Below are 115,641 nucleotides of genomic sequence, written 5' to 3' on the forward strand. Positions count from 1 at the left end.
TTCCGGATTTCCCACATTAAGCCCCTGTATCGCTCAGCGGCTTTTTTCTGCCAGGCAATTTTTACCAAGCTCTCAATTGCTTGGTCCCATAGAAAGTATTTCTGCAAAAAGATTACATTTTATGATTAGATAGTAATTAAACAGTTCAAAAATAGATGATAAACTTTTTGGGATAAATTAAATATGCTTCACCTTGAATTCCTGCCAATAAAACTCCTTGGTTTCATTGGGCACAGTCTTCCAACAGTGGCCTTCCTCTACCAATCTTTCTTTCACTATCAGAGTTATCCTGCGGCTGCACATCTCCGACGGATGCAAACTACATGAACAAGATAATTTTAGAGTAAGTAAATGGTAACATTTAAAATATTGTAAATTAATAAACAATTAATTATTACTTGTTGTTAATGAGTGAAATAGTCTGTCTGAATGACTGTGTTCCGCCTACAGCAGTGGTCGATGCAGCTGATGCTGGAGCTGATGCAGGAGCAGATGATGGAGTAGATGCTGATGCAGATCCTGTCCCTCTAGCGGATGCAGTACCAGAAGGGGATGCAGAATGAGGTGAATGTGTATGTGATACCGGTGGTCGTGGAGCTGCAGGAGGGTGGTGAGGATGTAAACTGTGACGGTGAGGTGGTGGAAGGGGACGGGGAAGTTGTGCATCGGCAGATGGTGCAACTGGTGTATATGATCGATCTATATGAGATGGCTGTACACTGGATGCAAGTGGAACCCATATCTGAAGTTCCGTATCCCCAAGTTCCGTCGGTGCCCGTGGTATATGAGCCTCATGCTCATGTCCGTCATCTCTATTCGCGTCCTCTTGACTTGCACTTGCAGGAAGTTGAACCCGTCCTCTGGCCTTGCTAACCCTTCCACGTCCCCTCATCTGTGAATAAACCAAAAATGTCATAGTCAAAAATAATATAAAGTTCATAAACATTATATTAAATATATACAAATGTATTAAGGTACTCACTGAGTAATAAAAGAAATTTACAACTCCAAACTTCTTTAGTATATAGATGAATTTAGTCTGATTCATATGAATTGTACTCATTATCACCGTCTGCATCTGCATCAGAGTCAGGGTCACTAAGGAATTCGTCTTCATCTGTCGAAACGTCATCATGAATCTCAGTCATTCCTTCGCTAGGATCATTGAGGCAGTGTTGTTGATTAATATCATCGATATTTACTTCAGCATATTCTATGTCATCTTCTTGAAAAGGTTCATATGTCTTTGGAGACGTTTGAGATAGTTCAACAACGGGTCTACCTTTAACTTTCATCACAGCCCACCAATCATTTTTGTCACGACGCTTGCTCGGGTATGAAGCATAAACGACTTGTGTTGCCTGAGAGGCCAATACAAATGGCTCGTACTTACTGTATCTACGCTTATTGTTAATATCAACAATTCTATACTGTCGGTGCACCTTGGTGCCCGTATTTGGTGTTGGATCAAACCAGTCACATTTGAAAAGTACAGTCCGCTTAATTGGTAGCCCTGGATACTCCAATCGCAACACCTCGACCAACTGTCCATAGTAGTCACTTTCTTCAGAACTGTAATTACTCCCTTTTATACATACACCAAAATTCATTGAATTACTACTTGAATTTCCATTGATTGTGTTGAATTTACATCCATTAACACAATACCCATTAAAAGTGGTGACACTTCTGAGTGGTCCCTTCGCCACATCTTGCATAAGCTGATTTTGTACATTGTTTGGCGATTCATGGGCATACTTGTAAAACCATTTGACAAAGTCCCTCTCTAGTTTTTCATCAACAGCTGCATCTGTGATATTTGGTTGTGCACCTGCTGGTGCACTTGTGCACCTGCTGGTGCACCAGCAGGTGCACAAGGCAAGTGCACCAGCAGGTGCACAAGTGCACCAGCAGGTGCACAAGTGCACCAGCATGTGCACTTGTCCAAGTGCACCTGCTGGTGCACTTGAAACCAGCAGGTGCACACATTAAAGTGCACCAGCAGGTGCACACATTGGCAGTGCACCAGCATGTGCACTTTAAATGTGCACCTGCTGGTGCTCCTGGTACTGATAAATCTTTAATTTCATCCTTCTTCTGCTAGCACAAATAAAAAATGGCAATTTGACTCAAATCATATATCAATTAGGAAAAAATTGTATCACTCTGTAAGGAAGACTAATATACATACTTCAGGCTCTCCTTGATTAGCTGCAAGCTTTTTTTCGTACTTTTTTCGAATATCTGATACAGTTTGACTATTACTGTCCCTGCCAATTTCTTCTATCTCATTCCCAATCTCTCTACTAGTAGAGCGGCCTCCAAATTTTTCTGCTAATTCATCCTCAAATTCTAAAGTTCGTTGTAGTGCCTGGACACAAATTTTGAAACAAAAGTAGCATTAGCACTTAGCAGATGCAAAACTGGCATCCTGAAATCAAAGAATTCTTGAGACAGGAATATTGATCATACTGTGCATTAACATCTCATTAACATCACCAAAGAAAGGTAGAGGATAGGTACTCCAATTTTAATTGCTTGAAGCTAAGTCAGACAAGTAATAGCTAGCAAATACTCAGAAAAAAAATTTTCCAGAACCCCAAGACAAGTGCTGGGAAAACTCCTTCAAGGGAATCCCCTAATAGTAATTTGCACTAAGCAGAACAGAATCCAATTTATTTAGGATGCAAGAAAAACAAATTATCAGACAGACAAGACGACAAAGGTTAAAGTGGTGCAAAGATTTTATTTTAATGTTATTTAATCTAATTCAAAGATCAGTACAATGGTCAAACAGATGAAGTTTCAACACATTAGACAGTAGATGTGCCAATATGTTCAAAATAGTTTAAGATATACAACTTATTGCAAGTTTCACTGCTAAAGTAGAAAGGAAAGAATAGAATGGTTAAAAATATTAAATAATAGAACTCATAATATAGGTTTTCCAGAGTCTTTACCAGCAACAAAGTTCCAACATCTGGCTTCTCTTTGAGATTTTCGAGTATTCCCTCTAGTTGTTTCCTGAAAAGACAGACCATGTGAAACCTTTTACAGCAGGTACCACAACCACTTATAGAAATAATGCTATTCATGGTCCTTCCAAAATTAATTTCTCAGATTCTAACATGGTGGTGTAAGCCTTTTTAGCCTTATTTTTCCTTTTAATATCTCAACCAGAGAATGGATATAGTATTTTTAGTTTAATATTACAGTAATATGTACAAGTCTAGTGGATGTGTTTAATTGGTCAACGACCTGGATATGACAAGCCTAATATTACAAGTCTATTAGATGTGTTTAAGTTGGTACGCAACCTGGATTTAATGAACCTAAGGAGTAAAATCCAACATTATTCCAAACTATTATAAGCATGCTGCATTAAATAAAGTCTGAACAGATTTATATTTAACTTCCCTATGCAAGTTTAGATATGTCATCCAACTCCAAATTATCTTATTTCCATCTGGTCAAAACTAAAACACAGGAAGGGCTCACTAATCAAATGAATAGCATGGCACAGAACAAGTACCCACTTTAACTTCAGTAACTTGTCATAACCCAGTCTACAGGCATTTAACATGGTTCATATGTTCTGTTGCTTTTCATTTCTCTAGTTTTCTAAAATAAAATGTATAACCTGAGTCACACTGTTCAAGTTATTCAAGCATGCAAGTAGTTCCTAGATTTCAAAAGAAATATGCAACCTACCAGTGGAGTGGGAAATTTGAAATAGATGGCGGCGAACCTTTGATGGCGGCGGACGTTGGATGCCTGCGGCAGTGAACGAGCGTTCCGTTGGACGCAAGTTCAGATTTCAGTGAGCACGTGGACAGTGATGCCGAGAAGAAGTTGATGGCGCAGGACGATGGATGCCGGCGACAGTGGATGGCGGCGAACCGTTGATAGCGCAGGACGATGGATGCCGGCGACAGTGAACGACCGAGAAGAAGTTGGAGGGAAGTTCAGATTTCAGAGTGCTTTTGATTTTGATTTTACAAGCAAAGGATTTAGGGATTTCATTTAGGTTTTGTATTTGGCTCCAAAAATTCACTTACGGATTTCTAACGGGAAAAGGTTCCGTTAATATTTCACTAACGGATTTCTAACGGATGGTTCCATCCGTTGATAGAAAATACGATTAAAATTATCCGTTAGAGTAAACTGTCAGTATCACTAACGGACTTCAATCCGTTGGTGAATCCGTCAGTATCACTAACGGACTTCAATCCGTTGGTGAAGTCCGTTAGTGTTCCGTTGGATTCTTGTAGTGAGTGGTCCACTTGAAAACAACAAGTTGTATGTTAGTTCAAAAGTCTTAATAACTCTAACCTTTAGGATTGACAAATCGTACTTTATACGAGCTAGAATATAAAAATTCTTACTCATATAAAAAATCATAATTTCTCGTTTTTAAATTTTAATTATAAAAAAAAATCAAATTATATAATTTCACTTTAGAAAAACATAATATGTATTTATTTTTTTTAAAATGTGAATTAGAGATTGGGTGAGTAGAACACGAAATCTCTCAGATTTATTGAGATGAACTTACTATCTTATGTTTGTAAGTGCACAATATGTATCCATATATATGTGATAATAAAATATTAAAAAATTGTAACCCAATACAATAATATAGCATTTTGTAGTGTTCTACTTTAGAGCTTTTTTCAATTCATGCATTATAATAAAAATAATTATCAAATCACACAGAATTCAAAAATATTTTCGGATTCTACGTATCAAAAGGATGTGTTCGACAGTATGACTATCGAACACACTTGTTCGACACTATGGGTATCGAACTGCCACGTGGTATCGAACAACGACGCCCCTTGCTACGGGAGCAGTTGGCTGATGTGGCGTGTTCGGCACTTTGGATGCCAAACACGCCTAGGGGTGCAGACAATCTCTGCATCGTTAAACCACCCAGACGACTTTAGTCATCTAGGTAAAGAAAAGTGTTAAGCACTTTAGTGCCAGACACTTTTCTTAAGCACTTATAGTGCCAGACACTTTTCTTAAGCACTTATAGTGCCAGACACTTTTCTTACATACAGGCTCACGTGGCACTGTGCATGCACAGCTCTGCGAACCTGCATGCTCAGAGGGAGGGAGAGGGAGGGAGAGGGAGATTCCTTCCCTCTCTCTCAAATTTTCTCTCCTCATCGTTTTCTCTCCAATCTCCTCAACATTTTCTTCTCCAATCTCCTCAGCAGTTTCTTCTCCCTCTTCACCTTCCTCTTCAGCAGATCTCCTTCATCTCCTTTCAACATCTCCACCATCAGGTTCTTTTTTACTCAAATTTATTTTTGAATATGAATATATATATTTTTTTTACATGTAAAAATAAAATTATAAATTATAATTTTATATATAATCATAATTTTAATTATGATATGTATTGAAAATTTAAGTGTAATAATTCTTATTCTAAAATTTAATTTTGTGAATACTAAATATTAATAAATAAAAATTTAAAATATTTCAGATTAAAAAATTTTTTAAAATAATTTTGTAGGTAATTTTTATAATTTTAAAAAATTAATTAATTAATTTTTAAATTTGTAAAAAATTAATAAATTAATATTTGTATATAAGATATTAAAAATTAAAGTTTTTTAAAAATTAAAAAGGCCCATCAATTATACAATTAAATAAAAAAAATTTAAATTTATTTTTTTATATAAACTTATCTCTAAAAAATAATTAAAATTTTATTTTTTAAAAAATATAATAATTTTAATTCTTGAAATATTTCAACCACCTTATAATTTTTTTAATTATTTTATTTTTATATTATAATAATATATAAAACGATGAGTATTAATATTATTTTATGTTTAAGTTTTTTAAAATTTTTGTTAATATTTAATAAAATTTAATATTTTTATAATAAATATAATTAAAAAGTTAATAAAATTTAATATTTTTTAAAAAATATAATAATTTAAAATCTTAAAATATTTCATCCATTTTATTAATTTTTTAAAATATTTTAAAATTATTATCTATTTTATTTGTTATATTATAATAATATATAAAACGATGAGTATTAATATTATTTTATATTTAATTTTTTTAATTTTTTTTAATATTTAATAAAATTTAATATTTTTATAATAAATATAATTAAAAATTTAATAAAATTTAATATTTTTTAAAAAATATAATAAATTAAATTCTTAAAATATTTCATCCATCTTATAAATTGTTTTAATTATTTTAAAATTAATATTTATTTTATATTTTATATTATAATAATATATAAATTGATTAGTATTAATTTTATTTTATGTTTAATTCTTAATAAAAATTTTATAATATTTAATAAAATTTAATAGTTTTAAAATAAATATTTATTGTGAGCAGTGTTAATTTTGTTTGTGATTTTTGGATTGAATATTTATTGTGATAGAATAAATTAGTAGTATTTATTGTGATTTTTGGATATAATATTTATTGTGATAAAATGAATTAGTAGCATTTATTGTGAGTAGTGTTAAATTTGCCGTGATTTTTGGATAGAATATTTGTTGTGATAGAATGAATTAATAGTATTTTTCGATCAATAAACTTATTCGTTTACTTATTTGAATAATTTTTAAAAAATATCTATCATAATCGTAACTATGAGAACTATTTATAATATTTTCATCCCAATGAATATTAGCATCTGCAGAATTGTCATTTTTCTAATAAAAAATAAAAATAAAAATAAAATTTAATATTTCTATAATTGATAATTAAAGTTTTAATTTCTTAAATATTACAATAAATTAAAATTAAACACAATAAATATAAAATATTAATTTTAAAAAAATTATAATTTTTATATACATACATTTTAAGAATAAATTAGTGTATCATGTTTTCACCAAATCAATCACTGAAATCAATTTATTCAATTCCTGCAAATAGAAAATAATGTCTTGAGAATTTATTTTCTTTTATTTAATTTATTATATAAATAAAAAAATTTAAAATTTATCGGCCTTTTTTTTTTATAGTCGAATCAAAATAAATAGATATAATAATTTTGATAGTTTATAGAATGTAATTTATTAAAATAAAATGTAGATTTTGAATAATTTATAAAATTCACTAATATCGGGAGCAGTTTAAACTGTTTCGTGGCCAAAAAGATCAACCAAAATAAAAAAATTATAGATGTAAGATATAGAAGGTGAATAGTATCAAACTCTCTATTATTCGATATTATGGATATCAAATTGATGTGTTTGGAAATATGACTTTTGATATATAAAATTTAAAAGTATTTTTAAATTATACGTAAATTAATTTTTTTTTATTATACATGAATTAAAAAAATGCTCATCTACTTTATGGATAAAATCCATCCATCTATCGTATGGCGGAGAAGCATAGTTGTACAAACAAGCTGCCGTATGCAATGACCTAATAAACATTCGTTTGATTGAAGATTAGTATTTTGCATTTCCCAATTGCGGACCAACCGATTAGAACCATCCTTAGCCGGTTAGCCCCACTTAGATTTCTGTGCTTGGTAATGCTAGCTGGGCAAGGGTTGGCTACGTTTGGCTCCGCATAAATGCTCGGACTGACATACGTAGAGTCTGTTTAACACTGAATTTAGAAATCAGAAAAATAATTTGTAAAAAAATATATTGTTGTCCACAGTAATACCAATCAGGCCCACAGTCGTAAGGAGACGTGACTAACTTCTTAACTAAATCGGTCAATCTCGTACATAACACTTTACAGCTCCTTTATCTCTTTCCCTCTGGCTGCCTTCTTGGCTCTTGCTGAATCCCACAAAGCAGAAGAGACATGCCGGGTGAAGGTGCAGTAGAGGAATCAAAGGTTCTTCTACTAGGAGATCATTTTGGTCCCAGACTTGAAGAAGATGATCAAGATCAGAGTCTTACGAAGAGAGTTTGGATTGAATCAAAGAAGCTGTGGCAGATAGTGGGTCCAGCAATATTTAGCCGCCTTACCTCTTATTCAATGCTTGTTATCACCCAAGCTTTTGCTGGTCACTTGGGTGACCTCGAGCTTGCTGCCATCTCCATTGCCAATAATGTCATCGTCGGCTTCGACTTCGGTCTCTTGGTACCCTCCCTCGCTCCCTCTCTCTCTCTCTCTCTTTAATTCTTTCAATCTTAATTATATTCTCTGTGTTCTTTGCTATCAGCTGGGGATGGCTAGTGCACTGGAAACGTTATGTGGGCAAGCTTTTGGGGCCAAAAAATACTACATGTTGGGCGTATACATGCAGCGTTCGTGGATCGTGTTGTTCGTGTGCTGCATCCTGCTTTTGCCTCTATATCTCTTCGCCTCTCCAGCGTTGAAGCTTTTGGGGCAGCCAAAAGATGTAGCAGAGCTTTCTGGGATTGTTTCAGTGTGGATGATACCACTTCACTTCAGCTTTGCGTTTCAATTTCCATTACAAAGATTCTTGCAGAGTCAGCTTAAGAATACAATAATTGCATGGATCTCTTTAGTGGCTCTGTTGGTGCATGTGATGGTTAGTTGGCTGCTTGTGTCCAAACTTCAGCTTGGAGTAATTGGCACAGCCATGACGCTAAACTTTTCTTGGTGGGTTCTAGTTTTTGGACATCTGGGTTACACCGTCTGCGGTGGCTGTCCGCTCACATGGAATGGATTCTCAATTGAAGCCTTCTCTGGTCTCTGGGAATTCACAAAACTCTCCGCCGCTTCCGGCGTCATGCTCTGGTATACATACCCCACCAAATCTATTAATTTTCTTTTTCTTTTTCTTCCAAAATCTAAATTTCTTCTCTATTTTTTCTGGGAAATTAAGCTTGGAGAATTGGTATTATAGAATACTCATCTTGATGACTGGGAATCTGAAGAATGCAGAGATTGCAGTAGATGCCTTATCCATATGGTATGCATTTCAGACCATATGATTAATTTTATATTCTAGGAAACCCAGTTTCCTGCATGGACATTAGATTCCATTTACGTATAGATTCAATGCTTAAAATTACAGTAGAGTCCACGTAAAAATGATTAAATTCATGATAGATTTTGACTGGCGTCATTTATTTTCTGGGTTTGGCAGCATGACCATTAATGGCTGGGAGATGATGATTCCTCTTGCATTCTTTGCAGCCACCGGGTACCTCTCCTTTTTCCTTTTTGGCTTTTTCTAATTTTTCTAAATTTATTGAATTATTATTTATTTCATATTAAACTCAATTTATTTAAAAAATATTTTTGACAATATATAGCATTTATAATATTCAAAGAAAAAAATTATATCGCTTTAAATGACAATATATTTTAAAAATCTGATTAACGTTACCATATATAAGTTTCTTTTTATTTTTTAAAATGAAATAAAAAAATATAAAATTAATTATTTTATTAAAACATATTTTTCATAAAAAATAATTTTTTGTGAAAATATTTTTACTTAATAAAATATTATTATAATTTATTGGATGTGATGATAAGCATAGCCTTTTGGCACTATCCTAATTTTTCTGGTGTAGGCTACGGTTGTCAGTCCCATCAATACAATATGAAATATACGACACTCAATCTTAGACTTATTTGTGGAGAATTTTTTTTTAGAAAAATTGTTTTGCTATTATTTAATAATAAATTTATAAAATAAGAAATTTATTGTTATTAATAAAGTTATTAAAAATTATAAAAATGAATTTATTTTTTTAAAATAAACATTAATTTTCTTTAAAAATGATTAATATATTTTAATTAATAACTTTATTAATTTTTTCCACGGCGACAAATAAAAAAAAAATTAGTTTTCCCTCTGAAAAAGCCTTGAACATTGATTGACGTGGACAAGTGAATTTCCGCCACATAATTGGTCGACGTTCCACCCGAACCACTTTAATTTTGCCCGATAATTAGACTCCAATAAATTATTTACAGACAATCAGATATCTCCAAGAAAACAATTTCAGCAAACCGACGTCGTTTAGCGTAATTATTCGACTTATAATTTGAATTTTATTTTTAAATTTTAGTCAAAATCAATCATATAAAAAAATAAAAAAGAATTACTTCTTTGACAAGAATACCATAATGTCCCAATATCTATTTTCATCAACAAAATTATGATAATCAAATTCTATATAAATCCTCATACAAATAATTAATTTATTAAAAAAAAACACAATGTTGAGTTCAATAAATTTATTTATATATATATTTTTTTATAAAATCATTGGTTTCAAATGAAAAATATTTAATCTGAAATGTAGAGTGAGGGTGGCAAATGAGCTAGGAGCAGGAAATGGGAAGGGAGCAAAATTTGCAACAGTGGTTTCAGTGACAACATCAGTGATAATTGGGATATTCTTCTGGGTATTGATCATGATTTTTCATAATCAGCTTGCCTTGATATTCACTTCCAGTGCTTCTGTTCTCAAAGCAGTCAGCCATCTCTCTATTCTCCTAGCTTTCACTGTTTTGCTCAACAGCGTTCAGCCTGTTCTCTCTGGTACTCTTCTTCTTCTTCTTCTTTACTGCATCATGCCACAGTTTATTTATGGGATAATTACTGTTTAATCCTTATTTTATATAATTAAAATGATCCTTAATCCTTTGTTTGTTTATATTTTGTAGGGGTTGCAGTGGGATCTGGATGGCAAAAGTATGTGGCATATATAAACTTGGGTTGCTATTATCTGATTGGTGTTCCATTGGGATTCTTGATGGGTTGGCTCTTTCACTTTGGAGTTCTGGTACATGCTCTTACTAAATATTATTTAAAAAATTATTGCCGAATTGAATATTATCTAACATGTAAGCGAACAATATCAGGGAATTTGGGCTGGAATGATATTTGGTGGGACAGCAATTCAAACGTTGATACTGGCCATAATTACCATTAGGTGTGACTGGGAGAAGGAGGTAACTTTATATTTGAATTTTCAAATATTTTGGCATTATTTGATTAGGGTAATTCAGTTAGCAAATTTAAAGTTTGAAATCAAATAAGACCTTTATTTCTGTTTCTGTAAAAGCTAAATTTATAAGAACTAATTTGAGAAATTTTATGTGGGATTTGCATTTTGCAGGCAGAGAAAGCAGCCTTGCATTTAAAGAAATGGTCCGAAGTAAAGTGAAAAAGAAAAAAAAAAATTGAAGACGGGCTTCTATGATGTGAAATGAGGGATTGTTATTAATACTAGTGATCTGATCTCTCACTTGTAGTGGTTCTTTGATTTTGATTTTGGAATCAAAATCCACTTCTGTAACCATTGCTGCCTATATAATAGTTAATCAATTGAAATGTATTTTGTTTTCCTTTATTGCATTGGGTTGAAATAATTGCTATATGAATATTGGGGCAGCTTTAGGCCTTTATGAATATGGTAAAAATCGTGAAATATGTAATCTAACTCAAAATCAATTTCGAATCCAACGAACTCATCAATGTGATTCAATCTAATTTTTATAATTAAAGAATTTAGTTATTTTAATTTTATGTTGATTAGTTTGATAGTGATTTGAACCAACAAACACTCCGGCCTATCTATATCATATAAAGTATGTAACATTTCATTTAAACTATGTTTGCTTCCCATTCTATGGGTATGAGCTGATCTCAGTTCTCAAACTATAAAGCCTTTTCCCCCTTATAAAGACCGAAGCAAAAGCATCAAAAGATTAACCGAGACTATTCAAACATATACATGTCAATTAACATCATTTTCATGGTAATTGAGGGTATTGATTTTCAGTTTAGGAGATAATGAAGTGAGATTTGGCGGGGCACCAAATGGAAACACCTAGGCAGAGGCCAGATTCGATGGGTCAATCATTGATCTATGATTGGACTGATGAGAGGTAGATACCATTGAGATTTCATATGGGTCCCTCCATGACTGATCTTGCGGAGAGGACCTACAAGACATGGAGAAAGGGGTCAAAGATCAACCGGAGGTGCATCAGTGAAGACCCTCTGACGCTCAAGTTAGATTTGGGACATTTTAGTGAAATCAAGGGGAATAAAATAGTGAGGAGAAGGGAGGAGGAGAAGAGAAGAGAGAGAGAGCTCCCGAGAGAGGGAGGATAGCAGTTTTAGGGTTTCTCCCTGTGTGTGTCGATGAGAGAAAGAGTGTTCTCTCCCTATAGAAGAAGAACCTCCTCTTTAGGGCTAGTTCAGTGATATATATACCTCTGATCGCTCTATAACTCAGTGATATATATACCTTTGATCTCTTTGATGCCCTTGGTGTCGTGTCCTTATCAGATTGGGCAGGGATGCTTTATGGCAGGTTTGTCAGGCGATATATTAATGATGCGCTACAGGATAATAAATATGGAGCTGGTCGAGTTGTACCTTCTGCACACACATTTATGATCCCTATGCCATACCAAGGGGATGACCAGCTCATAGGAGGTCGGTCATCCTTACCGTGGCTTCATCAGGTCATGCTTGGTTTATTCGACTGATATAGAGGTGAGTTCCTTCCGGTCACTGAGGTTGGCCACTTTTGAATTCAAAGTCTCGTCGTAGTACGAGCTTTAAAGGAGGTTTGCCCATTCTTTCCGGGTTTTGAAGAGGTCGGTCTATCTACTTTGGGCTTTGGTAAACATAGGGGTGTTGCTAGTCTGATTCTTTTTACTTAATAGGTCGGACTTCTTACTGCCCAGTCTAACTAGATGGAAATGCTTTTGAATTACGTGTACACGTGTCATGGTCTTAACGGGTTCTATTTTTTATATGTTCTCAATTTCTCTTTCGCTTTGTCGATGGTTATTTATGACCATCAAAGTAGGGAATCCATCCTGCTAATTCGGCGCCGCCTGTTCATTTGGCAAACGCTTATGAAGTTTGAAGGGGAGTGCAATCAATTGAATTGATTGACTTGACATAGATCGAACTAAGAGAGCAAATTTCGTATCTTGATAATGTTTCCTTTGGGAGATCTAATCTTGGTAGTTTTTCTTTTGGAAGGCCCAACCTAGGTGCTCTGCCGTTCTAGCCTTACTTTTTTTACTTGACCTTAATGGTCTGCCTTTTTGGGTCTTCTTTATGGAGGGTCTGACCTTGACGGTGGTTCCTTCTAGCCTTTCGACCTTAATGGTCCGCCCTTTTGGGTCTTCTTCTGAGCATTTTATTTTGAGGCGTCTTCCGGACTTTAAGCCCTAGGTCTTTTAATAAGCGTTTCAGTTGATTGGTTTTACGAGTGGTTTAGCTCTTTACTAGGCTATTTACCTCTGAATGTTCATCCGAACTCTTTAGCTCTTTAGTGGGCTCTTTAGCTCTTAACCGTCCATCCAGTTGTTTAGCTCTTTATTGGGCTCTTTAGCTCTTGATTGTTCATCCGACCTCTTTGGTTTTCTATATCCTTCTGAGTTCTTTAGTCCTAAATATTTTTTGTAAGTATTTTAGCTCTTTTCAGACTCTTTAGCTTTGGTTCTTTGTCCAAACTCTTAGCGTCCTTGTGATCTTCCTCTAGGCTCTTAGTGTTGATTTTTAGTCTCTGTGCTTTTAGCTTTCCATATTCTATCGAGTCCTTTTTAGCCCTGGGTTTCCATCTAGGTACTTTGGCTCTTAGGCATCATCCAAGCTCTTAGTTTCCTTGTATTATTCCGACTCTTTAGCCTTGGTCCTTTATCCGAGCGCTGTGGCTCTTAGGCGCTTCTTCTGAACTCTTTGACTGTTTAGTGCTTCTTCTAAACTTTTTGACTCTTTAGTGCTTCTTCCAAGCTCTTTAGCTCTTAAGCGCTTCTTCTGAGCTCTTGCTTTTGAATGTCTTTTGGGCTTTTTGCCCTTCAGCGTCTTTTAGGCTTTTAGCCCTTATTCTTCTTCCATGCCCTTACCATTCTCCTGAGGGTTATTTATGAGCTGTTAGGGAAGGAAATCTGCTTTTAAGCATTTTCACTCTTCCAGGCTATCTTTCTGTAACGACCCGAAAATTGGACCGCTACCGGCGCTAGGATCCAGATCGGCTTAAGGCCGCCAGGACCCGTAGCAAGCCTGACATATAACCTGTAAACCTGTTTAATCCCATACATGATCAACAACATACATAAAAATTTAAAACTTTTCTTTCATACATTCTATCATACACCAAACTCAACCTGTGCATGCACTGAACATATACATAATCATAAACTTGACCCCTCAGTGGGATCTCATCAATGCCCCCAATGGGTGGCATAACATGTGTTGAGTTGGCTAAACATAGTCATCAATAAACATTAAGATCATGTATCAAAAAGGGATTTCAATATACTATGGTCAAGCACACTTCTAACCTCAATATCGTTACATTACATATCTATACATCATTATACAATTTGTCATGTCCACATTCTAACTATTACATACATAAGACTTCATTACTCTTCTTGACTTCTCTGTCTAGCCCGTACCTGCAATCCTAGGGGGGTTAGGGAAAAGGGGTGAGCTACTAGAGCCCAGTGAGCAGAATAATAGAAAACAACATTTAAAATCTCATGCCATCATGTAATGCAACACATCACAACAAATCACATCTCGGATGGTATTGTCACCAATAGTCATCTACATTCCAAAGTGCCGGGACATAGAATGGGTACAACCGGTCTTTCTCTTAACATAACATATCATAACATACCAATGTGCCAGGGACGTAGAATGGGTACAACCTGGACTTCCATACCATATCATGCCGTAACATCATCATACCATATGAGGACTAAAGGATCATCTAATAACCAATCCACATCCACATCATAAATGCAATGCAACATATTCGTGAATTCTAATGCAAGCAACCTAATTCATCACATGGCATTCATGATGCATGAACATGCTAAAAACTTCATAATTTATTTGCTTTAAATCGTAAAGGTTTATTCTACTCACCTCTTGGCTAGCTCTGACAAAGACTGATGCAGCTAACTCACTGCTGGGACCCTCGGTTCCTCGGGTCCGAACCTACACAGGTGGACTCAAATGAGGGACCAAACAACTAGAACATAACTCTAAAAACATCCCCCAAAAACCCCCTAAAACACCTTAAAACAATCATGCAAAAACATGCAAAGGAAGGCTGGACAGGGCACTTTCGGCGGTAGGTTCGGCGGCCGAAAGTCCCTCCAGAGCCGAAACCCAGGCAGGTTCGGCGGCACCTTCGGCGGTCGAAAGTCCCAGACAGCGATGAAAGTCTCTTTTCGGGGGCAACTTCGGTAGCCGAAAGGCCTGCCTCCCCAGCCATGTTCGGCGGCCGAAAGTCCTTCGGCTGCCAAACCTGGTTTCTGCCAAAGGGCAGAAACTTGGCTCCTCTTGCCTCCAATGCCTCCCAAACCTTATAATCATGCATAATCCTATTCTACAACACACATACGCAAGCATACAAGCTCCTAGGGGCTTCAAACTACCTTAAACCCCAACTACAACTCATCAAACAACACAAACCCAACATACATTGTCCATAAACCAACATAAACCCATAAACTCATAAAACCCTACACATGCATTCTACCCCATAGATCTTACATAAAACTTACTTAAAACATGAAATGAGCTTAAGATCGGCTCTTACCTCTTGAAGATCGAGAGAGAGACGACCTAAAACTCGGAGGTGGGAGAGATTGGGTTCTTGAACCTCCAAGCTCCAAAACTTTGCTCAAAAGCTCAAATCTTCAAAATAAAGTTAAAATAAATGAAAATCTTGAAAGATCTAGAGGAAAAACATCAAATATCGGTGAGGGACGGCGGAGAGCTCACCTTGGCCGAAAATGGGAAAAAAGCTCGCCCGTTTTCGGCTAAGGGACCCTTTTATAGTGGCTGGCCAGGCCACGTTCGGGGGCCGAACGTGCCTCCGCATGCATGCCAAGTTCGGCGGCCGAACCTGGGCTTCCCTCACTTATGCCTTCGGGGGCCTAAGGCTCACCCGAAATGCATGCATGTTCGGCGGCCGAACTTTGAGTTTCGGCGGCCGAACCTGAGTTTCCTCCAAGGGTGTTTTTATTCAAAAACTCATTTCCATCTTGCTTAAAATCATCAAAACATTAAAACATTTCATGAAAACATGGTTTTACCCTTCTAGAGGTCTCTGACATCCGAGATTCCACCGGACGGTAGGAATTCCGATACCGGAGTCTAGCCGGGTATTACATTCTCCCCCCCTTAAGAACATTCGTCCCCGAATGTTCCTCAACTAGCACATGCAAGGTACATAACATAACATACACATAAAACACATGAAACATATAAGAAACTAACCTTAGAAAAGATAAGGGTAATGCTGGAGCATGGACTCCCGTGTCTCTCAAGTGCACTCTTCCATATTGTGGTGGTTCCACAGGACTTTCACCATCGGGATTTCCTTGTTCCTTAGCTTTCTGATCTGGGTGTCTATGATCCGTACTGGCTGCTCAACATAGGTGAGATCCTCTAGGATCTCCACATCAGGCTCACTAAGAACCTTGCCCGGATCTGACACGAACTTCCTCAACATTGAAACATGGAAAACCGGATGGATTCTTTCCATTGAAGCAGGCAAATCTAGCTTGTACGACACATTCCCAATCTTCTGCAAGATTTCAAAGGGTCCGATGTATCGTGGAGCTAGTTTACCTTTCTTCCCAAAGCGAACCACTCCTTTCATTGGAGACACCTTGAGCAATACCAGATCCCCCTCATGAAACTCTACTTGCCGTCTGCGGATGTCTGCATAACTCTTCTGTCTGCTTGCAGCAGTCTTGATTCTTTCTCTTATTATGGGTACCACCCTGCTGGTGATCTCTACTAACTCAGGCCCTGCCAAGGCCTTCTCTCCAACTTCCTCCCAGCAAACAGGTGACCTGCACTTCCTTCCGTATAAAGCTTCATATGGAGCCATCCCGATGCTAGCATGATGGCTGTTATTGTAGGCAAACTCCACCAAAGGTAGATGTTGCCTCCAAGAATCGCCAAAGTCCAGCACACACATTCTGAGCATATCCTCGATAGTTTGGATGGTCCTTTCTGACTGTCCATCAGTCTGGGGGTGGAAGGCAGTACTGAAATCCAACCTGGTACCCATGGCATTCTGCAGACTCCGCCAAAACCTGGAGGTGAACTGGGGTCCTCTATCCGACACTATTGAAACAGGAACTCCATGCAGCCTGACGATCTCATCCACATATACCTGTGCCAACTTGTCCACAGAATAGCCACTCCTGACAGGGATGAAGTGAGCAGATTTGGTGAGTCTGTCCACAATCACCCATATGTGGTCCAATCTGTTGGACGTCGCCGGTAACCCCACTACGAAGTCCATAGCTATATTCTCCCATTTTCACTCTGGAATAGGTAGCGGGTTAAGCATTCCAGCCGGCTTCTGATGTTCCAGCTTCACCCTCTGACACACTTCGCAGGCTGACACAAACTGTGCCACTTCTTTCTTCATCGCTGGCCACCAATAAACTTTCTTCAGATCTTGATACATCTTGGTGGCTCCGAGGTGAACGTTGTATCTTGCATTATGAGCCTCTCTCATAATGTCTCCTTTTAGCCCTATGTCATCTGGTACACATAGTCGACTTCCATAGCGGAGGATCCCCTTGTTGTCAAATCTGAACCCACTGTCCTTGCCTGACTGAACAGTCCTAGCAATTTTCACTAACTCTGGGTCTTCATGCTGTTTCTGAGCCACTTACTCCAGAAACACAGGTGTCACTCTCATCTGGGCCACTAAAGCACCTATACCAGACAACTCCAACTGTAGACCTTCATCAATGAGCTTGTAAAACTCCTTCACCACTGGTCTCCTCTCTGCCGTGATGTGGGATAGACTGCCTAATGACTTCCGGCTTAGGGCGTCTGCCACAACATTCGCCTTACCCGGATGATACTGAATCTTGCAATCATAGTCACTCAGCAGCTCCACCCATCTCCTCTGTCTCAAATTCAAATCTCTTTGACTCAGGATGTACTGCAGGCTCTTATGATCTGTGAAGATCTCACATTTTATCCCATAGAGGTAGTGCCTCCACATCTTGAGTGCAAAGATTACTGCTGCCATCTCAAGGTCATGTGTGGGGTAATTCAACTCATGCTTCTTTAGCTGCCTAGAAGCATAAGCGATCACCCGCTCATTCTGCATTAGTACACAACCCAGTCCCACGCGGGACGCATCACAAAAGACTGTAAAGTCCTCATCACTAGATGGCAGAGCTAACACTGGTGCTGAAGTCAACCTCTTCTTAAGCTCTTCAAAACTCTCTTCGCACTGGTCAGTCCACATGAACTTCTGATTCTTCCTGGTCAGTCTGGTCAGAGGAGCTGCTATCTTTGAGAAGTCCTGAACGAACCTCCTGTAGTAACCTGCCAAACCCAAGAAACTTCTAATCTCTGTCACTGAAGTGGGTCTAGGCCAGTTAGCCACAGTTTCTGTCTTCTTGGGGTCTACCTCTATACCATTTTCTGACACCATATGCCCCAAGAACGAAATGCTCCTCAGCCAGAACTCACACTTAGAGAACTTGGCATACAAGCCATGTTCCCTCAAGGTCTGCAGAACCAACCTTAGATGATGGGCATGCTCCTCTGCATTCCTGGAATACACTAAGATATCATCTATGAAGACAATAACAAAGTGATCCAAGTATTGGCTAAACACTCTGTTCATGAGATCCATGAATGCTGCAGGAGCGTTGGTTAACCCGAACGGCATCATAAGGAACTCATAATGCCCATATCTGGTCCTGAAAGCTGTCTTTGGCACATCTTCTTCCCTTATCCTTAGCTGATGGTACCCCGATCTCAGATCTATTTTGGAGAAACATCCTGCTCCTGCTAGCTGGTCAAATAGATCGTCGATCCTAGGCAACGGGTACTTATTCTTGGTAGTGACTTTGTTCAACTGCCTGTAGTCGATACAAAGCCTAAGGGATCCATCCTTCTTTTTCACAAACAGAACTGGTGCACCCCAAGGTGAGGTGCACGGTCGGATGAAGCCCTTTTCTACCAGCTCTTGTAACTGTTCTTTCAATTCCTTCAACTCAGCTGGAGCCATCCTGTAGGGAGGGATAGAGATTGGTCGGGTTCCAGGCATCAATTCTATCTCGAACTCTATCTCCCTAGCAGGTGGTAAACCTGGCAGCTCGTCTGGGAAAACGTCTAGAAACTCTCTAACCACTGGCACCGAGGCGAGCTCTCTAACCTGACTGCTAAGCTCTCTCACATGAGCCAAATACCCCTGACATCCCTTCCTAAGCAACCTACGAGCCTGAAGAGCTGATATCAGACCTCTAGGTGTACCCCTCCTGTCTCCCCTGAAGACAACCTCTGACCCATCCTGACCTCTGAACCTGACTACCTTGTCCCTGCAGTCCAAGGTAGCACCATGGGTAGATAACCAGTCCATCCCTAGAATGACGTCAAAATCTGTCAAGTCTAGAACCACAAGGTCGGCGGACAAGCATCTTCCCTCAACAAACACTGGACTGCACTGGCAGACTGACTCTGCCACTGATGGATCACACTTGGGTCCACTGACCCAGAGAGGACACTCTAACCCAGAGATCATCAGACCCAACCTCTCAACGGCTCTCGGAGCAATAAAAGAATGAGATGCACCAGGGTCCATCAAGGCATACACATCTGAACAACCAATGACTAAGTTACCTGCCACCACGGTTTTAGATGCATCTGCCTCCTGCTGAGTCATCGTGAAGATCCGTGCTGGAGCTGATGGACCTTCACCTCTGAAACCTGTTGAAGAAGAGGCTGCTCCTCTCCCTCTGCCTCTGCCACTGGCCTGAGTCACGGCTAGAGCTGCTGGCTGAGCCACACTACCAGAAGCTGTCTGCTGAGACTGTGCTCCAAAAGCTGCCCTAGGACACTCCCGAGCCATGTGTCCCTCTTGCCCGCATCTGAAGCAGGCTGCTGTCCCAGCCCGGCAAACTCCCCTGTGTGGCCTACCACACTTTGCACAAACTGCATTATCCGCACCAGAGCTCGAGCCACTCCCTAGTCCCAGACTGGACTTGACCTTGTTCCAGAACTTGTTCTTCTTGGGCTTCCTAATGGTGTTACTCCACTTTTTGCTACCTGAAGCTGCTGCACTCAGAGAAGAAGAGCCTGGGGTCTTGGAATCAGAAGGCTGTGCCACTGACTGCTTAACTGTCCCCTGAACGATGGCACTGGCCTCCATTTTCCGGGCCATATCCACTATGGCATGGAAGCTCTCCCTATCTGCTGACTGGATCAAGGAGGAATATCTGGAGTGGAGTTTCATGATATACCTCCTTGACCTTTTCTGGTCTGTGTCAAGGTTTTGCCCTGCAAATGGCAACAGCTCCAAGAATCTGTCTGTGAACTCCTCTACACCCATCTCATCAGTCTGCCTCAACTGCTCAAATTCTATCATCTTCAGCTCCCTTGAACTATCTGGGAAAGCCCATCCTGCAAACTCGTTTGCAAACTCTTCCCAAGACATGCTGTCTACTCTAGGGTTCACATAATTCTTGAACCACTCTCGTGCCTTCTTGCACTTAAGCGTGAACCCGGCCATCTGAATGGCTCTACTATCATCAGCCCCAATCTCATCTGTGATCACCTTGACCCTCTCAAGATACACAAACGGGTCATCCCCTTTTTCATACTGAGGAGCACCCAATTTCATGTAGTCGGTCATCTTGACCTTGCTCCCACTGGCTGAGCTAGGTCTAGAAGGTTGAGTAACTGGGGCTGCTGGTTCTGTAGGTGGTGGAGGTGGTGCAACATTTTCTGAGGTAGGGTTTGCTGGATTTGGATAGTAAGGTGGGGGTGGATACATTGGGTATTGTGAATATGGTGGGTAGTAGGGTGGGTATGGCATCTGTGTGGGATAAGGGGTGAAGCTAGGGTAATCCGATGTACCTCCCATCGAATACCAGGGATTTTGTGAGAAGTGTGGGTAGTGGGGTGGCTGAACAAATCCCGAGGCCTGAGTGCCTTCTTGGGACTCTCCCATTCCCTCTTCTGACATGCTAACTCCCAGACTGCCATCCCTCCTCTGCTCTACATCCATATCATCCCCCATGTCTTCTGACATTCCTCCCTGAACTGTTCCCCTCACTGATCTGCTCCTACCCAGATCCAGAGACCTTCTAGGGTCTATTACTGCTCTTTCTCTATTAGACCTACTAGACATTGCCCTAGGCAATGTAGGAGGACGGGCGCTCATGCCCTCATCCTCAGGTGGCACTCCAGTCAATCGTTCAGATCGACGAGTTCCTCTCATCTTGTTTTCTGAAAGGCAGCACATAACAAACAAACATTAGCATTATATGGTTCATGTGGGCACACATGAACCCTCATCACATACATCACATATCATTAATGCACATGCATATAATCATGGCATTTCACATCATCATGCAAGACAGGACTCCATATCCTATCCTAGTGGACATGATCTTCCTATTGTGCTTGACCTTCTATAACATCTATGAGCCCAACACTCTAGGTCCGACCATATGAACCTAGGGCTCTGATACCATTCTGTAACGACCCGAAAATCGGACCGCTACCGGCGCTAGGATCCAGATCGGCTTAAGGCCGCCGGGACCCGTAGCAAGCCTGACATGTAACCTGTAAACCTGTTTAATCCCATACATGATCAACAACATACATAAAAATTTAAAACTTTTCTTTCATACATTCTATCATACACCAAACTCAACCTGTGCATGCACTGAACATATACATAATCATAAACTTGACCCCTCAGTGGGATCTCATCAATGCCCCCAATGGGTGGCATAACATGTGTTGAGTTGGCTAAACATAGTCATCAATAAACATTAAGATCATGTATCAAAAAGGGATTTCAATATACTATGGTCAAGCACACTTCTAACCTCAATATCGTTACATTACATATCTATACATCATTATACAATTTGTCATGTCCACATTCTAACTATTACATACATAAGACTTCATTACTCTTCTTGACTTCTCTGTCTAGCCCGTACCTGCAATCCTAGGGGGGTTAGGGAAAAGGGGTGAGCTACTAGAGCCCAGTGAACAGAATAATAGAAAACAACATTTAAAATCTCATGCCATCATGTAATGCAACACATCACAATAAATCACATCTCGGATGGTATTGTCACCAATAGTCCTCTACATTCCAAAGTGTCGGGACGTAGAATGGGTACAACCGGTCTTTCTCTTAACATAACATATCATAACATACCAATGTGCCAGGGACGTAGAATGGGTACAACCTGGACTTCCATACCATATCATGCCGTAACATCATCATACCATATGAGGACTAAAGGATCATCCAATAACCAATCCACATCAACATCATAAATGCAATGCAACATATTCGTGAATTCTAATGCAAGCAACCTAATTCATCACATGGCATTCATGATGCATGAACATGCTAAAAACTTCATAATTTATTTGCTTTAAATCGTAAAGGTTTATTCTACTCACCTCTTGGCTAGCTCTGACAAAGACTGATGCAGCTAACTCACTGCTGGGGCCCTCGGTTCCTCGGGTCCGAACCTACACAGGTGGACTCAAATGAGGGACCAAACAACTAGAACATAACTCTAAAAACATCCCCCAAAAACCCCCTAAAACACCTTAAAACAATCATGCAAAAACATGCAAAGGAAGGCTGGACAGGGCACTTTCGGCGACAGGTTCGGCGGCTGAAAGTCCCTCCAGAGCCGAAACCCAGGCAGGTTCGGCGGCACCTTCGGCGGCCGAAAGTCCCAGACAGAGACGAAAGTCTCTTTTCGGGGGCAACTTCGGCAGCCGAAAGGCCTGCCTCCCCAGCCATGTTCGGCGGCACCTTCGGCGGCCGAAAGTCCCAGACAGAGACGAAAGTCTCTTTTCGGGGGCAACTTCGGCAGCCGAAAGGCTTGCCTCCCCAGCCATGTTCGGCGGCCGAAAGTCCTTCGGCTGCCGAACCTGGTTTCTGCCAAAGGGCAGAAACTTGGCTCCTCTTGCCTCCAATGCCTCCCAAACCTTATAATCATGCATAATCCTATTCTACAACACACATACTCAAGCATACAAGCTCCTAGGGGCTTCAAACTACCTTAAACCCTAACTACAACACATCAAACAACACAAACCCAACATACATTGTCCATAAACCAACATAAACCCATAAACTCATAAAACCCTACACATGCATTCTACCCCATAGATCTTACATAAAACTTACTTAAAACATGAAATGAGCTTAAGATCGGCTCTTACCTCTTGAAGATCGAGAGAGAGACGACCTAAAACTCGGAGGTGGGAGAGATTGGGTTCTTGAACCTCCAAGCTCCAAAACTTTGCTCAAAAGCTCAAATCTTCAAAACAAAGTTAAAACAAATGAAAATCTTGAAAGATCTAGAGGAAAAACATCAAAGATCGGTGAGGGACGGTGGAGAGCTCACTTTGGCCGAAAATGGGGAAAAAGCTCGCCCGTTTTCGGCTAAGGGACCCTTTTATAGTGGCTGGCCAGGCCACATTCGGGGGCCGAACGTGCCTCCGCATGCATGCCATGTTCGGCGGCCGAACTTGAGGTTCGGCGGTCGAACCTGGGCTTTCCTCACTTATGCCTTCGGGGGCCTAAGGCTCACCCGAAATGCATGCATGTTCGGCGGCCGAACTTTGAGTTTCGGCGGCCGAACCTGAGTTTCCTCCAAGGGTGTTTTTATTCAAAAACTCATTTCCATCTTGCTTAAAATCATCAAAACATTAAAACATTTCATGAAAACATGGTTTTACCCTTCTAGAGGTCTCCGACATCCGAGATTCCACCGGACGGTAGGAATTCCGATACCGGAGTCTAGCCGGGTATTACACTTTCGCTCTTACTTCCAAGCATTTTTACTTTATTCTTTCCTGCGCACTTTTGTCTTTGTCGTTTTTCGGGCTCTTAGCCTTGATTTTTACCCAAGCACTTTGGCTCTTTGTTATCTTTTTGAACTTTTGCCCTGGACCTTAGTCCGATCATGTTTCTCTCTGATTAGCTTCAGGGCTTTTTAGCCCTGACTCTATTTTTGAGCATTTTTGCTCTTTTTACCTTCTAGGCCATCTGCCCTTAAGCACTTTTTGGGCTATTTATCCTTATGCCTTATTCCGAACTCTTTAGCCTTGGTTACTCTTTCGAGCATTTTTGCTCTTCCGAACTGCTTTTGCCCTTATTCTACTTTCGAGCTCTATGACTTTTTGGATCACTTCGGGCATTTTTTGCTCTTAAGCGTTTTTTAGGCTATTTAGCCCTAATCACTCTTCCAAGCATTTCTGCTCTTTGTAGTTTTTGGGTTGTATGCCTTTATGCGCTTTTCAAGTATTTTTACTTTTAGGCGCTTCTTTTGAGCTCTTCAACCCTGATTATTTTTATGCACGAGCTCTTTTTGCTCTCTATATTATTTAAGGCTTTTATCTCTGATTCTTTTTCCTGAATATATTAGCTTTTTGTATTACTCTGGACTCTTTAGTCCTGATTTTCAACTGAGTTTTTTACTCTTAAGGATATTTCGGGCTTTTGACTCTTAAGGAGATTTCGGGCTTTTTACTCTAGACCTTAGTTCAAGCATTTTGCTCTTAACTTTAGACTTTTTCTTGTGTTTCTTATAGGACATGCTTAGCCCTATCTTTTATATGAAATCTTAATGTCTTATTGGGTCGACAGGCCATTTACGACTTGTCTTGATCTTGATGGCCTGGTGAAATAACTATACTTTAAGATTTATATAAACGAAAGGAGTAATACACAGGATCGTGGTATACTTCACTTTGTCATTTTGTGTTGTCAATCTGTGCTTCTTTTAGAGGGTACCTTCTAGTATTTAGCACTGGATCTTGTCCGAACGCTTTTGCTCTTTGTCATCTTCTGGACTCCTAGCTCTAGGTTTCTGTATGAGCACTTTGCTCTTCATCGTCCGAGCTCTTTATCTTGTTGGTCTGCTTCCGAACTTCTTTTTTCTCAACTCGGCTTTTTGATTCCAGGGTCAATTTTCAAAATTAGTCACCTGTTTCATTAAACTTCTTTGTTTCCCCAACTCGGCTTTTTGATTCCAGGGTCAATTTTCAAAATTAGTCACCTGTTTCATTAAACTTCTTTGTTTCCCCAACTCGGCTTTTTGGTGTCGGAGATCAATTTTCGAAACTGGTCACCTGCCTCATTGGATTTCTTTGTTTCCTCAACTCGGCTTTTTGGTGCCGGGGTCAATTTCTAAGACCGAAAACTTGCCTCATTGGGCTTCTTGCTTCCTCAACTCGGATTTTTGGTGTCGACAATCTATTTTCAAGATCGGTCATCTGCCTCATCAGACTTCTTGTTTTATCAACTCGGCTTTTTGGTGTTGACGGTCTATTTTTGAGGCCGGTCACCTGCCTCATTGGGTTTCTTATTTTCTCAACTTGGCTTTTCGGTGTCGATGGGGTCTTCACTTTTTCAACTCAGTTTTTTGATGTCGGCAGTCTATTTTTGAGACCGGTCACCTACCTCATTGGGGTATTCACTTTCTCAACTTGATTTTTTGGTGTCGGCAATCTATTTTCGAGATCGGTCACCTACCTCATTGCGGTCTTCACTTCTTCAACTTGGTTTTTTGGTGCCGGCGATCTATTTTTGAGACCGTCACCTACCTCATTGGGGTCTTCACTTTCTCAACTCAATTTTTTGGTGTTGGCGGTCTGTTTTCGAGATCGATCACCTACTTCATTGGAGTCTTCACTTTTTCAACTCTATTTTTTGGTGTCGGCGGTCTATTTTCGAGATCGATCACTTATCTCATCGGGGTCTTCACTTTCTCAACTCAGTTTTTTGGTGCCAGTGGTTATTTTCGAGATCGGTCACCTACCTCATCGGGGCCTTCACTTCCTCAACTTGATTTTTTGGTGCTGGCAATAGGGCTGTGCAATCGGTCAGTTCGGTTCCGAACCGAATCGAACCGAAAAAACCGAAAACCGAATTGTAAAAATATTAAAAACCGAAAAAATCGATTATAAAAATATAAGCGAACCGATAAAAATCGGTTCGGTTCGATTCAAACCGAAATCTGTATTTTTTAAAATTTTTTTCTTCTAATTTCAGTAAAATAATTCAATAAATGTTTCACATAAATTTATCAATAAAAATTGTCTGAATATATAAGGATAATATTTAAAAAAGTTATATAAATCCATATAAAATTTAAAATATAAATCAAACCAGTATTTTAAATAATAAAAATATATTAAAAATCGGTTTTTCGATTTTTCGGTTATTTAACACGTTTAAACCAAACCAAACCGAAAACCGAATGAGTTGAAAAATATTAACCGAACCGAACCGAACTTTTCGATTAACCGAACCGTTAAACCGAAATCAATCGGTTCAGTTTTTCGGTTTAAACCGATTTACGCTCAGCCCTAGCTGGCAATTTATTTTCGATAAATATGAAACTGGCTTGTTCGTACCTTCTACATGTGCATTTATGATCCATGTGCCGTACCAAAGGGACGATCAGCTCGTAGGATGTCAGTCATCCTTATCCTGATTTTATCAGGTCGTGCCCGGTTCATCCGATCTATATAGAGTTGAGCTCCTTTCGATCACGGAGGTCGGTCATGTCTACATTTAAAACGTCTTTGTAGTATGAGTTTTAGAGGAGGTCTGTTCGTTCTTTTCAGGCTTTGAAGATATCAGTCTGTTTGTTCCGGATTTCGGTAAACTCAAAGATATTGTTGATCTAATTCTTTGTACTCAATAGATTGGACTTCTCATTGTCTGGTCTGACCAAATAAAAATGTTTTCAAATTATGTATACACATTCATAATTTTAATGGATATGTTATGAAGAGATAATACAAAATCCGTAGTAGGCGAGATAATCTTAAATTTGATCAAAGAATAAGATAGTAAAAAATCGTTTTAATTGCAAAGTAGCTGAAGGATTGTTAATACTTAAAAGATAACCTTGCCCAACTTATGCTTTTTTTATTTTTTTTTATTATTTTACAATAAAGATATCCAATAATTACTCATTTTTTACAATTAAAAATATTTTTTAATTGAACAAAACACATGAGCTAATATAATTAATGGGTTATACAAGCATTTTAGAGCTAATATTAAAAGCAGTTTTTTATTATATTAAAATGAACATTTGACATATTGATGAACGCCAGCATTCGTACTGAAATCGAACTCTGGAAAATGAAACAGATCTAAAATCCAGTAAAACTCATTGAGCAGACCGATCCATCAATGTACCATCCAGCCTGTGATTAAAGCAGGCCAAGCTGACCCAAAGCTTGGATCCATAAGAGAAGAATGTAGCACTTATAATGTGACGGGGAGTAGGAGAGCAAGTCTGGCTATGCCACAGTTCTACCAACATGCGCGTCGGAAGAGAATTAAATGGCCGTATGTGGAGAAGGGTAAGCAGGTACGTCCGTACATACGGGTCTGCATGACAGAGATATGTGGTACTATAATAGAATGTCGGTTATGCGGGATAAATAAAAAAGAAAAAGAGAAGAATACGTGATCTCTCATACTAGACTCATATACGTATAAACCTTATTTTTTCTTAATTTCAGAAAATCATATATCATGTAAAAAAATATAATATAAAAAAATGTAATGCATTAACATACGATGTTTTGAAATGAGCCCATGTTGACATTGCTTTTTCTCATATAGATTAATCCAACTTTGCAATTGATATTATTAACAAACGTTATCATAATTAATTAATATATCCTCAAAGTATTTCTTTGACAATAAGAATAAGATAGCCATGAGGTACAAGTGGACAAAATAATTTATATTTTATCTCCTCAACACTAATATATATTAATTTTCAATTAAATAATTATTTCCATTATAATCAAGCTTTCTGCTTTTGAATTTATTATATTTGGTATTCATTACATTCTCCAGAAATTTATTGTAGGTAAAATAAAATCATAAATTTTAATAAATATTATATTTCGTGTGAGTGTATTAAGTGTTACAGTTTATAATAATCACAAACACATTAATCATTAGGATTTCAAATTTTAAATTCATAGCCATCAGAATTGAAAAAGTAGAAAAGCGAGTTTTTTTTTTAAATTATTACTGAGAAAAGCAAACAAATTTTATTTGTATTAAAGTTAAAGGCCTAAGCCCAAAATTTAAAAAGCTAGAGCCGAAAAAAGTCATTTTTATTTGTAATTTATAATACATAATATATTTTTCTATAATATAAAATAATAAAAAATAAATCATGATCTCAATTTATTATAAAAATAAATAAATTTTATAAATCATTTGTTAAAAAAGTTGAATTTGCGCTGAATTATAACAGCAGGATAAAAAAAATGGATTTCATTTTTTACTGAAATGTAATTTTAAACTATTATTAAATAATAAATAAATAAAACAGTGTAATTACACTCTCATCAATTTATTTAATTGTATATAAATTTATTTAATATTTTAAAATTTTTTCAAAAAAAAATTGATATTTTTGATTTCGTGTTATATTGTTTTAGAATAAATTTGACTTTTTTTGGTGGGGAGCGTAATTAGAAAAAAATATACATCAGAAATTAATATCTAATAATAAATCTTCAACAAGGACTAATACTGAATTTTAATTCTGAATGTGCAAAAATATCATACAGTAAATACATCATAATTTTGAAAATATCCAAAATATCTCCCACAGAAAATTGGGGGAAAAAACAAAATTCTCATCATGCGTATGACTCGACCGATTCTACAATCTGCAACGCATGCCCATTCAATCCATATCTAGCAGACGAAAATCTAACCGAGTCACCATAGCTTATAACTCGGTCTCCAAACCGAGCTGACTCACTTCCACTATCTCTCTTCCCAAATGTAAGCAACAATCTCCCCTCCTCTTTATACGCTTTTCCATCCCCAACTTTTCCCTTCATTTCACTGATCAAACACCAAAGGCTCTCAACCAATGCTCTCTTTCTAGTGGACAAGGCTAATAGCCTTTCTTTACAATCCTCTAGTCTTCTCAACACGCATACCAACTCAACTGAGTCGCCGAAACTCAGGCAACTCAGTCTCTGGTTAAACTCGTCCACTCGGATTGATATTTCGTTTATTGATGACAAATAATCGTCTCCCACCAAACTTATGATCTGACCCATTAATTCATTTCCCTGCATATGGAAAGAATCTGGTCTTTTGCATATTTCTTCCGTCAAGCTTGTTAAAGAATCTATCTCTCTGAGAAGATCAGAATTTGTTAATGCTGAAACTTTATCTTCTTCTTTATCTTTCTCTGCTGTGCTTGATGTTGAACACAGAAAGAAACCCAGAACCCTCGATGTTGATAAGAGATGTTCAAGGTATCTAGCGTACCTGTAATTTTCAAGATAATCAAACATGAATACCAAGCAGAATAAGCCTAAAAATTAAGTTAATAAAGAAGAAGATCATACCATCTCACCCATGAAGATAATTCCCATGTCATTGGGGTGGTGTTATCTCTAAAGCTCGATAATTTGAGGTAGTTTCTGCCGCCGGTGGAAGGATAAACAGAGAGCTGGTCTTGGAGGATAAAGCTACCATCTTTGATGATGTGATGGATGACGGCGAGGCACTTGATAGCAACGGAGGAATCATGGGTAGACTGCAGCCGGTCCATAAGGGCCTCAACGGCAGCGGAAGCGGTGACACGTGAGCTGTAACCATAGGAAAGAAAGGTGGTGATGTGCTTTGGGTGTGGTGGTGTAAAGGGGTCATGGGTTGTGGCTCTAAGGAGCGCTAAGTTGAGAGACAAGTTCTTGGGTTTAGAGACTATAGCTGCTTTGCTTTGAGAAGCCTTGTCTTTGATTATCCCTATTAGGTCTCGAAGATGTGTTATGCGTCCCATGAGAACAAAAAGCTTGCTGATTTGCAGAGGCAAAAAGATTGAAGAAGATGATCCAGTAGATAATAGCTTTAGAGAGAGAAAGAGAGGCTTTGGTCGCTTGCTGGTGGTGGGGCTGATTATGGCTAGGCTTGTCCAATTATGCAGCACCGTGCATTATATCGCGAAAAAAAAAATCATATAAAAAGACTTAGCGGTGAATACTGTTTCGGAAGAGTATCTCGCTCGTATATATCTTCTCTCTATTTACGATAAATTAAAATTAAATTTATCGTTTGATTTTATAGTAAAAAAAATTGTTATTTAAACCTTTATGGATAAATTTAGTTGGATTTATGTATTTTTTCTAGTAAAATTATGTAATTTTATCAACTTAATTAGTGGAAGAGGATGACTTGAGAATTTGAAACAGAAATGAAATGGTTGGTGATTATCTCTTCTGCCACAAGATTTAATTATATTTATTAATTAATTAAGCTAAGATAGAAGCAACCAAATACACTATAAATTATTTTTTACTCAAGTAATTGAGGATGGAAAACTTTTAACCTTTCCCACTCAAAGCTTAATGATTTTTAGTGATAGGAGCAAAGGGAACAAAGGGGATTATTATTAATTAAAGCATTATCAGAAATCATTAATTTTGGTAACTTGTTAGTTTAGCAATAAACATTAATTAAAAACGTATTCAAAAACGATTTTGAATAATGGATTTTAGTTTAATTATAATGAATCTTGATGTTCTTATGTTTAGAGAAATTCGATTTTATAGTGTGTAAGCTTAAATAAGGAGGAAGGCGTTCATTTTTTTTTATTATTTTTTTTTATCTGCTAGCGATGTTTAATGGCTTATCCGTTACAGTACCACCTATTTTTTATCATTTAAATCCGTACGTACGGACGTGTCAGAATCTCTCCACGTCAGAAGATCATTTAATTTCTGTCAGCAAGTGTATGGATATGCAAAATAACTGAGTCTGCTATCCTTTCTCGCGACACATCACATAGCTGAATCTCTTCTTATCGGCCTTGATTTTGCGAGTAATCCAATCTATCATATCTATCTAGATCAAGACTGAAAATGCTAAACCAGACAAATGAAGCGGCCCTAAAATCTTAAGCCTGCTTGATATTTTTAGACTTCATGAAGCGGCCCTAAAATCTTAAGCCTGCTTGATATTTTTAGACTTTGGCCTTCCTCTACATAAATAAGATCTGATGAATACATTATCTTAAATTTTTAATATCATTTTAAATTTAAATTAAATTAAATTTATTCAAAAATTAACCTCCGAAAAAATCACCTTATTCACTTGTTTTTTAAGATTATATTATATCTGATTGATAATTTTTATTTATATTTTTTTTATTATCCAAAAATTACTGTTACTTTTATGACAGTGACTGGGTCTACATCCAGCTTAGTTGCTGGTGGGTCCACCCGACGATTGATAAATGTCGGCTAGGTATCCAATTTCAAATGAGTTGGTTTACTAATTAATTGACACTTAATTATAAATACAGATTAATAAAGACAAACTCATTTAGTCATGTCTTTGTTACTGCTGTCACTTCGCTTTGCTGTGTTTGGAAATGGAGGAAGCAGCAGAGGGAACGGAAACCTCAGGAGAAAATACAATTTGTTCAAATTTATAATATGTTGGTATTTTATAAATCAAGATAATACTTAAAATTAAGGAAAAATTTAAAAAATCATAAATTAACTTTTTTCTTAAGACTTGTCGTTCTAAAACTTGTCAAAGCAAAATTTTAACTGGGGATTCTTCAATTCCAGTGCAACCGTTTGGTCCAATCACATGAGATTGCTGGGATAGAAAATATCTTTTACTGGTATTTTATTTTAAATTAAGATTAAAAATTAAAAAAATAAAATTTAAAACCTCTCGTTTATTCAAATGCACTTATCATTATTTTAAATCTGTGAATGCATATGTTTTAATGTTTTAAAAGTAAATAAATATATTTTTGAAGTTTAATTATAAGTTTAGTATTATTAATACTGAAATAAAAAATTAATCTAACTTGATTTTTAGGTTTTAAATTGAATTTATAAGAAAAAAAAATCAATTGAATTATTTATAGGTAACGGAGAATTTGGAGTTAACGAGGGTGAAATAAAATTAAATGAATTTTTGTACCGTAAGAAAGGTAGTCTCAAATGGTGAATTTTGTAGGTGGAGATGAGTCTTCTGATTCTCTCTTAGGGCTGAAGCTGTAAAGAGGGCTCCACCTCCATATGGATCTTGCAAGCAGGCGGTGCGACCCATTAGTAATGGGAGCTGCTAGACTATATGTTCATTTAAAAAAAGAAAATGTAATGAAATCAATATAATAATAACAATAATGTCAGTATATTTCTAATTTCACGTATTAATTTTGTTTCTAAAATTGATCTTATCTAGTATGGTGAATTAATAGATTTACTCTGATATTATTTTATAGGCATGTTTTTATGGGCATGCATGATGTTGCTGCTCCAATCTGACTATTTCTTCATTTTCTTCGGCTACGATTGCAATAAAGGCGTTGCGATTGTTCACTGTTCGTGATTTAGATGGCATGTGTTTTAGGTTGTGTGTTGGTTGCATGTAGACCTGCGATTAGTTAGGGGTTTGGATTGAATATGTCTTACGATGTGGGTTTGGATTGAATATGTATTACGAAGTGGGTTTGAATTTATCGTATTAGACTTGTATCTCTTATCTTATATATTAGCCCTTTGAATATTTTAAAGTCACACTTATTGAATGATAAAAAAATAAGAAAATACTAATACAATTTGTATGTAGTTTCACTTATTTTTTATTTCAGATCTTCTACTTCAATTTATATTAAAATAATATAACATTTAAAATATAATTATTAATTAAAAATATAAAAAATATATTATAATTTTACTTTTTTTATTTTAAAATATATAATTTAATTTGTATTAAATTAATATTTCATGATATAATTTTTATATTAATATTTTTAATAACGTTTAAAATTATCGCTATTTATTAATGATGGTTTAACAAAAAATTTAACTAGAAAAAAAATTAATAAAATTATTTTTTTTATAATTTTCTAACAATAAATACAATCAACTAGTAAAATTAATGAAATTGGAAGAAATTTAATTTTATAACACTAATAAAAATACACTAATATTTTCTATGCGATTGGTTCGCCTATCATATCCATTCAAATGACAACAATTTCAATGGCGTTACCTATAATTATAATAAGGTCAATTAGTGTTTAAAAGTCAAATCTTCTGGGTAGTTAGATAATTTAATTTTAATGTTTTAATTTGATAAATTAATTTAAAATTAAAATTTTTATAAAATTTTTTTTCCTATTTAAAATTTTAATAAACAACGTGTAACCATTGTCTTGATAAAATACGTGATATTTTAAATATTAAATATGGGTTTCATATTAATACATACAGAACCATAGTTATGTACATGTATTTAGCTATTAATTATTATGATTAAATTAAAAGTAATAATTATAGTTAAAAAAATTAAATTAAGTTGAAAAAAAACTTTTAAAAAATATCCTTATTCATCTAACACCTATAAATCTAACATATACCTCAATTACTCTCTATTTTCTCATAAGCCTCTTCAAATCTCTCTACAGTTTGAGCTAATCTCTTTGTCTATCTCTCTCCTTGTTCCTTCCTCTCTCTTCCTCCTTTTTTTTCTTTTTGATTCAGCTGCGGCTATAGTCGCCACGTCCATGATAGAGTAGTTCCTATTAAAATAACTATCATCTAGTGATCTCTTATAGGGCAATGCTATAATTGCCATAGGCGAATTGGAAGAGAGACTCATATTGTAGGAAATCATAGGCAAAACCACTAAAAGATATAAAACGCTTTTTTTTTGTGGTAAAATTAGATCCGATAAATGCATGTAATTTCTTGAAGGAAGGCCATAATAATATTAATATTTTTTTAAAAAATATAGCTCTAAACTTCTCGATTTTATATTTTTTTAACAGTATCGATTTTATTACTATGCTATATATTCGTATGGAAAATATTCTTTATATGTTAATATTTAGTATTAATAATATTAGTGACTTTCTGCTAATCCTTTCGATGGAGATTACTTAGACTAAGTTTCAAATACCTTTTGTCCCAAATTTCAATAATAGTGAAGATAACATATTCGCTCAAGCAATCCGTTAATATTCACAGATCGGCACAGTCGAGAGTGAAGGTGGTGGACGGCGTGAAAAACCAACTAATGATTTATTTTTAGTTTTTTTTTTTATAAAAAATTTAATCTAGTATTTTTTACCTTAATCATATTTGCTAATAGCCAGCTACACATACATAACCACACATATATAACCATATTTGCTTATGTGTCGAGACAGATTTATTTTTTTAAAATATCATATGTCCTGTTAAGTCAGCAATAACATATTTTTTTCAATTAAAATTTTAAATTAGAATAATATTTTTATAAAATTTTTAATTTTAAATTAATTTATGAAAATTAAAACGTTAAAATTAAATTACCAAATCATACAAAGTTTGATTTTCTAAGATTGATTGACCATATAATAATAATAATAATTATAATTGAGAAGTAGATTTCATTTTCATGACTATATCATGAGAAAAACATATCTAATTGAGAAGTATCATTACAAATCTTCATCAAATAACCATCTATAATCTAAATAGATTAAAAATATAATAATTTTAATCTGATTTGGAAGTACAATTACAAACTTATCTCATAAAATGTTTTTTTATTATATTTTTTAGTTATTATTATTTTTTAAAAATTTTATATTCTAATTATAACGACAAAATGGGCCCCGAGTCCTGAGTATGAGAAGCCAAGCCCATCAATCTTAAGGAGGAAAAGCCAATCCCCAAACTAATTTTCAGAAGAGCCAAAAATTTTCAAATTCCTCCGGCTAAAAAATTGCCGCCACGACAAACGAATCATATTGGTCACTCCACCTTGCACACGGATCGCGATCCATCTCAACCTCTTCTCAACAACTTTCAACCGTCGATTCCCAAATAATCCACGGTCCATATTCCCTCCTTCTAAAAATTTCATCTTCCCGCCTCCCTCCGCTTCATCTATAAAAAGCCTCTTCGCAGCTTCGTCAATTACCAATTTCTTCCTCTTTCTTTGATTTTGTAGTTAGACAAACTCTCCCCTTTGCGTTTAGATGGCTCGTACAAAGCAAACGGCTAGGAAATCTACTGGAGGTAAGGCTCCGAGGAAGCAGCTGGCCACCAAGGCAGCGAGAAAATCTGCTCCGGCAACCGGTGGAGTAAAGAAACCCCACAGGTTCAGACCTGGTACTGTGGCTCTAAGAGAAATCAGGAAGTATCAAAAGAGCACGGAGCTTTTGATCAGGAAACTTCCATTCCAGAGATTGGTGAGAGAAATCGCTCAAGATTTCAAGACTGACCTGAGATTCCAAAGCAGTGCTGTTGCAGCCTTGCAGGAGGCTGCTGAGGCCTACTTGGTTGGGTTGTTTGAGGATACAAACCTCTGTGCTATTCACGCAAAAAGAGTTACCATCATGCCTAAGGATATTCAGCTGGCACGAAGGATTAGGGGCGAGAGGGCTTAGATCGGTTTAATCTTGTGTTACCTTATGTCTTCGTTTTTGGTTTTTATTATAGATCTAGATTTTTATGTGATTAGGGTTTGACTTAGAAGTAGTTGAGGTGAAAATTCTGTGGAAAACCTTATCCTTTTCTGTTGATTTAAATATTGCAGACTACTTGTTTGTGAAAAGCTTCATTTGGGTTTGATTCTTACTAAAATGTCTCATTTCTTCTGCTAATTGTTTCAATTATGGATTGCTTTTTACAGCCTGAAAAGCAAAATGCAAAAAATCATTCGCAAAACTCTACATTTGGTCCAAAAGATTAAAATATTAAGATTCTATTTTGTTTATTTTATTGCTTAAATTTGGGCTTTTGCAGCAGTTATGGATTCTATCTCACCCACTCAGCATATCCCATATTAATATATATGTTCTTTGGAGGCTTTCTAGTTCTGGAAAATTATATTTGCTGTTCTTCATGTTAAATCAATTTAAAGTGTCAAGACATTGATACCGATGGTGCAGACAGCAAGATGCCACACTTTGTTCTGTTTCACTTTTTTTCTAGAAAATATATTATTTGGTATTGGAAAATTTGTTAATTATTTTTTAATTTTGAAAATATATATAATTTTGAAAAAATATTTTTAAACGTCTATTAGTAGATCAGCAAACGGTGAAAACAGAAATATATTTAATTTGGTCGTGATATGAAAGACGGAATTGATAGGTTAGCATTTAGCAATAAAGTAAAGAATAATGTTTGCCTAAAGAAATGAAGAAATCAGACACAGTTTCCCACTTGGCATTAAGTGCTAATAAACTCATGGAAAGGAAAAAGGCAAAAGACATGAGTGGAGAAACCAGGCTAGAAAGCAGAAACTAATCCCACTTTTATTTGTTTATATCCTGTACCCTTTTGCCCCAATTCTTCTTAATCAAACTCCTCTTTCCATGGCCATGTTTTCTACCCAAAACAAGACAAACAAATAAAATCTAGTGTTGGTATTATGGGCCTTCTTTGGAGTCCCACCTTCACTATAGAGTGGGGAATAAAACGACTTTTAGATTCTTTGCATAAAATACAAGTTGAATAGTTGTAATAGATTCTGCTCCACCTCTAATCAATCATCAATGATTAGAATTTTAGTAGCTGAGTGTATTTCTACCTTATGCTTGGCTCACAGTTTTTGTTAAATAATATTTTCTTAATCCCAAACTTTTGTTGTAAAAAATGCCGCCCATTGATCATCAGAAAAATCATCTCCTAATGGAGAAAAGAAGGCCTGGGCCTTGACAGTGTTTACGTCGTCGAAATGGACAAAAAAAGAAACAATTAATACATGATGACGAATGACTAGCACTCCAAATAGGCAATTAACAAATCCCTCCCCATCTCTATTTAAACACTGAACACTCTCAAAAGCCTCATAAGCTTCCATTCCTTACCAAAAGGTACCATGTCCTATCAAAGTATTGGTGCCACTACCATCACCAATGGTGTTACAACCGTGGACTGCCAAAAGCAAGTCCGTTCATGGAGGCTTCTCCGCTCCCTCTTAGAGCTCCTTATTCCAACCTGTAATTGCACTTTCATAGAAGAACGACAAACCAGCAAACCAGAGAAACCCCTTCAGAATTACTATGATCATCATCCTAAATCAACCTTCGCTTCTTCTACTACAATCACAGGCACTATCTTTGGCTTTCGCCGGGGAAAAGTTAGCTTCTGTATTCAAACGAACACTAAATCCACCAACCCAATTCTCCTCCTGGAATTTGCAGTGCCCACAAGTTTCCTTGCCAGAGAAATGCAAGCTGGTATCCTGCGTATAGCGCTCGAGTGTACCAGTCATGGATATAACGCAAATTATGATTCAAGTTCTCTGCTGTCCATGCCATTGTGGACTATGTATTGCAATGGAAGAAAAGCTGGGTATGCAGTTAAGCGCAGGCCATCAAAGGTTGATATGGAAGCTTTGAGGCTGATGGGCTCTGTTATTGTAGGCGCTGGAATTATTAGTGGAAAGGAGCTTGAGAGGGACGATGATGAACTAATGTATCTTAGAGCAAATTATGCTAGAGTTTCTGGATCATCTGAAGCTGAATCTTTCCATTTGATAGACCCAGAAGGAAACATAGGTCAGGAGCTTAGTATCTTCTTTTTTCGCTCAAGATGACTCTACTCACTGATAGCTTCCGTGGGTTAATTGGTCATCTGAACCCCAGACTTGCATTTTTTTTTTTTTTTCCCCTTTAATCAACTCCGACCAAGAGCTTAACACTTCACACTTGAGAGACGTTCTGAATATTAAACAAATAAACTAAACCTGGTTTTTGAAGTCGAACCTTTTTTTAGCTGTGTTTTGTAGCATGGCCTTTTTTGAAGGGTTGATGGGATGTGTGAAGAATTTTGAGAGATTGAACATCTTTTCATTGTTGTAAAATCTTTTGACTTTGCATCTAAATTTTATAATGAAAAAAATATGTAAGTTGTCTTTGTTTTTCTTATTTTGTTTATATGTACTCTTTATGGTGATGCAGCATTCAAGAATGAAGTTTCCTTTCTAAGAAAATATTCTAAGTTCAAAGTTAATTTATAGAAAAATTTATTGGCTAATCTTTTAATTTAAAAAAATAAATTAAAATGTGGTTGATATTTTAAAAAATTAACTAATTCGTTGATTCTCTTAGTTTTACATATTCTATTATATATTTAATAATTTTTTTTATAATATATTTAATTCAGAATGCGAATTCATATATATTTGAAGTTATGACTACTTAAATTCTGAGAATGAATAGTTTTAGAGAAATTTATTATAAATTAAAGATTTTACAAGAAGATAAATTAGTCATTTTCCCCTCTTTAAATAATTAGATCAAAGAAAAAGAGACAACCATTAATGGTTGATTATATATAAAAGTGATAAGATAAAAATTATAGAAAAAGTTCCAAAACGTGATTATGAAATGTTTTTGCACTCAATATTTAGTTGAAACAAGTTTTAGGTTTAACACCTAATTTTTTTCAAAAAATTTAAGTGTGTGAAAAAAATAATAATTAGGAGCTAATTTTATGAAAATAAGAATGAAGGTGTTTTGGCAGGCAGAGATGAAGAATTCTATCCGATTTAACTCTTTCGTTCCATATTTCTTCAAAACTAAATATTTTCTGAGTCGAAGGACTTTCTACAAGCCGAAATGAGTGCAAAACTCGAGCTTTGTTTGACGTACTCTAATGCAGGTTAGGAATTTGCTCAACTTGGGCGGTAGATGGAGAATTGGGAATGATGCTTATATTAGGGTTTAGAGAGACCCATGACTATCTCGAGATACTGATTTTTATATTCATACTCCAGTAATTCAAGGTGTAAAAGATTTTACTGTGGGTGGCCTTTTGAATGACAATGACTCTACTTAGAATATTAATATTTTATGGGAGATGTTGATTCTCTTTGATGTGATTCAAGTGACTAAAATTCCTCTTGTGCTCTTTCATAGTCAATACTATTTAGTTTGATACTTTACTAAAAATTATAAGTATTTAGTTAAATTTGCCTATCACTTAACCATTAAAAATAATCCTACCATTTCCTTAAATATGTTTAAATAGTCATACTCTTTTCTTAAATATGCTTATAGAGTGTTGGAAGAGATTGTGGGAATTGCATATGTCTCGAAGATAAAAAATTTTTTCTGAAAAACCTTGAGGGGAATTTTGCCGAATAGGGATAATTTGAGGAGAAATAGTGTCGAGACACATAATAGTTGCTGCAACTGTATTGAGAATGAGACTACTCCCTATGTTTTTGTCCAGTTCTCCTTTACTAGTAACTGTTGGCAAATCTTAGATGGATTTCTCTACTATGCCTATTTGTTTTATTGTTATTGAGTGTTTTACTCATTATTTGAGTTTTATGGGTATTTTCTTTGTGGAATTTTTTTTGTCTTACGGTATAATATATAAAAAAAATGATAAAATTTGAAACGATAAGATTATTTCTCCACAAAATGAGTCTAAAGGTATTATATAATTTATAACACTCATATCAGTACTAGTTTGAATATTGTTTTTAATCAAAAAATTTGAATCCGACCTATTTTTCAAAGAAGAAAGTACATCATGGATGTTAGAATTCATGAGCAAGAAAGTAAAACTTCTTTTGCCTGTATTCTCATAAATAACGAGGAACAATTTTGTAGTTCGTAATTAAATTTATGGAAGATATTGTTTCTTTTTAATTAGCTGAGGCAATAACTTTCAAGAAAGCTCTTAACTAACTAAAAAATCATAGAGATAGTAATGTGAATGTGGAGATTGATGCTAAGAGTGCAATGGACACTTTTAAATTTTTCAGATATAATTGGTCTGAACGGAATAAGATTATTTTTATTATAGAGTTCTCTTCACAAGATCTAATTGAAGTTTATTATGAATTTCAAAACTTATATTGTAAGTGGCTATACATTACTAATATTTCAAATTTCATTTGTAAACTGCCGCTAATAAGATTTCATACTTGAAATTTGCCATTTATATAATATATTGAGTTAAAAAGTAAAAAAAAATGAAGGTGTAACGGTAGGAGAGAGCAGCAGGAAGTGTGATGGATTCCTGTGTCCTTCCATTTAGAAATGGACACAATTGTTGCATATTATTTGTATAATAGGCACGTGTAAAGTGGTTTCAACGCATTTTCTTTTGCCAATCATGATATCATCTATTATACCCTTTATATGATTGCTTTTTGTTTATGGACCTACTCATCTTCGCCATTCATACGGGATGGCAACGGATCGGATATAGTTGAATATCCGACCCGATCGAATTCTAATAAAACGAATTTAGGTAGTTATAATCGAATTTGAGATGGGTTTGAGTTTTAAAAAAATATCCATTACATAAGATGGGTTTGAGTTTTAAAAAAATATCCATTACAAGATCGGATCGAATTCAAATTTTATGTATAAGGTATCCGAATATGTTTATATAAATAATTAATTTAATATAAAAAATATATTTTACAATAATATTTATAAATTTTTTTTATATATTTTTATTTAAAAATTTAAATTTAAATATTTTTTAGAAATATTAAAATTTTTAAATGAAAATTATTAATGAAAAATATTTTTTGTATAAATTATTAATTAAAATATATAAGATTAAACGGGTTCGGATTTTATTCGGATAATAATAATCGGGTTTAGGATGAATTTGAATAATTTAAATTAATTTTTAATTAAATTCAAAACGAATTCAAATACTACTAATATAAATCGAGTTCAAATTTGAATAATTTAATTTTCGAGAGTACTTATCCATTTCCATTCCTACCATTCATCATTGATTTCATGAGTTCTTGAGTTTCTTTATAAATTATTTAATATTTATTGAAATTTTTAAATTTTATTGAATTAAAGCTTATTAGTTCTAAAAATTTAATGTTTTTATAAATTAAATAAATTTATTATTTAAATTATTTAATATTTTATTATTATATTTTAATAAATCGAATGGTAATGTTAATTATTTTTAATAAATATTACATTACATTATTTTATTTTTTTAATATTATAAATTAAATTTTAAAATTAATATAATAAATTTTTAAATTTTCCTCCGTGATCTCTTTATAACTTGATACTCTTACCTTTTTCTCCTCTTTAAATTTAACTTTTTCTTTTCCCTTGTCTATGGAAGACAATTAGCGTCAATTAACTATAAATGAAGAAAAAAATATTTTACCCCTATTAAGAGTTCCAGAGATATTTCGATGTCATTTATGAGTTCTGTATGGTGAGATGTTTGTCACACACAATCCAATCAATTTTCATAATATGTAGACATTTTTAGTAGATTTATGGCGTTAATTCTCGGGTAGTTATTATATTGAAAAATTTAGTTTCTAGTTACAAGCCGAACATTTTATTTTTGATGGAAACAAGAACTCTTAGCTCTCATATGAAATTTTTTCATAATTTTTTACATTTTGATGGTTGCTTCTCGGTCAATAGATCAGGATTGTAAAGAGATTTTTCGTTAATGTGGAAGAGCCATGAGTCTATTTCTGTGATTGATTTTTTTTCAAATTTTATTGATTTGATTGTTTCACAAAATAATGTTCAATGGAGATTTACTAGTTATTATAAGTTTCCGAAATCACAATGACAACGTCAGTCTTGAAATGTTTTTCGAGCTTTATTTCGTAAAAACTCTCTTCTATAATTTTGTTTGGAAGACTTTAATGATTTATACTTGAGAGATATCTTTATAAAATTATTTTATGCAAGAATTTAGATAGGCATTTGAAGAGTATTTTTATTAAATTATTTTATGCAAGGGTTTGATTTTGAATGATTCTAAATCTTTATTAGACTCTACTAGATGGGTTCATCGTAATGTTACGACAAATGCTCATAATTTGGCTATAGAATCTATCAGTATAATCGTTTTTCTGTTTGGGATGATATCCTTTTTTGTTTGATAAAATTTTATTAATACAATCAGTTTCCTTTAAAAAAAAATTAATATAATAAATTTTTATAATTATCTATAATATTAATTTTTAGTTTAAATTGTTAACATTGATTTTTGATATTACGATTTATCTATTTTAATAATTTATAATTTTTTAATTTAAAATTAAATATATTATTAATAATTAAAACAACACTATATTATTTAAAAATTTTATATTATCAAATTATTTATACTTTGATTTAATTATCAAATTACCACTTTAATAATTTATAATTTTTATCTTATAAGTTTTTTGATTGAATTATCATTCACTTTAAAATAATATTTTAAATATCATTGTTAATAATTTTACAAGCAATATATATATATATATATATATATATAATTTTAATTTTATAAATTTAAACATTTTATTAAATAATTAAAATTATAATAACATTTTAATATTTTCATTAAAAAATTAAATTATTATATATTATCGTCTATTATCCTATGATATTTTTTTTTAATTTAAAATTTTTATTTAATAATTTAATATTATCAAAGTTAAATTTATTTCAATAATATTATCTTAATTTTAATATTTTTATTTATTAATGTACATAACTAAACTTTAAATATTTATTTATAATAAATATTAATTTTTTACTTTAATATTTAAATATAATTATTGATAATTAAAAAAACAACATATTATCTAATAATTTTATATCATCAAATTATTTATATTTTTTCATAATAATTTAAACTTTAATTTAAAATTAAAATTTTTATTAAAAAAATATTTTTATTAGAATTAATAATATATAAATAATTTAAATTGAGAAATAGTGTAGATCAGGCAATGAGAAGTTAAATTACTAAAATACTTATTTAATTACTAATAACACCTGCTAATAAATATCATTAACTATAGAATAATTATAGGGTTAAATCAATTAAAAATTAAAAATTTATGAGCCCCTAAATAGTTCACTTATGATCAATAGAATATTATTTTTAAAATTTTATTATTTAAAAATATATATCATTAAATTATTACAGTTGAATTTTAATTTTAGTAAATATGTATTTAAATAATTTTAATTTTAATTTTAAATTCATGTATTTATCTCATCCATTTATTAAAATAAAAATTAATATAATTTCATGTGAAATATTTTTATAAAGAAACATAAGATTATTATTATTATATTTTCATTAAAACCTTTTTTTTATACGTTAGATGTGTAGTCTTTATTAAAAGAAAATAATATACTATTTTTATATACTTATTTAATTTGATGTGAACTATTTTTATAAAGAAACTTATTATTATTATTATTAAAAGAAAATAATATACTATTTTTATATACTTATTTAATTTGATGTGAACTATTTTTATAAAGAAACTTATTATTATTATTATTATTATTATTATTATTATTATTATTAAAACTCATTTTTATAAGTATATTAAAAATTTTAGAAAGTTGATACGTAATAGATGAGAGAAAGTATGTAGGTGAAGCATGCAACGCGGGAAATGGGTTATTGACAGAGGTAACATTGGACATGGGTTATAAAGTGTATGGCAATATGGGCCGGAGCTTGCCAAGGAAAATGTTTTTCTTATTTTGTTATTTTGTTAAGTCTACTGTTATTTTGTTTTAAAAGTTATAGTTCCTATTTTTTAGAAGTTATGGGCTAAAAAATAAGACCAAATATTAATTTTTTATTTTATTTAAACTTTCACTAATAGGCTAAAAGGCAAGCTCATTTTTAAATGAAATTGTGATTGTTTTCACCCAAATTAGAACATCAGTTCAAATAGAATTCTTATAATTTTAATGGGACCTATCATTGGTATCAAAGCTATGACCACCAATCGTGAACGAATTGAAAACTCGGAAGTTGGCTTCGATGGGTTACAAATCAATGTTAGTCGGATGGAGGAAGGCATGAATGAAAAATTGTTCCAACTAGAGACTGCTCTTAACAAAATCTATGAGTTACTTACCTCAATCTGATACCAATCTCAAGCAATCCAAATGAACCCTCTGCTAGTTCCACAATTCCTTACCTGAATCTCATCAAAGAAGAAAATCGAAGTTTCAGTGAAAGAGGCAGACAATTATTCACTTTAAACTAGCTAAATTGGAGTTTTCAAAATTCTCTGGGGATGATCTCATAGAGTGGTTTACTAAGGTCGAACAGTTCTTTGTGTACTAAGGAACGATGGATCCACAAAAAGTACCTCTCGCATCTTTTCACCTAAAGAGTGAGGCTAACCACTGGTGCCAGTGGATACGCCATGCCTATAGGGAGGAAGGTCAAGAGATTACATGGACGACATTTCAAGAGGAACTTTGGGCACATTTTGGATCAACCAATTGTGATGATTTTGATGAAGCTCTCTCCAAGATTCACTACGTAGGCTCACTTCGGGACTACTATCAGGAATTTGAAAGACTTGACAATAGAGTCTGTAGTTGGACATAAAAAGCACTAGTAGGGACATTTGTGGGAGGCCTGAAATCAAATATAGCAGAAGAGATTCACATATTCAAATCCAAAACTTTAAAGGAGGCCATCAACTTGGCCCGAATGAAAGATGACCAATTACAACGGTAAAGAAAGGAGCTGTAAACATCGACTTGATTGGCATCCGACACGGCTATTTCAATGAAAATGTAGGCAACTCAAATGAAATGACTTTCATGGGACAAAATGCAGAAGAGAAGGTCCATAGGGCTATGCTTTAATTGTGATGAACGATTCACTCTCGGCCACCATTGTAAAACTCCATAATTATTAGTATTAGAGAGTCATTTTGCACAAGATGCTAAAGAAATTGATGACAGTGCCAAAGAAGGATCACCCGAAGTCTCCTTACATGCACTGTCTGGTTGGATTGCTCATAAAACGATGAGAGTACTAGTTAAGATCGATTCTCATGAAGTGGCAGTTCTTATTGATAGTGGGCCAATCTGTAACTTCATAAACGAGAAGATAGCCACCATATTACAGCTACCAGTGACAACTACATCTCTATTTGAAGTAAAAATAGCCAACAGAAAAGCCTTATGATGTCAAAAGAGAGATTTGACAACGTATCCCTCCTTCTCCAAGGTATGCTATTTGTCATCACCCTATATACTCTTCCTTTAACTGGGTTGGATGTGGTTTAGGGAGTACAGTGGTTGGAGCAGCTGGGGAATGTGTTGTGCAACTGGAAACAAATGACCATGGATGTAATACCCGGCTAGAGTCTGGCGTCGGAATTCTACATTCTGGTGGAATTCAGGATGTCGGAAGTCTCTAGAAGGGTAAGAGTTATGTTTTTCTAAAATAATGTAGTATGTTTTAATGTTTTTCAACTAAAGGGGAACTAAGTGTTTGAGAGAAATGAGCCAAGGAAGAAAAGCCAGGTTCGGCCGCTGAACATGCATGGCTTTTGGTTTCACGTTAGGCCACCGAAGGTGGTCTGGCCAGCCACCTATAAAGGCCCTCAAGCGGTGGAAGGATAAGTATTCACTTTTCTTTCACTTTTCAGAGGTGAGACTATCTCTTTCTTGGAGTTTCTTCATGTTTTCATCAAATCTTACAAAGTTTTGATTGGTTTTAATGTTATTTTGAAGGTTTTGAGCTAAAAACCCAAGAGTTGGAAGTTTGAAGAGTTTGAAGGAGAGTTGCTCCATATCTCCACGTTGGGATCGTTCATCTTCTTGTTTTCAAGAGGTAAGTGAAGATCCTGAGCTTCTTTGTGTGTTTTATGGAAGTTTTATGGAGGTTTTGGGTAGAGTTGCATGAATAGGGTAAAACGTGAGTTTTTGGTGTTTTGTTGATAAAAGCATGTTTGTGTGTGTTGTGTTATGTTTGAGTTGGGGTTTTAGGTAGTTTTTGACCCCTTTGTGCAAATACTAGAGTATATGTATGTTGAGGAATTGAGATGTTTGAGTTTGGACGAGTTTGGTATGTTTTGGCGTGAGGCAGAGCAAGGTTCTGCCTTGCTGATGAACCCAGCTTCGGCCGCCGAAGAAAGGTTCGGCTGCCGTATGTGCTGAGGAGGTGACTTCGGTTGCCTAAGCTTGCCCCCGAGAGTTTGGACTTTCGGCTCTGGAGGGGAGTTTCGGCCGCCGAAGGTGCCGCCGAAGGTTATGGACTTTCGTCTCTGGAGTGCCTTTCAGCCCCCGAAACTTGCCCCCGAAAGGGTTCGGCTGCCGAAAGTAGAGATTCGGCCGCCGAAGGTGCATGAGTTTCATCTCTGGAGAAGACTTTCGGCCGCCGAACCTGCTGCCGAAAGTGCCCTGTCCAGCCTTCCTTTGCATGTTTTGCATGGTTGTTTTAAGGTGTCTAAGGGGATTCTTGGGGAGTTTTATAGAAATGTGTTTGGTCCCTCATTTGAGTCCATCTGTGTAGGCACAGACCAGAGGAACCAAAAAGAGCAGCAGTGAGTACTGCTTCAGAGTTTGCAGAGTCAGTCCAGAGATAGCCAGAGGTGAGTGGAACTAAAGTTAATACTCGTTTTAATTGAGACATTGCATGCTTTTAGCATATTTCATGCACCATGATTATGCAATAGGTTGATTGCATTAGAATCCACAAAGATGTTGCATTGCATAGTTATTTGTTGATGTGGGTAAATGCTGAATGATCCAATAGTTCCAGACAGGAAGACCAGGTGCCCAGTCTACGCCCTGGCAAGTATAGTAAAGTCCAGGTGCCCAGTCTACGCCCTGGCAGGTATAGTAAAGTCCAGTTGCCCAGTCTATGCCCTGGCAAATGGTAAGTACAGGTGTTATATACACATATACATATACAGTACAGGAAGACCAGGACCCCATTATGCGGCCTGGCACGGAACAGATACTGGGACTATGTGGTGATAGGTTTACCCTTGATGTGAATTGTCTGTGATATGATGCATTCCATAAGATCATGTTTTAATGACCTGTTTTATTGTTCTACTCACTGGGCTATAGAGCTCATCCCACTCCCTTAACCCCAGTTTTGCAGGATCAGTATCCAGAGAAAGTCCAGCAGGGTATAGGAAGAGAAAAGAGTATTGTATTAATATCGTGTGGACATGTAATAGCAAAGGGATGTAATAGGAGTTTATAAGTTCTCGTGCTTGACTTATTTAATTTGTTTTTGTAAATCCTTTTGTGTACATGGTCTGTTTTTATGTATATGTCCAGTTGATGAGTATGGATGACCAGGTTTAACATATACTGTGTGGACTCAGCTAGAGCTTTGATGAGTGCTCTGGCAAGGAGGTCTGTGTACATAGATAGTGCATGCACAGGTTGAGCCTTGGTTCAGAAAAAAAAGTTTTTATTTTCACAGAAAATGTATGATCATGTATGGGATTTACAGGTACACAGAGAATATAGCAGACTTGCTACGGGTTTCGGCGACCTTAAGTCGACCTGAATCCTAGCGCCGGTGGCGGTCCGATTTTCGGGTCGTTACAGATTGGTATCAAAGCCCAAGGTTCAAATGATCGGACCTATAGAGAGAGTGTCGGGCTCATAGCGGTTAGAGGTGGTCAAGCACAATAGGAATCATGTCCACTAGGATAGGATGTTGCGTCCTGTCTATTTGATGCTGTGAAATGCCATGATTTATGCATGTGCCTTATTGATATGTGATGTTTATATGCTGATGTGCTATGATATGTGTTGTTTTCCAGAGTTAAGATGAGAGGAACTCGTCGATCTGCACGATTGACTGGAGTCCCACCAGATAGTGAGAGAATAGATGCGCGTCCTCCTGCATTGCCAAGGGCAAGGTCTCAGAGATCTAGCAGGGAAGGTATGTCAATGGACCCTAGAAGGTCTTTAGACGAGAGCAGAAGAGGAACAGCTAGAGGAGGGAGATTAGAGGAAGTGAGGGAGGCTATGGAGGTTGATCAGTCAGTAGATGAAAGCATGGGTGTAGGCAGATCTGAAGAAGGTATGGGAGAGTCTCAGGGAGGCGCTCAGGCCTCGGGGTTTGGTTATCCAGCCTTTCCTCATGACCCAGGGTATCCGATGGGAGGTATGTCGGAGTACTCTAGTTTTGCCCCATATCCTACTTATATGCCATATATGCCTTATCCTCAGTTTTGCCCACCATATCCCATGTATCCACCTTCACCTATTCATCCAAGTGCAGCACACCTAGAGCCAAATGAACCAGTGCCTCCACCACCACCATCTGAACCAGTAGCCCCTGTTGTTGAAATACAACAAAAGCCAGGTTCGGCGCCAAAGGTGATGTTCGCCGCCGAACATGCATGGCTTTTGGTTTCACGTTAGGCCGCCGAGGTGGTCTGGCCAGCCACCTATAAAGGCCTCAAGCGGTGGAGGATAAGTATTCACTTTTCTTTCACTTTTCAGAGGTGAGACATCTTTTTCTTGGAGTTTCTTCATGTTTTCATCAAATCTTGCAAAGTTTTTGATTGGGTTTTAATGTTATTTGAAGGTTTTGAGCTAAAAACCCAAGAGTTGGAAGTTTGAGAGTTTGAAGGAGAGTTGCTCCATATCTCCACGTTGGGATCGTTCATCTTCTTGTTTTCAAGAGGTAAGTGAAGATCCTGAGCTTCTTTGTGTGTTTTATGGAAGTTTTATGGAGGTTTTGGAGAGTTGCATGAATAGGGTAAAACGTGAGTTTTTGGTGTTTTGTTGATAAAAGCATGTTTGTGTGTGTTGTGTTATGTTTGAGTTGGGGTTTTAGGTAGTTTTTGACCCCTTTGTGCATTACTAGAGTATATGTATGTTGAGAATTGAGATGTTTGAGTTTGGACGAGTTTGGTATGTTTTGGGCGTGAGGCAGAGCAAGGTTCTGCCTTGCTGAATGAACCCAGCTTCGGCTGCCGAAGAAAGGTTCGGCTGCCGAATGTGCTGAGGAGGTACTTTCGGTTGCCTAAGCTTGCCCCCGAGAGTTTGGACTTTCGGCTCTGGAGGGGAGTTTCGGCCGCCGAAGGTATGGACTTTCATCTCTGGAGTGCCTTTCAGCCCCCGAAACTTATTCCCGAAAGGGTTCGGTTGCCGAAAGTAGAGATTCGGCCGCCGAAGGTGCATGAGTTTCGTCTCTGGAGAAGAGTTTCGGCCGCCGAACCTGTTGCCGAAAGTGCGCCCTGTCCAGCCTTCCTTTGCATGTTTGCATGGTTGTTTTAAGGTGTCTAAGGGGATTCTTGGGGAGTTTTATAGAGAGTGTTTGGTCCCTCATTTGAGTCCATCTGTGTAGGCACAAACCAGAGGACCAAAGAGAGCAGCAGTGAGTAACTGCTTCAGAGTTTGCAGAGTCAGTCCAGAGATAGCCAGAGGTGAGTGGAACTAAATTTAATACTCGTTTTAATTGAGACATTGCATGCTTTTAGCATATTTCATGCACCATGATTATGCAATAGGTTGATTGCATTAGAATCCACAAAGATGTTGCATTGCATAGTTATTTGTTGATGTGGGTAAATGCTGAATGATCCAATAGTTCCAGACAGGAAGACCAGGTGCCCAGTCTACGCCCTGGCAAGTATAGTAAAGTCCAGGTGCCCAGTCTACGCCCTGGCAGTATAGTAAAGTCCAGGTGCCCAGTCTACGCCCTGGAAAATGGTAAGTACAGGTGTTATATACACATATACATATACAGTACAGGAAGACCAGGACCCCATTCTACTGCCTGGCACGGAACAGATACTGGGACTATGTGGTGACAGGTTTACCCTTGATGTGAATTGTCTGTGATATGATGCATTCCATAAGATCATGTTTTAATGACCTGTTTTATTGTTCTACTCACTGGGCTATAGAGCTCATCCCACTCCCTTAACCCCAGTTTTGCAGGATCAGTGTCCAGGGAAAGTCCAGCAGGGTACAGGAAGAGAAAAGAGTATTGTATCAATATCGTGTGGAGATGTAATAGCAAAGGGATGTAATAGGAGTTTATAAGTTCTCGTGCTTGACTTATTTAATTTGTTTTTGTAAATCCTTTTATGTACATGGTCTGTTTTTATGTATATGTCCAATTGATGAGTATGGATGACCAGGTTTAACATATACTGTGTGGACTCAGCTAGAGTTTTGATGAGTGCTCTGGCAAGGAGGTGTGTGTACATAGATAGTGCATGCACAGGTTGAGCCTTAGTTCAGAAAAAAAAGTTTTTATTTTCACAGAAAATGTATGATCATGTATGGGATTTACAGGTACAGAGAGAATATAGCAGGCTTGCTACGGGTTTCGGCGACCTTAAGTCGACCTGAATCTTAGCGCCGGTGGCTGTAATACCCGGCTAGACTCCGATATCGGAATTCTTACCGTCCGGTGGAATTTCGGATGTCGGAGACCTCTAGAAGGGTAAAACTATGTTTTCATGAAATGTTTTAATGTTTTTGATGATTTTAAGTAAAAGAGGAAATGAGTTTTTGAATAAAAACACCCTTGGAGGAAACTCAGGTTCGGCCGCCGAAACTCAAGTTCGGCCGCCGAACATGCATGCTTTTCGGGTGAGCCTTAGGCCCCCGAAGGCATAAGTGAGGGAAGCCCAGGTTCGGCCGCCGAACCTCAAGTTCGGCCGCCGAACCTCAAGTTCGGCCGCCGAACATGACATGCATGCGGGGCACGTTCGGCTCCCGAATGTGGCCTGGCCAGCCACTATAAAAGAGCCCCTTAGCCGAAATGGGCGAGATTTCTCCCCATTTTCGGCCAAGGTGAGCCCTTCCGCCGTTCCTCACCATTCTTGAGTTCTTTCCTTCAAATCTTTCAAGATTTTCACAAGTTTTTACATTGTTTTGAAGATTTTCGAGTTTAAAGCAAGTTTTGGAGCTTTGAGGTTCAAGAACTCAAAATCTCCCACCTCCGAGTTTAGGACATCTCTCTCTCGATCTTCAAGAGGTAAGAGCCGATCTTAAGCCCATTTTATGTTTAAAGTAAGTTTTATGCAAGATCTATGGGGTAGAATGCATGTTTAGCTCATAGTTAGGTTTTTGAGTTAATGTTATGTTTTGAGTAATGTATGTTGGATTTTGTTGTTGTTGTGTGTTGTAGTTGGGATTTAAGTTAGTTTGAGGCCCCTAGGAGCCAATGTATGTATTTTTGCATGTTTTGGTTGAGCTAAATGCATGATTTGAGGTTTAGGAGGCAAATGTGCATAAAGGAGCCAAGTTTCTGCCCTTTGGCAGAAACCAGGTTCGGCAGCCGAAGGAACTTTCGGCCGCCGAACATGGCTTGGGAGGCAGGCCTTTCGGCTGCCGAAGTTGCCCCCGAAAAGAGACTTTCGTCTCTGTCTGGGACTTTCGGCCGCCGAAGGTGCTGCCGAACCTGCCTGGGTTTCGGCTCTGGAGGGACTTTCGGCCGTCGAAGGTGCCGCCGAACCTGCCCTGTCCAGCCTTCCTTTGCATGTTTTTACATGATTGTTTTGAGGTGTTTTAGGGGGTTTTTGGGGATGTTCTTAGAGTTATGTTCTAGTTGTTTGGTCCCTGATAGAGCATATTTTAGTCCATATTTTCATGATCTTATTGATGTTTATTTGCACCTATTCTATCTAATTTTGTGGTTTTAATAATGTTTTGCAAATATTAGGTGTGAAGAAACAATTTGAAGAAAATGCTCTTAAAAGTGCCAAAGGATGCCCAAAAACAGCCACTTTCGGAAGCACCTTCGGAAGCACTTTCGGAAGCCAAAACTCAACCACTTTCGGGGGCACCTTCGGAAGCACTTTCGGAAGCCGAAAGTCACCCACTTTCGGGGGCACTTTCGGCGGCCTAAAGTCCAGTCCAGAGGCAAAAGTCACCCACCTTCGGGGGCACCTTCGGCCGCCGAACCTTGGCTCCAGAGACGAAAGTCCTGCCCCCGAAACTTAACTTAGGCGGCCGAACTTGCCCCCAAACATGCTCTTCCCTATTTAATGAGCCAAATCTTGAAGATCACATGTTTCCTACATAGTGCCATGCTCATTCAAAATTCAAATCAAGGCTCCACCTTCCTCTTTAGTGCATAAATCTTCTTGGACACACCTTGGATGTCAATTAAAAGACCAAAAAGGGCTTGCAACTCCACACATGCACAAAGAAAACTCAAGGGCACTATGGGGCAATCACTCAAAGATACATGGACACTAAAAAGGAAAAAGGCAGCCTCTCAAGATCTATTTAAAGGCCTCAAGAAGACCAAGAATAATAATCTTCCATCAAGGGATTGATCAAGGCTCTCCAAAGGCTCCTCCACCTTAGTTCTTCATCTTTTTTTCTTCTTTTCTTTTATTTTCTGTTTGGTTCAGCCATGAGTGGCTGAAACCTTCTTTCTAGTTGAAGTTTGGTTGAAACTAAGGTTGTTTAAAAGGTTGTGAGATCTGAACATAAAGTGTTTGCTTTTGATTTATTCAATATTCATGCAATTGTGCTTAATTATAAAGATTGCTTTGTTGTTTTGATCAAATTGGCCACTTGATCCTTGATTGCAAAGTTAATTGATTGTTGATTAGGATATTTGTTAGTCCGTAATTGCTGGAAATATTCTGATCTAAGAACACTTGGTGTAAAAAACCAAGGAATTGCATGATCTAACATCATCTCATGCGTTTGAGTAGTTAGGGTTTGGATCTTTCTTGTTCTTCATGCAATTGGCAATTGTTTTGATGCCTATGGCCCAAGGACGTTCCTTGGCAATTTGTTGATTAGTAATTGGTTAGAGGACGTTCCCTAATCAATTTGTTCATAAGGAAAGACATGGTGGTGAGAAGCGTCTTCCACCCCCATAACCAACCTATTGAATCAATCAAGATAACCATGTTTCAATGATCAACCCAAACAACCAAAGTGGATCCATATCTTCAACTAGACCTTTCTCTTATTGATTTCCTCTTTTATTTTAATTACTTGCTGTTTTAATTGCTTTCATTAGTTGTTAATCAAATCATCTCAAAACCCCCCTTTTTACTTTCCTTGCACTTTACTTTTGTTCTATTTGCAATCACTTGCTTTCACTTGTGCTTTTAATTGATTTGATTGGTCTTGATTAAGATAAATAAATAGGTAATCAATTCTCTGTCGATACGATCCTTCACCACTGTCTACAGTTGTATTTGTAGGTAACCAAGAAGGTTATTTTTGACCGGCTTCGACAACCGCTCCTGTCAGTCCCTCATTTGAGTCCACCTGTGTAGGTTCGGACCCGAGGAACCGAGGACCTCAGCAGTGAGTCAGCTACTTCAGTCAGTGTCAGAGCTAGCCAGAGGTGAGTGGAATAACTCTTATGCTTTTAAATAAATAAATCAGTTTTGAGCATGTTCATGCATCACGGATGCCATGTGATATTTTAGGCTGTTTGCATTAGAAATCACGAATATGTTGCATTGCATAAAATGTTGTTGATGTGGATGAATGTTGAATGATCCATTAGCCCTCATATGTTATGACATGATGATATTATATGGAAGTCCAGATGTGGCCTGCACTACGCCCCTGGCACTATGTAAGAGAAAGACCGGACGTGGCCTGCACTACGCCCCCGGCACCATGGAATATGTATGTTAAGTTATGTTATGTATAAGAGAAAGACCAGGTGTGGCCTGCACTACGCCCCTGGCATGATTGGATTATGTAGAGGGCTAGATGGTGACAAGTTCATCCTTGATATGATTAGTTGTGATGTGATGCATTTCATGTTATCATATGTTTTAAATGCTTTACTATTCTGCTCACTGGACTCTAGTAGCTCACCCCTCTCCCAAATTCCCCAGGTTTGCAGGTACGGGCTAGACTGAGAAGTCAAGAAGAGTAAAGTCTTGTAATTGTAATAGTTAGAAAGTGGACATGATAAATTGTAAGATGATGTATAACTGAGTAGTTATGTTATGTATATTGATATTGAGGATTAGAAGTTGTGCTTGACCCTATAGAGATTGTAATCCCATTTTGTTACATGATCTTAACGTCTATTGATGTTTATGTTTAACCAACTCAACTTATAATGTATCGCCCATTGGGGCATTGATGAGAATCCCACTGAGGGATCAATGTTTATAGTTATGATCATGTTTAGTGCATGCACAGGTTGAGTTTGGTGTATGAGAAACGAATGAAAGAAAAGTTTTAATTTTTATGTATAATTGTTGATCATGTATGGGATTAAACAAGTTTACAGGTTGCATGTCAGGCTTGCTACGGGTCCCGGCGGCCTTAAGCCGATCTGGATCCTAGCACCGGTAGCGGTCCGATTTTCGGGTCGTTACAGTGGCGGTCCGATTTTCGGGTCGTTACAATGGACTTTCAATGGGATGATCGACACTATCGAATATAAGGTACTAATGCTCGAGCAATCTAGCCAGCCACGGTACGAGCTCTGTCAAAAAAAGTGAATCAAGGGCACTCAGTCTTTGCAATCTGTCTTCAGGCCATTTCACAAGATTCAATCGAGGAGTTGCATTTGGATATGACACAATTACTTCATTCATATGGAGAACTTTTTAAGGAACCAGCGCCATTTACCACCTCAATGGGCAATAGATCACCATATCAACCTCAAAGAGGATACTGAACCAGTTAATGTCCGACTTTACAGATATGTCTATTTTCAAAAAGCCAAAATTAAAAATCAAGTTCATGACAGGTTGTAATTGGGGTTAATTAGATCTAGTGTTAGTCCTTTTTCATCCCCTGTCTTACTGGTAGAAAAGAAAGATGGGTCTTGGCGGTTCTGTACCGACTATAGAGCACTTAACGCAGTAACTATTAAAGACCGATTTTTCATTCCTCCTGTTGATAACATGCTTGATGAACTTCATGGGACTAAATACTTCATGAAACTTGACTTGTAATCTAGTTATCATCAAGTATGAGTTCATCCCTCTGATATATATAAGACTATTTGTCGTACCCATAATGGCCATTATGAATACTTAGTCATATCATTCGGGTTAAGTAATGACCCATCCACATTTTAGGCTACTATGAACTCTATATTTAAACTTTTCCTTCATAAGTTTATACTTGTTTTCTTTGATGACATATTAATTTATAGCCCCAATTGGATCATACATATTGAACATGTATGAAAGGCTTTTGAAATTTTAAGACAACCAATTCTCTATTAAAATGTCAAAATGTGAATTTAGAATGTAAGAACCGGAGTATCTAGGGCACATTATCACATCCCAAGGAGTAAAAGTGGATAAAAAAAAAAGATTGATATTATGCTTAATTGGCCTCGGCCTACTAACATCACATAATTGCATGGTTTTTTTAGGATTCACAGCATATTACAGAAAATTTGTCCGAAATTATGGCTTGCTCGCTCGTTCTCTAACCAATCTCTTGAGAAAAGGACAGTTTTAATGGACTCCTGAAATAGAGACAACATTCCAACAATTAAAAGGTACCATGATCTCCACACCAACCCTTGCCATGCCTAACTTCAGTGAGTCGTTCATCATCAAAATAGATGCCTTGGGCGAAGGGATCGGTGCAGTGTTAACTCAGAATGGGTAGCCCATTACATTCATCAGCCGGGCTCTCGGGATTGCTGAGCAGAATTGGTCCATCTATGCAAAGGAAATGTTTGCCATCATTTATGCTATATAGACTTGGCGATCATACTTACTTGGCTGCAAATTCTATATCTATACAGACCAAAAAATCCTTAAACATCTATTGGAGCAGCGCGTCATAACCCCTGATCAACAAAAATGGGTATCCAAATTGTTGGAATATGACTACAAAATCAAATACAAGCCTGACAAAGAAAACAATGTGGCAAATGCCTTATCCCGGATAGACGACAACCCTGTCCTTAATACTCTTTTTACACCCAAAACTACTCTTTGGGATACTATCAAAGTAGATGTACCCATACATGCAAAAGATTTTACAGTAAGCAAATGTAAAGCAGGGACAACCTTATAGCCAACACAATGGGTTAATCTACTACCACAACCGAGTGGTGGTGCCATCTCACTCCAATGTCATTTCATAATTGTTATGAAAATTTCCTGATTTCCGCTTGGAAAACATTTTGGGGTATTAAGGACATACAAGCGACTCGCACAATAATTTTACTGGCCGTCCATGTACCGTACAGTATAGCACCATATTGGAGCCTATGACGTATGCCAGCGCACTAAGTCCGACACACTGTCCCCAGCAGGGCTCCTCCAACCTTTGCCCATTTCTTGCTGAGTCTGAGAAGACATCCCCATGGAATTCATTGATGGTTTGTCCAATTCAAATTGCAAAATTTCCATAATAGTAGTAGTCGATCGATTAAGTAAATAATCCCATTTCATGGCTTTATCACACCCCTACACTGCAAAAATATTCGCCGAAATTTTTTTTGATGGCATGCCATAATCAATTATCAATGATCGTGATCAAATTTTTATGAGTCGCTTTTGGCAAGAGTTCTTTCACATGTCTGGGATTCAACTCAAAATGAACTTCACCTACCATCCCCAGACTGATGGACAAACAGAAGTAGTAAACCGGTATATTGAACAATATCTTCGTTGTTTTACCGTACAGCACCCCGCAAATGGCACTCTTATTTGCTATGGGCTGAGTATTGGTAGAATACTATGTATCATATTTCAACCGGCATGACCCCTTTCGAAGCTCTCTATGATCGTCCACCTCCCACCAGTTCCAAGTATGATATTGGGACTAGTCCAGTACATGAAGTGGACCAACAACTCCTTAGTTGCAATGACATGCTTCATCAGCTTAAGACTAATTTGCATGCGGCTAGCAATCGGATAAAACAAATCACCAATTCTAGATGCTGAGACATTGAATATCAAGTAGGTGACTAGATTTTTCTCAAGTTGAATCCATATAAGCAACGTTCTGTGTTTAAACGAGCTGGTCACAAATTAGCAAACAAGTTCTATGGCCCCTACCAAATTAGGAACGAATTAGGCCAATCGCCTAATGTCTTCAGTTACCATCAGAAGCACGAGTCCACCCGATTTTTCATGTCTCGCTCTTGAAAAAAAAAAGGGTGATACCATCATGCCTACCACCACCTTACCACCAATGACGGATGACGATGAAGTAGTTGTTAAGCCGGAGCAACTCCTCAACATGCGTTGGTTAAAGAGGGGAGCTAAATTTGTCGAGCAACATTTGGTTAAATAGAAATAGCTACCAATTGAAGACGCCTCCTGGGATCTCAACACGCGTTATTTAAAAAGGGGAACTAAATTTGTCGAGCAACGTTTGGTTAAATAAAAATAGCTACCAGTTGAAGACGCATACTGAGAAGATACAAATAACATCCCATCCAGATTCGTTAACAGTGACTTTGAGGAGAAAGTCATAGTTCCAAGGGTAGAAAATGATAAACCAAGGAAGTTTCAACATGTTTTCAAAAGGAACCCAGGATACATGGATTGAAGCTAGGAGAGTGAAATCTTGTGGCTGAGGCATGCAATGTGGGAAATGGGTTGTTGGCAAATATGGTGGTGACATTGGACGTGGATCATGGAGTGCATAGAAACATGAGTTGTAGCTTGCCAAAGTTTAGGAAAATAATTTTCTTAATTTATTATTTTGGTGAGTCTATTTACAAGTTATGGACTAAAAAATAGAATTAAGTATTAATTTCCTATTTAATTTAAACTTTCACTAATAGATTGAAAGACAAGTTTAATCTTAAATGAAATTGTGGCCGTTTTAATCCAAGTAGAATATTAGTCCAAATAAAATTTTTATAGTTTTGATTTGACCAATCACCCGATGGATATCCAAACAGTTAAATCAAAATGTTCCATAAACAATTTGATAGAATCAGGTAAGCTGAAAGATAACTGATATGAGCCTGCATTTTGGATTAGACAGTTAAAACTATTTTTCGCAAGCCGATAACTATTTTGAATTTTTAGTCAATCATATTATTCCTTTTAAAATTTATTAATTATAATTTTTTAAATTATAATTTTATAATAATAAAATATTAAAAATTACAAGACATGTAGATAAACTAAAAATACTATAAATAATTATTAAATTAATTTAATATTCATTAATAAAAATTATGTATGTGCATAAAAATTAATTATATTTTAAAATTTTGTTTTTAATTATTACACATGTTATGCAGTAAATTAATATTTTTATATTTATTTCATTAATATAAAAAATTAATGACAAAAACTTATGTTTATATTAACATGTGAAACTCACCGTTTTCTAAGATATTTTTCACAATTATTTACTTAATGTATTAATTATTTTTTCTTGATAAATTTAACATTATAAATATTTAACGTTCCATATAATTTATTCACATTCTAATTAATATAGACATATTACTTGTATGATAAACTCAAATTTAAATTTTTATATACATTTAATAATAAATACAATATTAAATATATAGTAAATATAGAGTTAGTTTTTGGGTGGGTGAGGTTTGATTCAATTAATTTATTTTTTTATAATTATTTTATTTAAAATAAAATTTAATTCTTTTTAATTTAAAAAATTTTCATTATATATCAAAATAAAATTATACATAATTTTAAATAAATTTAGTTAAATTATTATAAAATTATTTATGCTATACGGATGGTAAAAGGATAATAATATTTTAAAAATATCTTAAATTTGGTTTTTTTTTTCATCTCAAAACTTCCATGTGCACTGCATCGCTTTTGGTTATATATTGAGAATTAAATCCGGTTTAAATTCAATTTGGTTTGAGTGAAAATTGGTTTAATTCTTGTTTGAATCAGAAATTGAAAACTAACTAAAAAATTGGGTGTAAATGAGACTAGCCGAGTCTAGTTTTGAATAACTCAAATTTGACGCATTAAAATTTCTTCGAATTCAAGTTAAATTTGAGTCAAATATTAATAAATTTAAAATTAATCCGTTTAATAATTAAAATTGGAAAAGTTGAGCTTTTATCAAAATTAATTTTGAATAGTTAAATTTATCTATATTTATAATAAATTTTAATTTAAAATTAAAATATTTTAATTAAATATATATATATATAAATTAGTTCGTAAATTAAGAATATAATTAAATTATGTAGAATTTAATTTTAAAATTTAAATTTAACTTATAAAAATATATATAAAATTTAAACTTAATTCTCTTATAATATTAATTTAAATTTATTTAATGAGACTGTTTTATGAGTTTATTCATAAATCTGTTTATAAATTTAAAAATAAATTGAACTTACGAATTTTAATACGAATATTATGGAGTTTAAATAATAAATTTAAAATTAAGCTCAATTTTAATTTATTTAGAAATTAAATCTAACTAAGTTAAAATTTTTATCAAATCAAAGCTAAAGTAATTTAATGCTTAGTTTATTTACACGCTGCCAAAAAAGGAATGGAGGCAGACCGACGGTTCTTTTTAGCGCCATCAGCAACTGCACCTAACGGTCACTTGAAGTCTGGTAGTTGGTATCTCTAGGAAAGAGATCAAAGAAGCAAAACGAGAGGAAGGGAAATTCAAAGAAGTAGAAATTTCACACTCAAATTTTTTAATCTCTCACTTTCTTCTCTACCTTCTCTTCAAATCTTCAAATCCCTTTAACAATGACTGTTTTGTCCCACTGTTAAGTGTTTCCTCCTTGTCTATCTCTTCACCAGCAGAACAGATTTTCACTTATGGGACTTCGTAAACTCTTCTCCATTTTCTCTCCTAATCACCAAAACCATGAAGACAAAATCCTTCCTTCTTACAGTCCCATTCGCGACAATCTCGTCAAAAGCCCTGAAAACCCCCATACTAATGGGTACCCAAGATCTTTCATTAAGTACTTGCGCAGCCTTATGTCCGGAAGTGAGTCTCAGTTAATTTTAGATGTTAAGTTTATTTTTGTTTATTGATTTATTGAAATGGGTTTGTGTTATTTTGTTGCTATGTGTAGAGAAAAGTGGTGGAGGGTTAAGGACGGACGAAGAAGAGAGAGTGTATTCTTGGCTATATGCATTGGCGCAATCGGATAAAGATTTGGTTTTTGAGTATGTTCAGTCCACAGAAAGGGGTGAGTAAGTTTTTTGTTTTTAAGTGAAAGTTTAGTTTTATAGACGACCGATGTGTTTGATGAAATGCCGGGTAAAAGAATCTTTTCAGTTTGATGTGTTAATAAGAAGCTAAAGCTAGTTCATTTCTTAACCAGAGTGCCTTTATTAAGGATAGCGTGATAAGTAGGATAATTTTTGTGTTAGTACTCGTTAATTCTGGGGACACGAGATCCAGTCCTGTTGATCTTGAAAGCCTGGTGGTTCAGTATAAGAAGTAATATAATAAGACTTGATCAGTAAACGTATCTGAATTCTACCTTTTTACAACTCTCTCTATCTAATTAATGTCCTGTTAACAAAAAACCTCGCAATATGATGCTCCTTCAAAGAAAGATTATCAAATGACTTAGAAGATATTACCTTTTCCCTGCATCTATTCCAGAACAATTACAATATATGATGTTTGGATGAACTCAGAAAAGAAGAATTAGGCCAAAAATGAAACTCAAGCCATCCTTCTCTCCAGAGTGGTTTTAATCATTTTCTAGATCCCCACTGTTGAAAGTGTTTTGATTCTCTGATGATATCCCCCCCCCCAGACACACACAAAAAATAACAAGGTGGTTATATTTTCATTTATATGAAATATAAAAATGAATCTGCACGAAAACATTAAAGAAGTCATTTGTTGGGGGAAATATGAAATGGATTGCATGTATTTGTTTTAAAAACTGATGTCCCCTAATACAGATTCTTGAGTTTCTACAAAGCTTTGCCTTCTCTTGTAAGGTTGAATAGCAATATCTAATTGATAGAAAAATAGGTAAATGGTTGTTCCTATATAATTTATCCCCCACTCTGTGTATGCTTTACCATTGGATGATCAGGTTATTTTCAAATGCTTGGGAGATAATCGAGAATGGTTATTTGAATGGTTACCACCAGAAAATCTCTCACAATTAGCCTATCTTGGAATGCATCCTATCCTTTCTTCATCCTGTCTTGAATGAATATTTATTATTATTTATTTACCTGCTTTGCCATGATGCCATTTTGTGCTCCTCTGTTTACTATGTATAATCATTACTAATATACTGCCTTGGACTACATATACTAACAAGTATCCTTTTCCTTTGTGCAGGCTTGAGCTTCACTGAAGCAGAAAGAAGACTGAAAGAAAATGGGCCAAATGTTCCTCTTGAGTATACTTTTCCAAGTTGGTGGCATCTTCTGTGGGCTGCATTTTTCCATCCTTTCAATATCATTTTGATTGTGCTGTCAACTCTCTCATACATAACCAGTGACAATCCAAATGGATGCATCTTGCTCATACTGGTTTTAATTAGTGTCTGCCTCAGATTCTACCAGGTAGCAGTTTTTTAAGTTTGTAGTCAAACAACTGGCTTCTCTCTTTCTCAAATAATTTGCTAATTTTCATGAAACATTAGGAATACATTAGTTCAAAAGCTGCCATGAAACTCTATGAGTTTGTTAAGCGGCCGGTAAAAGTTCAAAGATGTGCGGGCAGAGTTGTTCAGACAGAGTTACTAGTTCAAGTTGATCAAAGAGATGTTGTTCCAGGGGACATTATCATTTTCGAGCCAGGTGATCTTTTTCCTGGAGATGTGAGATTATTATCGTCGAAGCACCTTGTCGTAAGGTATAGAACCTCTAATACTTGGCCTCGTTTTCCTGGATCGGAGCTTTTAATTTCATGCCTTTCTCTTATCCTCTACAGCTGATTATAGAATACATTATCACATCTGATTTTTGAACAGTCAGTCCTCATTAACAGGCGAGTCCTGGACAACTGAAAAAACAGCCTACACTAAAGAAAATCAGAGCACTCCTTTGCTAGAGTTGAAGAATATTTGTTTCATGGTAGGTGTAACTATTCCTAGCATCGCTTAGTCATCATAAGTTTTTTCTGAAGTCAGAATGTGGGTTGCCATTTGATTAAGATAACAAATCTTGATTAAGAACTATTTATTTCTGTTAGTGTCTTAGTATATTTGAGTTCATAAAGACATGAATATTCATGTCTATGTCTCTAAGAAATACAAGGGCTTTGAATGTTTTCCAGGGAACAAATGTGGTCTCAGGTAGCGGGACTGGTCTGGTTGTTTCCACTGGATCCAAGACTTACATGAGCACCATGTTTTCAACTATAGGGAAACAAAAACCACCAGATGGCTTTGAGAATGGTATCCGACAAATATCCTACGTGCTCATTGGCGTTATGCTAATAGTAATGACAATAATAATTACGGCTTACTACCTGAAATCTCGTGCTTTGAGTGAGAGTGTTCTTTTTGGACTCTCAGTGGCATGTGCGCTTACTCCTAATATGCTTCCCCTTATTGTTAATACAAGTCTTGCAAAAGGAGCACTTGCCATGGCCAGAGACAGATGCATCGTCAAAAGCTTAGCCTGTATACGTGATATGGGATCCATGTATGTTAAAAATCATTTAGTTCTTATGTTTGATAAATTTTTATATGCACACATCCATAATATTAGTTAGCCTATATGTTTACATAATTATCATATTTTTTTTATTATTATTATTATAGGGACATCCTATGCATGGATAAGACTGGTACACTCACCATGGACCATGCAATTGTGGTTAATCATCTTGACAGTTGGGGGTCACCAAAAGAAAAGGTCTTACGCTTTGCATTCCTCAACTCTTACTTCAAGACTGATCAAAAGTATCCTCTGGATGATGCAATTTTGGCATTTGTATACACAAATGGATACAGATTCCAACCATCCAAGTATAGAAAAATAGATGAGATCCCTTTTGATTTTATACGAAGACGAGTATCTGTTATTTTGGAAACTGAATTCAATGCAGACGGCAGAAATGGCCATGTTCTTGAGAGGATCATGGTAACCAAGGGAGCATTGGAAGAAATAATGAAAGTTTGCTCTTTTATTGACCATATTAGTAAGGGCACCATGACCACTTTCACTTCAGAAGACCATAGCCGAATTCTAAATATTGGAGAAGAATTAAGCAACCAGGGGTTGAGGATTTTAGGAGTTGCAATGAAAAGGCTAGAAATGGTATGTCCGGATCACTTTTTTGGCTCTGTTTTTCTTTTATGCTGTTTCTTATATGTCATTATGTCTTCTGTCGTTTCCATGTTTCCTGAACTTGGATAATTTCCAAAAATAAACCCATCTATTATCCCTTTTCCTCAGTAGACGGTATCCGCAACATCTATAGTTAACAAGCTAAAAATTCTTTAGTTCTCTTACATATCCATTTGCAATGTTTCAGGAAAGAAGTGATCCAAGCATTACCAATTATGAGTTCACTGAATCAGACATGGTCTTCCTTGGTGTAATTACGTTCTTTGACCCCCCAAAGGACTCAGCAAAGCAAGCTTTGTGGAGGCTGGCAGAGAAGGGAGTCAAAGCGAAAGTATTAACAGGTGACTCACTATCCTTGGCAGTAAGGATTTGTGAAGAACTTGGCATTAGAACCACCTATATAACAACAGGTCCAGATCTTGAGCAACTCAATCAGGATGACTTTCATGAGACGGTTAAAAGAGCTACAGTGCTTGCTCGGCTCACCCCAACCCAGAAACTCCGCGTGGTGCAGTCCTTACAAACAGTTGGAGACCATGTAGTTGGATTCCTGGGAGATGGAATCAACGACACACTTGCAATTGATGCTGCCAATGTAGGTATCTCCGTCGACTCGGGAGCTTCTGTTGCAAAAGACTTTGCTGACATTATCTTACTAGAGAAAGATCTTAACGTTCTAGTTGATGGTGTTGAACACGGTCGCCTTACATTTGGTAATACCATGAAGTACATTAAAATGTCAGTTGTTGCTAATGTAGGAGGTGTTCTTTCACTCGTTATAGCAACTCTGCTGCTAGACTTTGAGCCATTGACACCAAGGCAGCTCCTGACTCAAACCTTTTTGTACAGTGTGGGTCAGATTGCAATTCCATGGGACAAAATGGAGGAAGATTATGTGAGAACACCACAGAAATGGTCTATGAAAGGCTTTCCAATGTTCATATTATGGAATGGTCCAGTGTGTACACTATGTGATATAGCAAATCTCATATTCCTGTGCTTCTATTACTCAGCCAATGGATCTAACTACAAATTCTTCCATTCTGCTTGGTTCATTGAAGGGCTACTGATGCAGACACTAATTTTCCACTTGATCCGAACGGAGAAAATCCCTTTCGTTCAGGAGATCGCCTCATGGCAAGTGCTGTGTTCGACAGTTGTGATTTCTGCCATTGGAATTGCAATTCCATTCACCATAGTTGGAGATTTCATGGGATTCACTACTCTACCAATGTCATATTTTGGATTTTTAGTTTTGCTTTTCTTAGTATATTTTACACTTGGCCAAGTGGTCAAGAGAGTTTACATTTTGATTTACGGAAAATGGCTTTAGATAACATTACTAACTCTTAATAAGACAAGCATCGCAATAGAAGTTGCTTGGAGAGAGAGCAGGGGAAAAAAAATTCTTTTCCTTTGTATATTATTGAAGATGAGCATAATAAATGTAGCTTTTCCTATGATACACTCTGCTCTGAGAATATTATTGAACTTGTAAAATTTGCAATATGAATGAAATATTGAACACCCAATAACATCTGGCAAACATGGAAGCAAAGAGAAAAGAAAAGAAGAGAAAACCAGCCGCTTAGATTTTGCAGTCTCTGGACCATATGCAACTCTTATTATATCCTCTATAATATAGGATGCAGAAAGAAGAAAACAGGGACCAAACCAAGCAATACTACACTCCTGAAAACTTGCTTGGCTGGTGAATTACCTGCAAAATATATTTCATATGCTGTCAGACTTATTTTCCTGTTCAATAATCTTTGTTACATCAAAAATTTTTGAGAGAATTACTATCAGGTCTCTAAATTTTTAGGGAATTCAATATTTCATCCCTATTTCAGAATTACTCAATTAAAGCACCATTGTAAATCAAAAATTTTAATCATTTTGCCAAAAAAGTCGCTAGTCAACTTGTTTTAATCTTAATCAAATGGGTTAAACAATATGCATATTTAAAATTATAAGGACTAAATAGTACATATAATTAAAATTATAGAAATTAAATAGTATAAATATTTAAAGCAACTAATGGTTTTTTTAACAGAACAACTGTATGAGAACGTTTTATTTGAGTAATTTTGAAATAGGGACAAACTAGTGAATTTCCTAAAACATCAGGGATTTCATAATAATTTGCTAAAAAACTTTTAAAGGAAATGGTGCTAGATATTAAATGTCAACCTCATTTTGTAATGAAGCAAACAAATATTTGATCATTTGGCTACTGGTTTAATGGTCTTCCTAAAATTTTTGTGACAATAAAGGAAAAGAAAAGAAATGTAGTGAAAAGAAAAGAGATGAGATGAGGTTAAACTATTACCAAACTGGAGATAATTGTTCCTAATGTTCCATTCAAAATCCCAATGCTTTCTATCATTTTTGAGAGTCCAATATGCCCATCCAAAAGAAGCAGCATCATAAGCATCAAGTTGGGCTTTTCCAAAATTTTGATAATCTGTCTGAGCTCCACTTGTCACATTCCATTCATTCACCCATTCCCCTGACAACAACACAATTCAGATTTGAGAATAACCTGTTAGATCGCACATAAATATAAGACAAATTTACTATCTAGTTTCTACGATATAGAAAACTTATTAATTGATCCCTTAATTTTGAAAAACATTCCTGAATTATAAAAAACCTACTAATCAGTCATTCCATTAACTGTAACCGTTAAGTATTTTATTATTTAGTCTCAGTGGTATTAACAAATTTATTAGTTAGTCCCTCAGTTTTTTTAAAAATATCTACTAATTAGTTTCTATGTATTAAGGATATTTTAGACTTTTCTGTAATTTAATGACTAAAATTAACAGAGAGACTAAATAGAAGATTTTAAAAATCTCGGAAATGTATTAATGTATTTTTTAAAACTGAGGGACTAAGTGTCACTATACCATAGGGACCAAATAGTAATTTTTCCAACATGTAATTTGGATTAAAAAAATGAAGTGTGGCTTCACTAATTCTTATCCCTTGATCTATAGAAATATAATACCACTTCATTTTGATTTTCAACTAGGTTTGAAATAGTTATCAGATCCAAAAGTAATACAATCTATTATTTTTATTTTTTACTTTTAATAGAGGAAAACAGAATGGAGTACCTTACCAATAAAAACAAGTGGACCATTTGAACTGCTCAGAGCCTGTAGTTGAGTTTCCCTACTCTTGTATATAAATTGAATATTATCTTCTGAACTCATATTAACAAAGAAAGTGTCAAAAAGATTGTAGTAATGCAAATCAACTACTAAGTTGTTGGAGCCTATATTAGCCTGGTAAAGTTCCATTGGATCAGCATTGCCAATTCTCTGACAGATGATGACATAAGCTGTAGATGAGTATTTTCGAACAATTTGGTAGCCTTGTTTATAATATGGAACCAAAACTTCCAAAGGAACTGAGGCAGCAGATGGTTCATTTAAAAGCTCAATTCCCAGCAAGGCAGGATGCCTTGCATATCTGCACTTGAAAATATTCATGTTCATGAGTTAATTTCATACTGTGGAATGTATAAACAAACTACAAAATATATCATAAGCAGCCGCCAAACTTAACCGATCCAAGATAAAACTAACAGACTTCCCTAGTTGAGTTAATCTGAGTGAACTGAAATATAAAATTAGTAAAGAAGTTAAAGCGTACATTTGGTAGATCCTAGGGGAATGCATTTGTACTCGTAATTGCATTTTTATTCCATTTATGGTGCTCCATCATGACTTATCAAGAATATGCTTTCAATGTGCATACAGATTACAGAAAGAGGAAGAGAGAAAAGTAATAAAGAAGAGAATAACTAGTAAGTTCCAAATGAAATATTCCAATATCATGGATGGATAGAGCTGGAATTTAAAAAGGCTATTTGTTAATAGACTCTCTGTGTTGGCCCCCTGTAAGTGCAGCTCCGAGAACAAGAAGAAGCCAAGGACCTATCTACTTGCTTATCAGCGGATGATACTAGAAACCACCAGGTATTCTCATATGCATAGATCAAAAGCTTGTATCTTTCAATGCAGGTAACCAAAGTTGAGGTTTTACACTGTCAATATCTCTGTTTCTTGCATGGATGAATAAAAAGTTGAACTATTGTGACTCTCACTTTTGTTTGAACACCTAGAATATTTGTGGCCTCTAATTTTGTTTTAATTCAGAAACGATGTTGACAAATATTATCTTCTCTTAGTTCTGCAATGGCAAATAATAATGATCTTCCATATTTAACACCAGCCACCGGAAGCTTTCTAGTGGATTGTAAACAATACACTAACTTATCTGAATTCTGAAGCATACCTTGAAGCTAGAAAATCTATAACATCCAGTGTTTGTGAGATATAATCTGGCGAAGTAGGCCAGCCTGTTGTACCATCTCTACTAGCGCTATGTTCCATCCCATTTTGAGAACCAGGAGCCGCATGTAGATCAATTATGCATTTTATATTATAGGCTCTGCAACACAGTTTTGAGGTATATATTGAAAGGAAAATTTTAGTTTGAAGTCATTAGTAATCCAAAATGGATAGACAGTAAAGCAGGACCTACTGTGCCCATGAGAATGCATTGTCAAGAGCTTCCAAGGATCCTCCTATAAATGGAGCTGGAGGATTAGGATCAAAAGCAATCCACCAGCCAACTGGTATCCTTACTGCATTTATCCCATGTCTATATAGAAACTTGAAATCTTCCATTGTAATAAAACTGTTTCTGTGTTTCTGCAGTTCCAAAAGGCAGAAATACAAAAATGAACAAAAAGCTGAACCTTATGACACACTCATACTGTCCTAATTTTAAATTTTTATTTACCTTATTATGTTGTCTTAGCTAGCATATCCTATGCTTCTCATCGAAGTCATAATTAATTTACCATAAACCAAAGAAGAAAACAATTTAATAGCATAATGGAATAGAAAACAGAGATTACCTTAAGAACATCTTTCACCTTACTGTGTCCATATCCATTTGCAAGTTGGTAATCTCCATGCAAATTATTTGCTACGATAGTCATTTCAAAAGTGGCTGCATTATCATCCCATCCTGGTTTCCCTGGATAGTCTGCTGTAAGCTGGTTTCCTATAGTTGCCTAAAAAATAGATTATATGCTATCATGCAAAATTATTAAAACTTTTGGGATCATATGAAAAGGCAAATTAAACAGCAGCAATCTCCAAATGCCACCTGGAATTTGGGTAGTTCCTTATTTCCCTTGTAGATAACAAAGGCACAGTGGATAAAATTGAGCTGGTTGTATTGGCAAGTTATTACAACATAGGCAACTGTTCCATATAGAAACTATCTGCCCCCAGCCCCCACTCCAAAGCCCCATACTTTAATAATAATAATAATAATAAAGAAATGATTTGAGAGAGACTGAAATTGGATGGTTGAAATCTTTTGTTCCTATTGCCAAACATGGCACCCTACCATCATTTGTTACAGTATGCCACAATATTAATACATATTGTTTTTTTCTTTTATCTTTTCCTGAAATCAAAAGAAAATGACATGAATTTACCTGTAGATAAGCCCCACTGAGAAGTTTTAGATGAACTCTATTGTTGTTATTTCTCTCAATATAAAATGATTTTCCCTCTGAAGATGTGTTTGCAGAAGCAGATATTGAGCACCCTTCACCTTCACATGTTAGAAACTGGCCTTGAGAGGTGCGAAACTGAAATTCTGATGCAGAGACCCTCCATAACTGCAAGAAAAGAAATCAGTAGGATAATTTGTATGCATAATAACGCTTCAACAGATCTCAATCTCCAAGCTTAATAATGAACATGAAATTAAAACAAATAAACCAAAACAACAGTGATAACAGACACCAAATAACCACCTTAAAAAACTAGTAGGAAACTGCTAGTATAAAGAATTTTGACTGCCTAATATTCCAATCTCCAACAAAGTATGTTGTAATAGTGCCATGGAAGGACCATCCATTTTAATTGCACCACATCAAATTGAATATACATGTCCCAGGGAGAGGGAGAGAGAGGCATGTCCATTATTAACAATATATCTTGAACCAAAGAAAATTTACATAAGACTAGTTATTTCCTCTTTAAATAATCTTTCTAACAAAATAACCAGATGTAACTTATGCTAATAGCTAAAAGAGCTTATCTTAGCGTCTTTGAGTTTGTTTGCTTCGAAAGAACCATATACATATTTCTCATATTGCTAATATTGCAGTGGCAGCATCATAGAAATACCATACATTGAGTTGTATCAACAGAAATATCAGAGAGGGTAAAAAATTGACCAAATTGGCGTTTCTTATATACATAGTGTGTAAGATAATTTTGCACATCAGTGCAGGAAGGAGAATTTGATCAGGCATCTAACCTTGAAGGTTTCCCATGAAGATGCAGCATCTCTATCCACTGTAACACCCATGCCACCCCCATTCTCTGCACACATATACTTCTGCAATGTCACTGACTTGAATTGAACTTCTGTACCATCCTACATTTGGACATTTGTTAGGGGTTCAATAAGACTGATAACAAGATACAAGAAAACAATTTCACAGAAAAAGAGGAAAGAAAGATCAGAGTTTAAAAAGATTCTCACAAGCATATCTCCATTAGGAATGCCATCAAATAGCGAAGGCTTAATCCAACCTTCCACAACCAGCCAACCTCCCAAATTTACTCCTCTAACTTTAGAGCCTCCTCTCAATCCCTCCACTTATATCAAACAGAACATTGAAAACAATTACAAAATATCTAATATTCTCTAAAAACAATTTAAAGAAATGGAAAAACAATCTCACCTGAGTATACTCCAGAGAAAGTAGCCCACCAAGTTAGTGCAAATGCAAATACCCATTTGCTAAGAACAAGTTCCATGAATAATGCAGGCCCCTACAGCATCAATCCAGCCAAAAATATAGAATTTACCTGGAACAGCAATGTTGAATAACCCAAATAAAGAAATAAAAGTATAATTCAATACCCACCCAAAAAAAACACCGACTTGGAAGAATCTTAGTAATCCCTTCCTTATCGCTCAGTTAATACCAAATTCAACAAGGTAGACAAGCATAATATCTGTATCTGGGTTTGCCTTTTCTCATAGTGAGCAATTACATTAATTAATACACAACTTTTTGGAATTCCATTGTGCTAATGAGTGAAGACAAAACAAAACCCATAAAATAAAAAGAAGGAACCATGTCTGAAGATTGCGAAGGGATTAAAAAAGGGGAAAGTGAAAGTGTTCACAAGGTAGTGTATGGAAAAGGAAGGAAGAAAAGGGTTTGCTTGCAGATTTGGAGGCGTTTTTATAAGTGGGTTTGGGTTTGCAAGTGATTGGATAATTTTAGAAAGGTAAGCAAGGTGAAAAAGAAAGAGCTTTTTGTTTTTAACCAGTGAATGATTCATGGTGAGGAAAAGGTTAAACAGAAGCTGGTGGAACAACCTTATCACTGCTAAATCCTACATTGTTCTTGTCTTCTTTAGTTCTTTCTGTGTGTCTGTGAGACAAACAAATGCTATGAACAGAAGAAAAGGCTTTTGGATTTTTTTCTTTTCAAAAAATTTTATTTTATACTGTTATGGGAGTTTTATTATTTAGTTCTGCAGAGGAAAAACTCATTAAATTAAAATGTATTCAATGTTTTAAAAAATATATTAATTAAATATCCTATTAGTTTCATCTGTTATTTTACTGTTTGGATGCTATGATAAAAAATTTTATTAATTAATTTTTTATATTTATAAAAATATTTAATAATTAATTTTTTATTAAAACAATTTTAATTTTTTTAATAATATAATTAATAAATTTTTAAAATTTATAAAAATATTTAAATATGTCGATGAAAAATTAAAAAGTGATTAATGAGTTTATTGTAGAGTGGGTCGTATTTAATTTAAATTAAAAAAATAAATTAAATTAATTAATTTAAAATTTTAATTTAATTTTTTATTTATTTCGATTTGATTTTTAATTTTAAAAATATCAGTTATTTCAATTTGATTTAATTTTAATAAAAAAAATTAAAAAATTAAATTAGTGATAATATGATATTATTTTTAATGATATAAAGAGATTCGATTATATTAAAATTAAAATATTTTAATTAAATTTAAAAATATTAAAAATAAAATATAAAAAATAAAAAAATAATTAAAAATTTAAATCGATGAAACTGAATCAAATTAAATCGATTTAATTCAATTTAATTTTTAATTAAAATTATTTCGATTCGATTTTTATAAATATCAAAATTTTAACTTTTAATTTATTTAATTTAATTTAATTTTAAATTAAATCGAGCAAATATTCACTATTTTTATAAAATTTTTAATTAAGGCGTTTTTTTTTATTTTTAATTTTATTAAAATAAAAAATAAAAATAAAATTATCGACATGAGCCTTATGACGCTGACTTGAGCAATCTGTAGGTTTCTTTGTCACCACCATCTTATCAACAGACGCGAAACTTTTTTAGGACTCGTAAAAATATGGCTTAACCATATGATTTCTTTTATTTAATTTTTACTATTTTTAATAAATAATGTTTTTTTTAATCAATAAACAATGTTTTTTGAAATGATGTTTAGTGTTTTTTTAACCTTATGCAGTTTAATATAAAAGTATAAGATATTATATTTTTAATTTTGATAAGGATTAAATTAAAATAAATAAGTTTCACACAGAAAATTAAATGTATACCACACAAAAAAACTCGCAACATAATTATATGAATCTAATTTAATATACATATTGATATTATGAGATTTAGATAATAGAATTTTACGGTGTCAATATAAACTTAGATAGAGAGAAAAGTGTTTTTCTCTTTTTATTAATTTTTTTTTATCTGCTAGTGACGTTTAATGGATTTTACAGTATCACATGTTTTTGTCATGTAGATTCGTACGTACAAAAGTGTCAAAATCCTTTTCCATACCAGACGGCCATTTAATTCTCTAGACGCATGCGAACAGGACTGTAAAATAGCTGGGCATGCTATCTCTCCTCACGTCACGTTACCAGTCTAGATTTCTTCCGCCGAATCTAAGCTCACTGGTGACCTGATCTGCCCCGCTTGTCTGGTCAGATCTTGAGATGCTAAAGGATTTGGTGAGTTATAGGTTAGCTCTGTTTTTTTGAATCTATTATTATAAAATAAGTATTCCTATTAATTTTGTTGTCCGTTTTTTTATATTTACTTTTATTGTAATGTAATAGTCATTTTTCTTTTTAATAATGTAAAATAAACTAATCAATTAAAAAAGTTTCAACATTTGCATTACATATTAATTTAAATATTTAAAATTTAAATAAATTGACCACATGTTTATATTTAAATTTAATTTTAATTAATTTTTAAAATTAAAATTAAAAATAAATAACCTAATAATTAAAATAATTATAAATATTTAATATTAAATATATTATTAATATAAAATAATGTTATTGTGAAATAAAATTTATTTACTATTTTAGAATTAAATATATCAGTTAATTATAATAAATATGAGCTAATATTATTTTAATATATAAAATTGATTTATATTTAAAAAATAATAAAATATTACATCTGTCCTGTCATATAAACTCTCCTATTTTGATTTTTAAAAATGATTATACAATGTAAAATGTAAATATTAAATTAATTTATTTAAAATTTAAATATTTAAATTAAAATATAAAATGATATAAATGGTAAATTGATCTTTAAATTATTTTTTTATAAAATAAATTATGCCAGATTTTTATTGAAAATGACAACTAAATTGAAAAAGGATGAGCAATGCAAATCTCTTCTAGAAAAAGTGGATTATTGATTGGGAGACAGATAGATTCTTTATGAAGCCGACCTTATTGGATTGAGATGGGACTCTTCGCTTTTTCTCTTCAAGGACGGTCTTGTATTTTGACATTATTCAAATAATCTCACCACTTCATCTATAATTTATATTATTTATAATTATATGAAAGAATATGATAAATAAAACCAAGATATAATAAATTAAAATAAAATTTTCATATTTCACTTTTTTTTAAATAATTCAAAAATAATTTATGTATTTATTTAAATAATGAAAAATTAAAAACTGTATAACATTGGGATAGACTGTAGAGCATCACTCCCCGATGGATATGATAAAATTGTGGATTGGCCTGGATGGCTGATTTTGATTGTTGGGCTGACCACTACAAGCAAATTCAGCCCAATATTCCAATCCTAAGAGGAAAAAAAAAAACCCATAAAATTAAGTGCTTTGACTTGGAGAAAAGATTTCTTTAATCAAATATATAAAAAAAAGCCAACAACTTGAATTTGTCCCAAGAGTCTGAACTAAGGTGTGATCATTCAGTCGGTTTGGTTCAAAATCGAATCGAATTAAATAAATTGAAAATTAAAATTTTAATATTTATAAAAATCAAATCGAATCGATTTTGATCAAAAACCAAATTGAATTGAATCGATCTGATTCGGTTTGATTCAATTTGATCGATTTCGATTTTTAATAAATTTTTTTATTTTTTATACTTTATTTTTAATTTTTTAAAATTTAATTAAAATATTTTAATTTTAATATAATTTAATTTCTCTATATTCTTAAAAATAACATATTATTATCACTAATCGGTTCGATTCGATTTTTTTGATTTTTTTCTAATTAAAACTAAACCGAACTGAAATAATTAAAATTTTTGAAATTTAAAACCGAACCAAATTGAATTGAATAAAAAATCGAATTAAATTTTAAAATTAATTCGATTCGATTAATTTTTTTGATTTGAATCAAATAGTGCGCGCATGGAACTCAAAGTCTTCTGAATACCTAATCTGTGTACATACATTAAATATTAGATTGCTATCTCTTTACAATTTGGATTTTCGATACTTAATCATGCATGCACCAACCCAAGTTGACAAGTTTATTTCCTTCTTCTTTTTTTTTTTTTTTAATTATGGCTTATATTTTAGGATATATATTTTTTAAAAGAAATCGTCATTCCAAAGAATTAAAATCCAATCTTTGTCTTTAGCAACCAAGTCCAAATGGTTGCTTATTCAATTGAAACTCAAATCTTAAATGACAATGACATAATTCTTTTAACATTTTGTATTCAAGAAAGATACGCTTTGATTCAATGCACCTTTTGGAGAGTGGGTACCATCTCAGTACCTTAATAATAATATAAATAATTAAATAAATAAAAATAAACTCTAATCACAGATTATTTATAGGAATTTAATTAATGTGAATCCAATCCAAAAATCAACATCAAGAGCTTAGAAGAAGTCACCAGGCACAGTAATTAAAAAAATAAATATTTTTGAAAAAATAAAATTAAAGGCAAAGCATATAATTATGGAGAAGAGAATTGAAATGGTTCTCTTTTCCTACAAGAAATGAGTTCCAGAATAGTGTAGCAGAGGAAGGAGTCTGTGTCTCTGCGAATCAATCTGTACTTTCTCAATGACTTTGATGACATCGAATCTCTTTAATATTGATAAAAGTGATCTTATTCAAAGCTTGCCAGTTTGGATATTTTTAATTTTTATATCTTTCTCCTCCTTAATTATTTTCCACTTCCCTAACTCTCAGGGCTCCTTGCTTTTTTTTTTTCTTTCTTTTTTTAAAAATATATATATACATATAAAGGCTTTTAGTCAGAAAAATATTTTTTAATAAAATATTTTTTAGAGTGAAAACATAATTACATATTTTCTTTTAACTTCACTTAAAAAAGACATTATAAACAGTGATGATAAGTAAGTTGATTCTTGGAAAGGGAGTTGTTTACCAAGGATGATTTGAGAACCGCTCCTTTGTTTGTATGGTCACATGGATTCTCTGCCAGCCCTTACCTCTCACTGACTCTTTGCTGTTTCCCTGAACTGCAACTCTCTGCTTCCTCTCCATTCTTCCCCATCTTGCCACGTACTCTTTCTCCTTGGAATCTACTGATCAAACGGTAGGTTTTTCACCCCTTCCCAATCAAACCAAACAATTATCATTGCTCTCGAGACACCCGGCCCCTTGCATTCTTACCAATGAAACCGAATATTTACCACCAAACTTCTATGCCTCACAAGCTCTCCTTGGCTTTATCACTTAATCAATTTTCTTAATATTACTTATGGCATTTTTATTTCGTAATCATTCTTTATTGGATATAAAATGTCAATGAAAAGCTATGTTTATATATAAAAAGAAATGCTTGTTGCCCGAAATCACACGTAAGATGACAAATCCTTTTAGCCAACAAAGACTAGGAGACTTGCAGTTGCATTATGCAAGTTTTTGTGCACTTGTGTAATATTTTATCCTCATAAATTCTCTCTCTCTCTCTCTCTCATTCGCAACGTACCAAAAAATCTCATGCAATTTGGCATAGAAATTGTTAGACTAACTGATCAAGTTGCCCTTTAAAAAGAAATGAGAGAGTTCCTTGTAATGAGAGAGCCTCAAGTTCATGGTTGGTAGAATGGTCATGGAAACTGTTGGGCTCCAACAAGACCTATTTGGTTATGGCTACAGAGATATCTGTACTTCTCTTGGAGGAGCTGGAGAAGAAGAAGAAGTTTCTTTTAATGAAACTATGTCTGGTTTCAATTCAAATCACTGGGATTCTTCACCTTTTTCAATGGGTCCAAATAGTGTGATAGACTGGGATACAAATTCTTCTTCTCAAGAAAACTGCGCTCGTGATGATGGATTTCTCGCCGGAGGATTTTCTCCGGCGGGAACTGTTGGCCGCCGGAAGAGACAACGTAACAGAAGTGTTAAGAACCAGAAAGAAGTTGAGCATCAGAGAATGACACACATTACTGTGGAACGCAATCGGAGAAAGCAAATGAATGACTATCTTGCTGTGCTTCGATCCATGATGCCTCCATCTTACGTTCAAAGGGTATCACTCAAAACACTCTCTCTCCATCTTCAATTAGCAAAAGCTTGAAAATTTGATCTGATTAGATCTGTATCCTTGCAGGGAGACCAGGCATCAATCGTGGGTGGAGCCATTAACTTCGTAAAGGAGCTAGAGCAACTTCTTCAATCCCTTGAAGCCCACAAGAGACTCAAGAAAGATCCATCAGACACTGATGATTTTTCTCGTGTCTTCTCAGATTTTTTCACCTTCCCTCAGTATTCAACTCATTCAACAACAACAGCAGAAGATCATGAACAGTCATCAATGGCAGCCAAGAGGCAATCAATCTCTGCAGAAGTTGAAGTGACAATGATAGAAAGCCATGCTAACCTCAAAATACTAACAAGAAGACACCCAAAACAGCTATTGAAGATGGTGGTCGGGCTGTACTCTCTTTGCCTTAGTATTCTTCATCTAAATATTACAAGTGTTGATCAAATGGTCCTCTATTCTTTCAGTGTTAAGGTTAGTTTAATCAGTTTATTATCTTTTTTCCCATTTAGAAATGTTAAAGGCTTATTCTTAGTATGGAACTTATGCAGGTTGAAGAAGAGTGTCAACTGGCTTCTGTCAATGACATTGCAGCTGCTGTGTATGAGTTGGTGGTTAGGATGCAAGAGGAAGCTATTTCTAATTACTCATACGATCGTTAATTTTTTCTTTTCTTCCAAGTGTTTTCTATTTGCATATCCTTGTCCAAATGAATTGGTGCAATTTAGCTTTAATCTTGTCTCTTCTTCTTCTTTTGTGTTATCTTTATAATTTTCAAATAACTTTTTGCATTATGAATTTAGATCTGCGAACAGAATTTAATTTCAGTCCAATAAATTTAAAATAACCATGATTATATAAAATAATAATAATAATAATAAATTCATAGTTATAGTCATACCATTCTCTCAATATATTTTGTTTGACTCTTGTTTTGTTTTTTTTTCTTGTAGCTAATATTGAATGAATGCAGAAGGCAGAACTATATCTTTAATATTAGTATATATGGGTTGATCATTCATCCAAATAAAATGATGGGACCATACATGTTCTTAGGTTTTTTGAAGTGAAATGAAAAAGGTTGACATCTTTCCAATGATTCAGTCCAGAATTAGCTCTTTTTTTTTTTTTTCCATTCATTATTTTAGCTTGTCAAGCCAACAAAATATTCTGAATAAAGCTTCAACTTACTGAATATGGATTGTAATGCTACATGTGCTCATCAGTGCATGGCCTTGTACTTTCTTCCAATAATGGCCTCTCTATTATTATGTGATAAAAAATAAACTACTCTATTTTTTTAAAAAAATAAAATATACTTTCTATTATGTTTTAAATAATTTTTTTTAAAATTTAAATTATATGTCAAAATTATATTAAACAGAAATATATATCCGAGTGTGTAGAAGAATTTTACGTGGTTTATATATTGCTAGACCTGTGAGAAAAATCACCTCACCTGAGGCACCGCTATATCCGGAAGTGTGATAATATGGAAAGGGGAAAGGCAGAACCTGAAAAGCCAAAGAAAAGGGGATTCGAATTTTATAAATAAGAACAAACAAGTACGAAGGAAAGCAAGCTAAGCTACAAAGCTCAAAAAGAAAAAGCCATCTACGAGTGTGGAGGTGAAGCAAAGCACCAGTAGTTCTGTCATTGACAGCTTTGGAGATCTAAGCTCTCTCTATATATTATGGCCATGTATACTTATATGCATGTCTGAAAACACGATATGATACATGGGCATCAATAATATGTATAGCTTCAACCTATGTTACTTGTCGGAACTAGGGTCTATATGCATTGGGGTTGAACTCCAAATTTTAAAATCTTAAAGAATATAATTTTATTTGCAGGATAATTTATTATACAATCTCTTATTTAAGTTCTGTTGTTGTTAATATGTTGATTACTTATTTTTTTAAAAAAATAATTATGTGATTTAATCATTAATGCCCTTATTTGATTCAAATATTCACTACAATTTTTTAGAGTTTAGGACAATAAATTTTAATAAATGAATTGTTTTTTTTAATAAGATTATAATTTTTATCTTTTGCAATGGAAACAAATATAATGATCCTCAAATTATTGAGCTTTTAACTCTCTAGCTTTTTAGAGAGAGAATTCTCTCTGTTTCTTTTCATCTTTTTTCCTTCTCAGACTAGCAGAGAGTCTCTGCCCCTTGTGGGTTTTAGAGAAGCAAGGGAAGCCAATCGTTGGTTCCTCCCAGCAAGGAGTTCGTCCCGCCCACTATGGGGTTGTAAATGGTAGTTTTTATTGATTTTGTGATTGATTACGGATGTTTGCGCTGATGGAAGATGGCATGCATGAAGTTCGCCGTTGTGACTAATGGATGCTCTTGTTAGTAATTTATGGTTTATTGTTTCTTTTGCCTGGTAGGTTTTGTAAGAGAGCCCAGATTATGGTCTTCTCAATCTTGATCTGTCGCCTGAGGTGTTGATAGCTTGTTGTTGATGGCATCTCATTGGACACAAATGTTCCAAAATATGCGAGGGAGACACCAAAGAGTCCTATTATCTCCATTTCTGGCGATATATGTGTTGATATGTGGTCTCTCTTTTTGAGTTTGCTTCTTTTCTTTCTTTCTTAAACCTCCGTTTAAAGGTCTCCTAGCTTTTAGTCGTTACCTTCTGGGCCTTAGAGCTTTATCTGCTTTTGATCTAATATTCTGGGTAGGTTGCTAAAGGGGAGGCGACGTTGCATGCAAGTATTTTCTTAATTCCGCAAATTGCTCAGTTGGGTCGGCTAGACTCGTATAGCTTAGGATTTTATTTGGGCTTGCGCTTTTTCTCTTTACTGTATGGGCTTTGCTAAATAGGTCTGATTGTATTTCCTGCTTTTATCAATGAATTAACCTTTATCTTTGATAAAAAAAAAAAAAATTATAGCTGCAATTTAAGCATATATAATAGCAATTTGCAAACATTATCTTCAACCCGGAATGTGGTATTGATTCTATTTTCTTGAATACTCGCACTCAAAAGAACAATACCAATTCAAGATCTTTTCTTTAAAAAAAAGTCATCCGAATTTTTAGACAACTTTTATGGGTGAACAGCAGCAGATAAAGAGCATGTACGCTTGGGATTCTTGAAACATTGTCTGGGCCTTGACTTCCTCACTGTCACAAGCCGAGGATAGGTAGGTATGTGAACCAAGCGAAAAGTTGAAAACCTCAAACGACATCATAGGATCCAACCCAACCAACTGCCAATAACCTACCAGCTCGAGCTCAACTGTGCAGCAGCAACCACCAAGTCCAACCAACATCTTGTTTCAAGCTAGTCTAGGGTTAGATCAAAGGCATCTTATGAAAGAGGCTGGTTAAGCAAGCCTAATCATTCAAGAACAGTATATACACATCCATTCAAAATATAACCAATGAGTTTTAATTCAATAGTACGACCACATAAACTCCCAAGCTTTTTTGCCCTTCTGTTATGTACTGAGACCTTTGTTGCTATCATTATTACAAGATTATGTGGCATGTTCTCCACCAGAAAACATGAATATTCAGATGGTGGTTAGCTGTCAATCCAGGAAGCAAGCAAAAACCACATATTATAGCAAGATGAGTAAGCATTTATATGAAAATCCAGGCCAACATTAACTATGCATAGCAGAAATAAAGGTATAAAAGTTTTTTTTTTTTAAATTAAAAAAATATTTTTTATTAATTAATTTTCATAAAAAAATGGTGGAAAATGCTTTCCTAAAAAATATTTTTTTAGTGCAAGAAGAGCCTTAGTTTGTAGTAGCTTCCTGATAGACAAAAAGAAGGAAATCATGAACTTTGTAATTTCCCAACAATAAGTTCCTTTTATAATTTATAATGCATCTTTCACTACAAGCATTTAGGATCCTTGAAAGGTTCGTTTTTAAAGCAAGCCTCCTATCGTTTATCTCATGATTTTCTTATGTACTTGGTGCAAACTCATCACTGAAGAATGTCTATAATTCTTGATTCTGCAGTTAACTAACCTGAAGCATGAGGCATCCCTGCAAAAAAAAAAACAAAGCTTTATGCTCACGGAGGAAAGACAGAATCCTGGCTTCTGCCATGTCTGGATGATGATGACTTCCCACTAGACGAAAATGACCTTTTCATTGAAATTGGACCCTTCTGTAATGCATGCCCTATTGATGAACTTTTCTTCAGTTTCCCAAAGCTTAAATTCCCAGTACTTCCACTCTTTGAGACATTCTTCGATTTACAGTACTTGTGTTTCAAGATTTGAGCATCCAAGTTGTCTTCATGTGGAACAACATTAGCCAAGTTATCGTAAATTGCTACAGTAGAAGAGGAATCCGTTGACACAGACAAACTCATAGGTTGCCTTTCTGTATCTGCTGTATGTAAACTGCCAACTAAATCACTTTGTACCCGCCAATGATTCCTCAAAAGAGAAAGATTCTGACTCATCTTGGAGTTTCCTGAATTTCCTTCATCATCAATTGTTAAAGCAAAATTCATATCTTCTCCATTTCTCACTTCACTAGTTCCATCCTCTCCGACCAGATTGCTTACTAATCCGCCGTTATCCTCAGAATTCTCCATCTGGGTTTCTCTCCTTGAACTCAGATCACTTGAAGCAGGCATTGATAAATCAACCTGAATATCGAAATTGTCGCATACTATTGGGGCACGACATAGGGGGCAATTCTTGTGTGACCTTAACCAAGTATCAATACAAGGTATGTGAAAAGCATGACTACACTTTGGCAAGAATCTAAGACTCTCATCTTCCTGAAACTCATTCAAGCAAACAGAGCACTCTGTTCCTTCTATAAGCCCTTCACCTTTTTTATACTTAAACACCGCAATCGAATCAATGATGGATTGCTGTAGACCGACGGTGTTGATGAACCATATGGGGTGGTTGATTTCTGGTCCTTGATCTTCATCAAGAAAATCTTCTTGGGTACCAAAAAATACAGGCGGACTTCTTGAACGTCGCTGCCTTGTGTAGCGAGCTCTTAAAATTGCGCAGATGAAACAAATGAGAAATGCAAAACCAATCAAACAACCCAGGACGATCATAGCAGTTGCGATTAGATGCTTTTGAGCATCATTCATCGGATTCGGCAGAGTTATAGTTATTGGTGGCGGCGGCGGCGGCGGTGGCGGTGGGAATTGTGATCCGAAGAAAGGAGGAAATGAAATTCCATTAAAACGAAAGGTTTTACAAATAGCAGGGCAGATTTGGAAGCAAGCACCATTGCACTTGCCATCGATATTAATATTAGAATCACAATCTAGCTTGCAAAAAGCTTTCAAGTTGTTTTCTATGAGTCCTATTTTCTGATAAGCAGGATCAGGATCCATTACTGAGAAACAGAGGAGACGGGAGAGAGTGAAACTGAGAAATTGGGTGTATGGAATTCTGAAGGGAAGTTGTTGGGTCCTTATTAGTTTCATCCATATCCAATTGATGATAACGGAGACTTCTTGGTCAGCTTTTCCACAAAACTTTACAGAAGTGGTTGGAAAATATATACATAAATAAATCAGACTGTTTTGATTTTACTTTTAAATGTGGTTAATACCTCAGATAATCAAACCATTAAAAAGTACTTGGTAATTTTTTTAAAACCAAAATATAGTTACATTTCGAATTTTGAATTATTGATAACCGTTCGATTTTATATTTTATTTAAATTATATTATTAATAAATTATTTAAAATTATAATATATAATACATAAATTCAAAATACTATTAAATTAATTATAATATTCATTATTACTTGATAATAATTATATATAGAGAAATTTTTTTTTTAGGTGTAACGTAATTAATGAAAATTTATCTCTTTATTTTTAAAATTTAACACTTTCGTCTCTAAAATTTAATTTCGTTAAAATATATTTTTCTATAAAAAATATCGTTAATGACAGAGAACTCAACACTTTAATTTCTGAAATTTAATTTCTGTAAATTTATAGGTTTTTATCTCTCAAAGAATTGAAGAAAAAACATATATTTTTATCTTTAAAATATTACATAATTAATACATTTATCTCTCTATTTTTTAAATTTAATACTCTAATCTCTAAATTTAATACTCTAATCTTTAAAGTTTAATTTCGTTAAAATTTAAAAAAATAATTTCCAATTCAATCTTCATAAATAAAAATGTCAATAAATTTAATATTTAAATTAAAAAAGATAATAAAAATAAAATATATAAAATTTAAATTATTAAAAATAAAAAATTAAAACTCTTTTGTATAATAGCGTTTGTCGTGGATTTTGCCATTTAAAAAATTCATTAAAATGTCTTTAATATTTTAAAAAGTATACTAGTTAATTTTTCTATCAATTTTAGTCATTTAAGTATTATAAAAAAAATTTAAAATATTTCTGATATCGAAATACTAATTAGTAAATTTTTTACTAATTTAAGAGATTAACTAATAATTTTTTAAAATATTTAATAATAAAATTAATAAAAAAATTAATTAGTAGATTTTTTCAAATGTTCGGAAGATGTTAATACAATTTTTAATTTTGAAGAGTAAGTAGTAAATTTTTTATATTATATAAACATTATTCATTTTGTTATAATAAAAATATTTTTAGAATTATATTTATTCTTTTTTCTTTAACCAAATAAAAATTATTAACTTAATAAAAAATTTTGATGAAAAAATATTAACGGAATTAAAGTGCTGGATTGTAAAAACTGAAGGAACAAATTCATTAATTAGATATATACTATATCTCAATAATTAAAAAATAATTTTTCTTTATATATATATAAAATTAATTATATTTTTAAATTTGTTTTTAATTATTATATAATAAATTCTTATTATTTATTATTACACTATTAACAGTAATTATAAGTTATTCTTAATAATTAAATTAATAGGTTAATTTTGAAATAAATATGAATTAGTGGGATCTAATAATTCTTCTTGGGGCATTTAGTAGAGTAGCTTACTTCCAACTTTGATAATGATTGATTGTTGGATTAGGACCGCAAGTCAATGGGCCGGACTAGGACGTCCCATTTATGCATTAATTTTCTTACGTGTTGAAGGTATAATTTGATTCAAAATGTATTATTCACTTTTTAATATGTAGTTTAATTATATTGAAATAAGTAAATTATTTTTATTTTATTAAAAAAATTTATTTTTTTAAAAAAATAAAAAAATAATTAAAAAGTAAATTGAAAAAGAAAATATTTTATAAATCTGTTACTAGGTTAGTCGATTCTCGTGATTCAGTACTAATTTCATCAATCTGATTTTAAATTATTTTTTAATTAATTATATTTTCAATTTCAAGCAGTTTGCTGCAATTATGGAGCTAACAGTGAGTAGGGCCGATTCAACAACTCTAATTATTAATAAATAAATAAATAAATCTCCACTGCGGAGTTCTGACCAACCGTTACAATAAACGCATTTTAATTATTGATTTTGACGTTATTCAATATAAAATCAGTTAAAATTTCTCGTGACTCATTCTGGAGAATTTATTTTGATATAATTATTATTAAATTAAATTTGTGAATACTCGTGACTCATTTTTTAAAAATATTTATTTTAAATGTTAATAATAAATGTAATTATTAAATTATAATAATGTTATAACAAATACAATTATTTTACTATGTATATTAATCTTTATAATAATTAAGTTATTAAAAATAAAATATTCATATAATGATATTAACAAATAATTTTTTTAAAACAATTGCTATATAATATTTATAATATAAAAAATTTATTAATTAATTTTTTTAATTTAAAAATAAAATTCAGTAATTAATATTTTTATAAGTTTTAACCATTAAATATTATATAAAAAATTTGAATTAAATAAAATTTAAATATTTTTTTATTGTAGAGAAAATTTATAAATAGATCTGTCTAGTATAAATTTAAGACATATAAATATGGTATATTTTAAATCTATAGGAATCAAATCTATATAAGTTTTTCTCTTATTTTAATTGGGACTAAAGAAATATTTTAGAAAAAATTATCTAAAATTTGTAGTAAATAAATTTTAAAAACTATTTATTATGTTAATAAATTTTATAACTAAAACTTAATAGTAAATCAATTTTAAAAACAATTTCCTAACTAAAACACAGGGATAATAGTACAGTCTTCGTACAACCAGACATCTCTCAAAGATAAGGTGTTTGAGGCTACATGTATGGATGTTGAGCAAAATGAAAACTTTACAGAGGTTGTCGATTTTGATGACTCTAAGGTTACTATGACAACGTCCGGATTGGTTCCTTTCATCTCCTTCTCAGCTGCTTTAGTGGACGAGTTAGCAAAAAAATGGAAAAAATGCGGTCGTGGTCCGCCTCCTTGGATGTAAAATAGGTTTTAAAGCTTTGGGAACACGCCTTGAGATTCTCTGGAAAGAGGAAAGGTTTAATCTTCTTCTTGATCTAGGCAATGATTATTTTCTTGTTAATTTTGCTAGTGATGCAGGCTTCTGTGAGGCTATCTTAGAAGGACCCTGGGTTATTCTTGGGAGTTATTTACTGGTGCAACCATGGAAGCCCTCCTTTGACGTTACCTCTACGTGCATGGATGCAGCAGTGGTGTGGATCCGCTTACCGGGACTTCCCCTACATCTGTACCATAAAAAATGCTAAGAAGGGTGACTTCTCCCTTGGGGAAAGTGGTTAAAGTATATGATAACACTTTTGAAAAATTAACTTTATTGCAATCTTTAATATATTTTACAGATAAATTATCATAAAAATATAATTAAATAATTTTTTTAATTAAATCATTGATGGACGGTTAACATTTTTTTAAATAATTAATTATTTATTCCCTTAAATTAAAATACTAATTATTTAATTTTTAAAAATTTTAAACTTCATTTAATAATATTTTTAAATTTATAAAAATTACATAAAAAATTATATTAACAATACTATTTATTCTGAAATATCTTATATTTTTTAATTTTAAATTTGATATATCTTAATATTTTCTATTTCAAAAAAAAATATATCTTAATATTTTAATTTATTATTTCATTTTCATATATAAAGTAAATAATATATATATATATATATATATATATATATATATATATATATATATATATATTAAAATTAAAAAAAAAATTAGAAAAACCTGATGAACGGTGTGTTGAAGAAGATGTGATGATCTATGCCAAAGCGAAGAGCCGGAGGAGGAGAAGTGAAGTGCCGGAGAAGGAGAAGTGAACAGCCGGAGAAGGAGAATCAGTGCTGAAGAGGAAGAATGAAAGCTCAAAAGAAAGAGAGGGTGGGAGAGGAAGAATAAAAGCCAACGTTCCCCTGTGCATGCAGGCCCGCGTGGTTCTGCATGCAACAGAAAACTGTTCCCACTTATAATGGCGAACACTTTTCCTCAGTCAACGCTCATAGTTTTCTGTGCATGTTCGTCATCCAAGGTGGCAAATATGCCACGCAGCACAATTGTTCGCCACTTAAAATGGCGAACAATTTTTTTCGCCAACCTAGCACCCACGGGAGCAGTGTTGCGCTGCTCCCGTGGCCCGGACGAGTTTGTTCGGCACTATGAGTGCCGAACAAGCTCACCAGTGTGTCGAACAGAACACACGCTCCGTTGACTATTTTCCATGTTTTTGAAAATATTTCTCCAATTTTACATGATTTGAAAAAATGCTCGATTTCTAAGCTGTATATTAAAGGGCGAGTCCAGCTTGTTGAATATGAAAGCATTCCACAAATTTGCTTCGATTGTGGAAGAGTTGGACATATTTCCATGACTTGCTCTTTTAAATCTATTGTTGCTCCAGAGGATACCAGTGCACCTAAGCTGAAGGCGCTTGAGAAATCGCCAGTACCAACGGCGGACTACAGCGAGTGGATGGTTGCTACTCACTGAAGCAAAAGGAGCCAGAAAAAGAAACCAGACAATTCCTAGAATCAAGGATTGAACGGCTCTATGTTTGTGATTTTGGGAAATAATTCTGTTGTGAAAAATATGGATCCTGAGCATCAGCCTCCAACGGCTAAAAGAAATACCAAATCTCAATGTTTCTGTCGCTAGCAGTTCCAAATCTAAGGACAAAGCGACAACAATAGCAAAAGCTCCGCAACCTAAAGAAAAATTCACTTCTTTAATGGAGACGAATATGAACGTTGTTGAGAAATCCCATAATGCAACTCAATTGTCCAAACGGGACCCTAGTTCTTCCACGCGAAGCTGCATGGCCATGCATCCACCACCTCTTATCACATGTCATATGCCTACATCCTTGGACCTGACAAATCATTCTATTGTGCGATTGACTCCTGATCCATCTTTGCTGTCCAGAAATAATAATGCTCAGGCATAAGGGCTGGATGTTAACGATGGCCCAAATGCTATTATAGAATTGCACAGCAGGCCGCCAGAGCTTGGTACTCTTTTAGAGGTTCCAACGAATTCTCTCATGTAGTTGGATAAGAAACATGTGGATAACTCCCTCTTGCTTCAAGAGATATCCAGACTTCCTTCTGGCTATGATATCGATATGAATGAGGAGCTTTTCAATAGTGATGAGGATGAGGATAAGTCGAGCTTTGCAAGTGAATTTGAAGAGGAGCCATTTGCAGATCCTATCTCCAAGACTAAGGTACGCCTTCTAATCCTTTTTTTTCCTGTTTTTATTATGTCTATCTTCGTATGGAACTGCCAAGGGGCAGGTAGCCCCTCTTTCTTGAACTTTTTCAGGTTTCTCATGGATAAGCATAAGCCAGATTTTGTTGTTCTCTTGGAAAGGCAAAAAGCGGATGAGTTCATTAGAAGACCAAGTTTCTTCATTCCCATCGCGTAGAAGCTGAAGGCTTTGCCGGCGGTATCTGGTTGATGTGGAATGACTTTTGGGACATAAATGTCTTGAAGAATAACCGATAGTTTGCTCATGTTCGAATTCAAAGGAATGGAACTACTGTTATGCTGTTCACTGCCGTTTATGGCAGTTCGGTCGCGCATAACAGGAATTATCTCTGGAATTGTTTGAATAATAATGAAGCTTGGCTCTTAGCAGGCGATTTCAATGCACTTCTCTCTGCTAAGGAAAAGAGAGGTGGCTCCTCGATCTAGGCTTCCATGGACCACAATTCACGTGGCAGAGGGGGAATTTGTTTGAACGGTTAGATAGAGCCATCAGCAATCAGGAATGGAGAGTTTGCTTCCCAGATGCGAGTGTCTATCATTTGACTCCTATTCAATCTGACCATAGACCTCTGTTAATCAAGCTTCAGAGCTTTACTCTTGGACCTCTCTCTCGTCGTCCCTTTAAGTTTCAAGCGGCTTGGATATCCAATAATGAATTCAGTAGTTTCATGCTTCGCGCCTGGGATCGAAATCACACTACTCTCATGGAGACCCTTTCAAACCTTTCTTGCAGGTTGAGGGCATGGAATAGAGATGTGTTTGGTAATATTTTCCAACAGAAAAAAAAGACTGCTTGCGCGAATAGATGGCATCCAGAGATATCTTGATAACCAGTCCTCTGGTTACTTGTCGGGTCTGGAAATTGAGCTGAAATAGGAGCTGGATTCCATTTTGAATTGGGAAGAGCTCCTTTGGTATCAAAAATCTAGAGCCGATTAGATTAAATGGAGTGATAGAAATACAGCTTATTTTCATGCAAAAACCATTGCTAGAAGGCAAAGGAATCGCATTGAGCTCCTCCAGGATGATTATGGGGCTTGGATTGATAATCAAGATGAGCTTAAAATGCTAGCATCCTCTTACTTCCAAAATCTGTACACAGAGGACAATATGTCATACATGGAGTATCAAATTAAAGATAAGTTCACTCTTCTCCCTTCTGAATCTGATTCCTTGAGTTTCTTAAGTAAAGTTGTGGATGCAAAAGAAGTTTGTACTTCTCTCTTTGATACGAACCCGTGGAAAGCACCAGGCCTAGATAGTTTTCAAGCTGGCTTCTTCCAAACTCAGTGGGATATAGTTGGTAAGGATTTTTGTGATGAGGTGTTTAGAATCATATAGGAAGGTATTTTGGAGAATGGTTTGAATCACACTCTCATTCTTTAATTCCTAAAATCTCTCATCCTGTGATAATTAAACACTTTAGACCTATTGCCTTATGCATTGTTATGTATAAAGTTGTGAACAAACTCATTGCTAATAGAATTAAAACTATTTTGCGCTCCTTAGTTGGTCCTCACCAAACTAGTTTTGTTCCTGGAAGGAAAATGATAGATAATATTATTATTGCCTAGGAAGTTATGCACTTAATGCCATTAAGAAAGGTTTGAAAAGCTTGAAAGGCTATCTTGCTCTAAAAGTGGACTTGGAGAAAGCCTACAATAGAACCAGCTGGGCCTTTCTTCAAGATACACTGTTAGAAGCAGGGTTACCTCCTCTTATTCATACCATTATGGCTTGTGTGTCTCCGGTCTCTATGCAGGTTGTGTGGAATGGAGAGGTCACTAGTAATTTCTTACCATCAAGAGATTTAAGACAAGAGGACCCTTTATCCCCTTATCTTTTCTTTCTCTGCATGGAGCGATTAGCTCATGAGATAAATGATGCTGTTGAGAAAGGTTTGTGAAAACCGATAACTCTCAGCCGTGGCAGTCCGCCTCCCTCACACCTTTTCTTCGTTGATGACCTGATTCTTTTTGCTGAAACCTCAAGTGAGCAAGTTAATGTTATTAATAAAGCTGTGGAGGACTTCTGTATAAGTTCAAGACAAAAAGTGAACAAGGACAAAACTCGAGTTTTGTTTTCTCACAATGTTGATACTCATGATAAAAGAATTCTCAGCAGATTGCTCAACTGATGATCTGGGTAAATATTTAGGAGTGTCATTGATCCATTCCAGGGTTAATAAGTCATCGTACCTTTATATCATTGAGAAGATCAGAAGGAGACTCGATAGCTGGGAGAACAAGAAGCTAGCCCTTGCAGGGAGAATTATTTTGGCACATTCTGTTATTTCTGCAATTCCAGCCTATGCTATGCAAACTGCCTATTTGCCTACCTCGGTGTGCACTGAAATTGATAAATTGTGCTTATTTGGGGTAATACAGAGAGAAATAGGAAGATCGCTCTGATTAATTGGGATAAGGTACAAAAGCCCAAATAAAGCGGAGGGCTGAGTTTTAGAGGCGCCAAGAGCACCAACTATGCCTTTCTGATGAAGTTGGCCTGGGGCATTCTAACCAATCATCAAGCTCTGTGGGTCCAAGTTTTGCATTCCAAATATAAAGTAAAGGATTCAGATTTTTCTTGCTACCTCCAAAATGCTCATTGTTCCAACTTGTGGAGTGTGGGTAAGCTTAAGCAAGATTTTGTCTGGGCTCTGGGAAATGGGAAGTTGACCAACTTCTGGATGGATTCTTGGCTAATGGAAGATATATGCTTAGCTCAGCTGGCGACCATAAACGTCCCTAGAAGCATGAGGAGAGAAACAGTCTCGGATTATGTGGATTCCTCAGGATGTTGGAATTGGGCTCGTATGGAAGCTTTTTTGCCTGCTATAGTTCTCCTCTTTCTTTCGAACTATCCACCTCCAACACCTTCCTCGGATCGAGATAGCATGATCCGGAAATTCATAAGCTCTAGGCAATTCACTGTCAAAACTGGTCAATTATGGTTCTCGAGGTCCATTACGGTGGACAAGGATAGAGCATGGAATACTATATGGCAATGGCAGGGACCACAGAGAGTGAGAACCTTCCTCTGGTTGGGTTATCATGAACGAATCCTTACCAATGTGGAGCGAGCACGACGACATCTTTCTGCTAGTAATAATTGTAGGGTCTGCAATGGTGGAACTGAGACAATTCTTCATGCTCTCAGGAACTTTCCAGGGGCTCATTATGTATGGAGCAAACTGATTCCCAGAGCTCGGCAATCTGGTTCCTTCTCAGGCACTGTTAGCCTTAAGGATTGCTTGAAGTAGAACTTACAAGATGATGTTAATCAAATTCATGGGATCTCTTGGTCGCTTGTTTTTGGACTGAGCTGCAGGAGACTCTGGCTGAGCAGAAATGCTATGATCTTCAGCAACAGATCTCAAAGCCTAGATACGTTCCTTCTTCTCATGTTAAATGAAGCATACTCGAGCACTAACATGCTAGCTAAGATTCCTTCGCCGAGCCATGTTGCGGCTAGGGCTATACGTAATGGTAATTAGGCCAAGCCATCTACGGGAATGATTAAACTGAATACTGATGCTGCTATGTCTTGCAGGAACCATCTATATTTTCCTTATTAAAGAGAAATCTTAAAGGATATTGAGTTGAGAATATGCATATACATTAGAATTTCTTTGAAATGAAAAATTGATTAATTTTAAATCCGATTAAAACTAATCTTAGCTAAATTAGTTTTATATATTACTTGTAATTTTTTTATAAAGTGTAATCTTTTTTTTGTAAATTAATCATATTACAGAAAATATATGATATTAATAAAAAATAAAATAATTTAAAAATATAAATATAATACTTTTTAAAATTATTTCAAAAATTAAAATATGACATTTGCGTTTTATTTTATAAATTTATAAAAAATATATATATACATCTATCAATATTATATTGTTATTGTTAATATCTGGTGTTCATGAACAAAATTCACCATTTTCAGCACTGAAGTTTAAAATAAATACATCATCCTCTACTTTCTTGTAAGAAAGAAAAAGCATCCAGGAATTTCTTTACCAACAGAGAATGCAAAGCTGAAAGTAGATTTCTATGAAAATTTTCCTAGTTGAAGTTCCAAGCCATATATCAGCAGACCTGATTGAGGCAATTATGCCTTGGATGCACCATCAGTTTCACTGATAATACCATTTACATGGCCATTACAATCTGATTCTGAACCATATAGATGCCCCATTTTTTCGCGTTTAGTCTCCAAATATCTCCTGTTCTCCCTAGTTATTGGAGTCAACAATGGGACCCTGCCTGCAATTGCCAGGCCATAACCTTTCAGCCCCACATATTTTGCTGGATTATTTGTCATCAGCCTCATTGTATGCACGCCCAAATCTCTTAGTATCTGCAATAAGATTGAATTTCCAATTTAGCTACCTCGAGAAAAAGGTACAGAAAAATTGAAGAGCTCAAATAACATGCAGCGAGCATAAGAACATCAGCAAAATCTTCAATAACGAAGCAGACAATCTCACTTAAAAGAGAATCATCTCACACATAATTGCAAAAGAAAATTATTTATAAAGATGCTGTTTTCATAAGGGAGGCACAATCTAAATTTCAAAGACCAAGACGAGATGCACAAAAAAAAGTTCCCATCTCACTGGAATCTACAATCAAACTATTCAGTCTTATTCCAAATAGCTGTATAATTTTGTGAATTATCAATCTCGACAAAAACTTCATTAGAACAAAGCAGGGGTGAATAATCCAGCCAGATCAGCCAAAGATTGATCATAAAGGTTCATGATGTTAAATGGTTGAAAAACAAAAGATACATCCTACAAGACTAGAACTGGATAATGGCCTATGCAATTCATGGAATTAATGAAATCTTGTAGATTATTGAGGAGATTACCTGTGCACCAATGCCATATTCACGAGAATCAACAGGTAAACCCAGCTCTTCATTGGCCTCAACTGTGTCACGTCCATCATCCTGCAGGATGTAAGCACGAAGCTTGTGACCCAAACCAATTCCTCTACCTTCATGTCCACGGAGGTATACCAATACACCCCTGCCAGCTGCCTCAATTTGCTTCATTGCAAGGGCTAGCTGATTTCCACAATCACATCTTGCTGATCCAAATATGTCACCAGTGAGGCACTCAGAATGCACCCTCACGAGAATATCTTTACCATCTCCTATTTCACCCTGTATATGTTGAACAATCATTATTCTTTATATGACTATAATAGTTGTCAATTCAACCAGAAGCATGAAAAATATGGTAAGGCAAAACTTGATTGCTAGTTCTCTTATTGAGCAGTATAGACACTTCCTCTTGAAAAAATATGATAAAGTTCGACATGTATTGCAACAGAAAACAACATTTGCATAAAGTTGCGATAGTTAAAAAATTGTCACCTTCAATACTCAACAGCAGGCAATGACAAAAGAGCAATGGAACACAGAAAGAAAAAGAATCTTAATTTCAGTATTATTTTTTTCTTCAAGTTTGGTCATAGATTCAAGAAAGATGCAGGTCATGATCTCCTGTTCAAGAAAATTAAAATAAAATATTTCCACTTTCTAGGGATTATCTGATTGTTGCTTCCTCATCTACAATGCACACAATTTTGAACCGAATGTGCACGCTAGCAGAAGATTGAGCAAACAAAATCATATTAGAAGGAGCTGCCTGGTAAGAACCTGCATTATGGGATTGGCTTTCACCCAGTCGTGAATTTGGTGATCTAATGGTCAAACCCTAATATGAAGACTTGCAAGTTTACCAGGCAACAGTGTTAATCCTCTGTGTGTCTGACTCATCACATGCACCCAATAAAGGCTATACAATATTGCATGAGATATTGGAAACAATTTCTTGAAAACAATTAATCAAATTTTCACTTTATTTATCTTTTGACATGTGAAGGTTTATTAATCAACCCAACTTCACAATTGAATCCTTTTCCTGTAACAAATGTAAAAGACAGTGTCAGATGAAGGCAGCAGAAAGAATTTAACTGCATTGCTGGCTTACTTTAACCATTGCTATATGCTCTATCCCATCCAGAAATGACCTATAACAGTAGGCTTTAAATGGTCCCCACATTGTGGGTATTGGAGCAGCGGCAGACAGCTCCACCAGTTTATCTCTTTTCCTCCTATATCTGCCAATTATACAAACATTACAGAGCCAAGAATCACTCGTTAAATCAGAATATCAGAAACATAACAATTAAAATAGCAATTATATCAATTACAATAGGTAACCTCTGTTGAGTAACTCTAAATACATCCTTTATCCAAAGGAATAACTAAAACTATGATACAAATTATCAGCCCAACCTGAGTATTATTAAAAGTATGATATAAATGATAGCAATTGTAGTAGATGGTTGGTTCCTTCAGAGGATAGACTAATTCACAAGAATGAACATTTTTTGGTTCTCTTTATGCATAATATGCAGACACACCATAAAAGCTAGTTACCTATTTTTCAGACATTTGTAATCAAGCTTTTAAACTGATTCAGCAGCTATGAATATTTATCTCAAGTTTATTCACAATGAAAAAGTGGAAGTAAGACCCTAAAATTGAAAACAGAAGTAGTGAAACATAAAAGTTAATTGATTTACCTGATAAGATCAGCTATGGAGATTATTTTCAAGTTTCCTGCTTGTGCAAATTGGCGGAGCCTTGGTAATCTTGCCATAGATCCATCATCATCCACAATCTCACATAAAACAGCAACAGGCTCTAATCCAGCTAGCATTGCAAGATCAACAGAAGCTTCTGTATGTCCAGCTCTTTTTAGAACTCCTCCTTCTCTGTACTTAAGTGGGAAAATATGACCTGGGCGGTTGAAATCTTCAGGTTTTGAATCTCTAGAGGCAAGAGCCAACACTGTTGTTGCCCTGTCATGAGCTGAGACACCTGTTGTTGTGCCATGTTTTGCATCCTAGTAAACAGAATGCACAATGTTGGAACATAAAGCTAATACTAGCTAAAGGAAGCAAGCAATTTCAAGAGATAATAAAGATCATATCACTTAATGGCTTTTAGTTTACTATTGGTAGGCGAAGTCTCTCACCACTATAGAAAAGGGCTGGAAGACTTGAATAGGTAAATGGGGGAGTGGAGGAAGGGGAGGACTGGTCTATCCCTATTTTCATAGCCCAGCCAGTGGACCCAATAAATAAATGAATTATGAATAAGGTAAGAAATTGAACATTAAGTTAGTCTCTCACTGAGATAATACCAGTTTCTTTTTTCTTTTTTTTTAAAAAAAAAAATGATTGAAAGTATGCAAGTTATCCAATACACTCTAGTGCATCCTCTTATGAATAACCAGTAATAAGAGGAAAAGGATATATATATATATATACATTAAAGGTGAGTCTCCAATTGCTACAGTCTAACTATAGTAGCAATTGGAGACCAATTTTGACTTTGCAATAATCAATATGCCCCTGCTCAAGACGACATCATCTCCATGCAATGCAGTATCGTTGTTGCTCAAAGTTCCCTCTCATATGAGCGCTTCTCATTACAGTGTCCTCTCCTAGCCATGCCCTCTCTCACCCTTTTACAAAAGGGAGCCGTTTTGCGAAAGGGTATGCGGCCTATGTTTTTTCACGACGCCGTATTTTCAAGGCCACCATTGACATTGGCATATTGACCTTATCCGTGGATCTACCATTCTTCTAAGAAAGAGAGACAGAGAGAGAGAGGGTGAGAGATCCTTTATCGTTGACTACTGCAGGTGAACTAGATCGGTTGAGCAATATCTCCTAATTTTAGGCGATTCCGACCTTTGATTGGTGAGTTTTTGGGGACCCAACTCCTTTATCCTTTTGAATCCAATATATAGGCATTTATGAGAGTTGATTTGGTTTTTTTAGCATGTTTATACAATGACATTGATTGATTTCTTTTGTTTATTGATCTCTTTTGTTTATTGATCTTAGATCCTCGGTGCTTTGTGATCGTCTTCTCCCAACTTCTTATGAGAGAGAAAAGAAGATGTGGGGGATGAAAAGGAGTGAATGAATTGACTTCTGATTAGCTTGAGTGAGATTTCAGAAGTGTTTCATTACATTCTCTAATATAATTTTGTTTCTATTCAGTTCAGTGCAGAAGTTTGAGCTTACTAGATTGATTTTTTTTTTAAAAAAGAAATTCTAATTTGGTGTTGCTATGAAATTTGATATTTCCATACTCTTTTTCTTTTCATAATTTTTTAAATTCTCGAAGGATTGCTTGAATGGCGAGTTTGTGAGAGTAGGTCCTAATACGAAGTTTGCACCTGTGGCTGGATACCGCTAGTACGTTCTAGTTAGGAATTGGGAGGTTAAGTTTTTTTGATAATGGAAATGAAAAGGACCCATTAGGGTAGATGTATTATGTGCTAATTTTTTTTCTCTTATTGTCGTTTTTGCAGGTTTGATGGAGATGGGTATGTGAAAGTCTGCTTCTTTGATTTGATCATAATAGATTAATAGAATTCATTGCATTGATCTTTTAAAAAATTTTATAAAGAGAATACGAATATTCTACTTCTTTTTTCCTTTTGTTCTCCTGCAGTAACTATCCTGGTGTCTATTAATTGAAGTCTATGAACAGTGTTGATTTTAGAATCATGAAAATACTGAATTGCCCTATCTTCAAAATTCTTTACTCGATCTATGGCCATTTGGATTTCTTTGGCAAGAAGAATAAAGAAGGGTGTGAACTCCATTGATGGGGTCACTGCATATTTATACAAAGTGCCAGAAACACTACCAATAGAGATTTTGGAGCAAATGAAGGCATCTGCTAAGGGAGATGAGATCCATGTGATATCAGTTAATGAGTTAGTCAATGTTGATGAGTTATTATTTGGGTTCACTACATGGTTGGTTCTATAGCATTTTAGATGAAAGTGTTTTTTCGATACACATATGAGTTGTGGATGGAACAAAGGCTTGCAAGATTTCCTGCTGGTGTCCTATGTTTATTTTCTCTTAGAACTTTTTATATTGGTTGAGTATATTTCTATATGGGACTGATTTTATTTTAGTGTACTATGAGATAGTTTATGGTTATATTTACTCATCGATTGTTTTCTTGGATTTAAATGCATTAATGGAACACCAATTTGAGCCTTTTCTTTTATGTATATATATATATGGACTTCTCTATTATTTTGTAATATATATAACTTAGCTATGGATTTTGCTGTTATTGTGCGTTAAATACTTTCTAAGTTAACTATTTTCTAATTTCACATATATAAACAGAAATCGCCTCAATTATGCCTATATAATTTGTATAAATTTTACATTTTCCTTTTAATGATTTTATGTTACTTTAGCTGCAATTGACCTATTGTGGGTTTTTTTCTTTGTAAAAATTGCAATTATTTCTAAGACATTTGAATAGAAGACTGCAATTTCTATTTTATTGGTTTGATTTGGAATTGGATATGCTACCAGGACTCTATTTTCTTCTTTGCGCTTCTTGGCAAGTAGCATAGTATAATTGCATAATTCTTTAAGCCACTTTTATAGCTTGACTACCTGCATACTTGTACATTTATCCGGTGCTTTGAGTGTTATAGTAATATTTGTTGGTGAGATTTCTGTATTTTTGGAATTTACAATGTTTATGTCCAAAAACTTCTCTTCTTCCCCCACTCCAAAATAAATAAAAAAAATGAAAATTGCATTGATTTATTATTTTGTGGTTGTTTACAATGATATGATTTAATTATATTTTATAGTGATTGTATGAATTATTTTCAGTGAAAAAGAAATGAGCCTTCAGTTTGTTTTAATCAATTATATATATACCAAATAATAATTGAGAACTGGATTGGTGCAAGTCATGGATATTTCCAGTGATTCTTTTTATTGCACATTCATCAGTTAGCTTTTAATTTTAATTTTTCTGCTTTTGTCTTGGTTTCATGCATTTTCAGTATTCTTATTAGTTAGATTGCTGCTTAGGTTGGTTTATTTTTTAAATTTCTACCAGTCTTTATATGTTGTGCATTTATTTTTGTTATATTTTTTGCTTTGTTGTTGATCCCCTCTTACCCTATTCTTTCATTGATCTCAACTTTTATATGGTTAAGGAATTGTTACCATGGGAAATGTTGGATTCACAAGAATGATGTGTCTTATATTAGTTTAAATCATTCAGGTTGTTGTGTAATACTACACGAGTTATTAAATTGATGAGTGTTTTTTATAATGAATTCATCATGCTTGATATATTTTACGAATATGAAAGTTTCGAGATATTAATTTAAAAATTGAAAAATTTATTTTCCGCAACAACGTGCAGGTTAATCCGCTAGTTATATACATAATTGAGAAATTAGAAGTGATTATCAACAGAAAATATTCCAATTAACTGATATTTCATATAAACTTTAATCGCCACTAATGTTCTGTTTGTCAACTTGATCAAGTGCCATTCTCAAACTAATGGTGATGGGTTTCATGGATTCCTCATCTATATTTTTTTGATGGGTTCTTCTAATGAGTGCTCTAAGGGCACTGGTTAAGTAGTTTAACTACTTTATCGCTTATGTGGTTTACTTACTATGATAGGATTTTATCATGATGAAGAGTGGAATCTAGTTAAATTCTAATAATTTGTGATGTAAAATTATCATGATGAGTGGATCCTAAATGATGGATGTGAATAAACTCAAATAACCTCTCTTTAACCAGCGCCCTAAGGGAACACATTAGAAAAACCCCTGTTTTATTTAGACAAAATTTCCATTAATTATTATACAACTGACTCATTGTTAACTGCTTCACAACTACTCTTTTTTTTCCCAGGTGATAAAGTAAGCTATCAGATTCATGTCTATATTTCTAATATTGCAATTAAACCATGCCCATAGATGATGAAAAAAAAAAGATGATTATGAACTGCTACATACTTGTAAAGGAAATGAAGAGGAAAAGAAACATATGAAAGTTAATGCTTAAACATGTTAATTATGAAACAGAAACACTGGATAGCTGCAATGCATGTGTCAAACTTTGGATAAAATTCTTCCAAAGAGATGCAGATATATATTCCCCATATTAGAAATAAATGGTTTCAATTCTTTCAGAGATGTCCTTGCCCATTTACCAAACATAATAAAAGAGCCTTTAAACTTCATCAGAACAAAGTTATGGATACATACCACAGAAACAGTGAATGCAGTGCAAAGTTTTTCCTCATTCTCCTTCTGTGTTACCATTAGAGGAAGTTCCAGCCTCTCCAGATCTTCAGCTTTCATGCTTACACATACTATTCCAGTTCCATGCTTCACAATAAATGCCATAGCTTCAGGTGTTGCTTTTGATGCTGCCATTATTAGGTCTCCCTCATTTTCTCTGTCTTCATCGTCAACAACAATTACTAACTGTAACATTAGCCCCAATCAGTAATATAAAACCTTCACTATTATATTTCCTAAACATACTAGCTGGATTCCTCAATTACATATGCAGGAAGAAAACTAACCTTGCCTTGACGAATATCTTCAATGGCCTCTGGTATGGAAGCAAATCTATCAGTAGGACGATCCAGGTCATGCTCATCATCATTAGGAAAGAAAGCATTCGTGGTTGGAGTTATTTCAGCAGAAAGTGTTCCAAAACCTATTGCATCAGGTTGTAACTCAATTCCAGATGGTTGGTTCAATCTTTTCCCAACGAAGGTACCTTGTGCTGAAACTCTACTGTTCTCAGAACAAGAGAGAATATCATCTTCTCCATATATCGCTGAGGCTCTAAGTCTATCAACACCTTTGGATCTATAGCTCAATTTCCTAGCTGGGTTACTAGAGACCAGATTAGTTAAGTACCCTTTTAACGTAAATGGATACATACAATGCAGCCCAGTGTATCCTCTACGGAAAAGAGAAAGCAACAGTCAGTACATAATGAATGAGGGGAAAACTGAAACAATTGCAGAATTTGAGCAATAGTGATAGCATATAAATGCCGTTTTGAAATTTCAATGGGTAAAGGGAATTGGTCATAACAAAAGGGGAAGAAAAGGAAAAAACTGAAACATAATATATAGTTAGCCTATTCTGTGCCATCACAGTGGTGATCAACAAAAATGGCAACACACCCATCAGCACCTACATTGAAAATATGATAATAGTGTATTTGGTAAACATAGTAAAATGCAATGTAATAAATGAAAATTCTGTTAAATTTTCATTTGCTTTCTTTCAAATTACATTCACCCGAACATGCACATGCAGAACAGAAGTAATTTGAACCTTGAACCACTCCACATACACAAAAAGAAGCAAAATGAATAGTGGGCGCTACCGTTTATGCAATGGCTATCTTAGAGGATTTCCATCAGCCCCAAATAAAGTAACATAAGCAAGACATACAAGGATAATTCAACATTCAATTCTGAAATCTCAAGCACTCCACCATTAAAAAAAAAAAAACAAAAGAAAAAGCTGCCTTATCTCATCTAGTAAATTCTAAACATCATAAAAATCTTCCCCCAGAAACAAAAAAAAAAAAAATGAAAACAATAATGAAGGCAATAAAAAGAGAGGAGCTAATGAAATTCGAAAGAGAAACTCACCGCAAGCATGAGGAACAGAGAGAAGAACTGTAAAAATGAATAGAACCCATCTTCAAAAACTTGATACAATTACCACACTACAATCAAAAGCCAAAGATAATTGCAAAGGCAGACTTCGATTAAGGGGAAAAAAAACACATGAGAGGAAAAAGAAAGAAAGAATGAGAGCAGAGGATGTAGATGGTTAGATTTAGCTAAAGCCCATCATCATCAATACCGCCTCAAGCAAAGGTGTCGGAGAGATTGGTCCTGCGAGATTAGGTGTAGGCAGTTAGCTGACATAACTCGGTCTATCACCGAGGCACATTTCTAGTTCATTATAGCGTCGTCGTTTCAATTTTTTTTTTGCCACAAAAATATGTAGGAAATAATTTTTTTTTTTTTTCTCAAAAACTAAGGTTATGTTTTCGTATGTCCCATGTCATGTAATGGTAGTTATAATATAAATTTAATTTATTTATTTGATAATAAAAAACTATGTAAGAATGTATTGATAATTAAATAATATAATTAATTATTATATTTTAAATAATATAATAATTATTATATATAAAAATAAATATAATCACAATTATTTGATTTAATTATTTTTATTTATCGTTATTACCACCACTGCACCTATTACCGCCACTATTAAAATTATCATTATCGTTACCGCCACTATTAAAATTATCATTATCGTCATTCTTTTCATAACGGATGGCAATATCGGATCTGGTAAATTGACCGAGAATTAAAAAAGATCATTCAGATCTCAAAGGTTATTCGTTTAAGGTCATATAAGCTTACTAAGTTAAATGGTCAAGTTATTCTCTATTCCTGAAACTATTGTAATTTGAAAGGCTTTATCAATAATAAATTAACAAGATATTTTCACATGTAGTGTTTTTCAGTAATAAAAAACGATAGAATGGGCTCCTTCGAAGAAAGACTAGATTAGGCCATAAGACAATTTTCGCTAGACTATTCGAGCATTGGTCCCACTAAGTAAGGCTACAAGGCAGTTTTCGTCAAGCTAATCCATAAGGCAGATTTCACCGGGTTGTTCGGGTATTGGTCCCCCTAAACAAAGCTACAAGGTAGTTTTCGCCAGACCATTCGGACATTGGTCTCACTAAGCAAGACCATAAGGGAGTTTTTACCAGGCTATAAGCAGTTTTTGCCAGGCCATTCGGGTATTGATCCCTCCAAGCAAGACCACAAAGCAATTTTATCCAGGCCGGATTACAAGGCGATTTTTGCCAAACCATTTGAGCTTTGGTCTCACGAATTAAGGCCATAAGGTGATCTTAGCCAGGCCAGGCCAGGCCATAAGGCAGTCTTTTCTAGGCCATTGGAGCATTGGTCCCATAAATCAATACCACAAGGCAAATATTCGCCAGGTTAGGTCGCAAGGTAATTTTCGCCAGACTACTCGGGTGTCAGTCCTATGAATCAAGGCCATGAGGTAAATTTTAGCTAGGTCAGATCACAAGACAATTTTTACCAGGACACTCAGGCGTTGGTCCCACTAAGCAAAGTCATAAGACAGTTTTTGCCAGGCCATTTGGGCAGGCAATTTCAGCTAAGCTATCTGGGCGTTGGTCCTACTAAGTAAGGCCACATGGCAGTTTTTGCCAGGTTAGACCATGAGACGACTCTCGCTAGACTATGAATTTAGACATTGGCCCCATTAATTAAGTTGTCTATGCCAGACAGCCAGGAAAGGCAAATATACCAACCCCGAAAAGACAAAGGATGAAGGCGTCAAACAAAGAATTAGATCGAATGAAAAATCCTTATTAATAAATCCACCAAAGTCATTTTACGAAGGATGACAGTTTGTCGGGCCACAAGTCCAGGTATTAATCCTATTTTTCAGTAACTATTTTATGACTAAACAGTGTTAAAGAAGTTATGCTTGAGTCCCCCTTCAATCGGCAAAAATGGTGGCAACAAAGGAAGCACACAAAAATGTACAAACATATATTTTTTCATTACAAAAGATTACAAAGAGTCAAGAAAAGGACTTGAATAAAGTCTCTATTACATCAAAGTTCTCTATTATATTAAAAGATTCTATGACATCAAAATCCTTAAAAAAATATCCCATCCTATGGGAGGAAGCCGACTGAAAAGTCATGAGGAGAGTTGTCTCTCCAACTACCTTCCTAGTCTTGCCCTTGGAATCAATCTCACACAATCCAATCCCCCTCAGGTGTTTTGATGCTGAAAAACTATTATAGTCGGGCTAGTTGCAGTCCTCAACCAATACACAGAGTTAAGCAGTGTGCTCGCACCTTCAAGAACACCCGCCTTTAGTTACTCTTTGAGGACTATGATGATATCCTCCACACAGATTTGATTTACCCTCAAGAATAGAAAAAGAAGAAACCTCCATTCCTCTCTCCCATGAAAAACTGTTGTGAGCCAAAAAGAAGAAAGAAGGGCTCTTATACAGGAAAGTAGCCAACAAAGCTTTGAATGTGGTACAGAAGATAAGGCGACTATAGGCAAGTGAAATGGCGCTCACAACCAAGATCATGCCTGTGTCCTAAACAAGAAAAGCAAACGGTCACCTTCAAACCTAAAAAGTCGAAGACCGACAGAGGACCTCTGATGTTACATAACATTCGCTCAAAGTAAACTATGAGTTGTCACCACATAACAGGGGTCACGTGGCAGGAATCTGAGAAGTGAGAGACGCAGTCCCGCTATGGAAAGGGAGACCCAAGCACTTTAACACTCGGACCATCATCAAGACTCGCCCTCCCCTGACAGGCCAAGTCATGACGTATGGTTACCATTACTAGGTACATTCACGTTTCACTTGTGATTGCGGGATCACCTACCCATTAGCTGGCGATATACATTATGGAGCAGCCGGCCACATTATCATCGAATTCTCAGGAAATGCTATATTTATTTTCATCTTCTTACAATATAAAAGGGAAACGGTCGTAGATACAAAAATATGTTATTCTCTAACACAAAAGTTCTAAGCAATTCATTGCATTTTTTCCATGTCACGATACTGACTTAAACATCGGAGTGGCTGCCGTGAACACCTACCACCAACTCACATTTTCTTCCTTACAAATTCTAACCAATTATAACATAGTCTTACTCCGACCACATCATCAATCTAATCTCAACAACATCAATTATCCTACATAATTATCAAATAAAATTAATTAAATTCATTAATAAAAAATTTAAATATATATTAATTTTAAATGATAAATATCTAAAATCATTTTAGATAATATATGAATAATTTATTAATTTAAAATTATTTAAATAATAAAATAATTATCCATTTTAAAATTTAAAACCAATCATAAATAATTAAATAACATAAAGATAAAACCAGTAACTCCCATTATTCCTCCTATTTTCACTTTTAGATATATATAGTATAAATATAAATTAAATTTTAAAAAAATAAAATAAAATACAACTTAATGATTTGTAAGCGAAAAAAAATTGTGTAGCCTCTCACAGAAAGTAAACGGGGCAAATCTATTATGATTTGATTATAAAACTAATAAATTCATAGCTAATAAGAATCAAACCTTTCATTATGCATATATGGCGTAGGCTGACTTTATTGATTGAGATAAATTCATAGCTAATAACGTACGTTATTCTCTTAACACAAAAGTTCTAAGCAATTTGTTGCATTCTCTCCTTGTCACGATATAGTCTTAAGCGTCGGAGTGGCTGCCGTGTGTACCCACCACTACCTCACATTTTCATCCTTATAGGTTCTAACCAATCATAGCATAGTTCCATTCCAGCCATGTCATCAATCTAATTTCAGTAACATCATTTGATTTCGTTGCGGAGAAACCCATTGGATTCTCTCTGTTTATTTGGGTTTACACTAGGCCCTTGTTCCCTTTTTCTCTCTAAAGAAGAAACTTTTTTTCTATGTTCTTGAAAATGGCTAGAAGTGTGCATGTCATCACCGGAGGACCTGACAAAGATAAGGAACAAAATAAGCGGATAGCAGAGGATATCCTATCCGTCCATCAAAAACCATGAACCAAGCAAAAAGTAAGGTTCGACCCTGCAGATATAAGGCAATTAGATTCTTTCAAAATGACCGGCTGGTTGTTAAAATCCTCCTAAACCGATATGAGTTAAGGAGGATACTGATGGATACAGGTAGTTCTACTAACCTTCTTATCTTAAATATTTTCAACAAGTTAGGCTTGAATAAGAGCAGCCTTGTCAGAGTCTCCTACCCCTTGGTAGGATTAGGAGATAAGACCGTGGCAATATTAGGCACCATCAACCTTCCCCTAGTACTCCGGGATAAAAAGTATAGGCGAGAACTGTATGTAGAGTTAGTGGTGGTAGACATCCCATTTGCATACAACATAATACTCGACCAACCGATCCTAAACTGCCACGGTATCGCTATTAACAAGGGTGCTATGTGTCTTAACCTTTCAGCCCCCGGAGGAATAACAGTGGTTCGAGGCAGTCCGAGATCAGCCAAAGAAAAATATGAACATACTACAAAAAGTCTCAGAAAAGCACCCATGCCTAACGATTTGCTAGAGAAGCCAGAATCTCACATAAAGCCGGAACTCACAAATTCGATAGAGGAAGTCCAGCTAAGGAAGGAGCAAAAGGTGCGGTTTGGCACTGTGCTAACCAGGAAAATGAAGGTTCGGTTGATAGAGTTGCTGAAAAACTTAGTAACCACTTTCGCTTGGTCTCTAAAAGATGTAATAGGTGTAGACCCAACTATCATCACCCATAAGTTATCCATTGATAAGACCGTCAAACCAGTCCAATAAAAGAAAATGAAGTTCGCACCAGAGAGGCAGCAGGTGATCAAAGAAGAGGTTGATAAACTTCTAAGTGCAAGATTGATAAAAAAAAGTCCAGTATCCCATATGGCTAGCCAATGCGGTCCTAGTAAAGAAGGCTAACGAAAATTAGAGGATGTGCATGGACTTCACTTACTTAAATAAAGCATGTTCAAAAGATCACTATCCGTTACTGTCCATTGACAGATTAGTGGATTCGACCTCAAGGCATACAGTGGTCTCCTTCCTTGATGCCATTTCAAGATACCACCAAATCATGATTGATACTAAAGATGCAAAAAAGACTGCGTTTATAACAGATGAAGGAGTTTATTGCTACAAAGTAATACCTTTAGGATTGAAAAACGCAGGGGCAACACGCCAAAGGATGGTGTCAAGAATCTTCAAAGAAATAGTAGGATCAACAGTGGGATCAACAGTGGAGGAGTATGTGGATCATATGGTGGTGAAGAGTCAATCCTTGGAGGACCATCCAGAAGATATCCGAAAAGTTTTTGATGTCCTGGATAAGACGAGTATGAAATTGAACCCTGAAAAATGTATCTTCAGAGTAAAAGTTAGGAAGTTCCTCGGATATATAATCTTGGAAAGAGGTATAGAGGCAAACCTTGAGAAGATCAACGCCATCCAAAATATGGAAGTACCCAAACCATTAACGAGGTAAAAAAGCTGAATGGGCGGGTCATTGCCCTGGGTCGTTTCATATCATGCTCAGCCAGAAGGTAACTCTCGTTCTTCAAGGCTTTGAAAGGCAAAGGCAAGTTTGAATAGGGAGAAGAGTGTGTAGAGGTATTTGAAAGTCTAAAAACCTTCTTATCATCCCCTCCACTGCTAAGCCCACCCATTAAGGGGAAGTTTTATTTCTATACTTACCTGTGACAAAAGAAACAGTTTGCTCAGTACTTATTCGTAAAAACAATGGAAAGCAAAGTTCAGTATACTATGCTAGCCAAGTGTTGAAGAGGGCAGAGTTGAACTATTCTCCTTTCGAAAAGTTGGCGTTTGCAGTTCTAATGTTTGCCACAAAGCTACAACCGTACTTTGAATCACATACGATAGAAGTCAAAACATATTAACCTCTGCAGAAGATTCTACACAGGCCAGAGTTGTCAGGATATTTATCCACCTAGATTGTAATGCTGTCAGCCTACGATATCAGGTATGTCCCGAGGAAGGCTATGAAAGCCTAGGTGCTAGCCGACTTTATTGCAGAGATGACTCCACCATTAGAACCTTCAGGGTCCTCGGAGGAGGACATAGAGGAATAGAAGGTCTAGGCGGATGGAGCTTGTGGAGCCGAAGGTTCAGGAATCGGGATCATATTACAATCTAGATAGGGATAAAGCTTCAACATGCGGCCAAACTCGTCTTCAATGCCACTAACAATATAACCGAATATGATACTGTAATAATGGCCTTAAGAATCATCAAGAAATTAGGTATACAAAAATCCATTATTTTTAGTGACTCACAATTGGTTATTAATCAATGGCAGGGACAATTTAGAGTTCAAGAATCGAACCTTATCAAATATGAGGAGAAAGTTTGGTCCCTGATGAATAGGATCAAAGATGGGAAGGGCAACTGCGAACTTTGCCAGGTGGTTAAAGGCAACAACGAAGAGGTGGATCTTCTAGCCAAGATGGCAGCGGCGGGGAACAACACTTGACCCAATCGTTTCAATTTGAGGAATTGCACACTCCAGCAACGGCAGTGGAAGAGTCCTTCCCCATAGAAGAAGGGGAATCATGGATGACGCTAGTATACAAATTCTTGACACAAGATGACCTTCTAGTCGATGAATTATCAGTGAAACAGGTAATAAGAAAGTCTTCTAAATACGCACTAATTGATGGCTGGTTGTACAAGAGGTCCTCCACACATCCATGGTTGCGGTGTATTACCGAAGAAAAAGTCCAAGCAATCTTAAGGGATATCCATGAAGGTGATTGTGGGTGCCATGAAGGAGTATGAACAATCACTCGGAAAGCATTTAAATAAGGATATTACTGGAAGATGATAATAAAAGATGTGAAGCAGCTTATTCAAAGGTGTCAAAGATGCCAAGTACATGCAAACATCCCAAGAACCTCGGGAGAAATGCAAGTGGCCATTGGAAGTCCTGGCCTTTTTTCAGTGGGGGGATAGACATCCTTTGCCCATTTCCTAAGGCAATCGGATCAAGAAAATTTATAATCGTAGTAGTAGATCATTTCAGCAAGTGGGCAGAGGCTGAGGCGGTACAATCCATCACCACTCAAAAAGCGATTTCCTTTCTCAACAAAAACATATTCACCCGATTCAAATTACCAAAGATAGTAATCAACGATAATGGAACTCAGTTTACAAGTTCCATGTTCAAAGGCTTTTGCAAGAAATGGAAAATTAACTTAAAATTCAGCTCAACTTACCATTCCCAGACCAATGGTATGACTGAGGTGACTAACAGGACTATCCTGCTGGGTCTAAAGAAAAGACTCGATCAGGCTAAGGGCAACTGGCCCGAAGAGTTACCCCATATACTATGAGCATACAGAACCACTCCCAGGACAGCTACAGGAGAAATATCTTTTTCTCTTGTATACAGGGCCAAGGCAATCATTCCCGTGGAAATCCAAGTAGGCACCTTCAGGACACAATACCTTGAGATATCAAGAAATCCTGAAGAAATGCATTTCAATTTGGATCAAGCAGAATTCCTGCAGAAAAAGGCTGCAATCAGAATAGCGGTTTACAAAAATAAGATATCCTGAATGTTCAATAGCAAGGTTAGGCCACATGCCTTCAATACAGGGGATCTAGTCCTTAAAAGAACAGATGTGACGGGTGGCAACGCCGGGTCTGGTAAGTTGAGTGAGAATTGGAAAAGACCGTTCAGAGTCTCGAAGGTTATTTGTCTAGGGTCATATAAGCTAACCACGTTAAATGGTCAAATCATTCTCCATTCCTAGAATAACTGTATTCTGAAAGGTTTTATCAATAATAAATTAATAAGATATTTTCACATGTAGTGTTCTTCAGTAACAAAGAATGATGGGATGGGCTCCATCGAAGAAAGACTAGATTAGGCCATAAGACAGTTTTCGCTAGGCTATTCGGGCGTTGGTTCCACTAAGCAAGACCACAAGGCAGTTTTCACCAAGTTAGGCCATAAGGCAGATTTTACCAAGCTATTCAGGCATTGGTCCTACTAAGCAAGGCCACAAGGCAGTTTTCACCAGGCTAGGCTATAAGGCAGATTTCGCCAGGCCATTTGGGTGTTGGTCCCACTAAACAAGGCCATAAAGCAGTTTTCACCAGGTCATTCAGGCATTGATCCCTCCAAGCAAGGCCACAAGGCAATTTTAACCAGGCCAGGTTACAAGGCGATTTTCGCCAGACCACTTGGGTGTTGGTCCCACGAATTAAGGCCATAAGACGATCTTAGCCAGGCTAGGCTAGGGCATAGGGCAGTCTTTATCAGGTCATTCAGGCATTGGTCCCATAAATCAAGACCACAAGATAAATATTTGCCAAACCAAGTCGCAAAATAATTTTTGCCAGACTACTCGAGTGTCGGTCCCATGAATAAAGGCCATGAGGCAAAGTTTAACTAGGCCAGGTCATAAGGCAATTTTTGCCAGGCCACTCATGTGTTGGTCCTACTAAGTAAAGTCATAAGGCAATTTTCGTCAGACCATTCGAACATTGATCTTACTAAGCAAGTCCATAAGGGAGTTTCAGCCAGGCTATCTCGGTGTTAGTCCTACTAAATAAGGCCACAAGGTAGTTTTCGCCAGGTTAGGCCATGAGACAACTCTCGCCAGACTATGAATTTAGGCATTGGCCCCATTAATTAAGTTGTCTATGCCAGACAGCCAGGAAAGGCGAATATACCAACCCTCGAAAAGACAAAGGATGAAGGCGTCAAACAAAGAACTAGATCGAATGAAAGATCCTTATTAACAAATCCACCAAAGGCATTTTACAAAGGACGACAGTCTGCCGGGCCACAAGTCCAGGTATTAATCCTATTTTTCAGTAACTATTTTGTAATACCCGGCTAGAGTCCGGCATCGGAATTCTACTTTCCGATGGAATCTCGGATGTCGGAAGCCTCTAGAAGGGTAAGAGTTATGTTTTGTAAAGTATTTGAGTATGTTTTAATGGTTTAAGTATAAAAGAAAATGAGTTTTTGAAAGAAAAGCACCAAGGAGGAAATGCCAGGTTCGGCCGCCGAAGGTAAAGTTCAGCCACCGAACATGCATGAGTTTGGAATCACGTTAGGCCGCCGAAGGTGGTCTGGCCAGCCACCTATAAAAGGCCCTAGGTCGGTGAAATGGATAAGATTTTCTTTCCATCCATAGACAGAGGTGAGACCATGATCTTCCTTGGGTGATCTTCATGTTTTCTTCAAATCTTTTAAAGTTTTGATGGGTTTTATGTTGTTTTGAAGCTTTTTGAGCAAATCAACCAAAAGTTTTGAAGTTGGAGACTTTGAGGGAGAGTTTCTCCATATCTCCACGTTGGGATCGTTTATCTTCTTGTTTGTAAGAGGTAAGTGAAGATCCTAAACTTCTTTGCATATTTTATGAAGGTTTTATGGAGTTTATGGGTAGAGATGCATGTTAGGGTAAGTTGAGGTTTTGGTTGAGTTGTGGTCAAAGTATGCTTATGTGTTGTGTTGTGATGTTTGTTGGGGTTTTAAGTTAGGTTTGGACCCCTTTGTGCCTATACTTGAGTATATGCAGGTTGTGAGTTGTTGGTTGCATGTTTGAGGGAAGTTAGGTAAGATTTGCATGAAGCAGAACCAGTTTCTGCCTTACTGGAGAATCCAGTTTCGGCCGCCGAAGGAAGGTTCGGCCGCCGAACATGCTAAGGAGGTGGTTTCTGCTGCCTAAGCTTGCCCCCAAAAGTTTGGACTTTCGGCTCTGGAGGGGGGGTTTCGGCCGCCGAAGGTTAGGGACTTTCGTCTCTGGAGAGGACTTTCGGCAGCCGAAGTGCCGCCGAAAGTGCTTGAGTTTCGGCTCTAGAAGGGACTTTCGGCCGCCGAACCTGCCGCCGAAAGTGCCCTGTCCAGCCTGCTTTTGCATGTTTTATGTGATTGTTTTAGGATGTTTTAGGGAATTTTGGGGAATTTTATAGAGTGGTTCTTGAGCTAGTTTGGTCCCTCATTTGAGTCCACCTGTGTAGGAACGGACCAGAGGAACCGAAGAGAGCAGCAGTGAGCACTGCTTCAGAGTATTCAGAGTCAGTTCAAAGTCAGCCAAAGGTGAGTGGAACTAAACTAAACTTACTGTTTTAAATTGAGAAATTAAATGCTTTTAGCATGTTCCATGCATCATGATATGTAATAGGTTGAGTGCACTAGACTACACTAATGTGACGCATTGCATTATTCTATGCGTGTACGGATCGGACATAGTGGATTCATTAGCCCTCGTAGTAAAGTCCTGAGGAGCCCTGAGAGGGCCGGGCACAGGGCACCCTAAGGTGCGTAATAAAGTCCTGAGGAGCTCCTTCACGGGCCGGGCACAGGTGAGGGATTTTTGAATCAGTCCGTCTGAGATGGGTGATTTACTTGTGATGTGATGCATTCCATGTGAGCATGTTTTATTGACATGTTTGATCTATTCTACTCACTGGGCTAGTATAGCTCATCCCTCTCCTTAATTCTAGTCTTGTAGGATCAGAGGTCAGGGGAAGTTCAGCAGGGTACAGGAAGATCAAAGAGTTTTGTAATAGCAGAGTGTGGACATGTAATCTTGTACAGAGATGTATAGCTTTGTATAGAGTTTAGTGAGCTTGACCCATATGTATGGTAAATCCCTTTTGTGTACATGGTTTGTTTTATGTAAATGTTTTTATGAGTATGTGAACACCAGGCTTAACATGTATGAGTGTAACCCGTCTAGAGCAAGCTCTAGTAAGGGGTTCTGTAGTACAGAGATAGTGCATGCATAGGTTGAGCCTTGGTTCAGAGAACAGTTTTATGGTTTTACAGAAAATGTTTGATCATGTATGGGATGTTACAGGTACATAGAGAGTATAGCAGGCTTGTTACGGGTCCCGGCGACCTTAAGTCGACCTGGATCCTAGCGCCGGTAGCGGTCCGATTTTCGGGGCGTTACATATTTTATGACTAAACGGCGTTAAAGAAGATATGCTTGAGCCCCCCTTCATTCGGCAAAAATGGTAGCAACAAAGGAAGCACACAAAAACGTACAAACATATATTTTTTCATTACAAAAGATTACAAGGAGTTAAGAAAGGGACTTGAATAAAGTCTCTATTACATCAAAAGTCTCTATTACATCATACGTCTCTATTATATTAAGATTTCTATTACATTAAAAGACTATATTACATCAAAATCCTTAAAAAACTATCCCATCCTATGGGAGGAAGCCAACTGAAAGGCCGTGAGGAGAGTTATCTCTCCAACTCCCTTCCTGGTCTTGCCCTTGAAATCAATCTCGCACAATCTAATCCCCCTCAGGTGTTTTGATGCTGAAAAACCATTATAGTCGGGCTAGTTGTAGTCCTCAACCAATGCACAGAGTTGAACAGTGTGCTTGCACCTTCAGGAAGACCCGCATTTAGTTACTCTTCAAAGACCATGATGATATCCTCCATACAAATTTGATTACCCTTAAGAATAGAAAAAGAAGAAACCTACATTCCTCTCTCCCATGAGAAACTGTTGTGAGCCAAAAAGAAGAAAGAAGGATTCTTATATAGGAAAGTAGCCAACAAAGCTTTGAATGTGGTACAAAAGATAAGGCGACTATAGGCAAGCAAAATGGCGCTCACAACCGAGATCATGCCATGTGTCCTAAACAAGAAAAGCAAACAGTCACCTTCGAACCTAAAGATTCGAAGACTGACAGAGAACCTCTAATGTTACATAACATCCGCCCAAAATAAGTTATAATTGTCACCACATAACAGGGGTCACGTGGTAGGAATCTGACAAGTGAGAGACGCGGTCCTGCTAGGGAAAGGGAGACCTAAGCACTTTAACACTCGGATCATTGTCAAGACTCGCCTTCCCCTGACAGGCCGAGTCATGACACATGGTTACCGTTACTAGGTACATTCCCGCTTCGCCTGTGATCGCGAGATCACCTACCCATTAGTTGGCGATATCCATTATGGAGCAGCCGACCACATTATCGCCGAATTCTTAGAAAATAATATATTTATTTTCATCTTCTTATAGTATAAAAGGGGAACGGTTGTAGAGACAAAGATACGTTATTCTCTAACATAAAAACTCTAAACAATTCATTGCATTCTTTTCTTGTCACGATACTGACTTAAGCATCAAAGTGGTTGTTATGAGTACCCACCACCAACTTATATTTTCTTTTTTGCAGATTCTAACCAATCATAACATAATCCCATTCCGGCCACGTCATTAATCTAATCTCACATTGTATTCTCACATTGTGACGATACTGACTTAAGTGTCGGAGTGGCTGCTCACGTTATTCTCTAACATAAAACTTCTAAACAATTCATTGTATTCTCACATTGTCACGATACTGACTTAAGTACCAGAATGACTGCCGTGAGCACCCACCACCGACTCACATTTTTTTCCTTACAGGTTCTAACCAATTATAGTATAGACCCATTTTGGCCACGCAATCAATCTAATCTTAGCAACATCAATTATCCTACATAATTATCAAATAAAATTAATGAAATTCATTAATAAAAAATTTAAACATATATTAATTTTAAATGATAAATATCTAAAATCATTTTAGATAATATATGAACAATTTATTAATTTAAAATTATTTAAATAATAAAATAATTATTCATTTTAAAATTTAAAACCAATCATAAATAATTAAATAACATAAAGATAAAACCAGTAATCCCATTATTCCTCCTCTTTCCACATTTATATATATATATAGTACTTTTAAAAGCAATATATATATAGTATAGATATAAATTAAATTAAATAAAAAAATAAAATACAACTTAATGATTTGTAAGCGAAAAAAAATTGTGTAGCCTCTCACAGAAAGTAAACGGGGCAAATCTATTATGATTTGATTATAAAACAAATAAATTCATAGCTAATAAGAATCAAACCTTTCATTATGCATATATGACGTACGCTGACTTTATTGCTTGAGATAATAATTTTTTTTTTCTTGTGGCGATATTTCAATTTTTTTTTTTTTTAATTTTCAGCCAAAACAAACAATAATCACACTTGTTTTTTCAATATGAAATAAGCGTCAGAATTAATTTTCAATTTATTAATAATATAATCAAACCCCTAAAGCAAATAATAATAATAATAATAATAATAATAATAAATATTCAACATCAGAATCATTCAAAAAAAATAAATTATTTCATTATACATCTATCATTGATAGTCTTTTTTTTACAATGAATACATTATTTTATCTAAATTCATTTAATTGGGACCCCAAAAGAATTTAGAATTGAAATGACTATCTAAAAGGGAGAGCATGCATGGACCTCAAAGTCATTGGACGACTGAAATATGCTATAAAAAAAAGTAGAGTTATTATTCCTTTGGATTTTTTTAAAAAAAAATTTTAAAGAAGGAAGAAGGGATTTTTTTAAGTCAAATAAATAATTTTTTTTAAATTATCACCGAGAGTTTTTAGCAGGTATTATCTTCATATTTCATAAAAACTGAAAAAAAGAAAGTCTTTGGCAAGATTCTCTACTTTCCCAACTTTTTAAAACCAGCCTTTAGACAGCACTCACAATATGGAAAAGAAAAGAAAAGAAAAGAAAAAGCTGCCTACCACGAAGGGTTTACAAATACAAGCACACTCTCCAAGCCTCATCTAACTCTCCTCACAAAATCTTTTTCTTTTTCTTTTTTTCCTGTTTGATACTTTTTAATTTTGTTTTCTTTCAAATTTTCCCAACACTTTTTTATATTTAGACCCCTCTAGGACCTAAATCCATTACAAAAAGACCCTTCTCTTTCCAGCTCTGTAAAGTATAAACACTCCTATGCTCTTTTTTTTTTCTATAGTATTTATTGTAATAAAATTTCAGCATGCTCACAGACAGCAATAGGGCTCTCGTCCAGAGTAGTGGGGGGCCTTACTAATAGCTGGTTGCCTCGAGGAAAATCATAGCATTGATGGGCCATAAAAGTTTGATTCCCGACATGCTTAAACTTTGGCTCAATGTGGAAGTTGACTGCCATACAGACGTTCATATTTGTTTTTTTTTTTATATTTTATCTGGACGTTTAATGGCCTCTCATACAATGCTACTTGTTTCTATCACTCGGATTTGTACGTAGTTAGGAACCATTTAATTCTCCCGGCGCATATGCGGGTAGGGCTGCGAAGTGATTGAATCAGCTGCTTCCCTTCATGTCATATCACCAGACTGGATCATTTTTCATTGGTTTTAAACTTGTGATCAATCCGGCCTGCTCCGTATATTCGGACCGAGACTTGAAACGTTGGACTCATCAAACGGAGAAAAGTTTCATAGACTTTGGATCAAAATTATTTTTCTGAGTCTAGCCTCGTTCAGACTAAATGAGATCAAGCGGTTATCATGAAGTTATAATAAATAGCATAATTAAATTTATCGAATTCAATTTCGAATAAATAAAATAAATTTAATTTTTTTATAGAGTTATGTTAATTTTTTTTTATTTATTTATTTAGATATTTAAATTTGAGAGCTAGGTTGATCATGCATTATCCATTGAAAAATGATGAGTTGATGAATAAAGAAAATTGTGAGAGTCAGCGACAACAATGAAGATGTCCCATCCTCATTCACAATCTTCAAGCTTTCAAGTCTTTGCGATATCAATTTGTAGCTCAACTCTCTCATCAGTTCCTCTTCCATTCCATCCGCCTCAATATTTCCACGTAAAGTATACCTAAATTATGACGTGTATCAAACACATCCACTCGTTTTCCTTTTTTTAAAAAAAAAAAAATACTCTGTAATTTTAAAAGATCGACGATATTCTTTGACGCTCAAGTAGAAAACAAAACAAATCGTTGTGTGGTTCACTGAAGAAAGATGAAGAAGCTACATATATACTGTGTTTATGGTGTGGACCATCTTCATTACACAACAGTTGAAGGACAAAGTTTTCTCTTAACATAGATGCAAAGGACTTCAAATTTTGGACATTGTTTGACAGAAGAAGGAAAATCCCACGTGCAAACAACTCATCAGTTCCCATTTCAATGGGGTTATGTTCATACTCAGACACATCCATGACCCAACTCACACGTGTTTTTGTCAAATTTAAAAGGGAAATTAAGGTGGGTCCTAAATTACATAATTTTCACATGCCAATGCCTAATCCTTACATACAATTGAGTATTTATACACCCAAAAATCAAAAATCACCTATAAAGATTTATAAATAAGAATTTATTAGGATTTTCTTATATATATAATTTAAAATTTGAAATTCACTGATTCAACTAATTTAAATACACACCGCTATTGATCTATTAAAAAAATAAAATATTCATTTAAAAATTTTAATTAAAAAAAAAATCATACCATCTTATCCAATTAGTATGATATATACAGTTGGAAGTCTTTTAATTTATATACACAATTGTCTGAATTTTGATGACCATATTACAGCTTGAATCCCCACTTGCGCCTGCTTATTATCACATGTTTGGGAACTTTGCTTAGAGTAGGCACAATGTGCTTGAAATTGACCATAGAGGAGCTTAGCTTATTGCAATCTTGATCACTGCAAGTATCAGACAAGTGCTAGCTGGTTCTGCCTAATCTTTAGATCGATGTCTTTCATCCAAAATCAGCTCTACTCAAGAACCTTATTACAACTGGGATTTTTGGTTTTGCTTAGCTCATATTAGCTCAATTTTTAGACTCTTAAATTCCAACTGCTGACTTAGAATTTGTATTTAACAAACATATTAATAATAATTAAAAAAAAATTGATCTGTTAACTGTGTGGAAATGGGTATTCGTGGGGGCCATCTTGCATGGGCCTAGATAGACGTCTTGGCTTCAATGATATTACATAATTTTATGAATATTTACTGGAAAAGAAGTGAAAATTTTTCCATATAAATTCATGCAACGTTGTGTGTGTTTCTTGCTTTTTGTCAACTTAGCGAAAGGAGTGGAGACAAAGGATTTCATAGAAAAACAGAAGCACAAGGGGAAGATTTCGTAATTATTGCTTTCATCTCCTCGGAAAAGAAAATGTACAGAGAGGAAAGGCAATTTAATTAATGAGCTCAACAAACGCGGCACTAGCTAGCACTCTGTATTGTTATTATTGTTTGCTTCTGCTCCATCATCATCTGCTACCTTTCTTTTTGCCTGCTGTATATATATTAAGTTTTATATTTACACGTACGTAATTTCTTTATTTCTTTTATTACAAATTTTCCTTTTTTATTTATTTATTTTTTTAATTGGTAGTCTCATACCTCAAACTAGACAAAACTAGTTCATTGGATACAAAAGTAAAAACAAAATCGACCGAATTCCTTAAAAAAAAAAAACGACCGAAATTGAAACTGTTGTCGTCAAGGATCGAAATAGAAATCATTCAAAACTGACCACGTGGATAAACGTAACCAGAGTCTGATTTCGGTCCAGGATCGAAGGTTCAACAGCTTTCAATGGTTCCGCTTGGATTTGGGCCAAAATTTCCTGGTTCAACCCAGTTTTGCTCTCAGACAAAAG

The 115,641-nt window shown here is 35.3% G+C and overlaps 10 protein-coding genes and 1 long non-coding RNA gene across 14 annotated transcripts in view; 5 read left to right on the forward strand and 6 right to left on the reverse strand.

Annotated features, from left to right (window-relative positions):
- LOC110624992 overlaps positions 1 to 916 on the reverse strand; it is a 1,868-nt gene extending 952 nt beyond the window's left edge. Inside the window, exons 1-3 of the mRNA XM_021770468.2 lie at positions 399 to 916; positions 193 to 319; positions 1 to 101 (exon numbers count right to left, since the gene is read on the reverse strand). The exon at positions 1 to 101 is cut by the window's left edge and continues 193 nt beyond it. Coding sequence (XP_021626160.2) covers positions 1 to 101; positions 193 to 319; positions 399 to 916 — 746 coding nt within the window. The remainder of the gene's footprint in view (positions 102 to 192; positions 320 to 398) is intronic.
- A 1,256-nt stretch (positions 917 to 2,172) lies between these two features.
- LOC122721403 lies at positions 2,173 to 4,167 on the reverse strand. 2 transcript variants are annotated; one of them, XR_006348082.1, is made up of 3 exons: positions 3,712 to 4,167; positions 2,961 to 3,024; positions 2,173 to 2,371 (listed from the first exon to the last, which is right to left on the reverse strand). It is a non-coding gene; the product is annotated as an uncharacterized LOC122721403 (long non-coding RNA). The 2 variants fall into 2 exon arrangements; XR_006348083.1 differs by having other exon boundaries at positions 3,749 to 4,166.
- Positions 4,168 to 7,739: 3,572 nt separating this feature from the next.
- On the forward strand, positions 7,740 to 11,297 carry LOC110627316 (protein DETOXIFICATION 27). Its single transcript, XM_021773581.2, has 8 exons — positions 7,740 to 8,097; positions 8,180 to 8,721; positions 8,810 to 8,896; positions 9,074 to 9,130; positions 10,245 to 10,483; positions 10,609 to 10,727; positions 10,807 to 10,896; positions 11,064 to 11,297. The coding sequence occupies exons 1-8, from the start codon at positions 7,816 to 7,818 to the stop codon at positions 11,109 to 11,111; spliced, it is 1,464 nt and encodes a 487-aa protein (XP_021629273.1). The 5' UTR covers positions 7,740 to 7,815; the 3' UTR covers positions 11,112 to 11,297.
- Positions 11,298 to 28,534: 17,237 nt separating this feature from the next.
- Positions 28,535 to 29,954, reverse strand: LOC110627375 (putative clathrin assembly protein At4g40080). Its single transcript, XM_021773662.2, has 2 exons — positions 29,381 to 29,954; positions 28,535 to 29,300 (listed from the first exon to the last, which is right to left on the reverse strand). Exons 1-2 carry the CDS (start codon positions 29,812 to 29,814, stop codon positions 28,655 to 28,657), a joined length of 1,080 nt encoding a protein of 359 aa, XP_021629354.1. The 5' UTR covers positions 29,815 to 29,954; the 3' UTR covers positions 28,535 to 28,654.
- Positions 29,955 to 34,953: 4,999 nt separating this feature from the next.
- On the forward strand, positions 34,954 to 35,649 carry LOC110627827 (histone H3.2). The gene has a single exon (XM_021774198.2). It carries the CDS (start codon positions 35,023 to 35,025, stop codon positions 35,431 to 35,433), a length of 411 nt encoding a protein of 136 aa, XP_021629890.1. The 5' UTR covers positions 34,954 to 35,022; the 3' UTR covers positions 35,434 to 35,649.
- A 495-nt stretch (positions 35,650 to 36,144) lies between these two features.
- On the forward strand, positions 36,145 to 37,821 carry LOC110627394 (protein MIZU-KUSSEI 1). Its single transcript, XM_021773685.2, has one exon. It carries the CDS (start codon positions 36,873 to 36,875, stop codon positions 37,590 to 37,592), a length of 720 nt encoding a protein of 239 aa, XP_021629377.1. The 5' UTR covers positions 36,145 to 36,872; the 3' UTR covers positions 37,593 to 37,821.
- Positions 37,822 to 59,272: 21,451 nt separating this feature from the next.
- LOC110628541 (magnesium-transporting ATPase, P-type 1) lies at positions 59,273 to 64,405 on the forward strand. Its single transcript, XM_021775260.2, has 8 exons — positions 59,273 to 59,658; positions 59,747 to 59,863; positions 60,985 to 61,211; positions 61,292 to 61,503; positions 61,622 to 61,724; positions 61,927 to 62,297; positions 62,417 to 62,915; positions 63,133 to 64,405. The coding sequence occupies exons 1-8, from the start codon at positions 59,484 to 59,486 to the stop codon at positions 64,276 to 64,278; spliced, it is 2,850 nt and encodes a 949-aa protein (XP_021630952.1). The 5' UTR covers positions 59,273 to 59,483; the 3' UTR covers positions 64,279 to 64,405.
- Positions 64,343 to 70,455, reverse strand: LOC110628542 (probable glucan 1,3-beta-glucosidase A). 2 transcript variants are annotated; one of them, XM_021775261.2, is made up of 11 exons: positions 69,922 to 70,453; positions 69,736 to 69,826; positions 69,534 to 69,649; positions 69,306 to 69,425; positions 68,473 to 68,658; positions 67,882 to 68,040; positions 67,503 to 67,672; positions 67,254 to 67,409; positions 66,073 to 66,425; positions 65,278 to 65,457; positions 64,343 to 64,665 (listed from the first exon to the last, which is right to left on the reverse strand). In XM_021775261.2, the coding sequence occupies exons 2-11, from the start codon at positions 69,809 to 69,811 to the stop codon at positions 64,580 to 64,582; spliced, it is 1,602 nt and encodes a 533-aa protein (XP_021630953.1). In that variant the 5' UTR covers positions 69,812 to 69,826; positions 69,922 to 70,453; the 3' UTR covers positions 64,343 to 64,579. The 2 variants fall into 2 exon arrangements, with proteins under 2 accessions (XP_021630953.1, XP_021630955.1); XM_021775263.2 differs by lacking the exon at positions 64,343 to 64,665 and having other exon boundaries at positions 65,299 to 65,457; positions 66,068 to 66,425; positions 69,922 to 70,455.
- A 4,760-nt stretch (positions 70,456 to 75,215) lies between these two features.
- LOC110627945 (transcription factor bHLH94) lies at positions 75,216 to 76,604 on the forward strand. The gene is made up of 3 exons (XM_021774360.2): positions 75,216 to 75,845; positions 75,927 to 76,331; positions 76,409 to 76,604. The coding sequence occupies exons 1-3, from the start codon at positions 75,408 to 75,410 to the stop codon at positions 76,517 to 76,519; spliced, it is 954 nt and encodes a 317-aa protein (XP_021630052.1). The 5' UTR covers positions 75,216 to 75,407; the 3' UTR covers positions 76,520 to 76,604.
- Positions 76,605 to 79,534: 2,930 nt separating this feature from the next.
- Positions 79,535 to 81,351, reverse strand: LOC110627348 (RING-H2 finger protein ATL54). The gene has a single exon (XM_021773621.2). The coding sequence runs from the start codon at positions 81,298 to 81,300 to the stop codon at positions 79,909 to 79,911; it is 1,392 nt and encodes a 463-aa protein (XP_021629313.1). The 5' UTR covers positions 81,301 to 81,351; the 3' UTR covers positions 79,535 to 79,908.
- A 9,069-nt stretch (positions 81,352 to 90,420) lies between these two features.
- LOC110627347 (bifunctional riboflavin biosynthesis protein RIBA 1, chloroplastic) lies at positions 90,421 to 99,409 on the reverse strand. Of its 2 annotated transcripts, none has more exons than XM_021773619.2 (7): positions 99,113 to 99,409; positions 98,021 to 98,408; positions 97,698 to 97,919; positions 93,145 to 93,467; positions 92,547 to 92,676; positions 91,418 to 91,714; positions 90,421 to 90,904 (listed from the first exon to the last, which is right to left on the reverse strand). In XM_021773619.2, the coding sequence occupies exons 1-7, from the start codon at positions 99,160 to 99,162 to the stop codon at positions 90,656 to 90,658; spliced, it is 1,659 nt and encodes a 552-aa protein (XP_021629311.1). In that variant the 5' UTR covers positions 99,163 to 99,409; the 3' UTR covers positions 90,421 to 90,655. The 2 variants fall into 2 exon arrangements, with proteins under 2 accessions (XP_021629311.1, XP_021629312.1); XM_021773620.2 differs by having other exon boundaries at positions 98,021 to 98,339; positions 99,113 to 99,407.
- Positions 99,410 to 115,641: the final 16,232 nt, after the last annotated feature.

The sequence above is a fragment of the Manihot esculenta genome, chromosome 12 (genome assembly GCF_001659605.2).
Source record: "Manihot esculenta cultivar AM560-2 chromosome 12, M.esculenta_v8, whole genome shotgun sequence".
Taxonomy (NCBI): Eukaryota; Viridiplantae; Streptophyta; class Magnoliopsida; order Malpighiales; family Euphorbiaceae; genus Manihot; species Manihot esculenta.

Coding starts and splice junctions, on each gene's coding strand:
- LOC110627316 (XM_021773581.2), top strand. CDS start 7,816: ATGCCGGGTGAAGGTGCAGTAGAGGAATCAAAGGTTCTTCTACTAGGA. Junction 8,897..9,073: donor GTAGATGCCTTATCCATATG/GTATGCATTTCA, acceptor TGGGTTTGGCAG/CATGACCATTAATGGCTGGG. Junction 10,484..10,608: donor CGTTCAGCCTGTTCTCTCTG/GTACTCTTCTTC, acceptor TATATTTTGTAG/GGGTTGCAGTGGGATCTGGA.
- LOC110627375 (XM_021773662.2), bottom strand. CDS start 29,814: ATGGGACGCATAACACATCTTCGAGACCTAATAGGGATAATCAAAGAC. Junction 29,301..29,380: donor TTATCTTCATGGGTGAGATG/GTATGATCTTCT, acceptor TGAAAATTACAG/GTACGCTAGATACCTTGAAC.
- LOC110627827 (XM_021774198.2), top strand. CDS start 35,023: ATGGCTCGTACAAAGCAAACGGCTAGGAAATCTACTGGAGGTAAGGCT.
- LOC110627394 (XM_021773685.2), top strand. CDS start 36,873: ATGTCCTATCAAAGTATTGGTGCCACTACCATCACCAATGGTGTTACA.
- LOC110628541 (XM_021775260.2), top strand. CDS start 59,484: ATGGGACTTCGTAAACTCTTCTCCATTTTCTCTCCTAATCACCAAAAC. Junction 59,659..59,746: donor GCGCAGCCTTATGTCCGGAA/GTGAGTCTCAGT, acceptor TGCTATGTGTAG/AGAAAAGTGGTGGAGGGTTA. Junction 61,725..61,926: donor TGAAGAATATTTGTTTCATG/GTAGGTGTAACT, acceptor AATGTTTTCCAG/GGAACAAATGTGGTCTCAGG.
- LOC110628542 (XM_021775261.2), bottom strand. CDS start 69,811: ATGGAACTTGTTCTTAGCAAATGGGTATTTGCATTTGCACTAACTTGG. Junction 67,673..67,881: donor AGGTGAAAGATGTTCTTAAG/GTAATCTCTGTT, acceptor TTGGAACTGCAG/AAACACAGAAACAGTTTTAT. Junction 65,458..66,072: donor TGGTCCACTTGTTTTTATTG/GTAAGGTACTCC, acceptor TGTTGTTGTCAG/GGGAATGGGTGAATGAATGG.
- LOC110627945 (XM_021774360.2), top strand. CDS start 75,408: ATGGTTGGTAGAATGGTCATGGAAACTGTTGGGCTCCAACAAGACCTA. Junction 75,846..75,926: donor CTCCATCTTACGTTCAAAGG/GTATCACTCAAA, acceptor GTATCCTTGCAG/GGAGACCAGGCATCAATCGT. Junction 76,332..76,408: donor TCTATTCTTTCAGTGTTAAG/GTTAGTTTAATC, acceptor GAACTTATGCAG/GTTGAAGAAGAGTGTCAACT.
- LOC110627348 (XM_021773621.2), bottom strand. CDS start 81,300: ATGAAACTAATAAGGACCCAACAACTTCCCTTCAGAATTCCATACACC.
- LOC110627347 (XM_021773619.2), bottom strand. CDS start 99,162: ATGGGTTCTATTCATTTTTACAGTTCTTCTCTCTGTTCCTCATGCTTG. Junction 92,677..93,144: donor TCCATAGCTGATCTTATCAG/GTAAATCAATTA, acceptor TATAATTGGCAG/ATATAGGAGGAAAAGAGATA. Junction 91,715..92,546: donor AGCATATAGCAATGGTTAAA/GTAAGCCAGCAA, acceptor CAACATATACAG/GGTGAAATAGGAGATGGTAA.